The 111,183-nt window shown below is 41.3% G+C and overlaps 13 protein-coding genes and 1 long non-coding RNA gene across 27 annotated transcripts; 6 read left to right on the top strand and 8 right to left on the bottom strand.

The window, feature by feature from the left end:
• Nucleotides 1-12,320: 12,320 nt before the first annotated feature.
• On the bottom strand, nucleotides 12,321-24,989 carry cckbrb (cholecystokinin B receptor b). The gene is made up of 5 exons (XM_049728672.1): nucleotides 24,616-24,989; nucleotides 19,772-20,023; nucleotides 18,761-19,022; nucleotides 18,090-18,217; nucleotides 12,321-16,795 (listed from the first exon to the last, which is right to left on the bottom strand). Exons 1-5 carry the CDS (start codon nucleotides 24,758-24,760, stop codon nucleotides 16,251-16,253), a joined length of 1,332 nt encoding a protein of 443 aa, XP_049584629.1. The 5' UTR covers nucleotides 24,761-24,989; the 3' UTR covers nucleotides 12,321-16,250.
• A 1,726-nt stretch (nucleotides 24,990-26,715) lies between these two features.
• rsph1 (radial spoke head component 1) lies at nucleotides 26,716-28,633 on the top strand. Its single transcript, XM_049728211.1, has 7 exons — nucleotides 26,716-26,866; nucleotides 26,987-27,100; nucleotides 27,283-27,388; nucleotides 27,466-27,556; nucleotides 27,682-27,817; nucleotides 28,029-28,100; nucleotides 28,180-28,633. The coding sequence occupies exons 1-7, from the start codon at nucleotides 26,816-26,818 to the stop codon at nucleotides 28,441-28,443; spliced, it is 834 nt and encodes a 277-aa protein (XP_049584168.1). The 5' UTR covers nucleotides 26,716-26,815; the 3' UTR covers nucleotides 28,444-28,633.
• Nucleotides 28,634-28,802: 169 nt separating this feature from the next.
• pdzk1 (PDZ domain containing 1) lies at nucleotides 28,803-32,576 on the top strand. Its single transcript, XM_049728206.2, has 8 exons — nucleotides 28,803-29,182; nucleotides 29,965-30,174; nucleotides 30,247-30,460; nucleotides 30,734-31,066; nucleotides 31,140-31,336; nucleotides 31,732-31,968; nucleotides 32,037-32,309; nucleotides 32,488-32,576. Exons 2-8 carry the CDS (start codon nucleotides 29,968-29,970, stop codon nucleotides 32,539-32,541), a joined length of 1,515 nt encoding a protein of 504 aa, XP_049584163.1. The 5' UTR covers nucleotides 28,803-29,182; nucleotides 29,965-29,967; the 3' UTR covers nucleotides 32,542-32,576.
• Nucleotides 32,577-32,964: 388 nt separating this feature from the next.
• On the bottom strand, nucleotides 32,965-36,294 carry si:ch73-390b10.2 (Golgi pH regulator). Its single transcript, XM_049728209.2, has 14 exons — nucleotides 36,082-36,294; nucleotides 35,710-35,769; nucleotides 35,533-35,636; nucleotides 35,269-35,375; nucleotides 35,095-35,196; nucleotides 34,912-35,032; nucleotides 34,644-34,724; nucleotides 34,461-34,570; nucleotides 34,292-34,380; nucleotides 34,054-34,146; nucleotides 33,888-33,983; nucleotides 33,708-33,797; nucleotides 33,525-33,590; nucleotides 32,965-33,445 (listed from the first exon to the last, which is right to left on the bottom strand). Exons 1-14 carry the CDS (start codon nucleotides 36,121-36,123, stop codon nucleotides 33,239-33,241), a joined length of 1,368 nt encoding a protein of 455 aa, XP_049584166.1. The 5' UTR covers nucleotides 36,124-36,294; the 3' UTR covers nucleotides 32,965-33,238.
• Nucleotides 36,295-36,429: 135 nt separating this feature from the next.
• LOC125973745 (dynein regulatory complex subunit 2-like) lies at nucleotides 36,430-38,582 on the top strand. The gene has a single exon (XM_049728208.2). It carries the CDS (start codon nucleotides 36,880-36,882, stop codon nucleotides 38,386-38,388), a length of 1,509 nt encoding a protein of 502 aa, XP_049584165.1. The 5' UTR covers nucleotides 36,430-36,879; the 3' UTR covers nucleotides 38,389-38,582.
• A 188-nt stretch (nucleotides 38,583-38,770) lies between these two features.
• zgc:113337 (uncharacterized protein LOC503741 homolog) lies at nucleotides 38,771-44,733 on the top strand. The gene is made up of 7 exons (XM_049728210.2): nucleotides 38,771-38,937; nucleotides 39,280-39,391; nucleotides 39,888-40,208; nucleotides 41,618-41,950; nucleotides 43,273-43,557; nucleotides 43,927-44,028; nucleotides 44,181-44,733. The coding sequence occupies exons 2-7, from the start codon at nucleotides 39,307-39,309 to the stop codon at nucleotides 44,186-44,188; spliced, it is 1,134 nt and encodes a 377-aa protein (XP_049584167.1). The 5' UTR covers nucleotides 38,771-38,937; nucleotides 39,280-39,306; the 3' UTR covers nucleotides 44,189-44,733.
• Nucleotides 44,734-48,849: 4,116 nt separating this feature from the next.
• On the bottom strand, nucleotides 48,850-54,111 carry si:ch211-214p13.9 (cell surface glycoprotein CD200 receptor 1-A). Of its 5 annotated transcripts, none has more exons than XM_049727601.2 (7): nucleotides 54,011-54,111; nucleotides 52,919-53,001; nucleotides 50,201-50,548; nucleotides 49,810-50,076; nucleotides 49,558-49,657; nucleotides 49,395-49,473; nucleotides 48,850-49,285 (listed from the first exon to the last, which is right to left on the bottom strand). In XM_049727601.2, exons 3-7 carry the CDS (start codon nucleotides 50,511-50,513, stop codon nucleotides 49,214-49,216), a joined length of 831 nt encoding a protein of 276 aa, XP_049583558.1. In that variant the 5' UTR covers nucleotides 50,514-50,548; nucleotides 52,919-53,001; nucleotides 54,011-54,111; the 3' UTR covers nucleotides 48,850-49,213. The 5 variants fall into 5 exon arrangements, with proteins under 5 accessions (XP_049583558.1, XP_049583559.1, XP_049583560.1 ...); XM_049727602.2 differs by lacking the exon at nucleotides 54,011-54,111 and adding an exon at nucleotides 53,171-53,293; XM_049727603.2 differs by lacking the exon at nucleotides 54,011-54,111 and adding an exon at nucleotides 53,113-53,261.
• On the top strand, nucleotides 53,381-58,439 carry cfap91 (cilia and flagella associated protein 91). The gene is made up of 17 exons (XM_049727590.2): nucleotides 53,381-53,542; nucleotides 53,643-53,713; nucleotides 53,964-54,112; nucleotides 54,183-54,266; nucleotides 54,351-54,404; nucleotides 54,471-54,646; nucleotides 54,731-54,908; nucleotides 55,067-55,224; nucleotides 55,311-55,481; nucleotides 55,561-55,688; nucleotides 55,761-55,850; nucleotides 55,919-55,990; nucleotides 56,073-56,219; nucleotides 56,320-56,541; nucleotides 56,604-56,752; nucleotides 56,843-56,934; nucleotides 57,095-58,439. The coding sequence occupies exons 1-17, from the start codon at nucleotides 53,461-53,463 to the stop codon at nucleotides 58,072-58,074; spliced, it is 3,003 nt and encodes a 1,000-aa protein (XP_049583547.1). The 5' UTR covers nucleotides 53,381-53,460; the 3' UTR covers nucleotides 58,075-58,439.
• A 562-nt stretch (nucleotides 58,440-59,001) lies between these two features.
• On the bottom strand, nucleotides 59,002-75,181 carry gsk3ba (glycogen synthase kinase 3 beta, genome duplicate a). 7 transcript variants are annotated; one of them, XM_049727592.1, is made up of 11 exons: nucleotides 74,420-75,181; nucleotides 70,861-71,090; nucleotides 69,188-69,271; nucleotides 65,379-65,489; nucleotides 65,016-65,146; nucleotides 64,825-64,931; nucleotides 64,657-64,754; nucleotides 64,466-64,573; nucleotides 63,481-63,694; nucleotides 63,270-63,368; nucleotides 59,002-62,917 (listed from the first exon to the last, which is right to left on the bottom strand). In XM_049727592.1, exons 1-11 carry the CDS (start codon nucleotides 74,505-74,507, stop codon nucleotides 62,847-62,849), a joined length of 1,341 nt encoding a protein of 446 aa, XP_049583549.1. In that variant the 5' UTR covers nucleotides 74,508-75,181; the 3' UTR covers nucleotides 59,002-62,846. The 7 variants fall into 7 exon arrangements, with proteins under 7 accessions (XP_049583549.1, XP_049583551.1, XP_049583550.1 ...); XM_049727594.2 differs by having other exon boundaries at nucleotides 63,481-63,667; XM_049727593.1 differs by having other exon boundaries at nucleotides 64,478-64,573.
• Nucleotides 75,182-75,214: 33 nt separating this feature from the next.
• LOC125973456 (uncharacterized) lies at nucleotides 75,215-76,623 on the top strand. Its single transcript, XR_007483160.2, has 2 exons — nucleotides 75,215-75,358; nucleotides 75,432-76,623. It is a non-coding gene; the product is annotated as an uncharacterized lncRNA (long non-coding RNA).
• Nucleotides 76,624-77,045: 422 nt separating this feature from the next.
• gpr156 (G protein-coupled receptor 156) lies at nucleotides 77,046-81,117 on the bottom strand. 4 transcript variants are annotated; one of them, XM_049728182.1, is made up of 9 exons: nucleotides 80,968-81,117; nucleotides 80,776-80,903; nucleotides 80,567-80,693; nucleotides 80,072-80,182; nucleotides 79,791-79,916; nucleotides 79,579-79,674; nucleotides 79,207-79,443; nucleotides 78,903-79,061; nucleotides 77,046-78,757 (listed from the first exon to the last, which is right to left on the bottom strand). In XM_049728182.1, exons 1-9 carry the CDS (start codon nucleotides 81,082-81,084, stop codon nucleotides 77,537-77,539), a joined length of 2,322 nt encoding a protein of 773 aa, XP_049584139.1. In that variant the 5' UTR covers nucleotides 81,085-81,117; the 3' UTR covers nucleotides 77,046-77,536. The 4 variants fall into 4 exon arrangements, with proteins under 4 accessions (XP_049584139.1, XP_049584140.1, XP_049584142.1 ...); XM_049728183.1 differs by having other exon boundaries at nucleotides 80,973-81,105; XM_049728185.1 differs by lacking the exon at nucleotides 80,968-81,117 and having other exon boundaries at nucleotides 80,567-80,688.
• A 5,635-nt stretch (nucleotides 81,118-86,752) lies between these two features.
• On the bottom strand, nucleotides 86,753-91,448 carry LOC125973726 (leucine-rich repeat-containing protein 58). The gene is made up of 4 exons (XM_049728186.2): nucleotides 90,767-91,448; nucleotides 88,537-88,665; nucleotides 88,185-88,462; nucleotides 86,753-88,061 (listed from the first exon to the last, which is right to left on the bottom strand). The coding sequence occupies exons 1-4, from the start codon at nucleotides 91,222-91,224 to the stop codon at nucleotides 87,865-87,867; spliced, it is 1,062 nt and encodes a 353-aa protein (XP_049584143.1). The 5' UTR covers nucleotides 91,225-91,448; the 3' UTR covers nucleotides 86,753-87,864.
• A 766-nt stretch (nucleotides 91,449-92,214) lies between these two features.
• Nucleotides 92,215-103,613, bottom strand: LOC125973615 (follistatin-related protein 1). Its single transcript, XM_049727991.2, has 11 exons — nucleotides 103,445-103,613; nucleotides 103,266-103,322; nucleotides 96,887-96,988; nucleotides 96,675-96,804; nucleotides 96,231-96,263; nucleotides 95,948-96,078; nucleotides 95,607-95,728; nucleotides 95,229-95,341; nucleotides 94,729-94,839; nucleotides 94,570-94,661; nucleotides 92,215-94,031 (listed from the first exon to the last, which is right to left on the bottom strand). Exons 2-11 carry the CDS (start codon nucleotides 103,320-103,322, stop codon nucleotides 93,990-93,992), a joined length of 933 nt encoding a protein of 310 aa, XP_049583948.1. The 5' UTR covers nucleotides 103,445-103,613; the 3' UTR covers nucleotides 92,215-93,989.
• A 707-nt stretch (nucleotides 103,614-104,320) lies between these two features.
• Nucleotides 104,321-108,586, bottom strand: LOC125973958 (gap junction alpha-8 protein-like). The gene has a single exon (XM_049728687.2). It carries the CDS (start codon nucleotides 107,429-107,431, stop codon nucleotides 106,178-106,180), a length of 1,254 nt encoding a protein of 417 aa, XP_049584644.1. The 5' UTR covers nucleotides 107,432-108,586; the 3' UTR covers nucleotides 104,321-106,177.
• Nucleotides 108,587-111,183: the final 2,597 nt, after the last annotated feature.

The following is a 111,183-nucleotide window of genomic DNA, read 5'->3' as shown; positions in this document are numbered from 1 at the left end:
GTGCATCACAGCACTTGAGTTTTTCCACAAATTTGTCATGTTACATCCTTATTCTAATGAAAGCTTTCTAAGTTATCAAAGGTCAATTTCGACAGCATTGTGTGGCAGGCAGAAACATTTTTTTGAAATCGGCATCTTTCATCACCTCCATTGGTGGCCTCACTTTAAAGTGAATCCATTAAACTGTGTCATTTTTTGTTCATGGGGGGAAACTAATGAGGCATTTGTCTGCATTTGACTCTGTCGCTCATTCATCTGGACCTGTGGGAGTTTGGACGAAAGGTAGTCATTTAAAAGCATATTTCTAAAGGCAAGGTTGAAGGACAAATGGATATTTTGCAATTACTTCCAATAGGTTTTTTAAGCCTTGGCAGTTTTACTTTGTAAAAAACTGAAGTGTCCAGCTGTGACGAAAAAAGCAATAATGCCCAAAAACATAAAAAGGAAATAAAAAAGTGGAAAATATTTCAATTTAGCCTTTGAATAAATTGTCCTTTTGCACATTAGGGGATACGTGACTACTAACGTTAGCATGAATTACTGCTAACCTATGGCTAATTATGGTTTATGTACAAATTCAGGTCACGTCGCTGCCCTAGGAACGTAGCTTCATTGTAAAGTAACAACTTTTTTTTCTTAACTCCAAGGCTCACCAAAGAATAATTTTCTTTTCAATTCTTGCATAAATAAAGTACACCCATCTAAAAAAAAAAAAAAAAAAAAAAAAAAAATCATTCCCAGCAGGGACATTATTACAAAGCTTCACCGTTATTAGAGACCACTAGCTGAGGTTGGTGATGCTCAGTCACTATGGCAACGACACTGAGGTCATTGTTTTTATTGTGTGCCAATATGCAATAAAAAAAATTTAAAAAATCTTTGAAGTTCTCATTTTTGGGTGGAATTACTACAAAGTCTTGCTCGTGGCAGTGGTAGTTAGTGTAGACCTGGTACAAACTAACATTTATCTTAACACTTGTCCTCACAGTGGTAGGGGGGATTAGACTCCTATCCAGCTGTGACACACACACACATTCACATGCGTGCATGCAGTTATCCAGTTAAATCCATGGCGACTTAGTAAACAAAACAAAAAATTCACTCGGTCTCGTGTGCATGAAAATTCATTTGTATATTTGCTCACAAATTTTAATGTGCAAAAAAACAGACTGTTGTTAAGTTTATACATACGTATATACATACATATAGAATCCATTTATTTATTTGTTTGTTTATTTAATTTATTTTTGGGTTTGTTTTCTTAATTGATTTTACCTATAAGATTCAGCTGATACAAATAAGCATGACAATTTTGATCATGTTGCATTTCATCTCTACTACAACCACATTCACAGGTCATGCAGAGCATCAGCGATTACGGACTGACGGCATCTGTTTGTGATGCCATCTGCTGCAGGCTGACATCACGTCCAAAAGACAGACGAGGGGCACGTCAGGTGAGTACCTCACGGCTATTGCAGCTCAGACATGTGCGCTCATGTCTTTGTTACGCAACCTGCGCCACCACTTAGACCTGCTTTTAGCTAGTTTAAATTCTAGTCTAGTTTCTGTCATGAAATTTTCAAGTACACCAGGGCCTGTAGAAGAAAACTCCCACCAGAATTTGCAGCAAAGAGCAACGTGGTGTTTTTTTCCAAACATGGAAAGCTAGACTTGCCCCAGCACAAAAATGAAGATGTGCCAGTTTTTATGCTGTGCACCTATGTACAAAAATAGGGCCCTTAATCTCAAGTGTGATTCATAGATGAACATAATGAGGTGATTTGCAGCCCAATTTCGCCTCCTTCCATTCAAAATAAGCACAGGCCCAATTATCTTTTGGCCCCTAGGTTAACCTGACAGATTTTTTTTTAATGTTAGGTGTGTTAAGAGTCATTCCACCCTCCCCTATCAGCAGTCGTAAATTCTAAACTTGTACATTATTTACATTTCTTTGCAGTGGACTTTTTCAATTGTCTTGTGGAACTTAACAAGAGCCAGCCACTCTGTGACCTGACCGAGGAACTTGGAAGAATAATAAACAAATGAAGATTGATATCAAATGTAAGATAAAAACAATGAATTCAGTGTTTACATAATCCTGACACAAGTTTTGCCACCATAGAAATTTCCGAGAAGTTTCCAATTGAGCTAGCAAGTGCTTATTTTCCGACAGCTCTCTTTACACTTACACAAATCACTTGCTACTTGAGGAGAATCATTGAGACGTATGAGTGAGGGGGCACACATGGCCTAAAAAAGGTTGAGAAGTAAAAAGTCTCTAAGATCTATCAAGATCTTTATTGTACTGCAGTAGACCACATATCTGTCTCTCACCAGTTTTCATGTATAGCCCTCGAAAGGATTTTTTCTTCAATCGCATTAAGTGATCAGTTTGCCTGTTGCGCTCCCTGCTCGCCTGCATTTAGAGTGTTTTCGAAACAATGACCGTATAAGGAGCCACACATAGCTGCGAGCTACAGACAATTGGTCTCCCAAAGTTCAGTTTTATGGCTAAACATGTTCACTTAAATAGCAATAAAAATGTCTTTTGATGGCGGCAATTTGCCAACCTTGGAAAGAGAGAGAGATAAAAAGTCAACGTTATTCTAAAATTGATCATCTCTTTTTACATCCAATTAGACATGCCGTATATTTTTTTTTTGACTTATAATGACCCTGGCACACTAAACAAAATAAAACTGTGATTGATCAGTCCAGTCGCACACATTTCTTTCAACTATGAAATATCACAAATGACACTATTGCAAAAGTGTTGACACCCATTTTCACTTGTGACTTCTTATGTTGTGGAGCCAGTGACGCACTTAAGGGACCTGCGACTACATAGTGATCAACAAAATGACCTCTGGGATTGGTCTGCGACACAGCCACATATACTGGAAGTGTTCTAACACAATTACAAAGGTGTAAGTAAAGCACACGCTTGGACATAATACAAACTGCCATGGTTCCAAAAGTCGTTCTATCATGAGTTGTTTATTTCTTGTCATTTGGTTGAGTATTTTCCACATCATTGGATAGTTGTGAACGTTAAAAATAATGTTTAAAAAGGCTTTTAAATTTGGTGACTGTGCCTTGAGATAATGAATTCACTTTATATTATTTCTTATGGAAATTGAACAAAAACAATGTAATAACTTGGAAGTCAACCAGCATCGTGGAACACTTAATATTAGGATTTGACTTGGCGGTTTCACTATAGAATTATGATATTTCCACTTTTTAATAAGTGTCAAATAATTGTCAGAATGGCATGCACCTTGTTGAGCTTTCACCTTAGACCATTGTAAGCATCTAATTTAGATTTTATTTTTGTCTTGCAGTGGCAACCTCCTAATCTTGGAGCAGGAAGTCATCCATCACAATATGACAACACAGACAGGTAACGCTCTTTGACTATGATAGAATGTGGACAAAACCAGAAAAGATTGTTTTGAAGGTAAATGTGTTCGAAAGAAGCCCTTAGATTAATTTAATTGCATTAATAGATTGAGTTTAAAGTAATAATTCAGATTGATAGAAAAAAAAAACATATATTCCTAATCAAATTGAACTTTGAGCATTACTACTTGATTTATAACTATCCTACTTTTTTAAAATCTTGAATGGACATGGTCATTAGGCGAGCTAATTATACATAATCGGCCTTTCCACCAAGGAATAATTATTAATTAAATTTGAAGGATTGCTGCTGTCATTTCTACTAAGCTTCATGTAACGTTCTTACTTGGACAGATACAGATGATAATTATACAGAATACTGGATATAAATAAATAAGGTAAATATTAAATAAATAAAACATAAGGACATGTCAAGTGCAGTCTGCCCTACGTGCCAATGCATTTAAATCCAGGTTAAAAACTACCAGTATGCTTTTTCCCCCCTACGATGAAGGTCCTCCAAAGAATTTTTAAAATAATATTTTCCAAAATCTATGTACTTTTAGTAATTGTACTACTTTATTTTTCTTTAATTTACTTTGAAAAGTTACTTAACTATTTTATTTGTAATTGCTGTCAAATGTACTTTTAATTTAATTATTGATTATCTTAGATCAATTCAGTGAACACGAGAATCGAACTGATGTATAGTAATGCGCCATGGCACAGTGGTTGCGAATCACTAAAAGAGAATCGGTACACGAACAGTTTGAAGAAGTAGTAGAAAGTAAAAGCCTCTAAATTGGATGTATTGAAATCTGTATTTTGGGAACGATGGCTCTAAATGCAGGTTGAGCAATGTAAGCAGTGTTGTTCATAAATCAAATCAAAGGGTAGAATGTTGTCCAGTGAATACAATTGAACATATTCGGTCTCATGCAATCAGGCATTATAATTTATAGACAATAGCATTTATTTTGTTGGTTGGAGTGTAATGAAGTGGAAAGTACATTTGCACAAATGTAGTATACGTGTTGCATGTGATTGCTTTAGGGTTTTATGGTCATCCCTGTTGTTGTACAATTAAAAGCAATTATCTTTGGCTGTGATGCTGAACTTAATTATTTTTTTAATGAAATGTCTGTCATCATGCAGAAATTGAATTTTGACCACAAAAACAACTCTCCATTTTTATATTTAAATGCTATCCCAAATTTTCGATGTTTTTTTTTTGTCTTGTCATTTTGTGGCTGTAGAGTCCACAAACAGAAAAGCAAAATTAGTCACAGCACTTTAAAAACTCATATCTTGTTTAATAGGTCCACCATTATGCTTGCATCTGACAGAAAGGAAAACTGTTGCTACTAGCAACGGCACCCCTCAAAGAACAGAGAAATTAAATGGCAGCACCCAGACAGAAAGAAACCTTGTGTCTGTAAATCAGCTTGAGGCCCAGGACTTTGATGCAAACAAAATCTAATGTAGATGTTCTCTATTTGAAAGCAGACAACCTGCTCTAGTATCTTCGCTCAATCACCTAAATGGAGTTTCTGCCTATACGTCAGTGTCACAGAGACTGATCGGTCTCTTTTGATGCTAAATTGCTGCCATTACAAAAAAAAATATACTGATCACAAGAGTGCAGTGTTATTGCATTTTTGGCTCGGACGTAATGGAACCAGCTGTCCATGTCTGTTGTAATGTCTTGTCAATCTTACTGAACATTATTTATATTACGAGATTTTGGGATGGTTTCATTTATTTCTTTTCAATTTGTATTTCTGTTTTTTTTTGTTTTTTTTTTACTTTGCTTTTGATAGACTTTGTTTAACGAAATGAGTAATTGTCGTAGTGTATTGTATTGTAGTCTTTGTTTTTTTGTTTTGTTTTTTTAGCTTGTTATGGAGGATTTTGGAGGCGTTTGAAGTACTCATTCATTTTATTTAGACAATTCCACATAGATGGTGGCCACTTGACATGTTGTTGACTAGCTTGTTGCGAACATAAGACTTTGATTTGGATCGTGCAAGCAGCGTGTCTGGTTCTTCCAAATTTAATCAATTTTTTAATCAAATTTTGTTTTGAAACTCCACCAAATTGGAGGAAGACTACCGGAATTAAAAATAACACTGTGCTCAACTTTAGAGTACCGACCTGAGATGTTAGACAAATGACTCAAGTGTTCTTTGCTTTGAGGGCCCTTAACTGTCTATGATGGAATATTCCTGGAAACATCTGTTGCGATATTAAATTCTGAACCATAGAAGCGGTCCACTTGATTGAACCATCAGCATGCCAGGTACGATGCTGGTCCAAAAGAAAAAAATCTAATAATTTTAGGTTGACGGTGGCGGGTCGTAGTTGCCTAACCTGCAGTACATGTGTTCCGCTGGATGGGCAGATGCAATTGAAAAGCGGATTTTGGAGGCTTTTGGGCTGGAGAGATCCGAATGGCAGAGCAGGGATTATAACGTGGTGTTTTCGTCAGCACAGCTGTACAGAGGACCTTTCGCTCTAGGCGCAGATTTTAAGAAGGCTGCTGAGCTGTCTTTTATTTGGACTCTCGTTAGTATACCACACAATCAAATCCACTGTCATTTATATATTGACCAATCGAATGAGACGTGTAGTGTATTTGTGGGCCTACTATTAAAAACTTCCAAGAATTGATTTCAGTTTGTCACCCTGTAACTGGAGATTTGACCATTTTTAATTATGTTTCCGCAAAATGACTGATATTTAGACAAGCATGTGATACTACAGCCTCAAAAACCGACAGGAAGCTCATAATTAAAACAATACAGATGTTCGCCCCCCCTCCCCCATCAGTGACATAATTTGAACTGCTGTTATGAAACACTTTAAAGCGGCTTGGCGTCTAAAAATAGAATGTGCCTGCTTTAACCTCCGCCGTGTTCAAAGTGCAGCGCTTGTCCATCCTAGACCTTCTAAAATATCACATTAGCCAAGCTTGTCCAACCTCCTCTATTTCAAACCACATTCTGTGCTATTCTTTGAAATTGGACCACTGTCCAGTTATAGTGGTTAATAACGTCTTGCCGTGCCTTGTGGGTGGTCAAGTATCATAATAAAGGTGTGCATCTCTCCAATAAAAGACATTTTGATAGATATCGCATGAGGTCCGATTTGATTCAAGGACAGTTCTAAAGCGGAGCGATTCAATTTGATTCGAATCAGCAGGAATACGATTTGATTCGATATGGTACAGCTCAGTGTATAATGCAATTAGTTTCCTATCATCTTAAATTAACTTGTAAAATCTGTGAATGTGGCATTTTGTTTGAAGATATATCACTCCAATTAAAAACGATTCAGTATATATCTCGATGTATTCTACAGTAAAACGATTTTCCGATTCTATCACAACATGCAACAATTATGATTCTTACTTTGGCCCATTATTTCAATTGACCAAGAGTTTCCGTGCCTCGTATTATTCACTGGCTATCCGAATTAATTCCATATGGATCGACTCCGCAAGGCCCAGTAGATAAAACCTTCTGGACAGCTCCCGCCGCTTCTTCTTGCCAGCCCACGGCGTCTAATAATCCAGTCCAGATCCGAGCTTCGACTGGGGGATTCCAATCGGTTAAGCTTCGACGAGCGAGAAGCCCCTGCCCTGTCAGCATAACGCTCTTTTCCGCTCACTGGCAGGAAAATTAAAGTCCTTATCAAGCTGTTTTCAGAAGTAGACGGGTCTCAAGGCGTGAGGTTGTGTTACAGTAAATCTCCACGGCAGGTGCAGGGGCATCTATCACCTGGAACACCTTCAAATATCATCTCCATTTCCTTAAGAGTGCTTTGTCAACAAGAGTATCAACATTTTTAATCAAAATGACTTTGCTTTTCTTCACCTTTTCTTTCCGTGGGTGGTCTTGTGTCACATCTGCTCGTGAATTAGGATGAATTGTTGTGGTGTGGGTCATGCAACCTGTTTCTGGAAACACTAATCCTGAATATGGAGTCCCCACTTGTGTTTGTTTTCATACTCAAACACGCAGTTTTGTTGCGCTTTAAAAATCCGCAAATGCCTCACCCAATTTTGAGATGTATTCAGCAAATGTACGGTCACTTTGTGTCCTGTTTTTGGCACTTGTTCCTTCCACTAGGATTTAAAAGCAAGGAGTCTGGCAGGGAATTATGTTTGCTCTGCATATCATCCGTGACATGCCTCCCCACCGGCGATGAATGTTGGATCCGTTTTAGCCAGAGCTGGCTCATGAAACACAAACCATGAGTGGATGTGAAGGAAAGGAAGGGCTAGCTATGGATGCATGCAAACCCCAACAGCTGGAAGGGCAAAAAGCACTTGGCTGCTTCTTCCTTGCCTTTGATATTAGTTAAATACTATTAATACAATACATTGGAAGCTTAAAATGGACTAATTTAAATAAAGTAATAATTATAAAATTAATTTAAATAAAACTAATTGAGATAATTGGTCATAAATATATGACCCAAAGAAATCTGTGCAATTTTAGATGTCTGAGTAACTATATATCATAAGGCCAGGGCAGATCAAATGAAATGACTTCAATGCTTCATCAAAATACCAACAACATATTTAAAATGGAAATTGATCCTTATAATCGATTTTACAAAGCCACTGATTTAATTTAGCGTAAGCGATTTGTTTGACGGGCAGAGGTTCCACTGTAATGTCGTTTTCCGGTCATCTTTGTTTTCATTATCTCCTAATCCCCCGCCGGATACCTCATTCGTTGCACTTGTTGCAATATTTGAAGCCATATGATGACAAAAACCAGGCAAGTTCATTTTCATTGCTTACGTTTTTTCAGCCATGTCACCACACTCTGATGCTGTGCTTTGACAATAATGCAAGGACACCCAAGCGAAAGTGAAACCAATCCTGGCTCCAAATTAACTAAACATAAAAAGGACCTAAAAATCCTCTTCTCTTTGAATGCCTTTCATAATACGTGACTTGTTTGATTCCTTGCTTGATTCTTTATCCAGAGAGTGGTGCTGAGGGAAAGCAAACAATTAGTGCTGATAGATTGGACATGCTGTGTTGTCAACACCAGCAAAACTGGGAACACAGCCCAGGGGGTCATGGGGTCCTCTGAGCACACCTCTGAGGAGACGTCGCATGAGATGAAGACCAAAGAGGTTAAGCAAAGGTCGATGTGCCCCAAGCTGAGAGACATCTGTGTCGAGTAACACAAGGTATGCCTTTACGCATTTGGGACAGCCTTGGCTGTGACTATGCATTGAGATCATCAAATGTGTATTCGCATTTCATAAATCATCGTTGAATATTGAGAATGTATGCTGATGATTTAGTTCCCTTGACTATGTGACTCACATTTTGGAGCAGAAGGTGTATAATTGGTTAGAGAACAAATTTCAACCCAGATGTCGCTCAATTGAGCGAAGTAGTCTGTGTAAATGATTAATTCTGTCTGGAGCGATCAGGACTAACCACTTGGCTGCAACTAGCAAAGGCGCTGTCGGTCTTGTTGACTGCAAATTAATTGCCAGCTATGCAAATCTGACGCTTCCGAGCAGCATTATACTTTTTTTTTTGTCAATACGACACTAGACAGACATTCGGTGATTCTTCCAATCTCAATGTTAATTATACGAATCAAGTCTTCGATAATTAATCACGATTTAACACCTTGGATCGAGGAAATTTGTTCAATATTTCATTTAAATGCAGCATGTAGTAGAGATTCCTTCACTTGAAGTCAGTTGTAAAATAGTAGCAATAAGTAAAAAGCCTGCATATATAATAGTGAGAGTTATGAAAATAACATATAATAGTGAAAATAACAATAATGACCCTTTCGAAATTACGGCAAAAAATGTGGCCCATAATATGCAGACTTCTTGTGCTGATATTCCCGTCGCAATAATTGTAATTTTCTGTATTCCCTCCATTTGTGAGCTTTGTGCGTGTTTTGCTCTGTTTGAAATTAACCGCTAATTTCCCATGGCTGAAAAAACTTCATAGTTTAATGAACAAATTAGAATTCAGTTCTGCGTAGTCAGAGAGGATGAAGCTCATTTTGCCTCTTCCTCTCCTCTGTACCCATCATCAGTCATTAAGGACCGTTGCCCAGGTGACATTACTAAAAAAAAAAAACGATTTAAATGTGATCGTGACTCTGCGTACGTGACTGCACACTCACAAACATGTTTGTTGTGCATTTCATAAGTCATTGTAATAAATTGTTCCAAGATATGTCATACACTGTGGACTAAAGCATCAGGGTACCACCACCAGGAAGTGAAAATATGTTATTGGTCACTATCATCCATCTTGCCTTTATGGACCTTTCTGGTGTGCACAGCATGAACAGCAAAATCTTCCCCAAACCATTCCCACAAGGCGGGAATCATACATTTTTTACAACACGGTGGAACGCTGCATGTGCCTCACGTCAGAGAAGATAAAATGGCTAGTGCGCCACCCCCACCCTTACCCCGCAGCTCCAGAGTCTGTGCTTTGAAATTCCTCTCTGAGACAAAAAAGATTTAAAAGAAAAAAAACAGTTCCACAGTTTCCCTCATCCACAGCCTTTTTCCACATTTAAAAGGACTTTTACATATATTTCTTCAGAGATGAACATGGATATTAATTTTATCCATGAACAGTCATTTTAACAATTTAAAAACTCGTTACAAGCTTTGTGTGAAATTTTGTGTTAGGTTATTTTTCATCTACTACAAGCAAGCAACTTTGGTCTTAGCTTCCACTTTCTGTTCACCATATTATTGCTCCGATCTGCAGTTGTGAGACAAAAAATTTAGTAATTTTGCTTTTGTTCTACTATATATATTTATATATTTGTTTGTGTGCGTGCGTGTGCATATATATAGAGAGAGAGAGAGAGAGAGAGAGAGAGAGAGAGAGAGAGTAGAGAGAATATATGTAGTCAGTTGCTAAGTGACAGGTATCGATTAAATTAAATGAATGCGTTCGTTTAGTAAGTGCTCTACTGAAAGAAAATCATCCCAAACTGCCCTTACTCTCTTTCTATTTTGGGCTTCTTTGTCCTTGAAAAAACTTGTATTTTTTCTCCTCTCGGTCACTGCTGTTGTTTATTTGATAATTTCAGAACTGTGCGCCCTTTTTAAGAAAAGATTATTAAAGCTTGTATTTTTAAAAGAAAATGACTGAACAAAATAGAGTTAAGTCAAATTTATTTATATAGCCCTTCATCACAGAAACAAAAGTTGTGCTCTTCAGATTCCGTCAATCCCAAACACCCAAATCGTGATTTTTTTTCAGTGCATTAGATTATTCCAATACAACAGAAGAGAGGACAAGTGCGACAGCGTGCATCTCTCCGCTGTCATGCTTTGTCTGCCTTTCAATATGAACGTGACAATGTTGTCAGTCAGTCTGAATGACGGGGCGAGTAGAAGCAATCTTCATGAATGCACTTTGTATGACGTTTGCCAAACAAGCCATGTTCCGAGACCCTAAAAAACCTTACAGCATTGAGGTTCAACCTTATCAATCTGTCAAAAGGCTTATTGTCAGCAAAGAAATGTCACTGACAGCAGCGCAATTTAAAACAATTGCTTTACTTGCTACTAATAAAAGTGTGCGTTGATCATTATTCACTTGTAAGGATGATGAAATCCTCCATGGATCTGGGCCGAACCCTCGTCCATACAGAGTGTGGGGAGGACGCTCTAATCCCCATCGGAGCCTTAGTATTAATAACAAGTACACACTTTAATCAATAGTCGTCCATTATGCTCAGCCTGAGCGTCTAAATGATCTGCAGCGCTTGGAGATGATCACCTCTTCATGGTCACTCTTATCTGTCACAATTAAAATGTCAAACACGTGTCAGCTTGTCACTGGAAGGTCAAGTTAATGATTCCAACGGCATGTTTTCCATCCGCTCCATTAGTTGGTGCTTTTGTGCTACTCCTCTGGCATTTTAGCTTTTTGTTAAAGAATCATGATTCAAACAAGAGTTGATCATCATTCTTTCGGGTTTAACTTGCAATTCTATTTTCAAAGGGAACAGTTTGAATCAAACTTAAAAAATATACATATATATATATATATATATATATATATAAAAATATCAATTATATATATTATTAGTAATTATTATTATTAGTAGTATTATTAATATATATTATATACATTGATATGTATTTTATATGTATATACATATTTTATATATCGTATTTTTTTTCATTTTGGGGGAAAATGTGCAATATAATAGAAGTTTACCAGTTTGTTTGTTTTTTTTTTCGTTTGTTTTTTGTAGAATTTGGGGGATTAAAAATGTGATGCCTCCTAAATTGTTGAATAGTGAATATTTTATACATACATTTTTAAATGTATTATAAAATATTGAATTCTATTAAGCACATGTATTTTGCAGGCGGCTCGGTGGGGCACTGGGTAGCACGTCCGCCTCACAGTTAGGAGGGTGCGGGTTCGATTCCACCTCCGGCCCTCCCTGTGTGGAGTTTGCATGTTCTCCCCGGGCCCGCGTGGGTTTTCTCCGGGCACTCCGGTTTCCTCCCACATTCCAAAAACATGCTTAGTAGGCCGATTGAAGACTCCAAATTGTCCCTTGTGTGAGTGTGAGTGCGATTGGTTGTCTGTGTCTGTGTGCCCTGCAATTGGCTGGCAACCGGTTCAGGGTGTCCCCCGCCTACTGCCCGATGACGGCTGGGATAGGCTCCAGCACGCCCGCGACCCCCGTGGGGACTAAGCGTTTCAGAAAATGGATGGATGGACATGTATTTTGCACGTATGGATATTTGTTGTCCATATTTAAAATGGCATTTTTTTGATACTTGTGATTTGTGATTCAAGGAAATAAAAAAATCATCTTAGTTGAAAAAAAAAATCCATATTGTTCAACAGAAGTAGATATTAAGGAAAGGGTAGATGATAGTTTAATGTGACTTTATTTTAAATCTTACACAAACAAGCAGCGGCAGAGAAAAAAACTCACTTCGGTACAACATTCTTATTGTTGAATACAGTTTGTTGAGGGATTTCCTTTCCTTATTTGTTCACAGAGGTAGATTCGTTGTACCCCCTCCATGTAACCTCAGACTATAATTCCGATTACAATCCAAGCACAAGTAAACACAAAAGGCCTTACAGTTGCACAAAGATGCTTTGAGCATTTGTAGACAGTTGTCACAATAAAGCACACTTTTCACAATGTCACTCCGTTCCAGAAAAGACAACAGTCACATAAATCTCTGCTGTGTTACCATGATGTGATGTCATGTCAAAGCCTAAAGCAAATTTGCCATTTGGTCCCCAAACAACACTGACCCATATAAATACATTAGGGATTAGAGAAAATACTGACAGCGTACAATCAAGCGACATTTAATGCAAGAGTGGCCTGCCAAGCTGGACAATTCAAGTGGACATAAGTGTGCCCCTCCCTCATTCTTCATGTCGCCTTCGGCAGTAACAAGCTGCTTAGAAACATGGCGCACTATCGCTAAAACACTTCCTTCACACAGCGTCACAAAACAAGAGAATGCATTACGTACCTACAAGAGAATTTCAAGTTGTATTGTGTTTATTATACCAAAGACAGATGAGCAGCAACGCATGTTATTCGTGCATGAAAAGCTCTCGTGTCACCGTGTATTCTTGTTGACATTTGCTGTAAGCTTGTCACTCTAATCTCAAATCCGCCTCGGAGACGGTGTACATTTAAACAATGCCCGAATGCGTGACTCTCATAAGACGCGGCCTTTAATCTTCATGGTATTACGACGCACCACGTGAATGAAATTGTCTGTACAGCAGTATGGTTGAGATCCTCCATCCATCCTCCTAGAGAAAATATTACAGCTTTAATAAAAGATTCTCCTCATATATCTATGTTAATGAAAAATATAAATTAGCACTATACTCTAAAGTTAGTACTTTAGCTGTCGTCCAAAACGCAGCGAAAACGGCATGTTATGGCCGTCCTCCATTTTACATACATTATGCCTTCTCCTACACTTTATTATTATTATTTTTAGTAGTGTTTTTTATTATTGTTTGCATTATTGTTTGCTACAGCCTAAATAGTGGTGAATTTTCCTCTTCAATTTTTTTTTTAAGTTTGAAGTCTGGTTGTTGTGATTTTTTTGTTTCCTAACATTGCTCCAAGCGTTATTTTATTCAAACCAGAGGTGCTTTTCCAAATTGCTTTTAAATGATAAGCCAAGAAGAATTTTGTTTTCAATTCATATTATAAACACTTGATTTAGGACCTCAAACCATAAATTATATTTTAGGGCTGCTTGCACTTGGGGCAATAATGCTTGGGGTATTTTTTTAATCCGCAAATATTAGAATTAGAACTCAGACTGCAAATGTAATTTTGCTCTTCTTTTTCCTTGCTTAGACAGCATCTTTATCATCCACTTGCAATATTTCTCCAAACAGCACCTGTTTCATTTGTCAGTGACACTTTTCCGCAAAGTATGCGGTCTTTCCCAGAGGAGTGGGGTACAAAATGTTAAAAGGAACAATTGCTCTCATCAAGCCTGGTGATCAGAAACTTGGAGTGGGAAATCAATCATTTGGTGTGGTCCTCACAGAAACGAAGGTCGGCTTTAACCAACAGCATAATAATGACTTGCCACTCCATTAAAGGCCAACTCATTGCCACATGACTGATTAGTATTAGAAGAGCATCATCCATCCATTTTTTTAGATCGCTTATCCTCATTTGGGTGTGCTGATGTATATTTTCCCATTGGAAAACATATTTGGAAAATAAAAAAAGGAAAATCATTTCTATTTTTAGTCTGCCGATGCGGCCCAGTACCAAATCAATAGCTGGTTTTTCAAAAAAGGGATAGATGAACATGCCCAACTCAATGTATTGCGTTGCATTGGCTTCAAATCACAGCATGTCTTATACTAGTACAATATGGATTTCACTATGGAAGGAAAATGAATGACACTATTTGCTACACTAAATTTAATAAGTTGATGTCATTATAAGTGGCAAGATGATGAGCCGGCATGTCTGTCAACAACCTTTTGTGACACCGCAGGGAAATTATTCTCACGAAGCTCTCTGAAGAAAAAAAAAAAAAGCTTTCTAAGTGTCAGTCATAAACACAGTCGCTATTAAATTCCTATAGTTTTCTATATACAGTAAACACATATGCACACAATGTATTTTCCATTACAATGCCCTCTTAACCCGTGATTCCTTTCACAAGTAGTTTATACTCCTAGCAACAATCGTGGAGCCATCAGCATGTATTAGTGATAACAATGAAAGTCATGTTAGACAGACATTATTCTGGCAGTAATGATGAAGCTGGCACATTAGTTCTGCAGGGATATGGAGTCTCTGAAAAGTGCCTGAACTTATGTACAAATAATTACATAATACCCTTGGTGCCACTGTTAAGTATTGAAGGCGCCTGCCAATTTGCTGTTACGGGGAAAAACAAAATTAGTCGTTATCAGAAGTCACAACCACGGGGTGCACATTGACGTTTTTCTTCTTATTGTGAAAAATCATTAACAGTGTCTTCAGATTTAACAATTGTTATTAATAAGAACATGAAAAAAAAAGCATTATTAAAGGTAATTTGGGCAAATTTGTTGTTTTAGAAATGCAAATTAAACTGATTGGCCTTCAAATTAATCAGTAGCCATGTGCCAGTCCTAACGCTACATTAGCCAGCACCAAAATAATAACCAAATATATATATCACATCAATAATTTGATCATCAATTACTTGTAAAAGATTAAGAAAGTACAAATTGACCCACAATTATTTTTATCATCGGTGCAGAGATTTTGGCAGGCATGAGCCTGATGGTGATTAGACTAGGCTATTGCAATTAAGGATGTGAGTAATAATCTACTAATTAATCAACAATTTTGTGGATTTAGTGATTAAGTGGGCTCTGAAGCAATTGAGGGTAAATGGAGTGCACTCGTTGGATCAACCAGCAGAGGCGCTGTTGATTCGCTCAACTAGTTTGCTGTCAAAGTAGTACTGTACTGTTGGTTTCTTCACTTCCTTGTTTAATACTAAAGGGTGTTTTCAATCATTTGCTGAAGTTGATCTCTCCAGATCACAGTTGCAGATTCCATGTCTTATTGTTTAAACTTTCTTCATTTTTTTTTTTAAATCTACATCAACGCACCTCAAGACTAAGTACTGACAAGGACATTAACAAGCAGGCACTTATTCCACAAGGCAGTTGAATGACTATCGGTCACAATAGCATATTGGCGTAGTTAAAGATATGCTCACCAATTATATGTATGCCTTTACATATAATGTTTATGAATAGCGTTTATAAAATTGGGGTGTGACCTTCCATTCTATATCTGCCCCTGTACTAAGCAGTCTCCACATACAGAATCAAAACCAGAGGAATCAGTACCAAACTGACCTTCACATGGAGCAGAAAGTATTTTAATTTATGCCTATATTTATTCATTTGGGCATTAAGAATAAACTTGTTCATTACTATTTCACTTCTAAATCGTTTCTTAGTTTTTTGGCAAATCTAAAAAAGCTATGTATGAAATCAGTGTCAGTTCATTTTGGGATATGACAGCTGGCTGCATATGTCGCCCACGCTGTAATTTGTACAGCTCTGATTTAAAACCTAAGCCAGCGCTTTCCCTTTTTGTGTTTTATTTGATGTATACACTGTTCATTTAGACACTGGGATTTTTAATACGACGATTTATTTTCTCACAATTATGGAATTAAGATACTATATCGCTACATGATGCCAACTGTTTGGCCTAAACAAAGTAGATGTTGTATACCATGTTGTCCTGGGAACTGTCTGGTCCAGACAGGCACTTCCTCCATCAGCCACAGCAGGTTCCCATGGTGCTGACCGTTGTGTAACTAAACTTGGACATGGATGGTCCCATGGCCATAGCGTCCTCCTCGTTGTCCCTCAGCCCACGGGAACGATGGCGACGGAAAGGGGTGGCGCAGCAGGAGAATGTAGCGAGCAGAGCCTTCCGGAAACGGGTGTTCATGAAGCAGTAGATGATGGGGTTGACGCAGGTGGAGGTGTAGCTCAGCAAATGGATAAAGGCGATGGGTGTGCCGGAGAGGGCTTTTTTGGCCGAATTGTCGTCAAATGCTCGCCAAGTGTTTGCGCAGTACAAAGGCATCCAGCACAGAAAGAAGAGGACCACGATCACCACCAGCATGCGGATGACTCGCTTCTTGGCTTCCAGCTTGGCTTCCGATGTGTTGCTGCGTGGCCGGTCGGCCTTGGGCGTCTTGACCGAGGCGGACATTGAGGACATTTCCAATGAGTAGGGACGCTGGACGTTGACGTAGCAGCCATCGCCGTCATCGCTGCCGCACGACACTGTTGCAGTCAAGCCGTTCTTCGCATCTGTGTTGAACAGCAAAAAATAAAGAACTCCTTAGAAAACAATGTAACAATGTAAATCTTTTTTGCATTTTTCCATTCTTTTTCTACAATGTCTGCCTACCGTTGCCCTGGTTACCATCAAAGCTCCACAGTGCGAAAACATATTTGATTATGTTTGCCAGTGACTAAGACCACTAGACTAGATGAAATTGTGTGCTGCCCTGCAGCATGGTGGCTATTTTTGTTTTCATTCCACAGTGCTCAGATGAGAAATGTTCAGATTAACTCACTTAACCATCTCCGTGAGGAAATTGAATAATTATTGATACAATGACATATTTGATTAGAGACCGCGGAACGTCGCAAGTCATACGCCCCATAAGTGAGGATCTCAAATCTCTGAGGGAGATGTGCTCATCATGTTGTTTATAATAAGCATAGAATCTAAAATGGTACTGAATGTACATGAGCAATACAACTTTGGTACACAAATAGATTTTGCGAGGGGAATGTTAATTTAAATAACGTGCAGCTGCAAAAATTTGAAAATCCCAAAAATTTGCCTCAGTTATTTTCCATTAACGTCCTATCATATATATATATATGGCTGAACAGATGGAGACGTTCATGCCTGCAGCCAACCAATTCCATCCTCTGACATTCTCCTCTAGTCTACTCTCAATCTCAGACCCTTTTGTCAGTACACTGACAGTTACATATAGCATCTCATCATCCACATAACAGTGATGCCTCTAATAAAATCCTTACAGTCATAATTTGATTCATTTTGGCAAAAAAAAATAAATAAATCATGCAGAGTGATTGCTAATTAAATGAGGTCCAATATAAAAGCTCAGCCACTGTCCCTAAGGTACTCCTTTAAATATGTGCTTATTATTTTGGCTATAGTGGCACCCAACCGAAAAAGGAAATGGAAGGCTCGTGGTGTCGTCATAAATAGTAGTATCGTTATTATTATTATTGTATATTGTGTATGGAATTGCACCAGTCGACTTCCTGATGAGGCCATCTAACATATCATCATATATGTCAAATATCTATGGAGTTGAACGCTCCAAAATGTTGTGTGCATTTACCTTTATGCTTCAAAGAGTATAACTTTTGCAACTCCCAAGTCCAACTGACAGTCTTCACTGGTACGTCCATTTTTTTATTGGTTGTCATAGTAATACTGAAGCAACATTTTGAACATCGTACCTATAGCACATAATCCTACATTCGCTCATTCTCCCTGACAGCCATATTGCCCTCAAGGAAAATAACTTTCCATCACCTGGATTGTGTATGTCCTCACCTGTAGAATCTTTTTTGTGGCCCATCTCAAATTGGATTCCTCTGTAAAGCTCCCTGGAGATGAGTCCATAGGCCACACTCATCACCACCCCAGGAATGGCAAAGAGCATAAGCAGCAGCAGGACGTACCTTAAAGGCAGAGGGAGACAATCAATGCAATTTTCTCACTTGCATCAGAGAGGTCGACACCACGACAGACGCAGGTACCCACAAAAGTGTTTGTACCCAGCAGACAGATCTGGGAACGTGGAATATGAAAGCGTTCTTGAAAGCACATCAAAATCATCTTGATAAAAATGTCATCTGCTGCAAAATGAAAGCATAATATTGACCTGTTCCCCCAAAGTGACTTTTTCCCTTTGAAATCCAAACAAAGATGACAATCTGACATGAAATAAGTACTGAAGCTTGTTTGGAGGCGGATGCGCACTCCCTGCAACACGCATAATGGCGGGCTTTGCATTCTGATTTCGTTGAGTTTCCATCAAAGGCCCAGCCTGAATGAGTAACCTCTTTGTTTTTTTTCTTTTATGGGTACTTAATGAAAATATCTTATTTACTTTGTATTTCACAGTAGCAATTTTTTATACAAACGTATTCACCTGCTTACAATACAAATATAAGAATGATGATTGATTGATTGATTTTGCAGATTTTTGCAGCTGAACTCACCAGGATTGCTCGGCCATGGCGATGGGCCATTTGGGACGACACATATGGGCAGTGGTGTTGTTGCGCCCTGGAAAGGAGTCCAGTTGACTCACCACCGGATACGGGATCATGACGATGAGCGCCATCAGCCATGTGGCGGCAATTACTCGATAAGCATGGGAACGAGTTTGCCACACCCGGGACTTCAGAGGGTTACAGATGGCGCTGTAGCGCTCAATCGCTATGGCAACCAGGCCAAAGGTAGTGATGCTCACTGATATACCTGTTGACAACACAAAATGTTATTTAAAAACACAGCACCCATTGGTGCTTATCATTGCTGGATTTTGGTCCATTGTAAAAAGCACCTTCATGATATCTGCAATGAAAGTGACAACAGAACCAGTGACGAACAAAACAAAACAAGACGGAGAGGCAGGAACACAGATATCTGTAGAAGAGGAAATCATGTTGGCCTCAGACACTGATCCCATCTGCCTTTTCCCTCCTGACAAGACCAGACGGGAAATTACTCTTTACCTCTTATTCGCGTACTTCAATATGCACACTGTGAATGTGTGTTTGGATGTGTTAGTCACAGGTGAAGTGTGTTGTCAACTCGCCCACGAGAAATTGGTAGAGGGCAGTGGCACAACTTTTTCTTCCACTCCTAAATAGCGGAATTATTCCAATTGTGCAAGGCCATATAAAGGCCCACAAAAAAAATTATACGTGTGCTCATATTCCGTTTTTTAAAAAAAACGGAATAAGGATCTAAATATTTCAAAATTTCTAATCCGATCATATAAATTACATTGGAATAATTTGCAAGTAACACTTGTTTTCTGCTTATGTTCTTTGGGAAGGAAGAAATTGATATATTTTTAACTGTAATCATTAAGCAACAATAGAAAATATTGTTAATTTCTTGCAAAGTGACTAAAATTCAGCAGTGGATCAAATAATTATTCACCCTCACTGTATAATATGTTTTTTTTTCATCTTTTCCCCTATTCCCTTAACCCCTCTCACCCATGAGGTAGGCCACTATCTTGCACATGATTGCGCCAAAGATGAAGTCCTTCAAGATGCTGGGGATGAGGGTGAAGGGCATACAGAATACGGCCATCATCAGATCGCTGACAGCCAGCGACAGCAGGAAAGAGTTGGTGACGGTCCGCATGCGCTTGTTGACCGTCAGCACCACGATGATCAGCAGGTTTCCAAACACGCTCAAGAAGAAGATGAGCGAGTACATCAGGATCGTCAACGTGTGGTTGTCATCTAATGCATACAAACACACACACAAGAGGTATGACTTCAGCTTTTTCAACACTGACCTTCAAATGATGATTCGGGGCATCAATTAAAGCAAAGGATTGTTTAATTGAGAAAAATATTATATTTGTATTTATATTTGAGGTGCGAGTTTTATATTATTATTATTATTATTATCATTATTATTAATAATAATATTATTATTATGGGTGTGGGTTTTTACATATATATTTACTATATATATATATATATTTTATAAAAAATATAATATCATGGAGCATCAAGTCATGTTCAGTATTCTGCACTCACTGTTATCTTCACTTCACCCCCTGCTTTCATACAAGACTTATTTTTCCACAAGGTAGCCAACCGCTGCTACTTTGTGAGGCTCAGAGGCACCCGAGTGCACCCAGTCGTAGTGGTGGGTGGGGTTGAGGGGGGCTTATGTCATCACCAAAATGTAGAGCAGTATGTGCAACCAAAAGTAAGCGAGCCTGAATACACAAAAAAATAAACCGTTTCTTATCTCTGTCCTCATACCCAGGAGAGGTTTTTTTGTCCATTACATGACACATTTGTGGGAATTAAAACACGCTTGTGCCAAAGTAGGCTCGTCCAACAAGGATGTCACGTTTGTTAAGATTGAGAGGTAATTAAATCCTCATTGATTAATTCTCGGAAACTGAATTGTCCTCTTAAAATTGTTCCTTGAGGGGCAGTAGCAGCAAAGCAAAACACACACATGAATAACAACCACGTTTCCTCTCTTAACTGCATGAGGTGTAAATTGTATGTGAAATGCACAGATGGTGGAGGCTGGGCAGTTTGCTTATCAAAAAACATTCAGGTCCAGGTCAAGCTTTTTGAAGACATCAGCAAGAGAAAATTTGGACTCACTGATAGTGCCACTCGCTATTAGTATATGCAGACAATCAATGTTGTTGACAAAGTACCGTCTAAGTTATCTTTAAGAATTTGGATTATTTGTATTCTCCCATGACGTTGTGTCCACAAAGTAGCCACCCGTAATTAATTTTATGCCGGTGGTGGAACATATGGCTGCTTGGTGATCGGCAGCAACTAAAAACCTGCTTGGCCTTCGTCTTTTTTTTTTTTTTTTCTGCATGCTTGAACAGTATGAAAAAATGTGCCGGCAGGTGATTGGATAGAAAATATGTTGCTTCATTAGGTTCTCTTTCCGCCATACTGAACAAAATATGCTGCCCGGGCTTCTACCTAATCGAAGCCAATTAGCTTCCTTGTGTGCCGCCTGGCTGTTGATAACTCCTTCAGCACATTTACATGAATAGGTGGCTCAGGAAATTCTCAATCGCTCCTCTGCTCAAAGATGGTGGAATAAATAACATTGTGTATTTGCTGCATTCACTGGCGCATTGTTTTATTCTTTACTGTGCAAACAACAAGCACAAGGCTAATTATGTCATAATGATGTTGGCGTGTCGCCCATGTTCGACCCTAGATTGTGTTTACCTTAATAAAAATAAGTGTTATAGAAGATGGATGGGTGGGATTATATTGTTTACTATGCAAGCAAGTAGTTTTTGACTAAAAAACAAATGCACGCTCGATTGAAACTTTCTATTTCATTATTTGAATAATTTTAATCTGTTGTTTAACTGGCAAAATATACCAAACCTCTCGGGCATAGTCATCTCCGTTGACTAGAAGAGGCTGTGTGGTAAATGTTTTCATTTGTAGCTCTTTGTTTTATGTTATTATGTTCAAATTATGAATGAACCTCCACCATGAAAATAAAACGACTCAACGCCATCGACTTTTCTTATTTTCATCTAAACCAAGATTAATTGTGTGCAGAGATTTTTATTAGACACGCATTTAACTGGTGGCAGAGTTCATTGTCTGCCCATGAATATTTAACATTTAATCAGCATTTCTCATTCAACAAATCTGACATTTTATGGACTATGAAATATGTTCTCCCCACGTGTCTGCTATGTATGCAGCACGACACTTTCTGGTGCGGTTGGCTCTTGTGTCAACGTGGCTATCAGGAATAAAATAATAAATCTGCCCTTGCTCCTGTAAGGCGGAGGTATTGGTAAATGTCAGCGTGAGTGTCTTATCCGGCGCTGCAAATGTCACCTCAGCTGTGTCACTAAGATCAACCGCAAGCCACAACAGTTGATGAAAACCTCAATGCGGTGACATACTGCTGCTACTGGGTGAACCTTCTTGCACCGCTTCTAATTGAAAACAATAGTTGCACTTGCATAGTCTAATGAGATCCAGCACAGGAGATGTAGCAAATATTTGCCTTTACAAAGACTATCATTTTTACAGAACAATGATCATTACAGTTTTTAATATTTCGGTTAACTATGATGCTAACATCTCATGTATGGCAAACAAACTTGAAATTTTCTCAGCTAACAATAAACCGCCGATATTGTGACTGTTCTGTGCCACATTTCATATGTGCCATGACACAGACGCACGCAGGCACAGGGATTGCATGAAATGCTCCAATTGAGGATTTTGAGGTCAATAGTGTGAAAGTGACTTTTTCTCCACGCCATTTATTTCCCCCCCTTTCTCATCACCCCCGTAATGCCCTCCCGTTGATGCATGATGAATTGCAATCAGCCCTCATCCTGGATAGCTCATCAACATTTTCATTGACTCGCTAAAGACCTTCTCATTCGTCTGCACTCAACAAGACAGCGATTCAGCCAAACCACTTCAGTTGATGTCTGAACAACTGCCGGAGTGTGAAATAATCTTCATTGTGCTAGTTGGATGTGTGCCTTCAAAACACCTGCACCCCTCTGTTAGAAAAAAAAAAAAAGACTCTCAGGTGGGTAAATATAGGAACAATTCAAAGAAATGGAAGGGAGTTTTTTTTAAAGGTGCTCAGTGACAGGACGTATTGACGGGTCTGGAGATAAATGCATGCGTCACAATGCTAATCTTGACTTCACCTCGCGTCGGTAATCTCCATAAATGCAGACCTTGTGCGTAATGGACCCAGAAAAGACACTGGTGGCCATGAGCCGGTGCGGCATCATTTCGTGGGTGACTACGAACGCGGACAGCAGCTATGTTGGGTCTGATATTCTCTTGACTTCGCGGTATGGTGCCTGAGGGAAAACTCAAGTTTTTATTGAATGTCATACACTCACTGGATATTTTATGAATTTACTATGAAGTGAGAGCGTTATATTCTTATAGAAATCTGACGTTACAAGAATGCGCTGGTTTTTTTTACTGCTGTCGTCGTGATTCAAAAATGTGTCATAGTTGATTGATTACAAAGGGTGACATTTTTCTTCCCAAATCACAATGAATGTCCATTACTCATCTTTTTTAGTCATATAAATTTGCCTGTTGTCAAAGCAAAAAAAAAAATCACAATTAAAGACCCAAAAAATCAGGAAAAGGAAATAAAAGGGGGGCCTAGAACTAACCCTTGAAGAAATCAAAGGTGCTTGTGCATGCTACAGTATATCAACCACAATAAATTTTTAAAAAATCAAGTGTTCTTGAGCCCAAAGTCAGACAAACGGACACTCAATCAAAGAACATCTGTATTCATCAAGAGACAATATTATGTATTCAATTGTTTTCCCAAATGCTCACATACCCTGAAAATCAAACATGTCAGATGACCACCATGCAGCCATCCATGTATGTAAAACATCCTATGGATTGCGGCGATGTGCTTGGCATGCCAGCAACACACCTTTAAATGACTTGTAGTGCTGCGATTGACAGGCAGCTGTACAGAATGCATCCCAGCCCTTGTTAAAGATGGCGGTCGAGTAAAGAACCAGTGAGACAGGTCTGAGAAGGGCATCGGTAATCTCAACAGCATGTTTAGCAAACTGTTTGTAAACAGACACTCCTAATGAAGATTCTTCATTTTGTGCAGTGACACACCCACACACACACACACACTTCATCAGTAAACAATTAAGAAGGGTCAGTTAAAGAGGTGGATAAAAATAGCATGAATTGTTTGATGAGGTGGCTGAGCTATGGAAGGTGCTTTATTTAGTCTCTTTTCTATCACAAGACGGCATAAACTACTGAAAAATATTGGAATGCAGTTTAGTGATGTAAATAATCAGTGAAACAATATTCCTTTCAGAAATTATACTAATGTGATTTTAAAGATGTTTTACTCCTGTACAGTGTAACCAAAAATTTGAGAAAGCGCTTAGTACAATTCACACTGTCGATCAAGATGTAACCATGCTATTGTACTGGGTTGCGCAATGGTTACATGCTGTGGCTGGTCACTGTAAACCACAGGTGTCAAAGTCAAGGCCCGGGGGCCAAATCCAGCTCGTTACATCACTTCATGTGGCCCGTGAAATAAAATCGTCTGTCAACTTCCAGGGCTCTCACTAAAATAACATTTTAGCAGTAACGATAATTGAACAAATTAAACTTTTATTCTTGACATTTGATTTCAAAGCTGGTCAAATAAGTTTGATACTATAAGTAACTACCATTACATGAACTGAATGGTTGACAGTGTTAACGTCACAGTGCCACGTCTTCTCCATTAAAAAAAAAAAAAAAAAAATCTGATCAACTTCAGTGTGTTTTCTCACCTTTTGGCTGCACGCCGCGAGGTGTGAGCAGCATGGAGATGTTGCCGCAACTCCGGTTTGAAGCGTTGGCGCTCCCGCCCTGCGCCAAAAAAACGCGCAACATTGCACACTCGCCGAACGTCTCGTTTAGCCCTAACAAATCCATACTTCTTCAATCAACTTGCATGTATTGGTGAAAAGTTATATGCCCTCAAATTCTAAATTGATGCCGCGCGCACTTGCATCCATGCCGTAGTTCTTGGCAAGTTCTCAATTGCATGGAGGAGAAAGTAGCTTTTCTTTACAGCTGCTTTTAGGTGCGCGTTGAAAAGGAAAGGGGGAGCCTTGCAAACTGCTACGATGTCATCTCATCGAGTGAATCTCACGGAGGGTGAGAGACGTATTACACTTATAGAGAGAGAGAGAGAGAGAGAGAGAGAGACGTGGGAGGGTGAGAGACGTAGGAGCGTGAGACGTAGGAGGGTGAGAGACGTAGGACACAGAGAGAGAGAGAGAGAGAGGGGCCGCATATTCCCACGTGGTAATTTCACGACAGCCTTCTAGTTGAGGATCCATATATTTTCTCAAGATAGAGCGCCCCATAAAAGGAAAAGCATTGCCATAAGTTATGATAATTGATGGCTATGCATGTTAAATCACTCCAGATGCTCCAGTCAGTGTCTGTTGGGCCGTTTGGCTATAAGTGACTGTTGTAGTATTAAATGCATTTTATTGCCCTCATGCGGCCACAGTCGGTAACTGCTTCTCTTTTTAGAAGTAGGAGTTTCCTTTCAGTAAGGAGTAGCATGCTGGAAAGAAAGAGAAATCAGATTTATTGATTGTTATTGCACATATCACAAGTACAGAGTAATATGAAATTTAATTTATAATTTGCACCCTTCCAAGAAAAATCTAAAGGCAGTGATGGGTCGTCAGTACCAAGGATGGGGGGGAGAAAAAAAAAAAACACCTAAAAAAATAACGTGACCCCTCTTCTTCCTTTGAACGGTCAATATGAGAGTTGCATACAGTATAAGCATTACCAGCAGGTGGGGGTCAATTACACAATCACTTGCTTCAGTCTGTCCAGTTTCATCGGCAGGATATGAACAAATGTACATACTGGCCCTGACCTCACTGAGCCTCTGTGCTGTTGTGATATAACACCATTAATGTCGCTGTGCTTCCTGTTTTGGGGATGCATGCTCATGCAATCTTATTGACCGGACAAAAATGCAATCTGTTTTCTACCTTGATTATTGACGTATCGATTCTGCATGAATCTTGTAGTTGCGGTTCTAAAGTTAGTATGACTTAATGGACTGTCTCCGCACATTTGGGTGGCCAATGTGTTGTGTTTTTCGAGCAAAACAGGGGAGCATCTGGTTGGCCTGAATTTTTTTTTTAATGACAGGAAAAGTGGTGAGGGAGGAGGCCCATTATGCACCTCTAATCGTTTTTTTCTCCTGTGCTTAATTGGCTGTCTCGGCTAGGTCATGTGTCAAGCCACTTAGCCCAGATAAACAAGTCATGGGAGGATGCCAATCTGGATGAGGACTGAGATTAGTGCTTCCCCGTCGCGGTTGGTAATTACAAAACACGTTGATTACCACTGATGAAGACAGGTTGGAGTAAATCAATTCTAGTGTGGCATTTTGCAACTGGCATGTTTGCAATTATTTGTTTGGAGCACTGCTGCTACAGTCACCATCACGGAAAAGCATCCATTACCTGGCCGTGGAATTTCAAGACTAATGGAGGCAGTGTGAGGCAGAGCTCAAGAGTATTTGGGGGTCCCCTTGCACTTATGGCAGGAATTTCCAAACTGCTCTGGGGCTCAACACTGCAGTGTCAGGCAGATTCATATAAAAAATGGACTTGAGTGTTAGAATTAGTCGTTCAGCAGCTATGCATACTTGTCAAAAGTACAATCATCACGCAAAAATGCTCTGCTATACAGGAATTGAAAAAAAAACGTTTTTTTTTTAATTTCATATGTACAGTGTTCAGTAGGTTATATACCGTATGCGTGGCCCTGACGTGCAATTTAAAAAAAAATAATTAAAACAATATTACTCGCGAGGACACGACAAGCCAAATGATGTAAACTTCCGGGGTTTAATCTACTAGGTATCCACGCGCCTCTGCGCCTCTGCTCTTTCCATCGCCTTTCTAAATGAAACTTTTTTAATTTTCACCCTTAAACGGAAGATTAATAACAATGTCTGATATAGACTCTGACGAGTTTGACGATGAACGCAATAAACTCGGGGTAAGAACTAGGATTTGTCTGTCGCTCGACTGTTTTGTTTTGTTGGTAACCTTGGTGACGGGAGTGAATCGGCAATCGTGCAAATTTCATAATTTTGTTATATTTTATCATTTGTTCCAGGAATATGAAGGTGACAGAAATGAGGCCGGAGAACGACATGGGATGGGTAAAGCTGTTCTCCCGAAAGGAGATGTTTATCAAGGACGCTATGAACGTGGTAAAAGGCATGGCAAGGTAATAATAATTATCAAACGCTATCATCAAGTATATAGAAAATAAATTGATTTTGCAAACACGTGACCTTTATGTTTGGATGATGACTAAGAAGACAAACAGAACATTTAACTACAATTTTACCTTCGCATTGAAAATTTGAATTTTTAATCAAAGTTGCTCTCCATGTTTTCTTCTAATAGGGCACTTACCGTTTTGTCAACGGAGCGAGATATGTTGGAGACTACCATCAGAACATGAAACATGGACAAGGCATCTTCTATTACCCGGATGGATCCAAATATGAAGGTATGTCAACAAAATCAAACCATATGTGCCAGTGACTGTAAGTAAGAAATAGTTTAAATCATCTGCTAATCTCACAGGCTCATGGACCGAGGATTTGAGACAGGGCCATGGTGTTTACACATATTCCAACGGGGACACGTATGTTGGAGAGTGGCTCAATCACATGAGGTATTTCTTCTGTTTGGGGATAAATCAACGTAAATCATGGCAACAGTGGTCCAATCAGGTCTCATGTAAAATGTAGGTCAGTGTTTTGGTATGAGAAATAAATTCCTGATATGTTTTGTATAAAGGCACGGTGAGGGTACATATCGTTACCATGACACTGGCTCAGTGTACACTGGGATGTGGGCCAATGGCAAGATCGAGTCTGTCGGAGAGTTCATCCACGCCAACCACAGATACTGCAGTAACTTTGTCAACAATAATGTGAGTTCTGTTTTATGTCAATAATCGAATATTCATTACGTGAGGTTACAAGCTAAAATCACATGTAACACTGAACTGTCGTAAAGTAATGCTCACTTTTGAGTGAAACAGTCCATAAAATATATTGACTTGGTGCATGGTCACCACAAAAGAAATATTATTGGTAATTTGTCAAATTAGCTATAATTAAATCCTTGTTGTTGTTTTGTAGCCATCTGGTCCAGGAAAGTACGTGTTTGACATCGGCTGTGAGCAGCATGGGGAATATCATCAAATGGAGCAGGTAAGAGCGTCTTTAGAAGTAAATACAACAGCAAGAACAGGAAACATTTGTAAATATCTTTGTGATCCTCCCTCCACAGGACAGGGCCGAAGGAGAGTGGGGCGAGCCGGGCTCCACGACTCTTCTCAAGTGGTTCCCAAAATGCATCACAGGCCTCACGTCGGAAGAGGCTGACGGCGAGGTCACGGGCGAGGCTGAGGGCGAGGCTAAGGGCGAGGTCGACCCCAAGGCAGAAGCCAAGGTCGAGACCAAAGTCGAGGCCAAGGCTGAGAGCGAGGCTTCCCCCGAAGCGCCATCCGATGCTCCATCCGAAGCTCCATCCGAAGCTCCACCCGAAGCATAGCCAACAATCACTTTCCTACACGCTCGAAATTGAAAGAATTGATATTAACTACAGTACATTACACACACTCAAATCCTCCTCGGCCATGGGGAAACTTCGACCTTGAGCTTTGGTACCTATGTTACATTTATACGAAAATGTCAAAATTGTTTAGTGCCATCATGCAATAGAAACTTGTTTACAGGCCTGAGCTGAGTTTGTCTCACCTTTGTCCATCCCAACTAGCTGAAGTGACTTACTCACAGTTAAAGAATGTTGTGATCATAAATCTACCAGGAAAACCATGCTAATTAACATCTTGTCAAATAATACCACATGTTAATTTGACAATTGACTGATTGCTATGTATCACTGCCTAATGATTCTAATGATTATGCTCATTTATTTAACCACTGGGCTATTTATTATACTCCCAGGTAACAGTTTGAACCGTTTCCAGGAACAACAAGGTGTTTCCACGAGCGTATAGCTTGTACTTGACGTTTGCATTTTTGCAACCTGCGTCACAATCCCAAAGACAACTTTTATGGATCCAGCCTTCTCTCCAAGAACAGATGACAAGGAGGACACTCCTACCTACCACTGTTAAATAGCTCAACCTTTAGGTCCACCTTTGGCCCATCAAAGTTCCTTCGGAGTACATGGAAGAGGACGTGGAGGGGGTATGCACGACGAATAACTCAGCAGCGACAGGTTAGCTCTTACTCTTGGAACGGTGACCGAGCAAAGACGTCAATTGGTAAGTTGCCCATATCTTGTGACAGTTGTTGAAAGTGTGTTCATTTTCAGGTGCTGTCAGATTTTGTTAAAAAGCTCAACTGATCCAATATTTGCAAGGTTTGTTTTTACTTAGGCTAGCCATTAGATCATTCAATTTTTTGAAATTAAAATATGGAGACAGAATTTTAACCCTTTGTTGATCATCTCATCGCTGTCCAGTAAAAAGCACGTATCCAATTGTTGGGATGGTTAATTTCATAAATGCATTCTGTGGGTGAAATTTGATCAAATCTAAAATTTATATATTTTGTATATAGCCTCTCGCCAAGCTGGAAATTATTGACTGTATATACTCAGTTTTATCTTATATTTATTGCGTTAAATTCGACTGGGGGAAAAAACTGTTGTTTTTTTATTCAACAATGTTACACTAAAATTGAAAGAAATGTGAAAAGCATTTCCCAGGTATTTTCTATCACGTGTTCTTCGGGATCTGCTGATAGTGATAAACCATTGACAGGCACGTGCCCGTCAACGAGCGCAACCGCACGTATTGCCATCCTAATAACATCAGATGTATGCAAAAACATGGATGACAGTGGCAATATAGTTCAAAGTGCAATTTGTCTTTTCAACCTGAGTCATCACTGAGGAAAGCGATTAACCATTAACTGCCACTTTAAAACTCGCATGCAACATTAACTTTTTATCTCAACCTCTTTAACCTCGGAATACCTTGCTGTCCAATGACAACGACGTTTAAACCTTCTGGAATCTCATTCTACTGTGCATGTGTGACAGGACATGGCTGGGTACAAGCCAAAGGTGATTTCTCTGACCAAGAGACCGGGTCAAACCTTTGGCTTCTACTTAAGGATAGAGCACGATGAGGAGGGTCACCTGATCCGCAGCCTGGAGATGGGAGGTCCAGCTGAGCTGTCGGGCATGAAAGATGGGGACCGTGTCCTCCGAGTGAATGGCAAATTCGTCGATGGGCTTTCGCATTCTGAGGTAAACGAGCCTGCGGTATCGTATGTAATTTGGGAAATTCCGATCGCGTACACCTTTTCTTTATGGAATCAGGTGGTGGAGTTGGTGAGGAGCAGCGGGGCCACAGTCACCTTTCACACTCTGGACGAAGCTTCTTACAAGCAGGCCAAGACGCAGGGGGTCAACCTGGGTGAGCCTCACCGCACCCCAGCGGTCAACGGTACCAGCCAGCACGCCCCGAAACCGAGGCTCTGCTACCTGGTCAAGTCCGGCTCGGGCTATGGCTTCTCTCTTCGTTCAGTTAAAGGTGACATCAGGAAACTCACCAGCCACAACCTTACTTAGTTCACAGCATTGCACAAAAAATACCACATCAAGCCCCAGCTATATGTTTTGAATACAATTCTACTTGAAGCCGAAAACACCCTGCTAGCTAACAAACACAAATATAATGTACCGCAACAACTGGTTCATGAAACATATATGAAGCTTCATTTTCCTATCACTAGTACTAGTATTATTAGTATTAGAGACATTGCAGATGCACACATCTCCATAATGTCTCTTATACCATATTCAGGTGAGCAGGGTGTGTTTGTGTCGGAGGTGGTGCCTGGCAGCGTGGCGGACCGGGCTGGCGTCAAACTCAACGATCGCTTGGTGGAAGTGAACGGCGAGAATATCGAGTTGTACAAGCACGAGCAAGTGGTGGACAAGGTCAAGAGAGCGGGCGAGAGCCTCATGTTTCTACTGGTGGACGACGAGACTGATCGGTACTTCCGCAACATGAACATGAAGGTCACCTCTCACTTGGCCACGACCGTGTGCCTCCCTCACGAGCCTCGCATTGTCAACTTGACTAAAGCACCCGGCGGATACGGCTTCTTGCTCAAGGAGGAGGCCTACATGAGTGGTACTGAAGGTTATGTTCTCCCGTCGCCATGGAAATGACTGTTCACTGACCGTGAACTTGCTTTTGTGTGCAGGACATGTAATCACAGAAATTGACAGAGGCAGTCCAGCGGAGGGAGGAGGTCTCAAGGACATGGACAGGTTGGTGGCTGTAAACGGAGAGCACATGGACATGAGATCCCACGAGCAAGTGGTGGACGCCATCGGGCAGAGCGGCAACAAATGCTGCCTGCTCGTGGTGGACAAGGACACTGACCTCATGTATGCTCAGGTGAGGTCACCCTCTGTCACACTATTAGGTACACCTGCACGAACGATTTAATTTATGTCATAGTACCTCCTAACCTTGGTGTAGCACTGTTCTCGTGGTATATAAAAGACTGGTATAATAGTTTTAATATTTTTCCAACTTGGTTAAAAACAAAACACATCAGTGTGTATTTTAAAATAATTCAACATATTTAAGTTATATTTTTATTTGGTTAAAAAAATCCTAATCATCCATCCTTCCATGGTTTAAATGTTTATTATTATTATTATTATTATTATTATCATCAATCAATGAACTATGTACAGATCTTAATGGCAGCGACTCTAGTTTCTTTATGGGCCAGTGTGCTGTATGTACATATCATTGATGTCATGTATTTGTGTGTGCCCGCCCAGGGTAAAGTGTCACCTATGCTGTTCTGGGAGGAGAAGAAGGACTCTCTTTCTCCACCCAGTTACTCTGAAGCTATCACCTTCCCCGCCCCGCTTAAGCCACCCACACCCGCTCAGGAGTGGAAGAAGAAGGAAGAAATAGAGCTTAAACCTAAATTGTGTAAAATGGAGAAGACGGCTGCCGGATTTGGTTTTCATCTCAACGGCATCCAGGGTGTATTGGGACAGTACATTAAAGATGTAAGACAATTACAAGAAAAGTAAACGGGTATGTTTTGAGTGACATAATCAAAGGACATTCGTCTCAGGTGGTGAAAGGCGGCGCCGCCGACCTGGCCGGTTTGGAGGATGACGACATTGTGGTGGAGGTCAACGGGAAGAATGTGGAGCAATGCACACACGAGGAGGTGGTGGACATAATCCGCGGCACAGGCAACAGGCTGGAGATGCTGGTGGCCACCAAGAACGTCTACGTACAGCTCAATGCCAGAGGGACGCCCATCACGCGTCAGCTGCTCGGCGAGACGTCGCAAGCACAAGTCCACAGTGAAGATCAGGAGACTCCACCAGTTAAAGAGAGGGTGAGCAACTTTTCAGAACTCCATTTTAGAAACCTGTACCATCATGAAGATGAAGGAGCCTAAGAAAACATTAATCATTGCTTTCAATCAACGTTAGCGTAGAAATAGCTAAATGGGTGATTCCAATCAATCAGCCACACTAGATATTGATTTGCTCTAAATATTTCTCTATTTGCAGACCTCTTCTGTGTCTTCATCTTCATCTTGTCAGAGTACGGATGAGAGACTTTGAGAAACGACATATTAAATGTTCTTTTTTCCTAACAATCCTTGTCAGTGATTACAAAAAAAAACATTTATCGTCACCAGTACTACAATTTTTCACATGACATGTTTACATGTTAAATTTAACTAATTTCAGCAGGTGTTTTTTTTTGCAAACACCAATTCCAAGGAAATTCAGATGTGTAAAATGTAAATAAAACCCATATAATGATTCACAAATCCGTTTTAACCTATATGTAATTTCATACACAACTGCACTCATTACATAAGGTTCAAATGTTAATGTTTTGGGGGCTTTGGTCATGTGATATAGTCTTTCTAGATTCCTTCCTACAGATATTTAAGTTCTCATAATTGTCTCAAAATTGTTTGCATTCTTGAAAAAAAAGTGGGCCGAACGTTAAAAATACGGAGTTTGAGAAAACAACAATTCCCAAATACTGCTGCCTTTATTGAATCCTTTACAAATGCATGGTGAAATAAAAGAAAGTTATGAACAATTAAAAAAAGAAGCAGCTTCAGTGTTAAGACTAAAAAAATAATTAAAAAGTAGCACACAAAACATACATTTCAGCAAAGAACAAATAGAATCCTTTTATTCCGCACTCTGTATTTAAGGGTCCGCTTCTCAAATTCCTGATTCAGGAACATGCGGCTGGAACCATTCCAATGGTACAAAGGTTGGTGAGGCGGGGCGGGGTGCGTCACAGTGCCATGTGCTTCTCGGGTGCTTGCTTGTGGGCCAGATAGAGGAAGAGGATGCTGGACAGGGCGCTGACCAGGAAGATGACATCAAACCAGCGGTGGTAGAAGTTGAACTGCAGCTCTCCCAGAACTTCCGTGACGATGGAGCGGTACTCCAGCGGCATGCTCATGCGCATCAGTAACACCGACGACACAAAGTACATGCCCTGACACACACACACACACACACACACACATTAGATCATTGCTGTGCTCTGAAAGACAAGGCGAGTCAAAGGAACTCACCATGATCTGAGCAAGGACCAGGACAATGACGTTGGAAGATTTGCTGCTGGATATCGCGTAGAAGAACTACAAGGAAGAAAAACACTAGTTGTTTGTACAAAGACCTCCAGGTGCCATACTCCATTTACTACCCACAGGCCGTAGCTTGCCCACCCTCCGCTTTAAACGTGTCACCCAGTGTACCTTTGTGAGGGTGATGAGTAAACCTCGTATGGACGTGACGATGATAATGCCTACCAAGATGAAGGAGATGTGCTGGGACCAAAACTTCACCTAAGAGCGAAACATCATCACATTTATAGAAACCCATGAAATCCATCTTTAAATATCAAATAACATGCAAGAGTAAAATTAATATCTTACATCAAACTGGATGCCCAAGTAATTGACGGTTATTTCAATGCCCCTGGTCACTGGATCTGTCTTCCCCACGCGATCAAACACAATGTTGATTGTGGCCTATGATGGATCCACAAGCATGTTTCAGCCACATCTTGCACAATTCAAAATAGTATGACAGACAGCTCACCATAAAGATTTTCCACACACAATAGATGGAAAAGAAGTAGCCAAGAAAGTTGAAGTATTTGCCCTGAAATGTCTTGGAGTACTCAATGCGCTCCTGTAAAGATGAGAATAGGTGTGGTACAATTCATCGAATAATAATGAAAAAAAAAAAGAAAAAGTTGGCGCAAACTGCCTCAAACCTTCATGTCACAGTGATCATTTATCTACTCTGTGTAGAAATATGTTGACTGACTCGGTACCTTGGTGCCTTGCAGGTCCACGGTCTCGAGAAAAAGCTGTCGACTGAGCTCCTCCAGAGCGTCAACCTCCTGCTGGATGAGAGATAGGTCTGCTCGGAAGAAGAAGAGACGTTTAAGTCATGCGATCACGCATGGTGTTTTGCCGGTAAGTAATTCAAATGGAGGGTACTTTCGGTGCCTGTTTGCGGCGAGGTGACGCTCTTGATCATGCCCCACAAACCCGTCTGCTTGTTCTGGTCTTCCCCGCGTTGGTACATTTGTCTTCGCGTCATGGCGATGCTGCACATCACATTCGTTTAATTCAAAGCATTTGTTTCATCATTTCAAAAAATAAAAGCTACATGTATGTTACCGTTTTTTCTTGCTGACAATCATGTCCATAGTTTGAAGCAACCGCCTCTCTAAAGCAAGGATGTCACTGTCTGTCACATTCCTGTAAATAAGAGCAGGCAAATCAATGTTGTTGTTTTAACACAAATATAACTTTAAATAAATAAATACTTGGGGAAAAAAATAACACTATAATATAAATATTGCCACTTTTTGTATAAAACACTAACAAATCGTATGTCTGTCTGCGTGTCATATTCATAGACGGTGCCTCAACATCTTGGACCCACCTGAGGAAATAGGACATGTACGTGTAGGGACAGTTGACGGCACCAAAGCCAGACAGGAGAGCCATGAGGGTGACTCCTATCACGCCAACACGACTGATGAGCTGCTCAATGGACAGAATGCCTAAAGAACACATAACACAATTACATATATTTTATGTGGCAGGTGACAGCATGCTGACTTACCATGTTTTGGGCTGAGGATGGGAAAAGGGTCGCCCAGCTTCCAGAAGAAATACATAAAGGTAAACCACACCATGCACGCAAACAGCAATCTCTGTCTGTGCACTGCAACAAAAACAACTTGTGTTGTATACAATATGAGCACATCAATCAAACCGATTTGGCGAGTGCACTTACACAGGCGGATGTTGCTAACCACAAAGTAGCCAATGTAGAAAGGCACCACAAAGATGAGAACCAGCAAAATCACATAAAGATTCAGCTTCCAGTGGAAGTATCTGGAACTTGAAGAACAGACACAACGTCACTTTAAATACATCAGTCATTTGAGAAGCATGCACATTAGGGTTCATTGAAGACTCTAAATTGTCCATAGGTGTGAATGTGAGTTTGAATAGCGACAGAAAATGGATGGATTTGAGAGAAAAACATAGTTCTTACCTACTACTTAAGGCACCCAGAATCTCAAAAATGATGAGCTCAAACATGGTACAAGAAAAAGCAAAGGTGACAGAGAAGACCACCTGCACCACATACTGACGCACCTACCAATGCATGCAAATATAATTAGAATAACAATGTAATTATGAACGCATTGTACTGTGAATAAGACTTTACCTCATAGTCTTTGAAAAGCTTCCGCATGAAAAACAGCCAGCCAAATCCAAAAAACAACACCTTCAAAGGTAAGAGACAAAATACTGTTAAATCCAAATACTGTACATGATTAAACTTATAAAACTAAAATACTTTAAAACCGGAATAGACGTGTTCTTACTCTGTGATTTAATATTACGGAACACGTTAATGAAAATATAGAAAGTTTAACAGACTACAAGACGTTTTATTAATTATATTTTTACAGTTAATCCTGTTGAGTCACGTAACCCGTTGCAACAAGTCGCATGAAAAATGGAGATAGTATAGTTACATATTTTTTTCTTTAGAAATATCAATTAAAATAAAAATAATATTGCCATTAGAGTGTACCTGAGATGTGAACATAATCACGGAATCCACCAAAAACGACATGACGTTACGTTACTTCCGTCAATGCACTAAATAATCGATGTGCATCTGTAGGAGACGCTTTTTAGATCAAGCTGGTAAATAAAGCGACAACTAGCCTTAAACGATAAACATTTAGTTTACTCATAATGGACGAGATGTTGTGAGTGTGTCAAGTTACAAGGGTCGTCTATAAAGTGCGTCAGCATGACAGCTCCGCGGCGGACTTCCGTCGCCTATCTATGACGTAATAAGACGTTTTCGACATTTTTCAATGCCCTAATCTTTTCACATTTGTAATTGGTATGTTCAGCAGAAATTGGTTTGAACTTATTTACGATTTCGTTTAAATAAAATGCGATGCAAGCTTCTTTCCACATCACCGTCTATTAGCATCTGTTGCGCGTGTAGGGTAGCCATAGTGGAACGATGCAACTTTAGGTAACGTAGTACAGTACAGTAAAATACCAGGAGGACGAGTAGCTCCCTTTATTTGCTTTAGCTGCAACGCTTTAATGAACCTAATCGTTGTCAGTGCATTTCATATTTAAATAATAAAGAAAAATAATATGTAAAACTATAGCCAACGAATGTGACGCATGACTTCAAACTTGGAATTTGGAATGACTTCAAATTGAATCAATCATCAAAAATCAGTCAACATAGTGTTTTGTACTCATGTGCTTGTTATCTAGGACAGAAAAAGGGTGGTGACATCATCATGACAATGTTGCATCACTGTGCCAAAGGCGTCCTTTTCCCTCTGGTGCATCACATTAAATGACAGGGAGTGATGTCATCTTTGCAGCTGCTAATTCCAGTGCAAATCCAAAATTTGGATTAGCACATTTTCCCCTGCTAGTTCAAACTGTTAAACGTGAGAAAGTCAAGATGCCCAAAAGGAAGGGAAAGAAGAAGGGCAAAGGCCCAGCGGATGACCCCAGTCTGCGCCCACAGATCATGAGAGACAAGCTGAAGAAGGAGAAAGCCTACACGGCAACAAACTCCATAAAGCTGAAGGACACCTATCGTCTCGACCTGCGCAGCAACCGCTGTGAACAGCTCAAGGAGGAGATAGCCGCCCTTCGGCGGACTTTTGAGCGGCGAGATCAGGACCTGAACCGCGCCATGGACAGGTTCGCATGTTGCGTGCAGGACGGTGAGCGTCTCTCGGCTCAGGTGTGGCGCGTGCACCGTGAACACGTTGAGCAACTGCGTGCCATGCAGGAGAAGCGGCTGAATTTCCTGCAGCAGCAGTGGGACATGGGTCAGGACGCTTTAGGCCACAGGCTGGAGGTACTGAGTGAAACAATGGCGACCTACTTCCTGCAGTCGCGTGTGGGTTTCGAAGACTCGGTGGTCCACTTGGAGCGTCACCACCAACAAGCCTTGGCCACCATCCACATGCTATACAGCGAGCCCATGGAGGCTCACTCTGTGTTTGAGAAGAGGAAGGCCTTCGAGGTGGAGGAGCTCTTCCTGGACCAGAACGTGAAGGTCCTCAAGAACCAGAAGGCCCAGAAGCGATACATCCAAGAGATGGAGAGTGTGGAGCGCATGGAGGCCAAGAAGAAAGTTTCCGTGATGACTTCTAAGAAGGGTGTGGCGCTCTACCATACCATCCTCGAGACGCAGTCCAGACTGGAGACCACCGAGAAGAGCAACGCTGACATGACGGCCAAGCTGACGGCGGTTCGGAACGACGCTAAGGCCAAGATCCACATGCTCCTCAACCAGATGGCTCGCAACCGCGTTCCCATTCAGATGATGATCAACGAGGTGAGCATGCACAGCAACGCCGCGGCCAACAGCTTGAGGTTGCTCATCGCCAGGGGGGTTCGGCTCCTGAAGGTGGCCGAGATGTGCCGCCATTTAGAGGCTCAGCAGACAGAGGAGCAAGTGGCCGACAAAGAAATCATTCCGGAATCAGAGACACCCACGGTGGAGCCATCGCCAATATACGAGTTCCCTGAGCTGATGAAGCGCTACAATTTCACGAAGCTCCACCAGGACGCCCTGAAGCGGCGCAACACAAACTTGCAGCGGGAGAACCAGCAACTACAGCTGCTTACACGGCAACGTCTCGAAGCCAAGACCATTAACCCGGACACCCACAACGGACCGTACAATCCCCTGCTGCTCAAGTTGGCCCCTGTCATGGAGAAGGACACCGCCAAGCAAGTGCGATGTGTCATTGAGGGAGTGAACGCCATCAGACTACTATCTATAAATGAGGAGTTTCATGACACACAAGCTGACAAAATATTTTCAGTCAGCCCCCTCCATTGAGGGAGTTATTATCCTGGCCCCCAAAATGAGTGACATTTATGTTATTGAAATCTGGTATTAGAGTATTTACAGCACTTACTGTCTTTAAACATATAAACTCATCTTAACACATAATTTAATGAGAGAGAGACAGAGAGCAACAGCAATTAATAGCACAAAAGTATTGTAAAGTGTAGTGTTCCCTAAAAGTAAACCAATTCTGTTTTCCCCAACTTAAAAACATTTCCCAGTATACAGTAATCATGCCCACGCTACCATATTTAGATAAAAACTGAAATGTGCAACAATAAAGTCTCACCCACGAGAGGGCGCTGTGAGTCCAACTCAACTGTACCAAGTTGTTCTCTCTCCTTCCACGTCTTAACCTCTGCGTGGGTCCACTTGACTGCAATCTGGAGCTTCACCCTTCTGCTGAACATTTGTGGTCACAATTGGAAACACACGTCGGAGCAAAAAGTCTCTTTCTTGCACTTACTGTTATGTTAGGAAATCACAGTGACATGTTGCTGAGGTAGAACATCCTCAAGCATCGTTTGGACATAAGAAGAGGTAAGTGTCTTGTTTTATCTTTCCTCCAGACAAATCCATTATTTTATTTTGTACAGCTTGGTTTTTTTTCTATTATTCCTAAAATGGATTGTTTTTCCAGTATTTTCAGTTTTATTGCGACGGTAATAATTGTATTTAGACACCTCATGTAAAATTTATGCCTCAGCTTCTCTCAATGGACAGCCTCAGTAATTACCAAATTAAAAATTCAAGTTGTTGAATCATAGTTTACTACCCAATTGGTAGCACGGTGGCAAGTGTGTGTGCCACATCTGTTGTTGGTAGAAATGGCACATAGAAGCATTAAAAGTTTGAATTATAAAGCATTTTTTTCCTCGTCAGATCTTCGTCCTCCCTGTTAAATGAGCAATGATGAAGATGATGATGATCCGGGCCTCCTGTAAAAAATGTCTACCAGTGTGCTTGCTCCTTCTGCTGGTGGCAACAATACAGGGTAAATATAGCCATCAAACGTAAAACTCACAATCCATAAATTCACACTTTTCTAAGGGTTATTTTAAGGTGCATATAGAGACATCTGGATATCGTAAAAAACTTATGTCGGTGAAGTTCCATTTGAAAGTGAAACTCGTATATGGACCGCAAACTACTCATGGTTTGGTTCATTATGGTGAATTTTGAGTTTTTGTTTGCTGTAAGCTAAATTCATCAAAAATATGTTTTAAAGAAATATTGAAATTTTTACTCTGAGTGTCTAACATAAATTCCACATTTTGAATTGAAGAATACTGACATATTCAAGATGATTTTTATGCATGTACTATATAGTCTTTTTTATTATTAAAAAAAGGATTACTATGGTCACTTTTTTTTTATAAAAAGAAAAAAAGACATGGTCTTTTTTTACCAAAAAAAAGCCTTACAATACGTTGTCATTTTTCCCCCCTACAAAAAGCCTGACAAAAAGCCCTATATCATATGTGTCCAAGGTAAAGTAACAGCACCGGAGCGAGTCCAGGCCAGCGTGGGCAAGCCGTTCACTTTAACGTGCGCACTCTCTAAGGACAGAGGCGACACTGTGCGGCAGGTGACATGGTTGGACATGACCAACCAGACACTGCTCAGCTACCAGCCGGGGAACAAGGAGAGTGTGAGCGGGCAGCAGTACGTGGAGCTCACTCCCTCTTCGAAGGACACCTCATCCGTCACCATCCAGAGAGTGAGCTTCAGGGACGAAGGATGCTACACGTGCATCTTTGACATGGTCCAAAGTGGTGCCAAACAAGGACGCACCTGCTTGACTGTCACTGGTAAGGAAATAATGGCTAATCAATTTCAAGTCACAAGATACTGTTTGTTGTTGACTAATCATTTGTAGTTGACGCTATGTAATGAAAAACAAGTCGACATCACTTCGTTGATCATTGATATTGTTTTCAATATAGTAAATAATGAGAACGTTTGTCTCCAAAAATCCGACCATACTGCAAAATCTGCGTAACATTGTGTAGCATTTTTTTTAAATTTTGCAAATCTGTCAACATTTGCATGTAATGTTTAATTTCCTCAATTATCCTTATCCTCAATTTGTGAACCTACCCCAGTTGACATTAGGCTGGATAATCGCAGGGCTTCTAATGTTCCATAATTTCTTGCATATGTTGGTTGGATTGAATTAAAACTCAACAGTGTTGGTTTTTAAAATCAAACGAAGCAATCTCAGAACTTTTCTTAGAGCCAGAAATCAAGTGCACGCCTGCAGTGTAAGTAATAAACACATGGAGGAAGCTTTTCTTTGAGGTCCGAAAGAGTTACGAGCACGGCGACAGGAAAGGATCTTCTCTATGGGAGTTCAAATACTCAATTTCAAAGCTGTTTGCATCTCCATGCGTTTTGTAATATCTCCTGCAAAGCTTGGCCGTGGCTAGTGAAAGCACATTCCTGTGAGCAAGAAAAATATGAAATCCGCCCATCCAAGATTCAGCTGAAGCATTTGAGAACATGCAGAACTTGTCCATATAGACTCGTTTGTAGTCATGTCACACACATATCATATGTCCAAGCTCTGTGGGGCTTCCAGATAAAAATATTTGAGCGATGGAAAACAATTCTGAGGTCCAGCTAGGTATGTTCATAAATCAGAACCGGGCTCAGTCCACTGAGCAGAAACAGCTGTGGCTCATTTGCTCTCTGTTTTGCGATCATATTTTCAAAATATTTGCGCTGTATCCGCTCCAGTGAGAGGAGGTCCCAAGAGCACGGCGGCCGACGGTAGACATGTTAAAATAATTCTAAGAGGGAGGTAATAAATAAACAGTCGGGTCAAAGTAGCACAAAAAGTCAGGGCGGAGGCAAAATAACAAAAACAGCATAACGATGTGCAAATGTGATAAAATTTGTGATAATGGAGACTTCTCAGCTGCTGATGCAATATTTTCCCTGGTGTGGGTCGACTTCAAAATGATGTTTTCCGAATGAAATCATGTATTTACTTACGTCTATTTAAAAGAATTGACTTTACACAACTCAGAAAAGAGTAAAGCCACTCACCCATTGAAGATGCAGACATACATTGAAGGAACACAAATACAATAATTCATTCTCATTTTTTAATTTGTATACATTTTTTGCAATAAATTCAATTATAATTCGTGACCCAAAAATACATGGTTCCCTCCTGTCTTCTGTTTACTGACCTCTCACCTTCCGCATCCTGCAGCATCAGTGATAGCCGACAGCAACAAGACAGCGCTGAGCGGGAAGACGGCCTCCCTGTCGTGCTCTTACGGCCTGCCCGAGAAGGTGCAGCAGGTCAGCTGGCGCTACGCCTCGGCGCCAGGGGGGCTTTCCTCGGAGGTGGCCTCCTACGCTAAGAGGAGTGACCCCATGATCGAGCCCGCGTACCAGGGAAGGGTGTGGCTCAGTACTTCCTTATCGGACAGCACGCTCACCATCCAACCTGTGGCCATCCAGGATGAAGGCTGCTACACCTGTCTGTACAGCACGCATGTGGACGGGCCAAAGAGCTCTACTGTGTGCCTCTCAACTTATGGTGAGCAAATGTGTTTTTGAGCCAAGCCACATAAAGACACACACACATATAAATGCTAACATTAGCTTAGTAGCCGGGTTAATTTTAACATTTGCAATATTTCAAATGTTCCAATCACCTCTTTCACACAGAGATCCTGCAAAAAAAAAAAACATGTTTGAGAATATGTGGTTGGGACTGCACAGTTAGAAATGACAAAATAAACACACAACTTGATGTTAAAAATGCCCAAAAATAAATACATGTCAATGTCATAGTGATTTGTATTGTTTTCTGTGGAACAGTGGTAGGCCTACTAGTTTGAAAATAGAACATTGCTATCCAATCTGTGCTCTGTGCATGTGGGTTGGTGGGTGGGGGTGATCCAAGAGCGAGCTCCCCTCTGACTTTGCAGGAGCATGTCTGGGACTTAAGACAGGAATGTTGATCTTGTCTTCCTGGCTCATTTTGTTGGAGCGCTTCGGAGCAAATGGTGTGGATGCCGTCCTGACGCATGACTGTTGTCAGTGTTGTGAGCACACAGTGGCCGGCTTGTGTGCTTTGTCTAAGCTTGGCTCTCTGGTTCCCACTCCCTCGCTCTCTACTTTCATAAACACATGTGCTTTTGTTTGAAACACGACAGTACAATACAGTAGGTGTTTCTATTTGTCAAGCGGTATTAGCATTGGGATTGTTCTCCTCCGTGAAACCTTCCCTCTCTTCAAGTGCTGCTATGGATAATGTGAAATCTCATTTAAGGGCATGCTGCCCATAAAGAGGAATAACTATGATTATATTATTAATGAGAATATTGTATAGTTAGTGGTTGTGTTTAATAATATAAATGTTATGTTAAATATTGTTTAAAAATACATAAAAAATAGTAAATAAAGAAAAAACAAAAACTGCACACATGCTAATCAGAACATTATTAAGGCTGAGGTGAACTTTCAATAAAATCCTGGCAAACTTCATAAAGTACAAATAACTGTGGCCAAACAACCCATTGCCGCCAACAAAAATGTTCCAGTCGACCGTTCCTCCTCGGTACAGCAAATTGAAACCAGACGAGATTCTCGTATGGATTTTCTGGAATTCACAAATCTGAACCTGTGCTGGAAGCTTGGAGCCCGTTAAGGTTCAGCGCTAAGATCAATCTTTCGTCTGTACAGCTGCAGAGCAAAATAAATATATTCAAAATGAACTCTGAAAGCTCATCTATAAAAATAATTGAAAATAAACTCGCCGATTATTTTCAATTAGGGATCATTTTGTTAAAGATTTTTGTTGTTGTTGTGGTTTAGTTGCTATGCATTTATCTGTCTTTCTTTTGTTTGGACCAGCGCTGCCCAAACCTCAGGTGAGCTACAAGACCACGTCGGCTGGCGTGATCGAGGCCAACTGCAGCGCCGTCTCGCGGCCCCCCGTGGAGATTGCGTGGAACGTGGAGCGGGACAATCGCACCATGGGCCCACCCGTTACCACGCAGTTGCTGCAGGATGACGGCACCACGCTAGTGGTTAGCACGCTGAACCTGCGCTCTGGTCTGCTCAAAGACGTGTCTGTCAAGTGTCTGGTGCACCACAAGGGCCTGGAGGCCCCCATTGCTGTGTCCATGAACACCAAAAGTTAGTCTGAATTCTTCTTCTAAACATTTTTTGTTTCTGAATCTGAATTATCTTTGTTCCCTGCTGTATTATGATGAGAAATTATATTGCTGTTTTAGCTGTAGCTTTTTGTCAGACTTCTCCGGTCCATCCCCCAAAGGCAACGTATCTGTGACAGCATTTTTTTTTGCATTTTTAAAAAAAAATTAGGGGTGGGTTTGCAGACCTCCTGCAATAGATTTTTTTGTAGACATTGACAAACCGTCACCCTTTTTTCAAACCTGATCACAATCTCAGCAAGAATTGTTTTTAAAAATATCTAACAACAAATACAAATAAGAATCCTCTATGGCTCCTACTGATTCAAAAGCGTCTGTCATGTCCTCGTAGTCGGAACGGCCCTGGCCATCCTCATCTCGGTGACCACAGTGGCAGCTCTGCTGGTGCTTGCTCTCTGCTTCTGCCTCTGGAAGTGCTTCCTGCGCAAAGAAGGTGACCTTAACTATCAGGCAGATGTTAACCACTCATCCACCATGTCACTTGATTTGAATTAACCAATATATTTTGAGACACCTCAATAGATTTAGCTGTGATTTGTTTTCAAAGTGACATCTGATGTTGACTCTGCTCATGTTTGTTTGCAGCTGACTGATGATGTGTCATCTCAGCATCGAGGACCGACATTCACACCTCCACAGGATGTCAATCACTATTTTAGGTTCGACGGCCTTACGACATTCATCTTTTACGTGTACATCGGACTCATTTTCAAACATTGAAAGGAAATCTTTTTGCTCACTTGCATTCGTGCACACTATCAACAATTAACTAAAGACAACATGTTATGTATTAAGAAGTATTTGATGAGAAATTAGAATTAAAACATGTATTTATTGGTATATAACAATTACGTACTGATTTTTTATTGCCTGAAACCTAAGAGTGATCTATTTAGCAGTCCAAAGTATAGTCTTGTAATTTGCATACAAAAATACTTCATATGTATACATTAAAGAAAATATGCACTGCCTTTAAGAAGATAAACAGTTACTGATTTTCTTGAAGTAAATATGTAGGACACACTTTTGTCATTGAATGGTGTTGATACCACACTGACTAGGAGCACTGTTATAGTCATTAGGATTATGTGATTTATTTTACAATGGGTCTTTAAATAAAGATAAGATCATGACATGAGCATTTTTATTGAAAGTGATTCAATATATACGTACTGTCTAGCTTAAATGATCTTGAGCTCAGCCTTTGTGCCCTTTACACTGAGTTCCCCCTCAAAAAAGAAGACGGAATTCCATTGTGAAGTGCAAAAGGTGGCAGCCAGATGGCATGCCTGCTTTCATTCTGAGTCTGAATGGAACGTATTGATTTTTGGAATTTTCTATTACATTATACTATATTATATATACACTTGGGACTTTGATTCTGAATGCGTGTGTGTGTGTGCGTGCATGACAGATAGCAAGTGAGATTTCTGGCAATGTGAGGTTATCGTCATCATGTAGTGAATAACAGGCTCTTTCACAATGTAGAGGTAGACACAGTGTTAGTCGTAAAACTAAGTATAATAATTTTTTAACAGCTGCAAGACTAATAAACTACTTGAGCCTCAAATATGATCTAAAGCTACCGTTCATGGCGTAGAGACTCGACATTCTATTTATTTAAAAAAAATAAAAATAAAGAAAGGAAAGGGAAATTATAGAGCCACTACGTTTTGGACAAACAGGTTTTACGTGACCCCAGGGAACATAGTATAGTGTAAGCGTAGGTAAGACTTTTGGCTTTAGGTTAACTCTTTAGTGTACCTCAAGCGGTGCGTGACCAAATGTGACACACTCTTGGCATTCAACGTGAGCTTATGTTCATTGATGAAGCTTTGATGAAACACTTATGGACTGCACTGATGGGATACATTACTTTCTGCCTCTGACATGTCAGCATGATCCCGATGTCTGCACATTTGCATGCTTTGTCCTTACTTGTCCTTTGTGCTCAAAGAAATACTAATGAGAATGAATGGAGACAATATGTGTTGTAATTGGTTCATGTTGTATAACGTGCCCCCACTTACACAGAGAGCTTTGTCTTCTGAGACAGGCGAAAAGACGTTCTGTGGGTTGTAACAGCGCCCTCTGGTGGATACATTAGATAGGTTGTATGTCTCGCAGGGGTGCCCAAACCTTTCCAACTCGCGAGCAACTTTTGAAATGACCAAGTCATAAAGATCTACTCACAAATATATATATATATATTATATATATATATATAAATGTATCCAAAATTAAAAACCATGTCACGAGTGTAGCAGAGTTAATGCTGATGACTTTGAGTTTAACTAGTCGCTTGAGCTGCTCCATTAAACGATATAGGGTGCGTATCTTCAATGTTATCCAAGCGAGGGTTTCATAGTGTAATGGTTAGTCCTGTGGACTCTCACCCCAGCAAACTTAGTTCAAATCTTGGCTGAACTAAAATATTTAAAATTATCATGGAAGAATTAGCAACTTGGGGTTAGGGCTTCACTTTCAGTTGAACTTTGATTATGATTTTTCCCTAATGAAGTGGCCTGTTATTATGAACACCAGAAAATGATAGTGTACTGAATGGAGTGTCCAAGTGACATCACAGATCAAACAGCCAATCAGAAAGTGGGGGTGAGGGCGGGTGTGGCACTTTTCACTTAAACCAGAGGGGGTCGACCTCCAGTCCTCGAGGAGCCACGTTCCAATATGTTTTCCAAGAGTGCCTCGTTAAGTGCACCTGCGTGAAAAGTTTTAGCTACTGCAGCACGTGAAAAGAGCTAAAACTTTTCACGCAGGTGCACTTAACGAGGGTAACTTGGAAAACATGTTGGATCGCGGCCCCGAGGACTACAGCTTGGCACCTGTGACCTTTGACCATGATATTTCCCTAATAAAGTGGCCTATTATTATGAACACCAGAAAATGACAGTGTACTGAATGGAGTGTCCAAGAGACGTCACAGATCAAACAGCCAATCAAAGTGGGGGTGAGGGCGGGTGTGGCACTTTTCACTTAAACCAGAGGGGGTCGACCTCCAGTCCTCGAGGGGCCGCGTTCCAATACGTTTTCCAAGAGTGCCTCGTTAAGTGCACCTGCGTGAAAAGTTTTAGCTACTGCAGCACGTGAAAAGAGCTAAAACTTTTCACGCAGGTGCACTTAACGAGGGTAACTTGGAAAACATGTTGGATCGCGGCCCCGAGGACTACAGCTTGGCACCTGTGACCTTTGACCATGATATTTCCCTAATAAAGTGGCCTGTTATTGGTACACTTGAAAATGGTGATGTACCTAATAGAATGTCCGAGTGACATCACAGGTCAAACAGCCAATCAGAAAGTGGGGGTGAGGGCGGGTGTGGCACTTTTCACTTTCATTTAAGCTTTGACCATGATTTTTTTATTATTTGATTTATGAAAAAAAAAAAAAAAAGGATCAGTGTGTGTAGGTGTGGGGGGGGGGGGGGGGGGTGATTTGTTGAACGATTTTAAGTGAACTGATTCTAAAGATTCAGTTCACTTAAAATAACTGGAATGCACACCACTATCATGCGATGTTTGGATGCTTTAAGGTAGGCAAGTTCTAACAGAGAAGAGTGCGCATGGAGTTCTTTTTTTTTTTTTTTTTTTTTTACACACATATGCTAGATAAAAATAAAGAAAAAGTGGCTCCAGACGTTTTTGGCCAATTTGTTTGTCACTTTCAATCTCAAACTATTTATAGTATTCAGGAATAAATAATGACCTCAAATGTAATGTGCATGTCACGAGTGTAATGCAGATGACTTCAACTAGTCTCTGGTCTATTCGGAGCTGCTCCCTTAAACTATATAGGGTACATATCTTCAATGCCATATAAGCGAGGTTTACACAGTGAGTGCCAAAAGTCCCAATGATCGTGAGCAGCAGGGGGGCCCCATTTCAACCCCTTACACTGAGTGCCAAGCAGGGAAGAAATGGGTATCATTGTTATAGTCACTAGTATGACTCGGCAGGGGTTTGAACCCACAACTCAGGGCGGACACTCTCCTCTTAGGCCACTGAGCTGGTAAACACTTGTATCATAGTATAACACTTAGTCGTTTTTAAATAACGTGTATACCTATATACGCCTAAATATTGTTATCCAATATATCTACTGCAATTTCACATTAGATTGCTGGTTTGAAATTTGCTTTTAATATTATTATTTTTAATAAACATTTATGTTAAAACGTGTCTGGCGTCTTATTCCTTGTTTTTATATTCGCCAATTAAAACATAAAAATCAGACATTTGGTTAACTGCTTTATATGACAATATGTGTAGGTACACTAGACGAGGTTAAAAAAAAAAGAGAATAAATAAATAAAGGGTTAATTGCACAACAAAAGGATTTCCTCGCACCTGGGATCGAACCAAGCTCTTGCCTAGCAAGAGCCCGAGTCACTAACCAGTGGGCTATTTCGACCGGCAGTCTACAATAGCTTGCACTGTTTTGTACGAACGATGTGAATTCCAGTTCGCTTAAGTGAACTGAATCTTTAGAATCGGGAGCAGCTCCGAATAGACCAGAGACTAGTTGAAGTCAAAGTCATCTGCATTAACTCTGCTACACTCGTGAACATTTGGGGTCATTTTGAGGTCTCTTTTGATAAGCACTTCTATGCGTGTTAAAAAAAAAAAACTCCATGCTCATTCTTCTCTGTTAGAACTTGCTTACCTTAAAGCATCCAAACATCGCATACAGCTGATGCTGAGCTCCCACCAGACAATGGTAACATGCAAATCACTCACTCACTGACTCGTTCACTCACAGATCAGTTCAGATAATGAACAGGAAATGCAATTCACGACCCGTTCGTGAACGGGAAGTTACGTCATTTTCTTCTTCGTTTTGTTTTACGGCGAGGTGGCACCAGCTTCAATGTGCATTACTGACACCTACTGGTCGAAGTCATATGAACTGAAAAACGAACGAATTCAAGTTATTCGTTCACTCACGTACACAAAAGATTTGTTGTTTTTTACGAATCGTTCACTCACGAGCCAACACAATCGCATGACCGCCGATGCTGAGCTCCCATCAGGCAATGGTAACATTAGAAATCTTATTTTGACTTCAATGCATTTTAATTTAATCAAATAGTTTTCCCTATATTTATGCACAGTGCATGTTAATAATATAACAAGAAATACTAGAAAATAATGGTGCTGGTTTACTTCATGTGATGACTGGTGAACAGCTACACCTCTGGTAGTTGAGTTGATTTTAAAAGAAAAAGAGAGAAGAAAAAAAAAAGTAAGATTTTTTTAATAACAGCACTGTGGTGATAACATTGAAAAAAGAACACGTCCCATTTCTGCAGTGCATGTCAAGTTGCAGAAATATATTTAAAGATATGGTATATGGATACAATATGTATTTTACTTCCAATTAGTGTTCTCAAGCAACCTGAAGTATATGTAAACATACATTTAAGACACATACTTAAGGTATACGGCGCATAAGTCAAACATAATTGTGTCCAGTGTATTCTTGATGTATGGTGTAACTTTCTCTCAGCGGTTTTCCCAAGTTTAGTTAACATAGCACAAGAGTAGTGGACATCATGCACTGACTAGTCAAGTGGTGCAGGTACTGCTTATTTATTTTGCACATCATAAGTTATAGATGGAGTTGACACGTTGAAAATAGCTGGCATAAGGCTCCACTTCCTCTGTTTCCTCAATCTGAAAAAAAAACAGCATACAGACAAAGTGCCGTGTCATTCTCGGAAAACAAAAATGTGCTGGAAAACAGAAACGAAACTAAACCTTAACAGAAAAATTTAAAAAACACCTCAGCTTTGTGTGTAATGGGCTCAGGTTTGGTTGCCGAGCGGTCTGTGATCAAGCAATTTCTGAGAAAGGAAACGAAACTGTTTAGTAGTTAAAGAATAATTTAGTTACAAAAAAAAATACAATATTCCAGAATTTAAATGTAGTAGATTGTAAATTCTCACCTGAGCATGATTTGCTTTTTGTACATAAAGAATAAAAGTGCAGCTGGGACCATCAAGATTGACACAACTATGAGAAGGCACACAACAATCTCAAGAAGACCTGAGTGGTAAATGAGAAAGTAGTTCATTAGTTCCCATTAACTTTCTGATGTACAAGCTTATCACAGTCTGATTGTTTTGTGTCCTCAAGCTTCTTAGATGGTGTTCACTCATTGACTCATCTTTGTTTGGCAGAACTTAAAATTCACAAACGTTTTCGGTGGCTTGGTACCAACGTCTTCTCTGCTTCCCAGTATGGATGCCTGATGATGCATGTCGCGTTTTTTGGGCCCTCAGGTAATTTCAGGCGACTTTCTACAGAGAACAATCCACCGGAATGCCACTGCGTCACCACGGCTGACTCGTTTTCGGCATGACGCCACGTGACATTGGCGGCCGGCTTTCCTCCCTCCGCTGCGCAGACGGCCACCATGCTGTTGTTGTCTCTTAGCTCTAACCAGGAGGAGATACTGGGAGGAACTGGAAAAAAAATAATTGATAGATACTGCAGTGATGGCTATGACAGACACAATTATAGCTACTTTTTAAATTTTGTTTTTTTCAACATGCAAAGTTGCCCATTGTGAAAATTTGCTTGTCACACCTGTAATGGACGCGCTGACTTTACAGGTGTGGGTTCCTCCAATAAAAGCCATTTCGTACATGTATATGCCCACATCGCGCTCAGAGAAGTTGGGGATGTGCAGGTAGGAGCAAGACTCCGAGATGCTGTGCAGGTCGGAGCAAGACTCCGAGATGCTGTGCAGGGACTTGCCGTCAGTGCAGGTGTCTAATAAACCCGTAAACTTTTGCCAGCCCACCCGACACTCCTTGTTTCCAACCAGATCCACTCTCCAGATGACGTACAAAATCTCCTTCGACATCAAGTCCTTCAATATGTTGCTGCAGTTCAGCATGACATCACTCCCCACATTGAAATATAAGTGGGTCACTGTAAAAAAAAAAAAAAGCTCATTGTTATCTTTGCCAAACTTGTGCTTGAGCAAATTTACCTAAGGAAAGAATGACTTCAATCCTGTACAGAGCTAACTGGTTCAGAAGAAAAAAAAAGGTCAAGCATCGTTCAGCTTCTTCAATGGAACATCTTACTTTGCCCACATCTCTTTCACTCTTCTTTTTGTTAGCTGTAAGCATTATGACTCATAACTGCACTCTTATCTTCACCAACAGAAGCCATCTATTTGTGGTGTGCTCATACACTACTAAACTAAATGCAGTAAATTACTTCTCCAACCTTGTAAAAGTATATGAAATTCAAGAGGACAGTAAAAAAAAAAAAAGTCTCAATAAATAATTGAAATTAGTCAATTATATTTCTGGTATACAAATTAAAAGAGATACTATAAAACTTATATTATGAAAGTATTATTTGATAAACAAAACTAACAAAAACTATAAACCATATAATTATAAAAATAAACACTAAAGTACAAAATAATAAAATCTATGAAAAATAATATAAAATACTAAAGTCTGAATAAATAATGAACAAGGAAATAAAATGAATTTGAAAAACACTAAATATTTGAAATGAATAAGAATGAAAATAGGAATAAAATACATACTGAACAACAAAATAAACAATGAATGGGCCAAATGTGTCATAATTAAAAAATAATACTAATGATCTTTGGGCAGTTATAAACTATGAAGTTAAAAAACTAAATTATTATTATTATTATTAGCTATAAAAACAATATAAAATGCTAAAAGTATTATTACATTAAAAAAGAAAAAAAAGTATTGTTAAACTATGAACTATCTGGCTGTCGATCAATGATGACCATTATGGCTGTTTATGTAAAGGTAGATGTTTGACACTGGTACCCATATTGCAGCTCCATTACAGACCTGAGTCCTGACTCCATGCTTGGCACAGCAATGACAACAAGAGAATGACAGCAGAAACCCCAATCGGCTCCTTCATCTTCAGCTATCCACACGGCTTTAAATCATCTTTTCAAGACCGAACCAGCTACTAGTTAAAGAGTGTTGCATCTCTAATCCACAGAACACATTTACAAAAAAGGTCAACAGTACACCCCTCCCTTCTTCCTCCTTCACAAGCATCATCATCATGTGATCACAGGAAGTTGATTGCTGCTCTCTACAGAAAATTTTACTTTTTATCTTTACTCGGGTTGCTGCATTAGCATTTCAGCTGTTAGAAGTTGATCAGTTCTTACTGACCAGGCAGTTGGTAAAATTAAAATCTTTGGTAATCTTATGTCCTGTTTATGAATCTGGGTTTATGTCCTGGAATTAACATTATGAGTCAGCAGGAGTTTTAAATATAACCCTTTATTTACAATTCCAACAACTGAACATCTACATTCCAATTACATTGGTTAAATCATTATAAATTGATGGTGGTGGTTTATAAAGACAAAAATCGTATTAACTGTCATGCTTTGTAAACTATCTGTCGAACTGAAACTTGTAGCACAAGCACGACATAAAGTCACACTAACACAAAGTGATGAAACCACTTGTGGTTAAGTATGAACTTTTTATAAACTCTTTCATCACTCGGGACATAAATTAATCAGAGTCAGACATGTCGGCTGTTTTTTTTGTGTCAGGAAGTGAGAGAAGGGTGAAATAATTTTCATGACAGCTATTAATAACTAAATGCATCTACTTTTTTTCTATGGTGTTGTTTGAATCAAGATGAGGGAGTAGGGCACCGGAAAATAATTTTCATGACAGCCATGAATGACTAAATGCGACTACTTTCTTTCTATGGTGTGTTGAGATTCAATATTAACCCCACATAGCCGCAGAGCTTCAGCTGACTGTGAGCTGGCATGTTTTGCAAGACGTCACAGCTTTGTGTTTGCTTAGGTCAGCGTAGTTTCCCTTAGGCCAAAAATAAAACGGAGGTTAACTTTTTCTGATGAATTTGACTTTGGGTAAGACAAGAGGGGGGAAAAAAACACATTGACACACTTAGGATGAGAGATAAAGACAAGATTGACATCCTGTTGACTCAAAATCAACTCGAGGGTAATGGAATATGTTTTGGTTGATAACACGACGCAAAACACTATTGCCTTGATGTATTTCTCAGTATCAGTTATTTTCCCAAATCTAAGACCTCTGGCACTTATTGTATTTACTTCTTTGTGTATTTTGAGATTTTTTTTCTTTACTAAACTACGTTTTTGTGACAGGGAAAAAAAGTCAAAACAAACGTTATGTCAATTGCCAAAACATTTTCAAACGCTTGAATTATTCAATTGAGAATTGAGTTGGTGTTTTATCTTTTAGAAGTATTTAACAAGCAAGAAACGTTTCTTACCTGATTGTTTGGCCTTTGGCCAAGAGCATCTTGGGAGTTGTAGTTGACCCTTCCTCTTTGACGTTCTCTGTCATAACAGCTTTCTTAAAAACAAAACAAAACAAAAAAAAACCGACACATTTTCCAACATGAATGACTTATAAGACATATTTTATGTCACTTTGATACTGAATTTTCCAACTTATCACTCGAACCCATTTTTGTTTGTCTCAAGTTTACAGTTTCCATGGTAACACAGCGAGGACACGATACCTGTCGCTAGCCATCTCAGGATACACCGTGCACTTTTTTTTCTTCGACGACAAAGTAAGGCAGCCATGCGTCAAAAAATATAGTTCTACATCATAGAACAACACATTCAAATATTTACATGCAGTATGCTCGTCTAAATATACATTTTGTCAACGCTGATGACGTCATAGAGAACGCACCCAAGAAGCGTCTACTGCTAAATACATGACTTCTCATTGAGACTTCAATAGCTTTGTTTCTTCCAGGCACCGGTTGCGATTTTTTTGTGTGGATAAAAATCAATATTAAAAATGTCAACTGTCACTCGTACCATTCCCAAGCCGACCGACGCAAGAGTTTCCAAACGGGAGCGTGAATATGACTATTTGTATGGTAAGTCTTTTACGTTTATTTAGCGAGCCAGCTCGTAGGACGAGCTATTGTTTTGGATGAAATATTGGTAGTTGTGATAAATGTCATTTTTATTCTGCAGAGCCTGTATACTTCGTTTCTTCCGAGATCGACCATGTCAGGACCAGTTTTAAGACTTTCAAGCCGCCAGTTGTAAGAAACTTTAAAAAATACACAAAAATAAAATGAAAATGTCAAAAAGGTATGGATGCAACAGTAGACAATTAAACAACAGTACCACCTTTTGCAAACCACAACAAAAAGCATTTCAAATTATTCTATAAAGTGATTTATCAATGATAAATTATGTTAAAATATGAGTTATGCTAAAACGTCACACCTCATAATATGAAATCTAGCCATCATAGGTGAATAGATTTATTCTATATTTATTGCTTTGCAGAGAAAATTGCCCGAGTTTGAAAACATGTTCAACAATGAGAAGGTCACCTTTCGTCTGGACCCCTCCTTTGAGCCATCGCCACATTCTATGGACCGTCGCTGGCGTGGCGACTCAGAACAACGACAGCAGGCCCTCCAGCAACTGGCTGGGTAACAAAAATTTGCATGTTGTATTTTACCATTGAAGTTTGGTGTCACTCATGATTGTCTTTGTTGACAGATTTATTCCTACTATTCAGCCAATGATGAAAAAAAGAGAAACGTTTCAACCAAGTGGAGCTGATCGCTGGAAATATTTTAAAAGGTTTGAACTTGGCTCCCTCCAAACACTCACTGGCCATTTCAGAAAGTCACAAAAATAATGATACGACTGTTGTCTTTTTTTCAGCTCTCTTCCATTTGTTCAACAGACTCCCTTGGATGTGAATCGTGATAGTTATCAGTAAGTTCGACATTCGCCGTTATTTTTTTAATTTGATGGATGTTTAATTTTTTTCATCTTCATCAGAGAGGAGTTAGAAGCAGCTGGCAGAGAGGCTGAGGAATTTCCCACCCACTTGAATGTGGCAGTGCAGACAGACTACAGGGAGAGCGAAGCACAGACAGACCCGTACACCCCGGATTATTTACTACGTGCCGGAACCACCCCTCCGGAGCTGCTGGCGCTGGCTTCTTTCACCTGGGGTACATATACACACACACGAGCCACTCTTGAGATTTTAATATAGCCCAGTGTACTCGGTAATAGCACCCACGCTTTACCGTCAGAGCGAGGCCTGCCTGCGAGTATTGAAGAAGTGGAAATGATCGAGCGGGCACGAGCCAGACGGGTGTGGGAAGCTCGACTTCCTACGTTCAATGACCCGAATCTTCTGCGTAAACGGAGGCGGATGATGGAGGAAATGGAAGCAAAAGAGTGGGCCTTCAGAGAAGGAAAAATACAGAAGTAAATGACTGGTTTCAATGGCTTATTTGTTAACATATTTATATAGAGGCTATGTTTTGGTTACATTTATTCTTTTTTAATAATAGTTTAACAAATTTTTTTTTTTTTTAAATAAGATGGCAGTAGCCATGTCGGACTCAGCACAATGTCGTCTGCAGGCTGCAGGATGCTCGTCTGACCATACTGGCGGAAATGCTGCAGCATAAAGACGAACCCCAGTTGACCTTGACCAAAGATCGACTCAACAATATCTACTCCAAGCTGCTCAAGGAGAAGGAAAGCAAGCTCCACAAAGTGGACAAGCAGCACATGAGATGTGAGACTGAGCGTTGCTTCGGTAGAACGAGTGAGAATCAAACCCATCGATAACTTTTGAACATAAAAGAAAATATGGCTATGCAGCAATGAGGAAGTTGGAGACCAAGCGGAGGAACATGGAGGAGAACATCAAGCAGCTCGGTACTTGTAAAGACTACACTGTGTACTCATCGCTGACGTGTGCCTCGCGAGTATCCGGCAACAACTTAAAAAAAACTGCAAATCACGAAACCCAACGCCTGGAGACATACGAAGGTGCGTATTGAAACTGTTTGAATGATTTTTAGCTGATATTTGAAATGATTAAGATCCAAGTTTGAACTGTCATTACCAGGCTTGCTGAATCGAATGCATAGACCCAGTGAGGCGCTTCTCAAGCTGCACAAGAAACAATCCAAACCCAAACTCAACACGAGCAAACCCCCTGATAGCAAAAGCAGTATTCTGATGGACAAATACAAGGTTATCCAAAAAAATATATACATACCTATATGTGCCACCACATCTCATTGATTATCATCCATATTCGTGTAGAACCTCAAAGAGGAGATGGCCAAATATCTCATCAAGAAGGAAAAGCCTGCTCCTCGTCCTGTCACCCCCACCGTGGAGGAACCTCCGGAGGTCAGTTCTCTGACATACTTACATTAAAATTTAAATTCTCACATCTTAATTGTCATTTTGCTCTCCAGGGGGAAGAGGAGAAGGAGCTGGCAGTCATTCATTTGCAGAAACTCCTGAGGGGAAGAAGCATCCAAACGGAGGTGTTTGTTTGCATGTGCCTACCCATGGCGGCTTCTTCCTCTCGCTGCCGTACTCAGCACTTGTATGTGTTCCACCGTGCAGATATTCACCAGCAAAGAAAACCACTTGGACCTCATCAAGGAGCTGAGGACGGCACATGCCCTGCGAGCAGAGGAGCAGCAGATGCAGAAGGCTGACAAAGAGATGGTCATGGCTCTCAAAGAAGAGAGAGAGAAACTGCAACTTGAGGTATTATATTGTTCCTTTTAAATCATTGTTTAATAGACAAGAAGTGCTTTGACTCCATCTCGTGGCATTCTACCTGCAATCGTTTCTCTTTCCCTGGCAGAAGTCACGCGAGGAGGCTCATCACGCTGCCGCCGTAGGTGGCCAGCTGGAGTACGTGTTCGATACTCTGTCCAAGGAGCTGATCCGTCTGCAGGAGGAGCGCCGCATCCACGCTTTCACACTGCTGGCCGAGCGGGAGCGACTGAGGCGAGAGGCGGAGGAGAGCGGCCGAAGGCAGGCGGAGGAACGCCGCCGCAGGGAGGACGACCAGATCTTCAGAGAGGTACGTCATCAGGATCGAGTCCTGCTAAAACAGACTGCGTCACAAGTGTGCGTGTGGGGTAGGTGGTGAAGGTCCACCAGGAGACAGTGGACTTGTACTTTGAGGACATCATCCTTGATACCATGGAGATCACGGCAGACCAGCAGGCCCGAGAGGAGATCCGCCGGGTGGCCAAGGAGGTCAACGATATCGCCTACGCCATCGAGGAGAGGTGATGGACCCTCACCAACTTGTCTGGAAAAATGTGTATGCAAAAAAAAAAAATATGCACGATTGATTCTGTTTTTTTTCGCGTAAGCAGCCGCAACAATCTTCAGTCAGAGGAGATCGTGTCCGAGTTGGTCTACGGCTTCCTCATTCCTGAGATGGAGAAGATCAAAGTCAGGCAGAGAGGTTAGTTGCCATCCCTGAGAATATTGCCAGACATTGCTAAGCAATCAAACAACTCAAGTTAGTATGTACAGGGGCATCTTAATACAGCGGAATGTGGTACAGAAGTTCATTTCGGTAGTTTATAATGCAAGATTCGAATCTTGTTTCTCCGCTCTCTTAGTGCACGAGAGACAGCGCAGACACCTGTTGGCCGTGCGCAGCATCGTGGAGGGCAACGCCATGCCGCAGATCGTGGCGAGCACTATGGGCACCCCGCAGGTGACCCGGCCCTCCGACGTGGCCGCCCAACAGGTCCTGGTCGACATGCTTGTCGACACGCCGGGTCCGGACGACACGCCGGGTCCGGACGGCACGCCGGGACCGGATGACACACCGGCCCCGGATGACACGGCGGACCCGGACGACACACCGGGCCCGGACGACACGCCGGGCCCGGATGATACGGCAGACCTGGACGACACACCGGGCCCGAATGATACAGCAGACCTGGACGACACACCGGGCCTGGATGACGCACCGGGACTGGACGGTACACCGGGCCCGGATGATATGGCAGACCTGGACGACACACTGGGCCTGGATTACGCACCAGGACCGGACGACACACTGGGTCCAGATGATATGGCAGATCTGGACGACACACCGGCCCCGGATGATACGGCAGACCTGGACGACACACCGGGCCTGGATGACGCACCAGGACCGGACGACACACCGGGCCCGGATGATACGGCAGAGCTGGACGACACACCGGACCCGGATGATACAGCAGACCTGGACGACACACCAGGCCTGGATGACACACCAGGACCGGACAACACACCGGGCCCAGATGATACGGCAGACCTGGACGACACACCGGGCCTGGATGATACGGCAGACCTGGACGGCACACTGGGCATGGATGACACACTGGTCCCGGATGATACGGCAGACCTGGACGACACACCGGGCCTGGATGACATGGCGGACCTGGACGAAACGGCGGACCCAGACAACACACCAGGACCGGACGACACCCCGGCCCCAGACGACACGTCAGCCATAGACGACACATCAGCCACAGATGACACGCTGGCGCCGGCCAACACTCCGGTCCAGGACAACATTCCAGCCCCGGATCACAGCAGTGCTGAATAATCATGTAATTGTAAAGTCACATCAAAAGTTAAGTCAAACATTTTACCCACAAATCATACAATACTCCCCAAATGCTTTCAGGATGAACGTTATAAACTTACTAATAGTATGATGCAATGTATTTAGCTGCCTAACTTTACTTTAACTGTAACCAAATCAAGAAAATGAGCTGTGGAAAAAAAAAAAAAAAAAAGTCTTGCCCCACTTACCACATGGTCATTAGTTTCGTTTTCTAGGTAAATCGCTGTGTTCCACTGGCACCACTTTGGTTTTTCACCTGAAAAACTCTGAGTGCCTTCATAGACAATCAAAATGAGTCATGTTATGTTCAATGTTTGAAATAAAAGAGTTACAAATGGAGCAAAGTAATACGAGTCGTACAGGATGTGTACACAGCTGCAACTATTAAATAAAACAATGGACAAAAATGTTTTGCTTCTTTTTTTTTTTTGCTTTAATAAACACAGCAACTGTTTTTTATGGTCTGAGTGGACCCTTTTTATTTTGTTTATCCTGTATAGTGTGAAAGGAATAGTTAAAAGTATAATCACCACAAATCAATATAAATAACAACCACCTAACCAACTACAGATGTAGTTTTTTTTTTTTGAATTCTGAGTATTTCATCCATTTATTTGAAAAATGTGACCACTTTTTAAGAATATTTTTCAAATATACCCTGAAACCTTTTATTTCCAATTATGTAAGGTTATGTTTCAAATACTGCTTCATTTTAAACTGTATTGTATAATTTGTGTCTTTAAATGAAAAGTCACACTTAAATTCAAAACAGTCAATTAATTGGTTAATGACATTTGTAGGACAATAATTTAAATTATTTTATAATAATTAATATAGGTAATTCATTGTATTTTTTTTTTAAAAAAAGGAGATTTTGTCAGCAAAATAAAGACAAAAGACAAAGTGTTTTCTTTTCCAGGCTATCCTACTCTTTATTTAATGCAAATTACAGTACCAGGGGAACTATTCCTCAGAGCACGCAGAGGGAATATTTACAGAGGCGCACATTTAGCATAACTTCACAGAACAAAAGAAAACATGAAATAAAAATGTTCAGTCACAGAGTCATTCAAGTAGTACTGTTATATGGGATTTTTTTTCAGAGTCTTTTCAACAATTGTCTTTTCTTAAACCCGGTTAGCACATTGTGCTATGTTACCATGAAACACGAGCATCTCCACTTGTTTTTTTTTTTTTTTGGCAAATTTTGTGGTGCTTTTATTGAAGTAGCTATTTAGGAGAGGGGAAGTGGTACTTGTGGAGGGCTGCAAAATGTTTGTGGCTGCAAAATTACAGCAAGCAGGAGGCAAGAGAGAGGTCGCCTGACTCGAACCCTTAGGTGCTACTGAACACTGGACTAACCTTCCCAAATATGTCAGACATACAGTAAAAGGAAAACAAGTTGTTACTATCTACGTTTTACAGGGACTACGAGGGCCTCAATTAAGGGGGGAGGAAAAAGAGAAATTTCTGTGACAAAAGTTGCAATGTTATGAGAAAATGCTAATAAATAATGAATTAAGTGGCTACAGTTGTAAGCTTATGAAAACAAAGTTGGACTATTGCGAGAATTAAGTTGTAACGATACAATAATATTGCAGGTTAACAGTTGTAATATTCCGGTGATAGCCGCAATGTTACGGAATTTTAATACGTCATAAAATAAAATAATCGTAATGTAATGTTCAAGGATGAAGTGGTAATGTTATGGGCAAAAGTATCATGTTTATAACTTGGGGTATAAGTTAGTTATAATAAGTAATAAGTTAGTTAGAACAGTTAGAATATTAGGACAATAGCTTGTACTGCTACTAAATAAAGCTGTTATCTGACGGTAAACAACAATAAATTGCAGCAATATGAGGCTAAAAGTAATAACAAAAAAGAGATAAAGGTGGATTATTACAAGAGTTAAGTTGTAATGACACAAGAAAGGCGTTTACATGTTACAAAGGGGGCGGGATCATAATTTACGAGAAGAGTGTATTGTTACAACTGAAACTGTCAATGTCATTATTGCAATGTTACAACTTTTAACTTGGAAACGGTTTTAATATTTCAAGAATCAGAATATTGCAAGGACAAAGGCGAGATGTTATTACAAAGCATGTGAGATATGAGATTTAAGGCATAATGATGCATGGAAAAAATGTTTGGAGAAAGTTTAGAATATAAAGTTGCGGTCTTCAAAACTCAAGTTAAAATGTATTTTACAAAAATAAAGTTGGGATTTTGGAAGGGCTTATGAGTACAATCATTTATTTGTTTATGAGAATTACATTTTTTGTTGTCGAATTGCAATAATTGGTCGAATAAGACCAAGTGTTAATGGTCTAAGTATTTAATTTTTCATATTTAATTTCTTAATGAAACTTGTACCGAAACCATGACATCATCAAAAGTCATCACTTTTAGCTCATGTTTCAATTTGTGATAGAATTAAATTTTCTTTCAAAATACATTTCAACTTTAATCTGGTAAAATTGCGATTTAATTCACACAAGTCGCTTCTTTGTAATTTTCTCATTTTGTATTACTTTCATTTAATACATACACAATACTGCCCTGCATTATTTCAAACAACTTTGGTCATTACTATTTAATCCTCATGTAACATTAACATTTTCTCCTGGCAACATTTCAACTTTGCTGCAATTCCATCACTTTCGATTTTTTCCCCCTGTGGCCCTGATACACCGTCATAATACTGTACTGCATTTTCATTATATGTACAGTCATTTTTTATTTTTTTTTATTTGAGGTCCTTGTGCAGACTACTGCGTTACTGCCTGCTTGTGCGCGTGTCCCAGATAAATCTATACCACCTACTCAAACAAACACTAAAAGGAAACTATCCTTACTATTAACAGTCAATCAACAATCTGTATATTACAATGAAATGTGTTTTTGTGTGCATGTGTGGGGGTGAAGGAGGAGGGGAGGGGGTTCAACAGCACCAAAGGGGAGGGGGGGGGGAAAGGGGCGAGTCACGATTACTGTAAGGGTGGCGACAAGGCGAAAGTGTATGAAAGCAAAGGCACTCCAAACTATAGTTACACTATACATGACTAGTTGTCATTACAAGATCTACTGTACTGTACAGGTCAACATCGGACATATGGCTGGATAAAGATCATCGAAAATATCCATCAACTGCTCAACATTTGCCCTGATTCTGCTGTTGGTGTGTTTATTTTCTCTTTTGCTTTTTTTAAACAGTACATGGGTCTGCATATGTACATAACACAAAAAGAAAAATGACTTTTGGTGAGGAGCATTTATATTGTATTTACAGTTCGGGCTTTTTTTTTTCCTTTCCTTTTTTGTGTGTTATCAGTTAGAAGATGCTTTGATGGGCTTTGGCAAACGCAAGTAGGAGCCAAGGTGGATGACTTAGTGGTTACAAAGGGCTCCTTGGAGAAGGGTGGGAAACCTCAGTTTGTCCAATCAGGGGTTAGTTTAGTTTTTCTTGTAGGACGCCATTTTTATATTGGTGCACGTTCATTTTAGGTTGTCCTATGAAGGGCCATTTTAGGTCAGCTGCCAAAAAGGGATCAATTTAGTTTTTCTAATGTCCCCCAAAGGCCACACTAAAATAATAAAAATAAAACCATCCGTATGATGGATCATTCGTATACATCATGAGCATTTTTGAGCTACATTTTTCATGCTAGTGAATTTGTATGTCTTATTTTTTTAAAGCATAGCAGCGTGTGCATGGAGAGGGATCCCCCACCCTGATCCACATGTCAATAAAAGATGATAAATGGAAAACGGGGGGGAGGGATGCTGGGATTTTAGCACATTTCAGCAAAACTAGGGGGGGTGGGGATTGTTTGTCATCAAACAGCAAATATTGCCGCCTCTAATGATGGATATGAACTCACCCATTAACAGACTTCTGAACCGTAGTAGTTAATATACATATATCTATATATACTTTTTATACATAAGGAAAAGTAATATATAAATTGTGTATGTAATGCAATTTTTTGTATGTATATATTATACAAGCACACAGGACCAGATAAACATGTCACATCTGACGCAAAAAAAAAAATAAAAATAAAATAATGGCCCGAGCGGGGTCGAAAAATATTTTAAAACAAAGTTGAGTAAAACGGCTTGCTAAGCGGTTTAAAAACAAGCCCTGGCTAAAGGAAAAGAAAATTCCCATCTGGATTTGCTTCTTTGCACATGCATTCGTGTGTGTGTGTGTGTGTCTGTGTGAGGGTGAGTGTTGTTTGTATGCGTGTTGTGTGTGTGTGTGTGTTTGTGTGTGCTTGCACAAGCCTCATGCCTAGACTGCACCCCAGCCAACCCCGGCAGCCCCATCCCCTAACCATTCTCAGGCCATGCATTATATAGGAGGAAAAGTATTAAGGAGAATTGGGGTGGTGAGGATGCCATTAAATGGAGCAAAGTGTAGGGGGCGGGCAGGGCTGGTTGGGCGCAGCTTCAGATTCTTATTCATTTTTTTTTTTTTTTTTTTATAATACATACAATCGTCCTGGAAAACATTAGCAGATGAGCTTTGTGTGCACAATAAAGTGTACACACCTGTTTCCCTGTGCCGCCGCCCCGCCCACTGAGAAACGGCTAACAACTGGATGGCAAAGGGGGCTCGCCTTGTGAGGGAGCTAAAAGGCAGATTTTCATTTGCGGTTGTAGCCTGTTGTGCCGGCCGGGTCAACAGTGGGGAGGCCGCGGACTGAGGGCTGAGACCGGGTGGGCGGAAGATGACGGCGTGCTCAGGAAGTGGAGTTGGAAGCCGAAGCCGAGGCGGTGGTGGTGTTGGGGACTCGCTCTGTGTTGCTGCCGTCTGTGGACACAAGGTGGCCATGTTGTCAACAATTTCAGGAAATCTTTGGACTTTGAACCACTGTCATGTTCAGCAAACAAGGCAGGCTCAAGGTTGTGCTTCTCACGCTTATTTCGTGACTCACAAGCCCCCTTTGGACACGGCTTCGCAGCAGGCCACACACCTGGACCATTACTTGGTCATACAAACATTGGGGTTTAAGAGAGTTTTGATTTTGTATATCAGAAGCAGGTTTTATTTTGTACATCAGATGCATCCACCATTAGACTCTAATCATTTGTTTCTGGTGGTTACAAAATGTTTGTGTTCCTAGTTAAGCAATGAAGCAGCTAGAGGGCAGCATGACTCTTACCTGTGGTGGCAGAGGGGTTGGTTGGGGTGGAGGCGGCAGCCTGACTGCGAGCATGGGCGGGGATGAGTATGGAGGCTAAAGACGGATTACTGGACAACTCTGAGAGAAGACAGACAAAACATATGGTATTAAAGCGGGTTATGGGTCTGAATTCTGCTTGGGTGTGATTGTTGGTGTGTCACTTTTACACTTGATGTAATGCGTCACAAACCTTGGGTGGTAAAATTGAAGAGTGAGGGTTTCTCGCGACCATTGGGCAGCTTGACGTTCTGGTCACGTAGCTCATCGAAGAAAGAGTGTGCGCAGGCCTCCAGGGGCGTGAGGCGCGCGGTGGGCGTGTATTCCAGCAGGCGCGAGCACAGGGCGATGGCCTCTGGGGGCGTACGCGGCCGGAACACCTGCACACCCATCGCACACACAGACGTCTGTACAGTGATCACACACACACAAGTCAAAAAACACAACGGCATATTTCTGTTTCATGGGCACAAACAGCATGATAAGGCAATATGAGGCGGCAATCGGGCGAGGGCAAGTGTGCTACGAGGGCTCCCTCTGGTGATGCATGACAGAATTACCGCCTGAGTAAAGATCAGTTGTATTCGATCTTTAACTTCAATACATTTGCATTTAATCATTAGGAACGGTTTGTTTTTAAACTTTTATTCAGTATAGTTAATGCAACTTTTATATGGAATGTATTTGATTTGAATCCATGTTTGGGTCATTTTAAGCAGTGTGATGTTAAAACTGCTTAAATTTGAAGTTGCTTACAATGTTTATACTTAATATATGTTATATTTAATAACACGTGCGCCTACTACACGACAGTATTTTATTTTAGTATTAATACAAATTATTATTTTTTTGCAAAGACTGTTTTCCTGACGTGTATGCATGCAATATGATAAAGACAGCTTGAGTTTCAATTCTACCTTCCAGATGTTTACGAAGCACCACCGCAGTATTCGACTTTAGTTCTCTGCCCAATTTGGGTCAAACTCAATCCCAATTTCAAAAATCACAAGAATGATCTAGTGATGAGTTTCACACAAGCCTGCCAACCAGTAAATTATCATATTCATTTTAGAAAATTGTTTGACCGCAGTAGCAAAAATGAAGCCGCCCCACATTGAGTGTAATGACAACACACATGCATGAAGTGGTATATTAGAGAATAAAAAGGGCTCCTGTACCTGTTGACTCACCTTAGTCCAAGGATGGGCCTTGATCTGGGGGAATTTAAACTCTGTATAATTTGGATTCATCTCGCGGATCTGCTCCCGGGTTGGTGTGCCGAGAACCTGGAATGAACAGATGAAAAGCTCAATCACAAAAACGGGAGTGGTGGATTGCGACTTTAACTTTTGGCAATTGCGTTCGTTACCTTAATAATTTCAACCAACTGATCCACACCACTGTCACCGGGGAAGATCGGTTGTCCTAGCAACAACTCTGCTAGCACACAGCCTGCTGACCACACATCTGAAAAGAAGGTTGAATTCAATTTTAAGGACGTGGCAATTAAAAGAGTGACGGGAGGGCTCATGCTTACCTATGCTGGAGGTGTAGTCAGTGGCCCCAAAAATGAGCTCGGGGGCTCGGTAGTAGCGAGAGCAAATGTAGGACACGTTGGGCTCTCCGCGGACAAGCTGCTTGGCACTGAACAGTTAAAAAAAAAAAAACACAACTTTGATATTCTGCTTAGTGTGAGGGTCCCAAGGTCAGGTGACCACAGCGTCCCACCTGCCAAAGTCGCAGAGTTTCAACACAGCCGTCTCGGGATCCAGGAGCAAGTTTTGAGGCTTGATGTCCCGGTGGCAGATCCCGAATGAATGGATGTAGGCCAGACTTCTGAAGAGTTGGTACATGTACAGCTGCAAACAAACGCACAACACGTTTTTAAGTATGAGAGGAGGCGGAGTTTGCGTTGACACTCGTGTCAGGGAAATATTTGATAGGTCTTGAGTAATCTTGTGAATAATGCAGTCATTTAGTGAGTTTTTCTTCTTTCTCTCTTATGCCAGGTAAAAAAAAAAAAAGAATAGTATTGAGGCAGAAAGTAATTGCTAACATGAGCTGCGGTAGTATTTAGACATGACACAGTACCTTGACATAAACCATTGGCAGAGTCTGCTTGGCTCGGCTGTAATGTCTGGCCACTCTGTAGACCGTCTCAGGAACGTAATCCAGAACCAAGTTCAGGTAGACTTCATCTTTCTGTTCGTGAGGAGCACAGATAGAAAAAAAAATTAATAATTCATGCACAAAGTATAGTTGTAAATCAGACATCACTGTAATGCGCATACATGAGTGACACTCAATTTAATGCCTCTGTCTTGCCTTTCCCTCTGTCGGGTTCATAAAATGTTTCATGCTGATGAATGAAGCTTCTTGAGTTCAGATATAAATGACTTTTTTCTCCCAATGTCAAACTGGGGCTCCATTGTGTAGGGTTTACCACCCCCGAGGGCAGGAAACACACACGCATGCGTCACAACGTCCTGTACTCCAGAAGACTCCTCAGACATTGATATCATTTCCTCCATGGAGGAGAGTGAGTTTGCGCACGTTTTTTTTTTGGAGCACGCTGACCCTGAAGGGACACAGGGGTCACACTATTATTCTGGGACGACTTCCTTTTCCCTTTGTTTCGGAATAGATCCTGGCCAGCATTTTTTTATTAGTAGGTTTTGTATACTTCAGAATTTATTGTGCTGTGAGCGTCAGGCGTCTTTCACTAAACCACACTAATAGTCACAAATATAGTAAATATTCATAAGAAAATCCCTTCTACGTCATAAATATAAAACAATAAAATTACAGATAGACCAAAATGTTTTTTTTTCCCAGGACTGATATTTTATAACATTTATTGGTAGTCGAGGAGGCTGACAAGCGATATTTGGAGCCAATATTCATTTTTTTAGTGAAAGGGAAACCAACGTTAAGAAAAGACGAAGAGGAACAGACAGCAATGATGAGCATCATTTCCCAAAGAACTTTCAGCCCTCTGGTGGCTTCAGGTGAACATTAATCTGGTGTCATCCCACTGCACCGTGTGTGAGTGTGTGTTGTCAACACCCATTGATAACATTTGCCACCACCTCCCGTGATTACCACTCAAGCTATATTTAGCCTAGCAACAGCAATGACTCACTTCCTGCCTGGTTACAAAGCCACTTCCTTGGCTGGATCCCAATAGGGTTACAGCCAGGCAGCGACATGATTGGCCCACTTTTGCTAAATAATTCAGATGCCAATTTGCTGGCGTAGCTACTCACACACCTGAACAACGGGTTCAGTTGTCAATCAAGTGTTACCACATGACGCTGTGTCAAACGGAAATATCCGGCACGTCAAGTCGACTGCATCCCAAACGCGCCACATTACATAGGCGGCGATGTAACATTGTGGGTCGAACTAAGAAAAAACAGAGGGGGTTAAATTTAACACTTGGGTTTCGTCTGGATTCACAGTGCACGATGGCAAGTGGAACAATCTTCGTTTTGTCTGGCACAATTTGAATGAGCGTCACACTAGGGGGGAAAAAAACAAGCTGCATGGAATTGGATCTCTTCGCATTGGAATCAGAACTCTTCTAAATGTGATACGCGTTGGATATATACCAAACGCACAGATCAAATATAGCCTGTTAAGGTGAGATTGACGTCGTCCAAATTCAGCAATCGCTAATCTACACACAGTCGTGCTTGCTCAAATAGCACAAATAAGCACACAATAAAATAGAGCTTTCGCTAACTCACCTTTTTGTACCATATAGTAATAAATAAAATTAATTATTAATCCAATGTCAATAAGTTTATCAAATCAATGTCACACTCAAAAGGCCATCACTAGTGAGCATATTATCAAAGCGGTGAGCGGGTCAAAGCACACCACATGGTCGGGGTTACATAAGACTGCCGAAACACGTGCTCACAAGGGTTCAGACTCATTTCCCAGGGTCCAAGTCAAACACTTTTCCAAGTACTTTCAAGATTATTCTTCAGCATCGTAACCATTGGCAGTGTACTGCAAACACAATTCTGTTAACTAACAGATAAGGGAGTCAAGTTTGCCGTACCAGGTCATGTGGTCAAACCTGGTTGGGACAGTCGCTCCTAAAATTCAAAACCAATATTTAACGCTAGTAAACATTGTAGAGACTTTGGAGGACTTGCTCTCACATAAAAACTAGTACGGTAGTCGTACTAGCAGCAGCAGTCATAGTGGCTGCTTGACACACAGTTTCACCCACCATGAACTCTTTTCCAAACTTGTCCTGTCCATCTCTTATCTCGTGCCCCCTTAAACCCACTCGATCCATTCACATTTTCGCAAACAATCCCGCTCAAAAACTTACTACTCTCAAACGGTGCTTTTAATGGGTGTGTGGCTTCATTACACCATGCATATATGCAAAATTATACACAATTAGTACAGACTGTCCTCAGTTTGTCTTACAACAAGCGAGTCTACATTTAAAAAAAAAAAGCAATGATTGTCACTACAGAATGCAGATTTCCACCAAGGCCTGTGAAAAGGTAACAAGGGTCAGAAATCGCGCTCTATGAAAGAGGAGGTTAATGACATTGGACGACAGCCCTGCTTATCCCCTCTAAGCTGCTAAGATACTGCTCAGCGTTTGCTCAGATTTATGCCTGAATCACCTTCCATCTGATTAAACGTGGTGTGGTGCTATATCAGCAGTATTGTTATTGGGATCGAAGGCAGCTCTACTTTAAGGTAAACACGCCTGAATCACCTAAGTGTCCTAAAACCTATCTGTGCTTGTCAGGTCAATGCACACATGGTGTGACCGCATGGAGGGAAGTTCTATAATTAACAGACCCCCCCCCCAGTTCTTGTTCAGTTGCCTCTAGGGGCTCACACACTGTATCCTCTTTAAAATCCCCAGCGGCCATCTTTTGGCTTGTGGAGGTACTACGTAATAAGGAAGCATTCCTAACAGCAGAGTCATGGTAAAGTTCCATACGAGTGCGTGTGTCTATATTTGTCACACGCGCTGTTTGCCAGCAAAGCCCGTGACGCCAGCTCGCCTTGTTATCTCGCCGGGGGACCACCGCCGCTCAACAGGCAAGTCGAGTCGGGCAACCGACAGGGACTTCCCTTTATGCCAAGTGCTGATGAGGGCGAAAGGCTACACAGAAGTAACAGCTGGGTTCACACACCTGCTGGGACATAGATGAACAAATTATAGTGTCACCTCTTATGGACGACTCAAACTAGGCCATTCAAACTGTGCTTCAGCCTATTTGACATCTGAAGTCCAGAACATTTGGCCAGGGTGAGTTCTCTGATGCATAATCAAGATTGATCCACTTTCTTTCCTGTGGCACACTTGAAAGAGGCGAGCCTTGGTCAGGCACGAGGGGCCATGGAAATGATTCATTTAAAAGCGATCCTTGGTTTAGGACAGCGTACAAGATTAGGTAAAGCGACACTTTTTTTGTTTGGTTGTTTTAGATTTGTAGCCAAGTAGTATAGTGACTGCAATTGACAAATTATGACTTGACTACAGCGTTAGCGTAAATTAGTAACGCATTAAAGTGGGTTGTGATTTTCTTGCATCTTCTCATTACATTGTTGCCGTGGGGGAAAAAAAAAATCCTTGCCGGTTATTTACGGTAATTGCGTAACTGAAATAAACAGAACATGGACAAAATTGAGAGTTAAAAAAAATAAAGACATCTGTTGCACACAGTTTATTGATGTCCGTCGATGTGTGCAGCGTACCCTCAAAGCATTAATGTGATTGCTCACACACGGACAGATGGATGGACGGACAGACAGACAGACTTTTGCAACTAATTCTTGCATTAAACATGTTCAGGTATGCCTGATGCAGTGACTGCTAAACACACGAGACAACTTAAAATGGTGCAATAACTCACCTTGTCTCCACTGGAATAGAAGAAGTATCGCAGTCGGACAATGTTGCAGTGGTCCAACTTCCTCATGATCTGCAGCTCACGATTCTTTAAAAAAAAAAAAAAAAAAAAAAAGACAGATACAGTTATAGTTTATTCTGCGTCAAAGAGGAGGAAACATTGCTTCCAGCTGCAAAATGTTCATCTTTTGCTTTGTTAGCTAGATGACAATAATGGCACATTATCTGACGCTGCTTGAGGCTATATCCACACGGGTCAATTTTTACCCAAGTGTGGTTTGAAAACAGATTTTTCCACATGAAAACAACACTGGCATGGGAAAAAGCCTTTTGGAATATTCAGCGAGATCCTCCCATTAAATGTTTCAAAGTCATATTTTCGTGAAAACACCTGCTACGTGCATTTTACATTACTATACAAGTTGAGCAATGAGCAGTCTTCTGCTTTTGAGAACCAGGGTAATTCCATGTGTTGCTCAAGCGGGGCTAATTTTGTACAACAGATAAAGAAAATGTTATCCTTCACTAAAACACATTATCTACTCAGGAGCGAACACAGCGTCTCGTCCCGAAAAATCTAATTAACCCTGAAGGAAAATGTCTCCTTCCTCTCCCTTTCTTGTCCACCGAAATGTGACATCAATGCATGTAGGTCACAAACTATTGTGCTCTGCAGGAAACACCCGTCTTATGGTGGTGTGTCTAGGAGTGCTGGGTGGAGGAGGAGCATGGGGGAGGGCTGTCCAGTAACTACTGGAGTCATTCAGCCTGTTCTGATGAATGAGTTACATAAAATGGGTTCAAATTAGCAAAAGGAATATAAAAGCCCCAGTAAATCCAATGTTTGGTCATTCTGTTTCATTCAAATTGGAGTTTTAGCCACTCTTTGGTTAGGCACAAAATAATCAAACCCATTAAGCTATCTTCAAAACGTCATTCTCGAGAAGGCACGCATTAGCGACAGCTAAAACATTCCCATTTTGTTCTTGTGTTATAGCCTTTGATGAATAACAAACACTACATTGATTTTCATAATCTTATTACATTCAGAGTAGACATTATTTTCTCTCATGTTACTCTCGTGAGATTATCAGCAGAAGCTAACAGCTATTGGCTTGCGTCAGCACCGACCAGTTAGGGCTCAATTTTATTGTGCCACTGCAACACTCAGACATCAACTACATTTATTATACTTGCTTTAATTTAAATAAATAAATAAATGTTAGAAGCATCAACTAGAAAAGGTTCAATTTTGAAAGTTTGTAATATGGAAAATAGAGGTATTTTATTCATAGGAATAAACCAAGCGAGCTTTTGATTAGCGCACTGCTGCTTTGGAATTTTTCGATGGAATTTGTGATACCAAAAAAATTACAGACGTATCCTTTTGCAACGTGTGTGCGCAGGAGCGAGCAAGTGCTGGTTCCATTGCGAGCATCTATTTTCCAGTAGGCTGAAATGTGATCCCTCATATGTGTGCAGAGGGGGGCCTCTCCCATAATGCATCAGTAGCACCATCTCTCATTTAACTTACTCAACACAGACTCTTGCGCAGATTCAGATGAAAAGATTTTTTTTAAAAGAACACCGAACTGTGACTCAGGCAGTTTTCATGTTTTCACAGGTACGGAATTTTACGGCGACGCCTTCCTTTAATGTGGGATTAACGTAATTTACCTTAAACCTCTTGTCTTGCAACACCTTCTTGATGGCCACCAACTCTCCAGAGTCACACAGCTTGGCCTGGTAGACGACCCCAAACGAACCGTTGCCGATGACCTTGGTGTCCGTGTAGCTGACCTCCTGTGGCCGGTCGGGGCCTTGGCCTGGAGTGGCCATCACTGTTGTTACCTTGCTGCCATCTTTATCCCCTGAGAGAGACAGACAGTCATTGGGCGGGCGTGGCACTGCAGGTGAGATAAAGTTAGAAGAAGTGAAACTCTGGAAGGACATGGTTGTTTGTGGTTATCAGCTGCGGCTCAGGTTTTCAAACTACGTGACAGCGAATCATGGGTGGTCTTAACATCTCATCCAATTTTGTTCCACGGCAACGCTAGCTAACGCACACGCCTTCATCCTTCGACTCAAACTATTGTGGAATCAATGGAGCCAAGACAGCAGTTGTACGATTCAGCCTACTTAAGTCAGGAAGGCCTTTCCAAGCCGCCTCTGCACTTCCTCAAACTGTGAGAAAAGTCTGTTGGCACGCACCCGATCGCACAGGGATTTCTCACAACTAAAAGAAGCGTGCAAGCTATCAGGATAGCGAGGGAAATGCCGTTTTTTGGGGGGTGGAAAGATAACTGGATATGGACTTGAAAATGAGAAAAAGTGGTTCATTTTGATCCCATGACTTGCAAATGGGAAGCGAGGGGGTGATGTAAAGGGGGAAAAAAATGAGATAGAAACGAAGGGCCGCAGCTTTGAAACGCTACACAAGCCAGCTCATTGTTCTTGGTCAGCTGTCTTACCCCCCCAGCAAAGGTGGGTGTGTCAACGTATGGCGCATGAGCCCTCACTCCAGGAATATAACAGCTGCAACAACCCAAGCCGACTGAGAAAATACCAAGATGTGCAAAATTGTTATATAGGCAAAATCATCCTACTTGGAAGAATTTAAATTGTCAAACTTTTTTTTTTGTTTAACAAATAATTCCCCCACCCTCCGCCCTAAGACAGCTGGGATAGGCTCCGGCACGCCCACGGCCCTCGTGAGGCTAAGCGGTTTGAAAGACGAACAAACGAACGAATGAATGAATTTTTTTGCATTTCCAAACTTTTGTACTGTATGTATTTATATATAGATATATTTTGGATCATCTATTATTCATTTCGAGAATTTGCAATTAATTTAAAATTGTCCAAATCCTCTGAATTTCAGTCTCTCAACAAAATCTACGTGTAAATGTACATTTAAAAAATATATAACAGGATATTTCTCCAGGGCTGTAGAGGTGATGACACACAGAAGTGAACAGATGTCAGATAGATAGATATGGAGTAGATATTGATTAGAAGATCAGTTATCAACCCTAAACAGCAATCATTATCTCTATGATTACGTGTGCCATCATTTTTGAAATTCTAACTGCTCAATTTTTGTCAGTCAATTATGTTTTTTTGAGTTAAAAAAAAAAGTATTGCAGAAACCCTGCTTGTTCATTAGACTTCAATTCTTGTCTGCCATGATGGCCTTTCTTGCTAATGACAAATAGCTGCACTAAGTGCATCATGCATTGACAGTTTGAATCAGATAAATCAATGTGGCCTGTGTTGCTGGATTTGCCTTCCAGCTTCAAAGGAGATGCTTGTAAAATAATTAAACAACCAAAACTGTACATTAATATTACATTTAGACGTTCTGTTAACATGAGTACTACTAAAGATGTTCTGTGTGATGTCTGCAAAGATTCTCAGTCAGCCGGGTCATGTACAGCAATCAGCAAAGTTTGGCTTCTTCACTTCTAAAGCAGGCGTCCAATGAATACCAAACTAAGAAAGCCATCGCTAAACAGAGGAGGGCATTTGAGGCATTGCAAATTGACGTCTGCAGGACGGTTGTTCGCTAACCATATCAGGCAACAACAAAAACATCTCAGATAATTGAATCTAAAGAATGCTTAAAATTTTTAAGAACGCATCAAATTCCGCTCTAAACCTCAATGCAAGATAATTCGGACAAAGTCCATCTTTACATCAACAGGATAAAAAACAACAGCTGACCATTTAACAAGACTAGACAATGTCGTGTACAGATAGCGATATCTGCCACACGGGGAATGATTAGCTCGAGCCCCCAACCTCACCCCAACATATTCATGCATTCATGTCTGGGGCTACACTCCTTCTGGTGAGCATGTCTTGGCCACCAGGGGGCAGTAAGATACTAACAGTAATAATTATTACTATATTATGAGCAATAATTACTCACAGCTAATGCTAATAATTCTTAAAGAAAAGATTCACGAATAAGTGGCTCAGTAAGCTGCAAAGGATGGGAACATTGATATAATGCCTGTCAACATGTGTTGCTGCACCATTTGGGTTTAAACATACATTGTCTGAAGGGTTATATCACAACTTTGCCGCTATTTCCGGTAGCCGTGTACAGCATACAAAGTTATATGATGTTGGGTTAAAACGCAATGTGTAATCGTATTTTATGTTTAGTTTTTCAGTAACCTCCAACTGGGAGTGGCAATGAATAAATGGGAGGTGTGAAGCTTTCCCAATCGATATTAAATAACACCTATGTAACCAAATGAATCAAAGAAAATAAATCCATTCATTTAAAAATGCATAGTGTATTGATTTTTAATATGTAATACAAACTTGAATATTTTTCTGATTTTTTATTTTGGAGCCTATCCCTGTTGACTTAAAAATAAGCGTCCGGATTTACCCTAGACTGGATATCGGCCAACTGCAGGTCACAGACAGCCACGCTCACATTCACACCCATGAACAGGTTACAGTCATCAATGAACATAGCATACATGTTTTTAGAATGTTGAAGGAAGGTTTAGTGCCTGCAGAAAACAAGAACAGGCAAACTCCACTCACTGTGGCCAAGATTCGAATACTTCCACTTGGAAATGAAAGCAGTGGGCCACCAAGTTGCCCGCAATGCTTATGACATGAGTGGTGTGTATTTTTGGATCCATGACTGAATTGGCCCATGATAAGCAAAAGGTTCCACACCCCACATATAGAATGTGATCAACCTGAATGCAGCAAGGAGGCCTGCATCTTTCCTAGACTGCCACTAACGACGCTGCAGCCGCATGACACGTTTCAAGCAAAAAGACATACTTTAGGAGAAATCTTTTGCCATGGATTCCTCCAGCCTGTGCAGTCATCTTATGGGCGCACCTTAAGCCATGACAGTTGCGTAATCGCCTGGCCCTGCCTGCTGTGTTAACACGCGCACAGCCTATGTGGCAACCCGGCTATGACTCATCCTCCAAATGGTCCATAGTACCGTAATCATCAATGTCGCCACGGAACCGAACCGAGAATTTGCATTCAACTTCCAGGGCCGAGGACCGGCCTGTCACGCTCTGAAACGAGTGAGGGAAGCACCTCATGCGGGATCCGAGCTAAGCTAATCGGCGGCTAACAGTTTGGTTCGTTGGGGGGTTACGGCTGGAAGAGGGTGGGGGGGTTCGGTTGGTTGGGTGGAGCCCACACCGACCGGGCCCGGTGCAGTGCAGGCGGTGTAGAGTAGACGACTTACTGCTGACTTTCATACTGCCGAAGGCGGACGGCTGCGGTACCGGCTTGCAGCTCTCCGCGAAGGATGTGGTCCTGGGACGACCCGACATGCTGAAGGCGCTCGATGGTGGTTCTCGGAGGACTTGCTTTAGCCACTGATGTGATCTCTGAAGCTGTTCATCCAAAAAAAAACAGGGCAGGGAACGACAGCAAATCAGTAGCTACGAATGAGTAGCTACAGAGGGGGAAAGACAGACAGGAGACCCTCGCCTAATAAACGAAGCCTTTCTGTCCAAATCTCTGCATTATCCCCTTGCTTGGAATCTTTCAGTCAAGGGGGCCCTTTAGAAAGAAACGTCTCCTACTAAAATTGTCATGAATTGGGCCTCCTTCGCGGGTGCGTTTCAAAAACAAAGTATTCGCTCCGAATCCAGGGTGAGTTTCACAAAGATGCTAAACTTAGCATGTAGGCTAAATGCGGCGTTTTGTGGCCCGTCCAGATCCTCTTCATATTCCAATGTGGAGCCTCAGTGAACCGACTGCCATGGCGGCTCCCTCGCCGTAGCCGACCGAGCCTTGCAGATCGTCCACTGGCAAGCCGTCTACTTTACCCCCAAAACGTCTAAGGCGTTCGCAAGATGCACCGCCAGACAAAATCTTAGCATAAACCGACGTTGATTCCAGGTATGACTTCCAAATAGAACACTGTTAGATAATGGAGAGCGACGATACTGGATTTCTTTTTTTATTCCTTCCCCATAGGTCTCGGGCTCGCCGTCTTTGTCACTACGCACGTTAGCTACGCCGTTTGCGTACAGGCGTTTAGAAACGTGCTGATCTTACGCTTTCAGCGTAAAACTGAATAGAGAATACGGGAAGCCGTGAACGCGCAATGGCGACTCGAGGGAGGGTGGATTGAACCAATCAGAAAGGGCTATTCTTCCAGTAGTGGGCGTCAACTGTGAGTTTAGCACACCAATCAGAACGCCGTTCCGAAACACCACATGGCATAATTTGCTTTGCACCGCCCACAGGGCTTCAGAGGCTTCCCTCCAAAGCCGCCACAGGTCTGATGGGCGGAGCCTCAACAGTGATGGATGACTTTTTGGACCAATGAAGATCTGGTATTCAAGTCGCCATTGACAGCCGCCAGCTGTCACGGGGCAGCAGTAGAATTCAGCACTGTTGCTATGTCAGTTCAAGACTGCTCTTCGGGACAATGTTGTTCTATTGTCGTAAATATCACAAAATGCGTGTCGTTAGGACACTCAACTTACTGGCTATTTATAATTTTTTAAAATTTTTAAACTGTCCTAAATTAACTGCACATTCATAACTGGACACTACATTAGGTCCTTCCTGCAGTTTGCAAAGGCTTAAACTGTAACGCATTCCAAAGAGGGGATTTCTAGAATGTTGGGTGCATTAACGTACCTGTATGAACAGAACTTTAAATACAACAATAAGCATTATTTTGTTTGTGAGATTGCATTTCTTGATAAGTGTACATGTCATGTACATCTTGTTGGCTAGTTCCTCAAACTGTGGCCCCAGGGTCGTTTATACACTGAAATTCAGCAAGCACTAGGTGTTTATTCCAAGGAGGCATCTATTTTAAACCAATTCTCTACTGAATTGTTTTAAATTGCGGCCAAGTAAGCATAGATTTAATCAACTGCAGATAGTAATGTCTTTATTTGAAGGAGACATCTACATTATTTGAGAACAAGCTTTTATTGAATCACTTAAATTAGAGGCCCAATGGGCATTTACGGAAAAAAACAAGCATTTATTGAAGGAGACACTTATTCCCCTCCTCAGTTGTATCAAATAATCACTCTGGAGGAATATATTTACTCACCTGCAGAGAATACCAGGAATTAATTTGTTATCGTATTTAACAGAGTATTTGATACAGATGAAATGTTCCCTGCTTAAAAAACCTCTAGGGAAAGATATGAAGTGATCATTATCGGTGACCGTTATTATTAGCGGTTATTAAAACCTTGACTTTTAAAACCCTGGTAAAACATCAAACCAGTAATCGGTTCTATTTATTTTTAGTATAGAAGAGTGATTAAGATGTGGAAATGAATTATTCATGTACACACAAAGTTTGCACTGCTTTATCACATCTATGTGGGTGTATCCAAGTAGCTGTCTTTTACTCAACCATTCCTCTTTAAGTGTGCCAGTGGCCTTCATATAAAAATTGTTGCAAGCTAATCTTAGTTGGTCTATCCTCCCACACACGAAAGCTGGCAGAGAGCCTTTTGTGTGGTTTGTATCGCCTCTGTTGTACACTACAAAGAGAATTCCTCCCAGTCTGCCCTTCAGTGCTTCAATATGCAGAATGAATGAAGTTGTGTCCCAGAAATGAGGCAACTCAGTATAAATAATGCGAGATACAGCAGGGATCAAAATAAACCAAAACAAACTATATAAATAAATAAAAAAAAAAATATATATATATATATATATATATATATATATATATATATATATATATATATATATATATATATATATATATAATATTTAATAAATATAAGAAATATGAATATATATATATATAATATTTAATAAACATAAGAAATATGAATATATGTGTGTGTGTGTATATATATATGTATATTATACACATATACTCATATTTTTTTATATTTATTAATTAAATATATAAGAAAAACAAATGATTACAGTGTAACAAGGCAAAGAGCAAAGAGGCATAGAAACGCAGTTTGGTTTCTGCCTCCTGGCAGTTTGTACACTTAGTGTTGATCTCTTCATGCAGAGGAGGCTTACGTAAGATCAGCCGAGTGTTTGAGGGTCACTGGGACTTGTGTTCTTTAGCCCCATGTGAATTTAAAAAAAAAAAAAAAGCCATTTACTCACGCGGGCAAACTTAGTGATTTAGTATCATGGGCTTGGTATTCCAAAACGGAGAGATAGAAACCAAAGCATGTATCAAAACATTTTGTAATCTAGCAAGACACGAGGGCGTCATACATGATTTCAGTCAAATCTCTGTAAAATGCTGTCAAAAGCATTCAATGAGATTACATTAAATGCAGATGAGCTTCATTACATCTGGGTGTATCTTTAAATCTTGTGAATTCAGTGAAAAACCTGCTTGTCTTTACACAAACGTGGGTTTGAGGTCTTCCTTGAACACCACAGGATGTGCAGAGCGGTAGAAGTCGTAACCTTCATACTCGCTGTCCGAGGAGTCTGAGGAGTCCGAGGACAGCAGCGAGCCTCGCTGCAAGCAGGAGTCGCAATAGGGTCGGTGGTAGAAGTGATAGTCTGTGGAGCTGCTTGAGTCCGAATCACAATACTCGCGGGGGTCCGCGCTGTTTCTGGGGGCGTGCTCCTGGATGTCGCAGCCTATCCCTATGTCAGATTCATCCACGTCCTCTGGAGAACCCCCACGAGGCCTTGATGCCATACTTCCCACTTCTTCATCTTGTAAGTCAAGGTCACAGTTGGGAACCGGGAGGATGGAACTATCTACTATCACTATGGTGCTGTCCTCCAGGTGTTTCTTTCGATTCTGACAGACATCCCTCATCCGCCTCTTTTCGTGAAGACACGGTGGCGTATAACTACGTCTGGGCGAGCGGAAGGGTGGTCGACGTTTCCTCATGGCGTAGGGGGAGATGCTGGGGTAGTGAAAAACTAAAGGACATTTGGGGGAACGCGGTGTCCGCAAACAGAGGGGTGAAAGTGAGGAGTCCTCATTAAATTTGCTTTGCGAAGGCCTCTTTGCAGATTTTAGAACAGTTTCCAAGACCGTATCCACACTGAGTTCTTGGAGGATCTCCTGCAACTTATCGCTACTAACAAAACCAGCTGGTCTGGCGTTTGGTCCCAAGGGGGATGTTGGCCCATTGCTTAAAGTTTCAACCTCAAAAGGGTTCAAAGGTCTGGGGGATTGTAGGGCGGTGACAAAGTCAGCCGTCTCCTCTGCTGTCCTATGAAATCCAGAAGACTGGAGTGGGTCCTCTGCTACGGACTCACACGTGTCTGCATCCAATCCACCAGAAAGAGGAGATGGGGCAGCAGTGGGGGTTACAGAACACGATAAAGGGGGACGATCATAAAATCCCGAACCACCAGATGTCGAGGGTGCATCGATGAGACGAGGGGAGACAGGTGGCAGGCCTGAGAGTCTGGACTTGACGTCGCTATGAGGTAGAGCTGGAAGTTGACAGGACTGAAGTTCTGTGGTCTGAGTGGAGGAGGACTGGAGGTTGTCCACCTCTGGCTCCTCTAACATTTGGCTAGCTGACACCAAACGCAGAAGTTTGTCTTTGGCGTTGCTAACCTGCTCTTGCAAGCTGTCAATCACGGCATTTTTCTGGAAAACAGCAAATAATCATGAAGTTAAACCTCAGTGCTTCAAGAGTTGCAGCCCAGAGTGGTCACCATTAGATCTTTTTTTTTTCACAATGATAAAAATAACATATAAGTACTTCCCAGAGTTCAAATAAACCATGTCGCACCTCGTTGAGAAGCTTCTTCATGGAGTTGTTCTCCCCAAGAAGAAAGTAGACATCTTCCTGGCTGTAGACTGAAGGCTGACTCTTACTGGGGCTGCTGAAGTACTTGGCCATCTGACTCGGGTTGTTGTGCTCCTCCTCAAAATGCCTCCACTCGGTCAGCTACTCATATAGGCGATGAGGAGTAAAATCATATTTCTTGTAATATGAGATATATCCAGGCGGCTCATTCCAAAAACTACATGGGGTGATGAATCACTTGCACCCCCTAAATACGAATTGAGGCTCTAGCAATGCGGTTTCCTACCTGGGGTACAAAGAGCATGCAGTTGGTAGCCAGCGTGCAAATAAAAATGGCACCAGCCACCGTGCTGTAGACCACGTTGGGCCAAGATGGCATCAGGACGGACACCGGGACGGCCACACCGGCACAGAGGGTGACCAAAGTGACGGCGGTGAGGATGGTGGGAGACTGGTTGACTGGAGGGTGGCTGACGTTGCTGGTCAGGCCGGCCAGATATGTGCCGTAGAGCAGGAGACACCCCTGATGAAGATAAGGTGGGAATTTAGAAAGATGCATTAGGGTCTGTCCAAAAAAATAAAATTACAAGGGGGGAAAAAGTTAAATGTAGCGAGCCCTTGAATGATTATATTTGAAGAGAGTGGCGACAGACTTTACCTTTTTAACAACTATAATGATAACCCACAAATCCGAGTACGCAGAAGAGCAGGAATCGAGGTGAGACAAAGAATAGGAGATTTCCTTCCCCACCATCTACAATGAAGAAAAATAGTGCTGGTGAGGCAAAACCACACATTAGCGTAACACATAAAGTCCATAAGCTTTTATTGAAATTCTGATATTCATCAAGTCAACTGTATCTAACCCACCTTAACGACTGCATTGAGCGAGCGTGAACAGCGGATGGGGTCCGAGAGGTTCCAGGCAGTCAGGATCAACAGGTCCACCAGGATCAAGAGAGCCACCATGGCCATTAGCTGAATGTCTCGGATGATCTGATATGTAGAAATGCAAAAGAGTTAGGACCTTGTGAAAAAGCCTTAAAGTTGATTTCATCCAGGAATTAAATTGTGACAGTAGCAATCTCAGAAGTAAGGCAGAAAAAATAAAAAATACAACAAGGTCAACTTCACGATAATACTGTACCCACCACTCTCTTATCGGGCGCTCTTTGGGTGAACACTCTGTACAGCCGCCATGTTTTTCCTAAAATGGGTCCAAACACCATGGTGCTGCCGAGACAGAGGGTCCACACTCGAGCCTGTGGGAAGTAATGTAGTCATTTTAAATGTATTTTTTATTACTTTTTTTAAAAATAGAAATTAACTGCAAGCCATCAAAGAGCAAAAAAAGTAAGCTTGCTGACAGGGTGGACAATGACAGGGTGGACATTTTTGGCTAATCTTAGTACTTACTGAGCATATGGTGCACCTTCAAATAGCGACACGATTGGGTTACCTAGCTGACTGTACTGTTAAACAAATCTAGGTCAAATGTCTAAAAGGCTTTTACATCACTTGATATTTTACTGACACAGTGGACATGTTAGGTTTACCCAATTACTTGCACAATGACATAAATATTCAATATCGGATATCTCAAATCAATATTCAATTAGCTTTCCATATATGTGAGAGCTACTCACATGTAGTACAGCTCTCGCGTCCATCTGAGGGTGCGAGTCCACGGCAAACATGAAGCCGCTGCTGTAGGTGAGGACACTTCCGAAGAGACTCAGGACATTCAGGTTAGGACTGGACATCTTTACTATCCTTGTGAAAAAAGTTTTGATCAACACTGTCAAAGAGAAATAATATGCCAAGAAATGATTGATATTCACGAGTGTTTTACCACCTGTTGTTTTTGAAGCGCAGGGTGAAGAGCAGGAAGCAGAAAGCTAGTAGGATGCCAATGGAGAGCAGCGTCCACACGATGGCGCTCAACACCGGGGAGAGCGAGTGTCTCGGGGAATCCACGGCCATCTGTGAACATGCGCTCATCAGTATAATGTGGATATACATATATATGGCTCTTGGCTATGATTACCCTACTGAGGCTGCACAGTCTCTGCAACATCTCCATGCTCTCCTTCTTGTGAACCCCCGAGTGGCCGAGGCACAGTGGGGAATCGCAGTCAAAGCTGCAATTCCACCCAGGCTCCATGACTCGCCACAGTCAGTCCACTTTCATGTGTACATCCTGAGGGGAAAGACAGAAAGAGTATTTATTTTTTTTACTTTCCAATTGTTGTACAAGTAGCATCCACAGTGTGGTGCTCTCACACACACTTTTCACATACTAGGCCAGGGAACCACTAAAACATTTCATTAGGTCCACTTGCAAGACCCAATACAAGAAGTGTACAAGCGAGCACTGGTTAAGAGTTAATCAGTTAACAATATTGTTTATCATTATTGTGCTCAGCTAAGAGTGTTTTTGATAATCTCATACAAGCTAATGTGTCACAGCACTAGCATTTGTGATAAATAAAAAACTTCTACCTTGGTTGTACCTAAAAAGAAGTCAGTTTTATAGTATTTTGTGGTTTTCTTGTTGTACCGGAAAATTAATCTTGCTCTTCTCATTCTAATGTTTTACTTTTACAAATAAAAAATTGTCTGTTCTTCTCAGTACAGTTCCTAAAAGAAAATTTAGTTTTCAACCAAATCCATAACTTAGTTGCTGCACGGGAAAGATAGTTGAGTTTCTAACAGGGACATAAACCAAAGCTGTAATTTGTATCTCTGACAAATATAAATGTAGGAGTGACAAACAGACATGGACTGAGCAATTTCAGTATGTCACTGTGCCCTCAGGCACTTGCACCCGCCTGCCCTCTCTGCATAGACATGTAGATGCGCTCGTGTGGCTGCAACTCGACTGAAACTCACAAACTGTGACTCAGACCGGCGTTTACCTGAGCATGATGTATCAAGCATCATGTCTGCTCATTGTCTAAGATTATGGAGTCTCGGCACTTATGTAACACTAAAATCCCACAAGACAGCCCAAATCTCTGAAAGTAGTAATTGAATCTGGACTGAGAGTCAAACATCTTTGTATGTTGTGGAGAAACAACTGCGAATGCACAGCCCACAGTGACCTACTTAATTTAACAGTGTTGAGAGAACAATGCAGCGGCATATCTGGGAAATGTCTGCAGTTCCTGTCCTTGTCCTTTTCGTCACTTTTCTGAGTTTAGCTTCTACCCCTGCTGCTTCCTGCAGAAAAGCCCCCCCCCTAGCTAGAAAGAGACATTTCCTCCCCGTTTTTCAATAAACCCACTTTGGAGCTGTGGAGAAGTCAACAAAGGTGGGTTGATATTTGGCAGCGAGGGATTTTAGGCTTTTGAGGTCATTGTTACAACATTCTTTGAAATCCCTGAATGACAAACAACAAGTAATAACTGAGGATTGATTTTGGAAGACCTTTTATAGCTTCAACTTTCACTTATGCTCACTTCCTCTTTCAAACTCTGTTTGGTTTGACTAAAGCGTGGTACACAAGTCCTTATTCCTTCTGGGCATCCTGACTGAAGGAAAATAATACCATCATGATACAAATTTCTTCCCTTCCAGTCCACATCACAAATATTGAACAGTTTTAATATTTACGATTGTCGGTGCCTGCCATTTTCCGAGCAGATCAGGGAGTAAAATTCACTTTCAACTTTATCTTTCAGAGACATCCACCAATCAAGCCTCTGCTAACTTTGATCGGAAGGAAGGGTGGGAAAAAAATGGCTTGATTATCAGTATGTATGCAGCCCTCCTGAGACTGATCTCCTGTCTGACTTTTTAATCAAAGAAATAGAAACCAACTCTGTTTCACTGTATTGTAATTGTCCCACTTTCAGGATTAAGATTAACTATGGCTGCTGGCCTCATGTAAATCTGGGTTGAGAGGGCAATATTGAGGCATTCCACCCGGCCCAGTTCTCCCTTCATGAGTTTATTCTCTAAGCTGAGTTAGAATGCAATTTATTGGGGATAATCTCTGGGTGCATGGTGGTGCATTTTGCAGCAATGGCGCCCCGTTGGAGGGAGGGTGAAGATAATCTGATTTGAGGAGTCAGCTCCAACTGTGCGATGTTGATAGCGTATGAAAATCACTGCTGGTCACCTGTGATTAAGACTAGTAGCTTTAAATGGCCAAAATAAAGATGCTGTATTAACGTCCATCTCCCAGATACTATGATGGTGAAAAGTAATGCCTTTGTTGTTGCTTATGAAAATTGTTGTGTTTAATGATCCAAACTCAAATGAGGGAAGTCAAAATGTGTCATTGGAAGTAGAATTTGGTCTAATATTCCTAAAACATTGGTTAGAAATTAGTCAAGGCTTTCTTAAACCTGACCACAAATGGTGGTGCAACACATGTAGACAACATTTAAATCTTTATCCATTGCAAAAATAAATGATTATTGCTACGGTTATTTACTGAGTCACTTGTGAGAAACTCTTCTTCGTGTGTGTATTTTTTTTTTTTTTTAAATCATATTGCCCCAAAGTGGCCAAGGAGCACACAACAAAAGCAGTAGTGCCATGTATGTAACGAATTTAAGCAAAAATTTTTAATTCTTTGCATTCCATTTATTTTGTTATTATTGTTATTTTGTGTATTTTGGCAGTTAAGAAGGATTACATTTAGTATTTGTCGTGTTTCCATTAACTCACCAATTCACCGACATGACAAAAGAGCTCCACCAATCTCAATCGGGAGCAGTAAACGAATAAAGCCAACCTGAGGATGATCCCCACGTCTGGTCCTGTTGAGGATTCCATGGCACACGACTCTGGCATGCTTGGATGAAGAAGTGACAGCTAACATGGTCTTGCCTTAGATCTTCACGCTTGATAAGAATCCCACCATTTCCAAGCACGCGTCAAATTTTCCACAACCAGCTCCTGTCAGGAGAAGCTCGGCACACTGAGAGTTAGTGAGCAGGGAGGCGTGTGTGTGTGTGTGTCACAGGAAGGGTGTGTGTGTGTGTGAGGCTCTCGCTCTTTCTCTCACACACATCCCTAGCCAATAGGGTTTAAATTGTGATGGCCCATGTGGCAGACAAGGGTTGTAAGAAAGTCCTCGGGGACAGGGTGGTTCATGTAGGAGTCCACAATGTAAATAAATAGGCTTGTTGGAATGGAAAGACACACACACACACACAGATGACGTGAGTGCATTCGCTGATGTAACAATATTTGGATGCATCATGGCGCTATTAAGATGTCACCGAGATTTACAATGCCTGCACACAAACATTTTATGAAGATGAAATCATGTCATGCAAATGTTTTGATATACTATGGCAATGTGAACACAATAAAGGTGGGATGTCAAACATGGGGGCCACATAAAGACACAAAGGCAAGAGTACACGTACACACACACTGGGTCATTCCTGATGAGGGTGTGTCAGCATAGCTCATAGCTGTAAAAGACACACCAAAAAATTATCATAACATGAACACAATTATGTACAAAATACAGATAAAAATTTGTCTTAAGGTATCCAACAAAAAAAAATCTCTTAGGGTATCCAAATTATTTGGAACAGCTCCCAGTACGTATGATGCAGTGCAAACCACAACCAGTAATAGTAAAGAAAGCATGTAACCGAGTAGCTGTTCAAAGGAAAGCATGTACAGAAGAACCTTGACTTGGATCTTGATTTATTGGATTTTGGATTCAATGGATGGAAAATAATGTCAAGTCTACTCAGAACACCAGTAGTTTTAAAATCCAGGTTTAAGCAGGACATGAGAGCAAGTGCTTTGGGATCTGATGACAGCACGCTCGTGTGCCGTTGAGGAACAAAAAGCGTCTCTGTTACATACAGCGCGTGTCGACCGCTATTGTGTGTCCCTGGAGATCAGGTATAAGATGAACTTGTTAGCAGGTGCATGGCCACTGTTGGTAGAGGCCCGCTGGCAGTGACAATGGTCAGATTACTAACAGCCTGAATATTTCATTGACACGCAGAGCAGAAGTCAGCACATTAAGGTTAATTATTGAGATGGTACTGCGTGAAGCTCAACATTAAAGTTCCTTCAGCGACGCTATGATGATTTTATAAGAATTATGATGGGGGTGAGCGTTACGGTCTTTTTAAAAGCAGAATTCGCCCAGTTGTGCGACTGTGCCTATGGAAGTATTCATGTGACGTGTATAAACTGGAAACCTTCATAACGTAACAATTTTCCAGCTCTATTATCACTGGCAGGTGGAACCACAGTTTCCGGCTGTGGAATGATCAACATGAGACATTTTGTTTCAGCATTGCCACAAAGCCAAGTGATTTTCATTATTCCAAATTTAATTATTCCAAAAAGTCATTTGACAGACCTACCCAAAGAAAAAAAATTCAGCCAGGTTGCTATGAAACTGGATTAGCAGTGGCTGGAAGGTAAAGCATCAAACTGCCACTTTTAGTTAAAAATAAAAGTAGTAATGGAATCAGAGGATGCCAAAGCTGTTTGAATGGCGCCCAGTGCTGCCACACATATTGCACATACCAGAACCAATGGCATTTCACACCTAGGCCTTCAGTGATGTCCTACGCAGTCCTATCTGAATGAATTTATCTCTTAATACCATCATTATGATGTCATGACTCGAATTTAATGTAGATTAAAGCAAAACAATTCAGTCCGTTCACTGTCACAAGTGTGCCCGTGCACTAGTGCGTCTAGTTCTGCAAACTATCTTGCACAACCATCAAGCATTTATTTTTTAAATATAATTATTTGGTTAACATTGATTTAATACTAACAAAAATATAGAAAATAAAAGACAAGAATAAAATATTTTTTACTCACAGGTTAACTTGCACGGGAGCTGAATGCAGTTTTTCTCGAAAGGACCGTCTTGAAAATTGCGTTGTATTTATAATAGCGACCAGATCAATCTCTTCTCATCATTCAGCAATTGTGTGTTGAAAGAAGATCAGCGTGATCTACACAAATTGATCTTTAGGCTCGTTCAAGTCGCCAACAGGACCACAACTTCCGTTTGGACCGTTGTGGAGCTTCTCACTAGTGCGTATCCAATCAGGACGCGAACGTGTCACGTTCAACGTGATGCCTCAATGTCGCAAATTCGACATCTTATTGGTGATCAAAACTATCCGTTTCGGTTAATTTAAATCAAAGGTGTCAAACTCAAGGCCCGGGGGTCAGATATTGCTCATTCTTGCAGCCTGGCAACACATGATAGCTGAAATATGATTGAATGAAAGCACTAACATAACATAACATAACATAACATAACATAACATAACATAACATAACATAACATAACATACACAACATTGGAAGCAGGCTGCTTCAGCAGTGCAGCCAAAAAGAGAGCTATAAAATGAAAAGAATAGATTATGCGGATTAATTGAAGGCATATTTATGGGGCAAAAACATATTTAGAATTAAATTCATTTTCTGATGATGAACAGAGAAGGACTTGCTGACTCTGACGGCCCTCTACTGCCAGAAACCATCATGGAAACCATCTGATGTACTTTAATACACGCTATTGTTGGGAAATAAATCAAACAATTATAATCTACAGTAAACCAGTCTGGATTTACAATGACTGTCACATGTAAAGGCTCAGCATTCAACTTGTCATGTGCTAGGCCTTTACATCTGTGGCCCATACAGCTGCTGTTTTAAAAAATCAGTTTTCGCCAACTCCCTGGTGCACACATGGAGCCGTGAATATGTTTGAGAGGGTGACAAACATAGGGATCTAAAAGAAACAGCCTAAAGCAGACGTACTGTGACATGTCAAATCAAAAACAATCAGGCACCAAAACAATATTCTTGCATTACAATAATTAAAAGAAATTTGCCAGTTTATTATGATCGAAATAAAATACCTGTACGTACACACAATAAAACCCGCATTGTTTGATTTCTTTAAATCAGAATAACATTTATACAAAATGCAATCCCTCACAATGCATGTCTTATTATTCATTTACACATGAAATATCTTCTAAGTGCAAGCTACATCGCAGGTTATTTAAATATGTAGTTCATTTTTATTATTGTAAAATGATTGGTAGAAAAGCAGTTATTCAGTTACGATTTTTGTTATAAAAAATTCACAAAAAATCCTAGTAATCTTGTCACATTTCAGGGGGCTTATATTACATTGCATGAAACACAAACACTACACAGTATTGAAAAGACATCAGTAAGAAGCGATTAATTTTGTCATCTGGGTGCCACTGTAACATTCTCTGGTCTAATCTGCGTTAAATCAAGGAAACTGTCAAAAAGGAGATACATTGTAAATCTCAACGTACAAATTCTGATTTCAAAACATTTTGATTGCATCCTTATGTTAGCATATCTAAACATAAACAATGTGCTTACATTATGTCTTACAAATCTATTGCAGTGATCTTGTGATACGTCGAGCATTGAACTTAGCTATGTCAAATAATCAGCATATCATTTACAAGTGTTGAAGTGAACAAAATTACAAATTTGTTCCCAATGTCTTTCTGGCAGTGGTGGCTTTCAACAAGTACCATTCATTTGTAGTAAAGTAAAAAAAAAAAAAAAAAAAAGCCCATTCATTTGCAGTCTGGCCACAGTTGTGTGAATTCAATTCAGTTCAATTTTTACTAAAGTCAACACCTTTCACCCCCACTTTAGCTGGTTTTACTAGCATTTTGTTTTTTTAGTTCTATTTCTTATTTGTATAATCATATGTGCAACTTGCATGATGGTAATGGTCTGGGCAAGCTGTGCTGTAATTATTGATCCTTGGTTTATTTAGTCAGAAGCCTGTCACAAACTGGTTATTAAGAAACCAGGGGACAGTTGTAAATTATAAAAACACATTATATGCCTATGTTGAAGTCAAACTAGATGTGTCAATGTAGAAATTGTGCGTAAGAGTGTACAATTAGTGTTTCCCGACGGAGCTGGCAAGGTCCTAGCCCAGCAGCACTCTCTGGAGGCGGTCGGCGGGAATGCTGTTCTCGTCCTCCGACTCGGCATCGCTCTGCGGGTTGGAGCTGCAGGGTGACCTGGTGCACTCGGGCGAGCACAGGTAGTGCATGAGCGGCAGCCGGTACTTCCCGCAGAAGTCCACAAACTTGATGTGGCGCACGCACGAGTCAAAGTAGACGCCTGTTGAAGACAACAAAACTCATAATTGAATTTCAAGTGGATATAAAGACTACAAACGGTAGTAGGTAAGGAAAGATAAATCATTTCAAAACTTGTTGCGCCATGAATTAATAAGACCCATACCAGCACATTTTGGGTTGGGGCACTTGCTGGCCAGGTCCAAGTACTTGAGCAGGTGGGAGGGCAAGTCCAGCGGTGAGTAGGGGACATTCCTGCTCTTGACGGTGCGGGCGGCCAGCTCCAGCAGCGAGGGCGGGTCGTACATCAGCTCCTTGACAAAGCGCACCACCAGCGGGTTCCCGCGCAAGCTGAGCTCCTGCAGGTGCACCAGGCTCAAGATCTCTCGCGGCAGGTACGTCAGCAGGTTGTTGTGGAGACTCAGCGAGCGCAGCGAGTGGAGTCTGAAGCCGTATAAAAGGTTGCCAGTGAGGCGAGGGCACTTGGGTGGGATGAAGGTGACTCAGTGTTAATTTACCTGGTGAGCTGCGGGGGGACGCTTTGGATGCGGTTGTCACAAAGCACCAGGTAGCTCAGGTAGGGCAGGTTGGCAACCTCAACAGGAATGGCTGAGATGAAGTTTCCACCCAGGTACAGCAACTCCAGACTGCAAGAGCAAAGAGAGGAAAACATTCCATTAAGATCTAACATGAATCATAATAAAATATATATTTATATATTTAACATTTATGCTGATGATTGTTTTTTTTAACTTATTTAGAAGTCAGGACCCACCACTTTTTTTAAAAAATTATATAAATATTGTGATATAAGACTTTTTCTAAAATATTACAGCTTTGCTATTGTCAAGATCTATAATATGCAAAAATATTCAATTTTCGTAGTGGACTTCATCTTTGGCCATGCAAATTAACCTGACGTAAAAACAAAATTAACCAGTAGGGGGAGCTAAAGTTTGAATCTTGGAACTGTTACTACATCGGGACCAGCTTTTTTATGCAATTCAACATTTGCACTGCAGACAAAAAAAATATCAAATGCAAGTACATTTTTTCTAGCCTGTGCTATTCGCTAAAGGATGTCTCGCGCACCACATGATGGATCACGCGTGATAAAGACGTGGAGGTCTGAACTTTCACCGGGCACTAAAAGCGTGCGACTGAACGCCAAGACAATTAAATTTTCACTGGTCCAGACAAAAGACTCACAAACTATTGTTCCAGGTCATGCAGTGATTTTATTAAAAAACAAAACAAACAAAAAAACGTAAATCGATTTGCATCAGAGCAAGGAGAATAAAAAAAATATATATATGGACCGGTCTATGACGTTGCAGTTGAATACATCACATCGTCTTATCTGTTCATGACGTCATTTATAGATGAGTTAAAAGCTGCGAGTGAAAGCGCCCATGACTTGCCACCTAGTTTCAAAGATTCTGTACTTTGTTGGAATAGCATTCTGCAATTAAAAACTTCAAATTAGAGGCTGACAATTTTTCTGATAGTTTTCAACTCAGTTTTGCAATAACTGTTGTTGACATAAGTGGAATTAGAGTCAGATGCTTTTGTAGGGAAAAAAAAAAGAAGGAAATCAGCCCTCCCCAAAGGGGAATTAGAGTCAGATGCTTTCAGCCCCTCCATCTGCTGCAAAAACAATAGGCAATGTTGCGAAACCAGATATATTGCTTCCAAATAAAGAGGAAATTATTTAGCTGTATTACACAAACACACTGCTGGCTGTTCTTTCTGAAAACAGTAAGGGAAATTGATTTCTGCATATTTAGTCTATGAGAGACGCTCTTCTAACAACATTTCAAGACAAGATGAACTAGAGGTTGCCCACACACTATTGCGCTGATGAGATGGCTAAAAAATAAAAACGTCATCATTCAAACTCCAAGAACTTTTATCAAACAAGTGTGGCATATATTGAAGTCATCAAGACAAGTCATAAATCAGATTACAGGAATAATGCGGCTTAATTACTTGACAACTAAATGATACGCAAACATATGGACTGCACTGAACTTTGTCCTTAAATTGTAGTCATTGCAATATGAACATTTGCATTGTACTAGTTGATTTGAATCGGATTAATACTGCATTTCTAATTACTAATCAAGGTATTTTATATATGTATGGGTATGTAGAAAGTTAAAATGTTAGTGGCTAACATGTTTCATGATGACAGTTTAACGCTGCAACTGATTATGACCATTTCTATAACCCAGTATCCATGCATCCCTAGTTGTGTCCATATTTTTTTTTAGCTTTGCCCCATTAATAAAGACGATCACTGAGATCTCAATAAGTTATTTCTCTATAAACGCGTCTCACTGTTCGAAAATCTTAGGTTTTACTTTACGCTTTAAGGGGGGGAAAACAGAAAATACTTTAAGTATCAGACATGACACACAAGCTCGTAAACTAGTGTCCTCACACAAAAAGGATGAATGGTGGGTCAAAGGTCCGTGTGTCCATCGCAGGTGAACTTCACAACCCTTGTTTCCATGGTGCCACGCTCCGCTATTGTGGAGATTGTTGATAATGAAAATCCCGAGCCGTACCTGAAGTAACCTAGCCTGCCACACAAACGTAGCTTTTGTAGTACAGGCCTCGACCTTTCTGTACCCGAAATCCTCTATAAGTGACGAAATTACGTTGATATACAAGCACACGCGACACCTATGACGTAATAACAGCATCACTCGGTTTCCATCAATGACCACGCTTGTAGTGACTTACCTGGTTAGGTTTTCAATCTCGGCAGGTATACTTTTCAGTCTGTTTCCGCCGAGTGACAGCGACTGAAGACGCCGGAGTTTGGTGAACTGCAGCGGGATCTCCTCGAAGCGGTTCCCGCTAAAGTTCACCACCTCCAGCTGCATGGAGCCGAATCCCTTGGGCAGCGAGAACTCGTTCAGACAGTTGTTTTTAGCTATGAGCGTCCTGAGCTGAGCTAGCCGTGTGATGTCCTCGCCGATGGCAGACAATCTGTTGTTGCTGATGTCCAGCAACTGGAGGTTGGAAAAGTGGGTTACCGACGAAGGCAGCGTGCGCAGCAGATTGCTGTTCAAATACAGCTGCTTTGTGTCCCTTTTCTTCTCGTCGCTGACGCCGTTCAAGACGAGAGTGTTCAAGTTCGAGCGCGAGAAGTCGAGCACGCCGTCGCTGCCCACCGCAGCCCTGTCGTCAAGCTCCATTTTGGAAGTGTTCTTTTTTTCTCTCTGCAAATTGCTCGTAAAGTCCACGTGAAAGTCTTTTCTACATCGACGCCGTCACGTGCACACACGCCCGTTTCCTTTCCTCGCTCTAAACCACTCGTCGCTGCTTTAGACATTTAACCGCGTCTCACTGTTCGAAAACCACGCATCATGTGCAACGAAAACGTTACATTCCCCGTGTAATGTCAACCACTTTTCGAGTTGCCCTTTAATGCACCGTTTTGTGATTGGTCAACACGGACGATAATCCACGCCCAGCTTCTTTCTATTGGTCCACATTTTAATTTTGTAATTGTTCACGTAACATTACATCACATACATTTGTATTAATGAGGTGAATTTATCGCGTAAAATAAACTACACAATTTTAATCCTAGTGCTGCAGTATATGCATGTGTAGTTTGATGATGGTCCGACTTGCAAACTTGTCCCGCTCCAGTGACATTATTTAACACGAGCCTTCGGTTAAAGTTATATAAGAATGTGCAAGTTATACGTATTTATTATGATTTTTACTTTATATATATATATATATATATATATATATATATATATATATATATATATATATATATATATATATATATATATATATATATATATATTATATATATATATATATATATATATATACTATATATATATATATATATATATATATATATATATATATATATATATATATATATATATATATATATATTATATAATATATATATTATATATAAGATTGATGTAAAGCATGGTAGGTTAGAGGTTTTAAGAGCATCTGCGTCATCATTCTGAGGTGGTGTGTGAAGTATGCATGTTTTCCTTTCCCTTGCATGCGTTTTCTTCTGGGAAAACATTGAAAACTGACTCTTGGCAGATTTGTGGCGCGCCCAATGTCGTGCCTAAACTTCTGCTCGGATAGGCTCCTACGCAGCCACAATGGGTGTGGATATGTTTAAACACATTGAAAGGGACAACTTGTGTGATGTAAGATTTATTGGCTTTCAAACATATTGCTTACAGTCCTTTTTTTAGCGGCTAACGAAGAGCTCCACAAGGCATTGATCAGCATGAGTCACAAGCCACTTTCGCAACCAAACATCAGCCAAAACATTGGTATGAAAAATAACCATTGTGCAGACCAAGTCTAAGGCACTATGTATTTTTGTGTCCTATTTTAGACGCAGGGTTTTAACAAATCAACACACTGAAATACAAAAACGAAATGCACATTTAACAGCAGACACACAAACACACGAATCCGCTTCATGATGCATCTACACCAGCGAGGCTCGTCCATTTATGATTTCAAAAGGTATAGTGTTGTCGCTGGGTCCAGAGTAATGTTCCTGGAGAGTTGCGTACACAAGTCAAAACATCTTCAGCCTATCTTTGGTTTCAGGTGTCGCCATGCTATGTTCAGATGCAGTCTCAGCAGGCTACATTTCAACCTAGGGTCCCTTTCTCTACTGCTTTTTACTGCGTTGTTGTGTTTAAGTGGCAACTCTTTTGAGAGCCGTAACGGGATGACAATTATTAGGGAACAGTTAATATCTGCCTTTGTCTTTTACGGAAAGAAGGACATTACTGCCATTGTGTGACAGATAATTAAGATTTGTGACGTCATGTTAGAAAAATTGTATATATATGTTATCATGCGTTCTCTAATGAGTACTTATTAATAATATTACTGCTCAGTATGCTTGCTGCTTTGCCTTGCTTATTCTCATCTTGTGCAACAGAACAGAAGGATTACGGCTGGGTCAGGGGCGAGATGACGTTTGTGTCAAACAAGATATTACTGACATCTCAGCATCCACCAGAACAGATCGTGAAAACAACACGTCAAACGATGCGTCATGAACCTTCTGATCTTCCTTAAAGAACGTCACTTTCTCTTTTTATCTCTCGGAATATTGCTTCAACAGTTTTGCTGATATAGCCATATCTGCACGCAACACTTTGTGCATTACTTTTTGTTTCTTTTCTTACGAGACGTAGCCCGCAATCTTTTTTCCCCCTTACCCTCAGGGGCTAATCGTCTCACACTGTGGGTAGGGCATTCCAAATAAAAAGAGCGAGGAGTGTAAACAGATTTTTAGTGTAGTCAGATTGTAGAAAGCAATCTGTATCTCACTCCTCGCGAGAAAACTCAATATTCTGCCTCACTTGTTTTTTGTCTGCTGATCCTTTTCTTTTATTCAGATATTCAGTTAGCACGTTGAACCTGACAGTTAATATCTGCCTTTGTCTTTTACGGAAAGAAGGACATTACTGCCATTGTGTGACAGATAATTAAGATTTGTGACGTCACAATGTTATTTTTCCTACAGAATGCCGACTAGGATGCAAAACACATCAGCAAAAAGAAATAAAAACGAGTGCATTGGTTGAGTCGCTCACAGTTGGACACCCCTACTACCTTGCTTCTCACCATAAAACCAACTCACCTTAATCCCCCAAACACTGATATCCTGCTTTTTTTTTTACCTTAAAAACTGCAAAAATACATAGAAAGAAGTGTACAAGAGTAGTAATACAATCAAACATGACAGTACTGAATGCGAGGGAATCATAAGATTGTCCCTGGAATCAAACAACATCCACATAAACACTTTAACACTGTAAAAAATGTATAACAATAAGTGAAATTGCAGAGAAAATGTGTCGATGTCATAACGCCCGAGCTGCAAGGCAAGTCAAGTATAGAGGAAGGGTGGTCGTGTGCATCCTCTCTTTTTCCATGACCTCATTTAGGCCTCCTTTGTGCTAGCCTTCATTTTCTCCACTGTTTCCTATGACAAAATAAAATGGGTCAATCGAGGAATTTTATAACGTGTCAGTCATAAAAATGAAGAAGTAGCATAGAAAAATTATTCCTCATCTACCTTTGACAATATTCAAAATGTACTTAAAAAGCAACAATTAAATAATTGTTATTGCGTTAATTAATTTTGAATCACCTAAATCTGTAGATTCAAGCTGAGTGTGAGTTTTAAGGAATCCCGTCTATCCATTTTGTATACCCAGCTGACTTGGTTTATATAGGCTGTCTAAAAAAAATATTTTTGCCAGTGCACCATTCTTTTGAGACCAATTTCCTCTTTAAATATGCTGATTTCTTGGTTTCTTGTCATGTTTTTGTTCCAGAAAAGCTTACGTTGACAAATTTGACAAAGGGGATGTTGTTTTACAGGCTGTGCAATTTAAATGTCTTTTGTCTAGAAAAACAAACTTTCCTTATCTGAAAAAAAAAAAAACCTCAAGTCAGCTCCTTGGGCTAGTTGGTTTACCGATTAAAATAAATAAAACAAATAAATAAATAACCCCAACCTGGTGTTTGTTCAGCTCTGCCACGCGGAGATCCCACTCTTCCTCTGTCATCTCCACACCGGCGTCTGTTGACTCATCGTCAGCTGTCTTGTCTGCACACAAAAGGAGTCCGGCACAATGACGGTGAGGAAATAACAAGGTGATCATCTCGTAGCTTACCTGCGCACGTCATAGCCGTGCAGACCCAGTTGCCGCATGCACACACGCAGCGGTTGCACTCCACCTGTGTCTCTGCACCATCCTCATAAGTCTCATCCTCCAAAGCACATTCTGAGAAAAAAAAAAAAAAAGATAATAGAGCATTATTCTCCCTATTCAGATACCACTAACTACATGCTGTAAAAAATTCCAATTTTGAAAATGAATAAATTGTTTATTTGTACAAGAACCACCCACTCAATATTGATCTGACCCACTGATCACAATACTAGGGAAAAACACTACTTTTGCAATATTTGCATTTGTTTCATCCAATAAGCAAGCACTTGTCGTGCTTTGTAAAAAAAATTCTAGAGTTCCTCAATAGCCACACAGGACTTTGTGTCTGCTGAAGGCCCAGGGTTCAGTGCTCTGAACTTTAGCCTGCAGAGCGAGCGGCAGCAGCACATACTGAATTCCAACTATCCAAATTGGATGGCTGGATGATATAATAAGCTCACTCTTCTCGGGTGGGTTGAATCCAGGCTTCAGGCAGTTGAGGAACTCATCAAAGCTCAATTTCCAGTCGGCATTCTCATCGGACAGCTCAATGAGGGCGTCAACGCAGAGACTCCTGGAGTGCGCAAACACACATGCAAACTCACTATTAGTAGCAACTCAACTTTACAGGGTTTCATATTGAGGGGCCCCACTTGTATAATTTACACTGGAATAGATAAGAGTTCAGCGACCTTACCTAAAATAGCACCAGAGCACATAGTAGAGAGATGCACAGGTTAGCATTACCGCAGTAACTTGCAAAGTTAGCACAAAGGTCAAATAGTGACAGAAAGGAAAGTTTGACAAGTCTTATCTTTCAACGGCTAGCAGACACTCACCGAAGCAGCTTGTTGCTCTCCTGGTCGGCGTAGGACTGCATCTCGGTCGCCACGGACTCATTGTGTTGGATGAACTTGAGCAACTCGGATGAGTCCAGTGTGGAATCGCCGCTGTCATATGACTAAAATAACAACAGCAAAAATGCACAAAAAATGTTTACTCCAGTGACAATCAAATTCCTGTTTCAAGTTTGGAATCTTAACATTTCGAGGTTACAAACCAAATAGTGCACGCTGCGGCGTCAGAACACGTCATGCCGCGCAAGAAAGCACGCACGGGTCGTGTGGGCTCTCACATTTCAGAAATCAATATACATGTACCCCCTACTTGGATTGCCCACCTTGAAGTACTTGAGCAAAATGTCAGAGAAGTTGGATCCCTTGACAAACCAGCCATCTGGAATAACTTCAGTCTGCAGCCACTGGATCACACGGCCCCTCAGCTCGTTGCGATCGGCAGCGTAGCACACCACTGTGGGACGGGGAACGTTCGATAGCTCATAAAAATACTCATTGTGTATGTTGCTTGTATTAAGGATACGTGTATATATATATTTTTTAAACCAAGCTTGTGTGCAAAGCCAACAGACAGCCACAGTAAAAGTGTAAAAATGTAACACCCACCTGGGCTGGCAGCTGCCTGCTTGCTCTTTTTCTCTATTAAAAAAAAAAAAAAGACGCTGAATTAAACTCCCAAGACCAGTTTTTATGTTAAACATAGTATACGTTTCTTGGCAAGGTCCAAAAATGGGACACGGTGACATAATTGGCCTACATGAGGAAATTTTGAGCTACGGCTCAGATCATTGTTCATGTTATCAGGAGTGTAAATAGAACATTATCGAGGGCGAGCAGTAAAAAGTTCACTCCTGATAAGATTAACAATCAGTTCATGGACGGAAACAAGCGCAGGGTTAGCTTTGCTGAGTGATAGCGACCTCTGCTGGCGACTTTTGTGAGAGACTGGGATTTGGCACCTCAATTTTATCTTCATTGCTAAATGAACCACATTTTAAACTCTTCACCTGACACTTGTAATCATTGACAATTGTAAACATCTAAACGTACCCTGGCAGTGTCCATCGTGGGCAACTTGGATTTTCAGCCCGCTCAGACAGGCATCCCTGTGCAGCTCACAGTGGTTCCTGTAGGTCTTACCATTGCTGCCACATACTGACCTTTTGTGGGGCTTACAGCTCTGGAGCGACAACGGAAGAAGTGAATTGAAAACGTTGACATGGAGACTCGTTTCTCACATTATCGCCCAGCTCACCACTCACTTCTATGCACAGGCAGCTGGGCTCCCCCTTCTCATTAACAGCACACTCCCGGCCCGCCCCGCAGAAGACATTGGCACACACTTTGCTCTTGCTCTGCAGCTCCTGAAATAAGAGGGCAAACATTCGTTTCTGCATTTTTTTCTTCTTGATCCCCAATCAGACACTACTAATGTGCTCCAGGCAGCTCCAAAGTTTCTCCTCTAGGTGGCAACAAATCACATGACATGACGTGAGAGCAGCTGCTTGAACTAAGAGGACTATGATTCAGACTCAGCCTCGACCAATTAATTCAACACTCAAATGGAGCTTTGTGTTGACAAGTAAACAGAAAGAGAGGAACATTTTTTCCAGTCTGTTTTTTTTCACTGTGACGTCTTTTCTTTCTTTTATCTTTTGTTGTGTGAAAAAAAAGGCCGCAAATACAGACTGTTTTATGAGCCTCATTACCTTCTCCATTCTCCATCTGTGAGCCTTTGTGTGTCTCAGCGTTAGTGCATTGCAATGGTGTGTGTGTGTGTGTGTCTCCACATCTGGAATCTGGCTTGTGTGTGTGTTTTTCTTTGGGCCTGTTCCCATGCATGCAATCTTTAACCCCCCTCCCTCTTTCTAAGGCGCCGTTTCCTGTAACGAGAGCGAGACAGAAAAAAAGTTGGCCCTTCCTGCGCTGGAGCACACGTGAGCTCCTGGTCCACATTCAGTCTCTGGTATGTGAACTCAAACAAGGTCTGGATTCTTGGAGCCTCACATAAGCTCACCAATAATTGAATGTAACAAGATGGAGAATGGGTGGGGGAAGTTTTAAAGTCACATGCAAAGTGGAGAGAGGAGCTTAAGGGAAACGGTGGTTCACTTCTATGCATGATTTAAAAGTGGCACGCATTATAATCCAATGTTCAAAGTGATCCCCGTGGCCTCAAGCTTGCCAGCCGTTCACTAGCACAGTGAATTCAGTAAGAACTCTGCAAGATGGCTCCGGTGGTGTTCTGTCCATCCATGCGCAACCAGCAGACAACCCTGACATTTAACTAATGAGTGCAGAAACATGAAGGCCTTTTTTTTTTTCTTCCCCTCATCATCTGATTCCATTGGGTTGTTGCTATGGTGAGAAGCGGTTACCAGCCAGACTACAAGTGGCTATCACCAGAGAGAACCTCATAATTAGATTAATTTGTTTATTAGCTACTTCCTGGTTCATGCAAGACGACACCCAAGCTGCTACTATCCTTACGTGCCCAGGTCAAAGAGGGTGATGAATAAAACAATCCAAAACAACAACGCGAGCAGTGTTGTCTTAATACTTTTGCGCGGTACCGGTTTCGGGCCCCTGAAAATGGATCATCTGGCAACATCGAACCGATGCGTTTCAGCATCTTATTACAGCGTATGCATACAAACACACTCGTTAGCCTAAATTAAAAATTCTCACAAAGTAAATTCACCCAAGAGATGAAGACACGCCCATCCTAGCCTACTTGAAATGTAAATAAGATATTTGACGTCTCAGTTGCCTCCAGCTTGTCTTTTTTTCCCCATTTCCTGATTTATACAATTAAAATATAGCTTCTGGGGAGATTCATCAACAATTTTTCTAAGAAGGTTGGCATCTCTACATTCGGGTCTAGTGCACATCTGGCCGGATTTTTCCTGTCACCTTGTTTTATCCCCACCATCTTGTCCTTTTAGAGCCAAGTGCCATTGTAGCGAGACCAGCTTGTTCCGTTTAATGGAAGGAAAATAAAAAAGGGAGTGAGGGGGGGGGGGTGATGAGATTAGGAGGCGATTGTGACGATAACACTGATAGAGCTGAAGTATCCTTGTGCTACGATTGATATTGAATGTATTTTTAAATCCTTTCTTGCTGCCCTTTGCAGAGGAGGAATTATTAGCATAGCAGCAGGGCCACTCAATAATGGCATTTTTTTTGCTTATATGTGCACATTTAGGCTGTTGCGCATATCTTTGCTATGTTCCGATGACTTAGAAGGTCAATCAATGGCTCTCAGGCGCCAATGCCATTCGATCAATTCCCCTGAGTGCCCTACTCCTCATTAGCGTGGAAAAAAAAAAAAAATCGATTGATGTCTTGTTTGTGGAATAACGTCATCCCAAATGAACCATGACAGCATGAAATATATCTAAGTTCTAAATTGCCGGATTCATGAGAGAAAAACAACAAATTTGATCTAGTGTGGACTGAAACAAGTTGTTTGGATGAATTGACGTCATTTTTGTCAATTTCTTTTCAGCACAGCAACACTGATGATAAATTAATTATCTGTGTTTGAATGAACATATCAAAATTGTGTCCGAACCTAATCAAGTAAGCAAACTGAATGATTGATTTTTGACAGCATTTGAGCATCTGTGATGACTCGGCACAACACATTCTTTGATGAGCGGTTGAATAGGGACAGAAGGAGGAACAAAATCGAGTTGCTAAATATGAAGAGGCGGGGGACTTTGTCAGAACTCAGACCGGGAGCGTAGGGGAGTACATTCCTGAGCAAATTTGTGCCTCAGTTGGGGTCCGACCGGGTTCGTCTTGAGCCAAAATCTGATCGGTATCTAGGTCAGAGTATTGCCCCTGATCACCCCCGCTCCTGAGTTTCCTACTTTTCCTTTGTTTATCCAGTTTTTGGATGCAGAGTTTTCATTTCACTCCGCCTTCCCAAAGGACAACCCAAGACAAATGAAACAGTCTTATGAACTAGTTTGCCGCTAAAAAATATATGCCAGCTTGTTCCTGAAATCCTAATGCGCGAGGGAGAAGCATCACAAGCGGACGACTTTTCATCTGTTATTGACAGACTGTGGAGTCATCAAAGCTAGAGGATTTGCCCTCAATATTGAAAGTGCCTCCAGATTTTGCCTCCTTTCCGAGTCTAATTAACTTTATGCATCTCAAATCCGACTTCAGTGACAAAAAGAGAAACCACAAAATGACCGTGAGCTGAAAGCCTTGCTTGGCGAATGTATTGTGTCACTATGTCCTTGAAATAATGAGAAAAACAGTGAAGATAAACAGCCGGCCTGCTCTTGGGCGTTCTCTTAGGTTGAGATTAACCCCGTGGAAACATTCAGAATTCTGGCTAATGAGCAGTTTGCGGCCATCTCCCTGTTAGTCTTCACCCTGCTTCTTAGTCAGTGGGAAAGGAATGCATGGCCAAATGAGATGATGTCACTCCTGTCTGCAGTCTCTTGTTTTACGCCCAGCAGGGCCCCTTGTCCAAAACCTTGACACGTCAAGACGACGATGTATATATAAAAAAAAAAAAAGGAGACAAAAGAAACTAGGAGAAAGAAAAAGCCTGGAGGGAGTCGCTGACTGGGCTGAAGTCACATCTGCTTGCAATTAAACCAAACTAAGAAAATGAGCCCCCTTGCACGCACCCCCTGTCGTCGCACTGCAGGGAATCGAGTGCCCCCGTGATACCAACCACCCGACCCGCATCCATGGCGTCCATACAGCTTTGTTTTTATCCGTCTCCATCAAATCAGCCTTCCAGTACATTTCTTCTGTTCTCTGTATATTTCCATCTGGAGGTAGGCTGCTAGGGAGGTGCTGAGACTCAAGCCAAAGCCATGACTACATGCCCTGCCCTCTTATTCGCTTTTTCAAAGAGGCCATTATTGGGGTTTACAATTGGGACAAGTGAGTAGTCCTCTTAAAGTTGAACAAGCAACCGACCACAGTCTTTTGTCACCCGAGCTTTGAAGATCACACTTCTTCACGTCTTTCCCAAGACATAGTTGATCACATTGTGAAATGGTCTTTGCGTAATCTGGGCTGCAGAGGACAGAATCTGTCACGCAGGACGTTTCTCTTCATGTGTTTTCTATTTAACAGTAAAGCAACAACACAAAGAGGTCAGTCTGCTAGCGCGCTAACGTTGTGGAACAAATTAAACTTCCCTAGGAAAGAGGGGTGAATAGTCTTGAAGCACGAATTAGAACACATTTTCTTCAAAGCTTCTCAAAGGATAATGATTTGAACATTGAATTTGGCTGCCTTCCAAGTTAATTACACAAGTTTATTTAAATTGCTAACGTAATGATTCAAATTAGATTCACAAGATGCTGGCTGTTTCAGTGTTCGAGTTGAAAGATGTTTTAGACATACCGCTTTTTCTTGCACTGGTTCTCAGTTATGTACCTCCAGAATACATGCGGAATATTAAATGGCTTGAGACCATCAATTCTTAAGAATTAGCCTAGCATGAACAGCCATTAAGCATTTGAAACATGCTTCTGAACTCAATGAGCCATTTTAGGGGACTTACTGAGAAATTCAGAAATTCATCATGACAATTCCAAGAACACTAAAGAGGAAAAGCTCAACCAATTTACATTATTTTTTGTACAATCCTAAAAAGGTTTTCAAGCAAATCCAGTACTGAGGAGAGCATATCGCAGAGATGTGAAACCCAACCTCCCCTCCACCCTGCCACCATACAGAGCCAAGTCTTACCTCACCCTGATCTTCCCCTTTGCTATAATTGCAGCAGCATGACTACACATCGAGCTGCAAGAAATTAGGTCGGGCGGATAACAACAGAGGACAAAGCGTCCTCCTCTCACGTTCTCCACCTGGGCAGATATTTTTAGCCCACCTTGGATGCAAGAGAACCGCCTACAAGGGAATCAACATCTACTTGGGCATGTCCTCATTGTTCTCTTGCCTACCGAAGCCTGAGAGCCACGATAGCGCTTGTGTGCGAGCGCCTTTGCCTTGGCAACTGCAATTTTCATGATCTATTGCTGGCCTTTTCTAGATAAATTAAGCATTCCACTCTGTCACTGCAAAAAAAAAAAAAAATCTGATTAATAGATGTGGAAGTAGAGGTGCACACTGCACAGGCCCACATCCTGATCTTCGCATATCAAACTCCGGTTGGGAGTTGTTCTATATTTCACACGGCACACAACAGTTTTCCCTCTCGTCAAAGGTGATGCAATTCTTACCTCAAGCACTCTCCTTGTTGGCAGTGTAGACGATGGCATTTCAACAAAAAAAATCACATCTTACAATTCAAATTATTATGACAGCCACCAGTCCAATACTTCAAATTCTAAACCGTATGAAACCATTTTTAAAAGTATTCGTCAGGACTTTTGACAACCTAATCTTTACACTTTTTATAAGCAGCATATGATTCCTTTGCCCATGGCTCGTCAATTAATAATGGAGTAGGTGTTGCAAAATTGTTGCTTGGCAAAAAGCTTTCATGTCCCCAACTGCAGTTCAGCATGTTTGAGAAGCTGCTCCAACATAGAATCTGTTCTTGACAAACCCGGCCTTCTACTACCACCACTAAATCCAACAAAACCAAAAATGTCATTACTTCTAAAACAACACATTATACCAAAATGCAAAGTGTCATAATGTACGTGTTTCTGATGAGCGGCCAAACAGCCAGCTGGCTCATCTAACACTTTTCCAGAGATTAAGGCTTCTGCTACAACTTGTTGACCTTCTTTTGACAGCACACTGGTATGTCACTTCATGGCCTTCTTACTGCCAGACAGACAGCAGGCCGTATATTATCGGGGTTAATTGCCTTCAGAGAGCAGATGCCGCCCCATTAACCGGCTAGCGCCTTTATTGGGCCAACTGTGGTCGAAGCGAGCCATTCCTCACAGATCGCCATCGTTGAATAAGAATTGACAATAGAAGGTCAGCAGGGGATGGAAAAAAATAATGGATGTGGTCATTAATGGAATAGCCAGGTGTTCAACAGTTGTGCAAAGTCGGACCCTGAAATGCCACCTGTGTCTCATGTCAAAATTCCCCAAGCGACACTACACCTCACAAGTTCTCATTGTTCTACCAGTTCAGTGCCGTCACCCTGCTACAATAAACTCTTGTTTACTCAGACGTTCTCTTAGCGGCGTGACATTTTGGTAAGCATTCTCGCATTCCTCCTGAGCTCACTCTTGAAGCCACAAACAAACAAACATACTGACCACCCAAATGCACTATTTGGACACCGTAAGAACAGCTGCCAGGCGGTCAGGCATTTTTGCACCCAGGCATCTTCAGCAAAAGTGCAAAGTGAAGGTGGAGCAGCATTGAGGAAATGTGCACAATTGAATGCCCTTCCTTCTTTTCTTTTCTCAGATGCTTTCCATTCATTTCTTTTCCTGAGCTACTTTACAAATCAAGCCTCTCTTGAGTTTCCGTAAGGGAAAATATTGAGTGCTTCCAAACTCTGTAAGCATTTAAGGAATATTTAAGAACAACGGGTAAGAACACTGTGTTAACAACGAATAAAATCACGCCAACGAATAAAGTGGACGGGTTTTGTTGCGCTTAATATTTCGGCATGTGGTTTTAGAAAATGAAAACAAAACTCTGGAAGTTTTAAGTGACCAAACTTACCTCTGCATGAGAGAGAGCCAGAGCGAGCAGAAGAAACACAGCGACACCCCGTAACATCTGGTCGTGTTGCGGAAAAAAGAAGTCTGATTTAGCGAGCTTAAAACACCATATCTGGAGTTAAACCTACTTTTAAGTCATGTTAAAACGACATTAGTAGCGCGTCCTCTTCATTGCCTTACCGTTATAACCAAGATCTTGTTCGGGCTCGGTGAAGGAGAAGATTAGAATGGTGAGGATGTTCGTCGGCTGTGAAGAAAGCAGAATCGCGCCTTGGAGGAAATTTGAGCAGCTTGGAGGAATTCCAGCAGGTCGTCTGGTCTTTCTCCTCCTCTCCCGGCTAAAGAGCCAATGGAAATGTCTGGGGGGGTCTCCACAGTGGAGGAGGAGGAGAAAGAGAAGGAGGAGGAAATGTGTGGATGAGCGTCATGGATGAGTTTACACTCATATAATCTCATCTAGGTATAATTTCGAGCAGACGCACATAACCAAAATTTCCTCTATTTAGTTCAGATAAATAATTATGTTCAGTTTTGCGTCATAACGCAACGCCTGTGTCTGTTTAAATGCAGGTATAATGTATTTTTTTATCTGATTGTACGAGTTCATTTCTTTTTGAAATATTTCAGATAACCAAATCAAAACAATTTGTTAAATCTGAACGCAGCCACATCCCCAATTATATGTGGGTGTGCACACTTACGCAACAATTATCTTTATATTTCTCCCATTTGAGTTATAGTGGTTACACGTCGAATTAATTGTCTCACTTTTTAGAACAAACACCTGGCATTTGAACAGGGGTGTGTAGACTTTTGATACGCAAACTGCGGGTGTATTGTGTGAGAGCCACTGTTGCAAGCGCAAAGTAGAACATGTGATCACAGGGACCTCTGCTGGTGCCTGCATCACTACACAACAAAGGAGGAAGTACAGTTGTGTGGTCTCCACTGCAAGTTGAACTAAATGCAGTTGATGATAATTGGATGTGTGGAGCAATGCCTGAATAGTGTGCGTGTGCGTGTGCGCGCGCGCAGTGTAATAAGTAATACAGAAAGGCAACAAAGCTTGACCACATGTGACTTTTTTATTGTTTAAAAATACACTGCCACTACACAACTATAATCAGTGAAGACTACAAGTTAGTAAAAATGATCTTTTTAAATATATATATATATTAATCAGGTCTTCCTACAAACATCACAAGCAATGCAACAGTCTAAATAAAAATACACAGTCGTACAATAGCATTCATAGCACTTTATAGGTGTAAACAAGGACCTTGTGATGATTTTTTCAAAAATATTTGCTTTGTTTTTTATTTTTTGACAGCTCACAAAAGGGTCAAAGCTGCCTATCATACCCTGCAAGATGTGTGTGTGTGTGGGGGGGGGATGAGTGTGTTAAGTGTCTGTATGTGAAAGCACCCTTAAATGTGTTTTAATTCACAATAAATTGTGATTTTTTTTGCATGCAAAAATAAAAATTCCAAGATTCGTTGGGTTCAATCATGTCGCTGTATCAAAAAAATTAAATAAATTCACATACATCTAAAAAATACATAAGAAAAAATTGGTTTCAACAAGTAGAACATTAAGGCTTGATTATTCGTTTATCGTAATTCTTGCTGGGTGGATGACATACTTTAGCTTCTAAAATATAATCCGTGATGGTGTTGCTATTTTATGACATTGTTACATCAAATATTAGCAGTCTAGACAGTCAAGTACCTAAAACAGCACAATATGTACAATATGAGACATAACGTTGGCGCTATGTACAATTTTTTTTCTCAGACTTTTGGCAAAAAATATTTTGGTGTTTTTTTTTCCTCCGGTCAAACGCAATCAAGTATTTGTCTTGCCCCCACAAATGAGGTTAAGGATGCTTGTTTTCATTGATAGCACCCGTTTCTTTTATTGTGCCGCCTCCCAACAATACTTTGTGCTGATGGGGCAAGATCTTTATCACCCACACGCCTGTTTGTACAGCGCAAAAAGAGAGAGGATTTGGCCTGAGGTGGCTCTATAGTTCATTCTCTAATGGGGCAAAATGAGCTCCGCTCTCTTCCAAAATCGCATCACAGCCTATGCAAAAAAAAAAAAAAAAAGAAAAAAGGGGGGTGCACAAATCGAGATCAGATAGGAACAGGATCACATTGAAAAAGGACATTCAGGCATGTATGTGGTCTTCAAAAGTTTTTTTTCCCCTCACTACTTGCTATATAAACATGAGGTGCTTGCACTTGAAAGGATAACTGTTACATCATTGAGGTGTTTTGGGAAAAGAAAAAAAAAAGCCTTGCACAGTGTGTGAACCTCCGCATGTGCAAAAAGGTGCTCTCCTTTCGACCCCAAAAATGTGACTTTTGCCGGTGACAAAGAGCTGCGCACATTGTATAAAAATGTAAAAGTAGGCACTTGTCTGTGTGGCATTATGGCACTGGTTGAATGGGAAATGAACTACAGCAAAGTTACTGATTGGCAGAAACACAAGTATACTAAAACTCTCTCCAGTTTGTAAAAATGTCTACTCATCCGTCATTGATTAAAAGCTTAGATTAAAAAAAAAAAGATGTTATTTAAAAATGGAACATATGGTTTCTTGTTGTCAAGTAAAAACATGTCCACCCTGCAATTTTTGAATCGCAACAACACACTTTTTGTTTTATATTTGACGCAAACGCTTGCCATTATTGTCCCAATTTTTAAAATATTTTGTTTACCTCTGCCAGTTGGTAACATTTCCAATACAATGCAATTTTCTGTCATTTCCCAGCAGGCAATGTGAGGCAAAGATCTGCGGTTTGATTTTCTGACTTGCCCTCTGACAAGTGTGTGCATGTGTGTGTGTGTGCTCTCCCAGGTGTGGTTATCGGGGCGCAGTGGTACATGCATGTGCTCGCCGTCACATGTTCATACGGTGAGGTCGTCCGACCTGGCCTTACTGCTAACTTGGCTGAGTCGGCTCAGAGGCCTGCTGTCCTCTATCGTATCCGACGCCTTTTGGGCTACCGCGCTCCCCCCCTCCCCGGTGACCGCCCTCTCCACCTCCGGGTCGGCGCCCTGCCACTCTCCACCTTCCACCCCCGCCGGGGGCGCCTCCGTGGCCGCGGCCGCCTGCTGCATTGTCACCCCTTCCGTCTCAGTGGTCTGGGCGTAGGAAGGCAGAGTCTCATCGTACGCTTTGGGGATGTCCCCCATGGGCAGCTCCTCCTCAGTTTTCTCTTCTAAACTGTGGAAGGGTGGGGCCCCCCTGCCTGCCTCCATGCCCACTTCCGCTAGTGGGTAGAGATGTGTTATTGGGGGAGCTTTCTCCTCATCCAGCCGCCTGTAACCTTTGGCCCTCTGCAACGAGGACACCGCCAAAGGGGGCAGGCTTTTTCCCGGCGGCAGGGTGGCCGAGCTTTCGCCCTGCGCCGGGGCAGGGGCCGGCTTGCGAAAAACAAAACGGATCTTCTTGAGGCCCAGGTGGCTGATCTCCACAAAGTTGAGGAAGAGTGAGACGCAAGCCACGGCTAACATGAAGATGATGAAGACCGTTTTCTCTGTGGGGCGGGACACAAAGCAGTCTACGGTGTTAGGGCAGGGCCAGCGGCTGCATTTGTACAGCGGCAGGATGCGGAAGCCGTACAGGAAGTACTGGCCCACCACGAAGCCCACCTCAAAGAGTGTCTTGAAAATGATATGACAGATGTAGGTCCTTAGCAAGGTGCCCTCCAGTCGGAACTTCTTGCTTCCTTTTGTGCTGGTCTCCTTCGTGGTGCGTACGCTGCCCTGGTCAGGTGCCAGTGGGAGTCGCTCCTCACTCAGCTCCTGTTGCCGGCTAAGTTCCGCTTCCTCGCGTTCCTTGCGCTTCTCCTCCATGTGGACGTGGTGCACGGCATGGCCCACGTACACAAGAGACGGCGTGGACACAAAGATGATCTGCAGAACCCACAGGCGGATGTGGGAGATGGGGAAAGCCTCGTCGTAGCACACGTTCTCACAGCCGGGCTGCTGCGTATTGCAAACGTAGTCGGACTGCTCGTCGCCCCACACGAACTCCGCCGCCGTGCCCAGGATGAGGATGCGGAAGATGAAGAGAACCGTGAGCCACACCCTGCCGATCACTGTGGAGTGCTCGTTGACTTCCTCTAAAATATTTCCCAGAAAGCTCCAGTCACCCATGATCGGTCCGTAGCACTGTGGAATGAAGGGTGGGGTAGGAAGAGAAACGAAGGGTGCAGACAGGCAGGGAGGGTGGGGCAGGCAGGCAGGCAGGCCGGACAAGTGGGGTGGGGAGGGGGGGAGGATTTAGGGGGCACACATGGAGTGTCAAACGTAAGAAAATGTCGAAAAGTTTGACTGACAAAAAAAAAGAATATCAAAAGAATATTGCCATCGAATGATACTCCCGATGACTTGACCGTCTACTGCACTGATCTTTTGTCCATTGGGAATATAAAACTTCTAAGATTCAATCTTACACTATAGCGTTTGAAAATGGAAAGAAGTGAGTCACGTAAATACAGTCAATACAATAAAATCACCGGCAAGGTTGGTTAGCTCGTTGTGAAACCGTTAACAGTTCAAACTCTGATCACGGCAGGCAACCTGTTACAACTCCTCGCCTCAGGAGTCAAACAAGTCCAAAGCACAACAACCAGACTAGAAGTTAACATGTAACAAACATTAGCACGTTTTGCGTAAGTCAATCTTCCATACGCTCGGATATGCCTCAAATGTCATGAAATGGGCAACTTGCCACAGCTGCGGCTCCCTCGAAGTTGAGTCCTGTCCCGTTCTCTTGGCACCCGGTGGGGAAAAGTGAACTTTTTTCTGCCCTCTTTCCCACCTAAAGCCCTGTCCTTGTCGCCCCACTGAGCAGATGTGAATGAATCGGCTCTGATGGTTGGTTTTGAGTTTGCTGCGATGTTTAAGCTTGGAGCCAGACGGCCTTTATTTGCCGGGGCGACGTGTGGTGACGCAGAGAGACAATAGGATCAACAGAGCCCGAGCAGGGATGTATGGGGAGCAGGCCTCAGGCTGCCATGGCAGCATGGACGCCGCACCATTGGGCCACCGGGTCCACCGCAGCACTGTAGTTCGGACCGATTTCCTAAAACATCTTGCATGTTGTTGCTGAGCCTGCGGTTGTTCAGCTATGCCAAAAGTCATGAAGGAGAGAGCGTGTCCTCGGGGACTAGGAAAAGGGACCACCACTTAATTCTATGATGAATATTAGTATAAAACAAGCTTACAACCAAATGTAGTCAAAAACAAGAACAAGTCAAGTACAAGACTCTTAGATGAGACCACATCAACACCAGGACTGAGTCGATATAAGACCAAGACCAAAGCAATGAGATTGAGTAAAGACTCTGAGGAGAAGAGGGTAGGTCAAGACCAAGTCAATACAAACTGACCAAGACTCTGATGAGGCAAGCCGAAGACTCTGAAGAGATGGACCGTGTCTATACTGAGACTTAGACGATACAAGGCTGAATCAAGACAAAGTGTGGAGGGAGAGGAGGGCATACGATGAAGTCAATACATGACTCTCAGACAAGACCCTGACTACTTGAGAGACCATGTCAAGACGAAGACTCCAAGATTAAAAGATGTCAAAACCAGGACTAAGCTTCCTGCGAACAAAGGGGCCATTTCAGTTTTTATGAAGTCCTGGGTTATACTAAATTTGAAAAATCATCATCATCAAATTATCATAGCATTTCTGGATTAAACATTTTCGGGCTTTTTAAAACAATTCCTTTTTAATTGTTTTTAGACTTGAACTGCAGGCCAGAATAAATGCTCTGGTGGGCCATATCCAGCCCACGTTCCGTAGGTTCCCCACCCCTGTTTCACTTGATGATGGTTTATTGACTTGTATATGTTATTTTTTTTCAAGGCTGGAAGAAGAGAGTTGAACATTAGCCATAGCGGAAGATCACTCTGACCCAATAAAAAAGATAAATGATGATACATTCCAGCGTTCATCAAGCATCCAGTAGAGCTGCACTAGAAAATAACAGCATGGAGATATTGCAACATTGTGTGAGTTTTCACACTGTGGAGTCTGCTAGACCACTCATTTGTGTGTGCGCGCGCCATGTGTAGCATCATATTAGCTGGAATGTGAGGAATGTCCACCATTGCTAAAACGTTCCCGTTTGGTCAGATGGCAACAGTTTGTTTATGATGCCTGAATGCACGTGCAAACCACCAAAGGCAGTTTTGACTTTAGGTTAGGGCACTTCATTATAGAGATGTTTAAAAAATGGGAGGAGGTCACACAGACATGGAAGGGTGAGGTTGTGAATCACCTTGAAGGTATACAGGAGGAGTTTATTCAAGATTGTTAGTTCCACCAGGAGCCAGTGGAATTGCAAGATGGGGGGTGATGTGGTATTATTGTAAACAAAGACATGTTTCTACATTTCAAAGTGTTTTTTTAATCTTGAAGTACGGATGGACTTTGATAAATGTGCGACTGTGAAACAATTTACGAAAAAAATAATAATGCAGAAGTAAACCATGTAAATTGATGTGTGTGTTCAGCTTCCTCATCTCTCTCTGCTGACACGTGGTGTCTTTGAGAGAGATCTCTGACCATCTCGCTAAGTTCCGCCCTGTTACCTCTCATCCAATAGCATTCGCCTGCCCACGGGCCATCAGCAGCTTCATGACCTAAGTCCACCTCCTGATGTCTGTGCTTCATTGTGTGCTCCACAAGTTGGAGTCCACTGATACAGTTGCCTTGCGACGAACGAGGCCTGTGTGGGATTTCTGAAAAAGACATTATGATTAAGCAAATTATGGAGCTCTTGAATTAATGCCGATAAATTGTTAACGATCACAATTATTTACCTCATTAAACTGTCCAAAAAGATTGGTGTTTAAAAAGGGTGAAAAATAGAAAAAGAATCCATCCATATTCTAATCAAATTCTAATCTCATCAAATTTAAAAAATCCCAAAAACAAAATCCAACTATAATGGAAAATCCCCAAACTATTCTAACTTTGCTTTACACAAACCCGGAAGTAGGTTGCGAACTACAGTAAATATCTGAAAATCCCACATCCTCCCTCTCTTCCGGCCCACGGGTAGGCCTGTGTCGTGTCGGAGGACGGCGGCCATGTTTGGAGCTCTGGTGTATCCACCGGGTTTCCCTTTAAAGAGCCGCGTGTTGATATAGAGGACGTTTGGATGCTAAGCCCTTCAGTGGGCGCGTGAATGGAACTCGGATTTTACACAAAGACATGATGTCATGATGCAGGGCGCGGACGCTATTGAGCGCGTGCAGTGAGGCGCAAGGCCAGATTAGACCTCCGAGGCAGGGCACTTACTGGCCGCTGACCAGAATGCTAACACGCTAACAAAGATATCGTGGGGCGATCTGCCTGCAGATCCGCGCTGCCGACCGCTTCCTGCTCACGGTGGACTTTGTGAGACAGGAAGTGACAGACATCTTAACTAGTCTGATGACCTTATTAGGCGATAAGGCATCTCGTAGCTTGGATTGGTCGCAGTCTGGGGTCTTTTTAATAAAATTATTAAGTCAAAGCAAAAAATAAATTATTAAAAATGTTTTGTCAGTAGTATCTTAAGGAACGACAGTGTCTAGGCTGTGATTCTAGGCCTAACTAGATTCTGGTGTCATCTCAAGGCAATTGATTTGAATAAACTTCCAATTACTGTTCTGTATTAATTACAAATATACCGGTACATTGTAACATACTGCGTCGAGATAGGGCTGGCTTAAAAACAGTCATTGATTTTTTAAAATTCTAATACTATTTGCTCCATTAGATTGTATTTTTTCTCCTCAACGGTCTTTTTAGTCATTTCATAGTGTTCTCAAGTAAGACCAACCGAATGAATGGCCTAACACTGACTAATCAAAATCGAATATAATAACTCTTGTGTTATTCAAGA

This window comes from Syngnathus scovelli, chromosome 8 (genome assembly GCF_024217435.2).
Source record: "Syngnathus scovelli strain Florida chromosome 8, RoL_Ssco_1.2, whole genome shotgun sequence".
Lineage (NCBI taxonomy): Eukaryota > Metazoa > Chordata > Actinopteri > Syngnathiformes > Syngnathidae > Syngnathus > Syngnathus scovelli.
The sequence above is the reverse complement of the archived record's forward strand: the minus strand, read 5'-3'. Positions and strand labels throughout refer to the sequence as shown.

What these genes read in the sequence shown, in the direction of transcription:
- cckbrb (XM_049728672.1), bottom strand. Translation starts at nt 24,760, where the DNA reads ATGGATTTGTTAGGGCTAAACGAGACGTTCGGCGAGTGTGCAATGTTG. An exon ending in TCGCGGCGTGCAGCCAAAAG is followed by an intron (nt 20,024 to 24,615) that starts GTGAGAAAACAC and finishes TGTATGCATTAG; the next exon opens with ATGACAACCACACGTTGACG. An exon ending in GATAGTGGCCTACCTCATGG is followed by an intron (nt 19,023 to 19,771) that starts GTGAGAGGGGTT and finishes TGTTGTCAACAG; the next exon opens with GTATATCAGTGAGCATCACT.
- rsph1 (XM_049728211.1), top strand. Translation starts at nt 26,816, where the DNA reads ATGTCTGATATAGACTCTGACGAGTTTGACGATGAACGCAATAAACTC. An exon ending in ATGAACGCAATAAACTCGGG is followed by an intron (nt 26,867 to 26,986) that starts GTAAGAACTAGG and finishes CATTTGTTCCAG; the next exon opens with GAATATGAAGGTGACAGAAA. An exon ending in GTGGTAAAAGGCATGGCAAG is followed by an intron (nt 27,101 to 27,282) that starts GTAATAATAATT and finishes TTCTTCTAATAG; the next exon opens with GGCACTTACCGTTTTGTCAA.
- pdzk1 (XM_049728206.2), top strand. Translation starts at nt 29,968, where the DNA reads ATGGCTGGGTACAAGCCAAAGGTGATTTCTCTGACCAAGAGACCGGGT. An exon ending in ATGGGCTTTCGCATTCTGAG is followed by an intron (nt 30,175 to 30,246) that starts GTAAACGAGCCT and finishes TTATGGAATCAG; the next exon opens with GTGGTGGAGTTGGTGAGGAG. An exon ending in CTGACCTCATGTATGCTCAG is followed by an intron (nt 31,337 to 31,731) that starts GTGAGGTCACCC and finishes GTGCCCGCCCAG; the next exon opens with GGTAAAGTGTCACCTATGCT.
- si:ch73-390b10.2 (XM_049728209.2), bottom strand. Translation starts at nt 36,123, where the DNA reads ATGTCGTTTTTGGTGGATTCCGTGATTATGTTCACATCTCAG. An exon ending in CATCCTCAGCCCAAAACATG is followed by an intron (nt 35,033 to 35,094) that starts GTAAGTCAGCAT and finishes TGTGTTCTTTAG; the next exon opens with GCATTCTGTCCATTGAGCAG. An exon ending in TGGACCTGCAAGGCACCAAG is followed by an intron (nt 34,147 to 34,291) that starts GTACCGAGTCAG and finishes TCATCTTTACAG; the next exon opens with GAGCGCATTGAGTACTCCAA.
- LOC125973745 (XM_049728208.2), top strand. Translation starts at nt 36,880, where the DNA reads ATGACAGGGAGTGATGTCATCTTTGCAGCTGCTAATTCCAGTGCAAAT.
- zgc:113337 (XM_049728210.2), top strand. Translation starts at nt 39,307, where the DNA reads ATGATGAAGATGATGATGATCCGGGCCTCCTGTAAAAAATGTCTACCA. An exon ending in TGTGTGCCTCTCAACTTATG is followed by an intron (nt 41,951 to 43,272) that starts GTGAGCAAATGT and finishes TGTTTGGACCAG; the next exon opens with CGCTGCCCAAACCTCAGGTG. An exon ending in TGTGTCCATGAACACCAAAA is followed by an intron (nt 43,558 to 43,926) that starts GTTAGTCTGAAT and finishes ATGTCCTCGTAG; the next exon opens with TCGGAACGGCCCTGGCCATC.
- si:ch211-214p13.9 (XM_049727599.2), bottom strand. Translation starts at nt 51,544, where the DNA reads ATGAAGGAGCCGATTGGGGTTTCTGCTGTCATTCTCTTGTTGTCATTG. An exon ending in AAAAAGCAAATCATGCTCAG is followed by an intron (nt 49,474 to 49,557) that starts GTGAGAATTTAC and finishes ACTACTAAACAG; the next exon opens with TTTCGTTTCCTTTCTCAGAA. An exon ending in CCATTACACACAAAGCTGAG is followed by an intron (nt 49,286 to 49,394) that starts GTGTTTTTTAAA and finishes TTTTTTTTTCAG; the next exon opens with ATTGAGGAAACAGAGGAAGT.
- cfap91 (XM_049727590.2), top strand. Translation starts at nt 53,461, where the DNA reads ATGTCAACTGTCACTCGTACCATTCCCAAGCCGACCGACGCAAGAGTT. An exon ending in AGACTTTCAAGCCGCCAGTT is followed by an intron (nt 53,714 to 53,963) that starts GTAAGAAACTTT and finishes ATTGCTTTGCAG; the next exon opens with AGAAAATTGCCCGAGTTTGA. An exon ending in GAAGAAGCATCCAAACGGAG is followed by an intron (nt 55,991 to 56,072) that starts GTGTTTGTTTGC and finishes TCCACCGTGCAG; the next exon opens with ATATTCACCAGCAAAGAAAA.
- gsk3ba (XM_049727592.1), bottom strand. Translation starts at nt 74,507, where the DNA reads ATGTCGGGTCGTCCCAGGACCACATCCTTCGCGGAGAGCTGCAAGCCG. An exon ending in CGGCAGTATGAAAGTCAGCA is followed by an intron (nt 71,091 to 74,419) that starts GTAAGTCGTCTA and finishes TCTCACCTGCAG; the next exon opens with TGCCACGCCCGCCCAATGAC. An exon ending in AAACTCTGCGACTTTGGCAG is followed by an intron (nt 64,932 to 65,015) that starts GTGGGACGCTGT and finishes TTAACTGTTCAG; the next exon opens with TGCCAAGCAGCTTGTCCGCG.
- gpr156 (XM_049728182.1), bottom strand. Translation starts at nt 81,084, where the DNA reads ATGGAGCCTGGGTGGAATTGCAGCTTTGACTGCGATTCCCCACTGTGC. An exon ending in GACTGTGCAGCCTCAGTAGG is followed by an intron (nt 80,904 to 80,967) that starts GTAATCATAGCC and finishes GCATGTTCACAG; the next exon opens with ATGGCCGTGGATTCCCCGAG. An exon ending in CTGCGCTTCAAAAACAACAG is followed by an intron (nt 80,694 to 80,775) that starts GTGGTAAAACAC and finishes TTTTTTCACAAG; the next exon opens with GATAGTAAAGATGTCCAGTC.
- LOC125973726 (XM_049728186.2), bottom strand. Translation starts at nt 91,224, where the DNA reads ATGGAGCTTGACGACAGGGCTGCGGTGGGCAGCGACGGCGTGCTCGAC. An exon ending in GAGATTGAAAACCTAACCAG is followed by an intron (nt 88,666 to 90,766) that starts GTAAGTCACTAC and finishes TTGCTCTTGCAG; the next exon opens with TCTGGAGTTGCTGTACCTGG. An exon ending in GTCCCCCCGCAGCTCACCAG is followed by an intron (nt 88,463 to 88,536) that starts GTAAATTAACAC and finishes ATACGGCTTCAG; the next exon opens with ACTCCACTCGCTGCGCTCGC.
- LOC125973615 (XM_049727991.2), bottom strand. Translation starts at nt 103,322, where the DNA reads ATGTTACGGGGTGTCGCTGTGTTTCTTCTGCTCGCTCTGGCTCTCTCT. An exon ending in TGGCTCTCTCTCATGCAGAG is followed by an intron (nt 96,989 to 103,265) that starts GTAAGTTTGGTC and finishes CTCTTATTTCAG; the next exon opens with GAGCTGCAGAGCAAGAGCAA. An exon ending in ATTCAACCCACCCGAGAAGA is followed by an intron (nt 94,840 to 95,228) that starts GTGAGCTTATTA and finishes TTTTTTTCTCAG; the next exon opens with AATGTGCTTTGGAGGATGAG.
- LOC125973958 (XM_049728687.2), bottom strand. Translation starts at nt 107,431, where the DNA reads ATGGGTGACTGGAGCTTTCTGGGAAATATTTTAGAGGAAGTCAACGAG.